Consider the following 140,807-nt stretch of genomic DNA (forward strand, 5'->3'; position numbering starts at 1 on the left):
AAGCTTTATAAGATAATAAAAACATGAACAATAAATAAAGAAGGAAACAGAATAAAATACCAAAGGGCTAATGCATAGAATTACTAAAATACGAATAAAAGCAAAAAAAGGACCATTGTTCAAGTAAAAGTAAGCCTGAAAACTTGTGTGTTATGCAGTCACCCACAACCCCCGTCTCACTCCCCCTGAAACTCTTGCTCCATCTTGACAATCCTCTTTTCTTTCGTTGCTCAGCCTTTGTTTTCTTCCCAGGGATTTTTGGTGTGTCCTAAACAATTCAATGTAATCCCCTTGCAAAATATGCACAATAATGGAGACCTTTTTTTTTTTGTTTTAATCTAAATGCTGGGGAAATATACATTTTCCAATGGTTCTTTAACACCCAATACCCTTTTCTGTTTCTGCCACCCTGGTTTTTTCCTCTGTTGCCCTTCGCTCCACTGCTGCTCCTGTTCCTTTCATCTTCTATGCCCCCCTCTATGAACTGCCCTGCTTGTCTGAAGCTCTCTTGTCACTACTACCGGACAGTCCATGTCTTGGGCTTATTTTTTTTTCCTCTCTGTCCCTTTCCCTTTCTTTCTCTCTCTTTGTGGATTGGATGAAAGATGCAGGGTACCGCTTTTCCCTCTCTCGCCACCCCCCCCCCCACCACCTCTGTTCCTCTACTGGCGGTGCCCAGGATGACTGACAGTCATCGATTGAACCTGTCCATGTGTATCACCTTCTCTATATCCTGCTCTCACCCTCCCCTTCCCTTCCTTTGCCCTCCCCTGTTGTGTTTAGGTGAGTGATGGAGATGAGAGAGTTGACCGTGGTAGCTGGCAGCTTCGTGGGGTTCCAGCTACTTTTCTCAGTGGCCAGCCCGCTGCTCTCCTCTGCCATCACGCAAGGCTACGGACGCCTGCCTCCCACCAAGCTCACAGAGTGGAACTCCAGGTTGGTCACAGGAACAGCAATAACACCGCTACCCCCTACTGTAGATACCCCTGTGTCTGTATGATTGACTCACTGACTGACTGTCTACCCACCTGTCTGTCTGACTAGTGCAACAGACCAGATGAATCCGGTACTAGTCAGCCTAGCGGAGCAATCATTGGGCAACGGAGACACCATGCTGTGTCATACAAACCCTGCTACCCTGCAGTTGCACACCTATAGTGCAACAATATGTGGCACACCTATTGTCCTAACTGTACAATACTGCAATACTTCTGTAATAGCCTACACCATTGCAATGCCTGTTATGGCAACTAGTTTTAGTATTTCAGTATCAAAAATATCTTGAGTATTAAGGATCATAAATAGAATTTATGGTCTATACTTGTGTGTGTGTGTGTGTGTATGTGTGTAGCATTAATATACGGGGGGAAAGCATCACAAAGCATCACAGTCTGTATATTTATATAATATTTTAAGAATATTTAAGAATATTTTTAAGAATCTTATGACAAATGTGTAAAACACAAAAGCGCTGTTAGCCTGTTTTTGTACCAGTTCACCCAACATTTATCAACAAATAGTTTTCAGTGCTGTTTGGTATTATAGAGTAAAATTGTGAGGTCATGACAACCTGACCCAACTGTACTCCCAGTTCACCAAACACTAATGTGTTTGTTGATGCAACTCTGTTGAAATGGACCACCATCTGTTTCAAGGAATGTGCCACAGGCCAACTCTCATCATTCCTCCCCACTACAGTGGTGATTTGAATGTATTGATGGAGCAAAGAACAGTTTTAACTTTCCAGCAGAAACTTTAGGGGTGAAGTTCAAAGGGCAGTAATTTGCGGTTGCATAACATCTTTCACTGGCTCTCAGTAGTTGGCTGATTTTTTTTTCTCCCTCCTTCTCTCTCTTTGTCTGCCTGTCTATTTCTCTTGCTATCTGCCCATACTGTTAACCCTTCACCCATGGCACCATAGTTTACACTGGGCTGTCCATCCATATCTGAGCGCAGCTTTGGGAAGTAGGTGGGGGGTCAACCAAGGAACAGGCTATAACAAGTCAAAGGCCAAACATCCATGGTTCGGTTCAGAGTGGCCCACCATTGCGTAACAGCCAGCTCTGAGTGTGTCAGTGTGTTCTTTATGTAACCACGACTTGAGCGAAAGGAGAGAGGGAAAGAGAGAAAGCAGTCCCACAGAAACAGCAGGGGTTGCATGCTTAGAGTTGTGACGAGCAGCAGAAACTAGAAGGCTGAGACTGGGGTTTACTATTTTTTATTTTTCTGTTGTCTTTAGACCCTACTTCTTTTCTTTATTGTCTGCTCTGTTCTGTTAAATTGTGCATCCTTTCTCTTTTTAAACGTAATAATTAAAAAAAAAAAAAAAAAAAGACTTGACGATACAAGAATCAGGAACAGGAGACGGAGAGTGGACATGAGTTTCATAATTTAGCCCACACAGACAAAGCTACATCGGCACTCTGTTGACCAACTTCCTTTAGCCAAGTTCCTCCATGGCTGTTCCATTCTTAGACACTTAACTCCAACTCCTGATGCCAGCAGTTATAATGGGCTCATCCACTCATACAGTAGCTGGCCTGTAGTGCCAGTCTTGGCCAGGGTCAGGCCGGCAGCTGTGGCCCATGGACAGGGACTGCTGTGCCCCAGGGGCTGTGCAGTGACAGTGCAGGAACTGTGAGTCCGGCTGAGCAGAGATAAGGGCCATCGGAGCTCTGGAGTATCTCTTCACTGGCCCAGATAACCACTCCAAAGGTCAGGGGTGATGCTCAACCCGGCCTGATAGGATAGAAGTTACACTTGCATGGGCAAAGACACACGCAGGCCACATGGATGGAAGTGCATGCATGAACAGACATGCACATGGACTAACAAGACAGACACACAAACACAAACACACCCGTACACATTTTTGATCCATTTGGCTTCATTGCGGTTGGACCCAATTTACTGCCCATTGTTATGTTCCCTGTTCAGTGGTAATATTGTTGGCATCTAGACTGTAAACTGCGATTGTTCTGCACCATCATGTTTACTATTTTGGTTTGTGTGTTTGTGTGTGTGTGTGCGTGTGTTTGTGTGTTTGCGTCCCCTCCCAGGTTGGTGTCGACTGTGCATGCCCTGATTGTGGGCTTCTTCTGTTTGTACATCCTGTGGTTCGATGATGTCGTCAATGCCGACCCTGTCTGGTAAGAGGAACAGAAAGTAAAGCAAATTTGTGAATCGGGTATACAAAAAAAGCTATCCTTCTGGCTTATGAGAAATAAGCCAGAAGGATATTGAGATGCAAATAAGTAAGAGGTAATACCCGGCAAGGTCTAAGATAAACAATATGAATGGACAACACAAAGGCAAAGATCCATCCACTGCAAAGCAGAGAAAGATTTATTTGATAAGTCGACTCTAAAAATCAAAGAAAAACACTGTACTCAATGGAAGAGGCAAACATAGCAAACACACTGACACATTATGCCTTCGTCACTGTCATTTTGGCAGGTAAAAAAAAAAATCACAAGTTTTAGTGTGAACGCTTTGGATGTTTTGAAGAGAAACCTGTCTCCTCACATCTGCCTTTTCAGACCAGCAGCCATGACTAGCTCACAAGGGAAGGGAGGAAACAGATGAAGGGCTAGGATTGGCGGGTGGGTGGTTAAATGCCTAGGGAACGATGGCGATGCCGTTCCCTTCATCAGAAAGAAAGAGGGAGAAGGAGAGGACAGATCTCATCTGTCAGTGGAGTCTCCAGAGAGGCGTAGATTCAGTGGATTTACCCTTTCATTATTGTCTTTTCTGTCTTCTCTCTGTCTCTCTCTCTCTCTCCGCTACTGCTGACTGTGTTATTTGCATCAATGAATCCTGAAAAAGAGGAATGGTAATTTCTCTCCCTCTTTCTCTCTCTCTCTCTCTCTCTCTCTCTCCCTCAATATCTCAATCATCCTTTTTCACGTTTCTCTCCAGCTCTCACTCTCACCATCTCCCTTATATCCATACCTCTGTTCTCCTTCTCCTCTTTCTCTACTTTTCCCACTACACTCTCTTTTCCCATTCCCTCTGTTTCTCTTCCTCTCTGGCTCTCTAGCAGACAGAGTAGAATCCCACCAACAAGGCTCCTTTTCATAGCAAACAACAGCAGCCTAGTCTTCTGCCCCCCCCCCTCGCCCCTCCTCCCCATGTGACACCCCCCCCCCCTCCCTGAGCCTCCTGCCTCTAGCTGTCCCTTGTAGCAGCACCCCACGTCTCTGGCTGTCGAATCAATACAGCACACCTCCCTCACTCTTATTGTCTCTCTGTCGGCCCGGCCGGCATCGCTGATGGAGCGAAAAAGGGGAGAAAAGAGAAAGAGAGAGGGGGGCAAAGGGGAGGAGAGTGGAGAAGGGAGAGGGGACACACACACACACACACACACAAACACACACACCCCTCCTGCTCCTGCTACCAACCTTCATCTGCAGAGTGTTCAAGTGTTTTGCATATTAGCCCTCCTCCCCATGTCTCCTTTTCTTTCCATTTTCTGAGAGAGGTTTTTGTAAAGTCTAGATTTCTCTCGCATTATTTCCTTCAGCTGTGTTTCTGTATAGCTTGGATAGGAAGAGATGGAAAAGGTGAATATCATTTGTTTCTGTGTATAGCTTTTCGTGTTAGTGTAGTATTGATGTTCTAACTTAGTCTTTTCTATTTTGTCATATCCGTTTCTTTCCTTACTCCTTTTTGTTCAGTTTCTCACGGCCACCAGCTTAGCTTCTCTCCTTTACCTCCCAACACGTAGCCTAGCTATGTTTTTTGCCCCAGCAGTATCCTAATGCATTAAAGCTCATCTCGTTGCAACACTAGAGTGGTGTAAGCGTTAATTCTCCAGTCAATCTGATTGTATTACAGCATCATTAAGACCTGTCACACAGCAGTATTGTTCGGCCTGCTGTTCTCAATAGTGCTAGAGTGGCCAGAGCCAGACTGTTTGAACCTGCTTTGTTTGCAGCAGCTTCGGCCTTTTCAACGTGTCACTCTGGCTGGCGGCGCTGCCTAGGCTGTTATCATAATCCACTCAATTGACATGCAGTGTGTCTGACTGCCGCGCCTCCGTTGCTTTTCTTGATTGGCTTATCTGAACTTGGAAACAAGTTATGTTTAGGCTAAGGAGAATGGAGAACCAGCTCAGTTGAGAACAGATGACATTTCAGGGTTGTGTTGAGTTGAGGTGAAAATTGGTTGCGGTGTTTCATGCAGGAATGTAAATTATTATCATACATTATTATAAATTATTATCATACATTATTATAAATTATTGTTATATTCTAGGCTAAATTTGATCACCTATGAAGTCTATATCATAGACACTTATGCAAGTTCTATTTTCTGTGTGAAAGGTTCCATTCCTCTGAAGAGGCCATTGTCGTAGTTTATTGGCCAAAGTCCAGAGAGTTAGCCGTACATTTAGAGATGGGTGTGGTTTTACAGTTAATAATACTGTAGCCGGATCACACTGATGTGATTATCAAGGAGCCTTTGGACTCTTGGACTGCCCCTGTTATTTATCTTTGACTATCAGGCTATCACTTAGGTTGGGTGTTACCCAAGCTTATAGATAGATAGATATATATATATATATATATATATATATATATATATAGATATAGATATAGATATAGATATAGATATATATATATATATATATGGTGAAGTGATGAAGTGAAGTGAAGTGATACGACTGATCAGTAAACAGGATGTGGAGTTGTCTCTTGCGAAACAGACATTAGGATGGATACATAACCAAGGAGGAAGAAACAAAATGCTTCAGTAACCATGTGACCAATAAGAAATTCCAGAATTTCTAGCTTTATGAAGTCACTCATTCAGGACACGCCAATCTCAAGCCATGAGTGATGCAAGAAAAATCGCATTAATGTCACACAGGCCTTAGTGTGTTTTTTGTTAGCTTTCATGTCCATAGAGGCCAGAGGAGATATTACTCTCATACTGTATACTGTATGTACACAGTCTAACGGCTTACAGCTAAGTACATAGAGGAGGTAGTTTGTGTACTGACCAATCTCTGACTTAACAGATTTGACAGCGGTGAGCACAGTGTCATCTGGGGGGTGAAGTAAGCCCTCATATGTGTATGTGTGTGTGCACGGACATTTGAGTGTGCATGTTTATGTGTGCTTGTGGTGTTCTGTTACACACCAGCCATTTGCCATACGATACTTGCGACTGATACCAGTATCGGATGTCTATTGAAGCACAGACACCTTCATTGTTATTTTGACTACAGTCGTTTAGCAGATGTCGTCGGCAAGGGCGGCTAACGGTCAGCAGAGCAAGTTAAGGGTCTAGTCTATGGATTGAACTAACTACTACTATTTATTGAGAAACTTGGTCCAACCAACATAACCATCCAGGTCACACATGTACTCAACATACGCTTCATGTAAAAGGGGGGAAAAGGCAGTAATGTAGATATACTAATATAAGACTCAAAAACACTTAAATCAGATATATTTGTCCTGTTGTGGACACACACACAGCACAAACCCTCACAGGCAGACACAGCGGGTAAACAGAAGCCCAACCTCTGTCAACATCTCCTGCTGCTTTGTCAACATGCGGTTCTTTTTAATCAAGACCTAACCAGGTCACAAGGGTTTCACAGTAACTGTTGAGGCCCATCGACATTAGACAATCAATCTTGATTGACTTTACTCAGTGATTCATGATTAGTGTGTTTGCGTTGATACATTAATTAGTTTGCGACGTTGCAGGGTGTGCTTGTAACAGCAGTAGATTATTGATCAAAAGAACACTGTGTGTAGAGTGCTTTAGATTTTGCCAGAATAGTAAGTAGCTTTCCCCTCCTTGTTTACCTTGAGTAATGGCCTGTAGTGTTATAACTGTGTTTAAAGCGTTTTAACACTGTGTTTTGTTGCTGTTCCACAGGGGTGATCCTAATCTTGTCAAACTAAATGTAGCCATTACCTGTGGTTACCTACTCTATGGTGAGCTGTGTTTTGTTTAATTTAAACCAAAGTTGATCTTTGATCTAGTCTACAATATAACTTCACTCAAACAGATCTTCTGTTATCTTCCCTACAAAGCCAAGCAGCAGTAACTACTTTTTGTGTGCTATAAAAGTTAGGACTAGAGTTTAGATTTCACATCAAGAAAAAATATTAACCATAAATGGCATTAAATGATGTGTTGTCCACTTCTCTACCAGCAACCCGTTTTTACTTTTTAATCCTTTTTTACTATCCTTGTCCTTGGTTTCACTACTGGTGCAGTTGCTGCTCTTTAGATTTGTAGGGAGGTTATGTACATAAACATCCTCCTAGTCAAGCAGATGTCTAGTGTTGCCTGCCCTCTGATCTGCCGCTCACCCTGTTCTCTCTAGACCTTGTGCTGCTAGCCTGTAACTGGAGCACTATGGGGGACAGCTTTTTCGTCTGTCACCACTTGGCGGCGCTCTATGCATATGGATATGTGCTGGTGAGTCTAACGTTCTTCAGAGACCCAAACTGTATAAACTTACTTAAGTAGTTACTTAGAATAGTGGATTGTTTACATAATTTGAAGATATCAGCCACTCAGCATATTTGTGTCATTTTGCTTGTCTGTATTTATGGTAGCATTTTTATTTGGTCATTGCAGACCCGTGGCGTGCTTCCCTACTTCGCCAACTTTCGCCTCATTTCAGAGTTATCAACACCTTTTGTGAATCAACGGTAAGTCAGCTTTACTAGTAAACATACTCCTGCCCCTCCATCATCCTATGGCTTACCACTCATATCACCCATCGCTTACACGCATATGGCTTACACGTTCTGTGTCTTTCCTGCTTGGCATGTCTTAATGTCCTTTTCCCCTCAGGTGGTTCTATGAGGCACTGAAGTACCCTCGCTCGGACCGGATGGTGGTGTTAAACGGCGTTGCCATGGCGGTGGTGTTCTTCTTGGTGCGCATCGCCGTCATGCCCTCCTACTGGGCCAGCGTCTTCGCCACCTTCGGCACGCAGGCCTTTGAGCGTCTGGGCCTGGGCGCCCAGGTGGCCTGGATCACCTCCTGCATCGCCCTGGACATCTTGAACACTATCTGGATGTACAAGATCACCCGCGGCTGCTACAAGGTCTTGACCAGGGCCGGAGCGCGCAAGGCTAAAGAAGGGGCAGAGGCGTCGACGTCTTCCTCAGACAAGAAGAATAATGTGAACAACCACACAGACTAAAGAGATGTAGAGTGGAGGAACACAGGGAGAAAGGATGTTTAGGCACAGACATTAGTAGGGAGGGAGGCTGGACAACTAGGAAGTTCTTACTGTACCCCACACCCCCCCCTCCCAGCCTCTCTCTTTTGCTACAGCCTCGGTGTCCCCCTTCCCCACAACCTCAGCCCTCTATCTCCTTGAAGTTTTGGGTATAGGACAGGGGTAAGAGTGACACAGGACAAGGAGACTGCTCTTTCACTCACTCGACACCAGCCTTTGCAGTCCCAGTGTTTTCACTGGCAGACTGGTACCCTGCTGGGTGATGGCCTTTGGTTGGAGATGACAAGGTAGAGCTGATAAGCACACTTTTGACTCCCCCCCCCCCCCCCCCAATCTCTCCCTTTCTCTATCATCACTACTAGCATCCTTGCTCTCTCTCTCACTCTCTCTCGCTCTCTCTCTCTCTCTCTCCCTTTCTTTCTCTCTCTCCCCCTTTTCTCTCACCCCTTCCCATTTCTCTCCTCTCACTCTCAACTTCAGCCAAAGCCCAATCATCTGAAGTGCCTGTGAAAGACAGGAAAGCAATAATTGTAGAGGAACAAGATCATCAAGTCTAACTAGAACTTAGCCCCCCTTCAGAAGACAACCCACTCTCACTCTCTATTGCTCCTGAACTATTGGAGGCCTTTTCTGTTGCCCTTTTCATATCCCGTCCACACTTGGAGGAGATGGGCCCTCCTGCTTGGCCTGCAGTATAAAGACCTCTCACACCAGAGCCATACAGTGTTTGTGAATATATAGGGCTCTTGTCTTAAACTCATCAGTTTGCCAGACCTCACAGACAGAGAGACAGAAAGACACCATAATGCCTCTTATACAATACATACTGTACCTGCTGTGGCCTCCTTGTAACTAATGGCACCTGCCTATATCACCAGCCATGCCCCTCCAACCCTCCTTTTTAATCTTGTCTGTAATGAAAGACTGCCCCTCCAACCTAGAGTAAGCATGCAGGGGAGAGAAGGACATGTGGATCGGGGACTGATGATCCCAACCAGCTCTCCGGCATCCTCAGCTTATCACTGGATGATTTTGCCTTTCAGTATTCATCATGTAGGCATGGCTGTGCTTTACTGTGCACTCCTCAAGACCAGTCATCCGTCTGGGTCTCTCTTTATTTTCTCGTTCCCCCTCTGTTACTCAGCTTCAAGCCCTTGGCAGCCACAGCAACACGTCTTATTCACATCACATTCATCACAACCCTCTGCCTCACTGGATAGAGGTCCACTATCCAGCTTGATCTTTTGGTTCTGTTCTACCTCTCCCCCAGCCTTATAAAGACTCAGTCCCTCTGCCATGAGAATAATCAACGGGTGTTGCTTTTTCTTTTTACTGTAAAGAGGGATTTTAGCCTTTTTGAAGAAAAAAAAGATATCTCCTGTAATATCTCTGGTTCAGAGGGCCTGAGAGAGCTTTCCACTCTTCTTCTCCCTCTCTGCTAACCGTCTCTGGAGCTTATCCCATCCAACGCAGTGAAACAGAACAGCACTACTGTTTTACAGAAGTGTGTCTAGCGTGTCTTAGAAGACACCCCTGGAGGCTTTTATACTTCCATTTATCTCCTGTTCTCAGTGACTCTGTGAGAACCTCATTGAGAGCAAGACAGGTTCAGTGTTTCTGGAGGGGGTGGAAAAGGTTCATTCTCTAACCTGGAAGTGTGCATATATGTGCACATGCGTGTGCGAATGTGTACCGTTCTCACATGCATGTGCATGCATATGCAGCTGTATGTGGTGCCCTTGTAAAACACCCACATGGTGCTCTTCCTTCTGCAGAATGTTAGCCATAGGAATGCTAGCAATATGACATTTTTAAAAAGTCTCTAATACAGATAATCATACGATCAATTCATTTGGATGTACCAATCTGAGAATCATGGCCAGACGTAGGGTCAATATGCTCTCACTGTTGAAAGCAAGTTGGCAAGCTGCATGTTTGTTTTTTGTATAAATTGCTCTGATCAATTTAAATCAACACTATAAAGCATGGTAAGATCGACATACTTTTGTGATGCCTTAGTGAATAGTCGAGATAGATGAATAACATCTAAATATTCATTGCATTAATCTAATGTTAAAAGGGGTTTGTCTTCCACAACAATTCATTTAATCCAATGTATTTTGCCTCTCAGAGCATATTGAATGCATGTACATGTATTTTTGATTCCTGTGCTCCCCTGTCCCCTCCTTCTGCACGTCTATATATACACACAGGCTATGCAGGTACATGCGGGATACAGCTTACTCACTACTGATGCTACCAGTTTCTCTTTAGGCCTGTTGGCATTACTGGTTCTTACCAATTTATTATTTCTTACCATTTTACAGTCTGTCAATAGCAGAGACAAATATAAAAGTCAACATGGCTAATATCATTACAGACTACTAAGAATACAGTTGATGTTTAGATTTGGTTTGCCTCAAAACTAAAAAACATAGTGGTTTGGATGGGAATCTACAAGCTGGGGACGCGTTTGGACCCTGCAACCACGTTTATTCCTGTTTTCCTCTCTGCTTACGTCTCTGTGTGTATCTATAGTTGGATAGATAGTTCTGGGTCTGAGAAGGTAGGTGTTTTCACTGTGGAACTATAAAGCACACTCCCTATGGAGCAATAACCCTTTGACCTCCTGTATTTCTGTCTGTCACCACAGAGGAGGGGCGAACTTGTTGTGCCTTCACACAAACAGCGGATGTGATGCAGTCAGCTAGAGATTTGGATTAGCATGACCTTTTTAATGTAAAATCCAGTGACTCTTGTGTTCCTCTTATTATCTCTATATTCCATATGTATACTGTACATGTATATATTTTTGTAACCTGCCTGCACAATGATTAATCCGGCCAAGTATTATTATCCAAAGCTGATCCCTCTCGGGGAGCCTGTTTTGTGTTTGTTTTTGCTCTCCTGAATACAGGGGCATGTCTCTATGAATGTTGTGATGGGTTACTTAGTGGCATTAAGATGAGCTGAAAGTGTCCAAGGTGATGAGACTGGAAAACAAATTTTTTTTTTTTTTTTGACATTAGCTTGTTCGGCTATATAGATGGCTGGTGGCTAGGCTCACATCTCATTTCCCAGGCCTCCAAAACTCAAAGCTGTGAAGAGTTGCAAAAGAACATTGTAATAACTTTTAGTCAAGAAACTATAATAATTTAACTACAGTGTAGGAGTTTTTTCTGTGACTGGCTGTCCAGTAATGCTGAGACACATTTTGTAGCAGCGTCTTTAATCCGCTTTTGGATGCTTTTGAGTTAAGACTACGGCTGCTCTCTGGTTCAGGTCTAGTGTATATGATGAAAATACACAGATAGAAAAATGCGTTGCCTAATTGTCCAAAGACTGGACAAGCTGTTGACTTGAGAGTTTTGGTACTTGTCCGTGTGGGAGTTTTCTACGGAATATATTTCAAAACCTGATATTTGTACTGTATCTCACAACCTTGGGATGATTGAAAATTGACAGAATGATGGAACAGTCAAATGAACTTATGGTGATTGTTTTGAAAAGGCTGCTACTGTGAGGCCATACCATGTATTCTGTGCAAAGTCTTGTATCAGAATGGAACAACCATGTTGCCTTTGTGTCTTTGGGGAGGCCAACGTTCATGGTGTTTTTAGAGAAGGTACACATCGCCTCAACATCCTGTCTTCAGATCAAGTAGAGACCAGATGTACACTGTAGTAATTAAACCACTGATCGGATCATTGTACTTGTTTCACTTGGATGATAGTGTGTCTCTCTTTGTGGGGTACATCATAACAACAGCTGCATCAGAGCTAGGCAGTTGGTACTTCAACAGTTTATTCTACAAGTCTTCTCCAGGCTACATACAGTATTTAGGCAATGAGGTATTGCTATTATTTTTGCCCCATTTTTTGTTTTTCAGGATGATTTCAGTTCCCTGTGAATTTAATACATAGTAAATTTGATCCTATTTAAAGATGCACAATGAATTAGAATGGAACAAATTTGAATAAGTCATAAGGATGACAACATTTGTATAATGGTAAAGAATATGATTGCGGTTGTAAAGAGAATGATTGAACACAAAATGATGATCAAATGACTTGCCAGTGGAGTTTATTTTTTTCTTTCCTTTTGTCTGTTTTTTATTTTGTCTTTTAATGCAATGCAATTTCTTGTTACGATTGTCTTTTTCTGGAGATTTTAATGTGAAGCAGCGTACACTACACACAGGCCTTAGGGTCAATGTCTCAGCATTACCTTGTGACTCAGATTGTTGTCGTCTACAATGACCACTACTAATGATGATGTAATTGTAGCGCTGAAAGCTGAGACTTACTTGAAAGTTTTGTTCTTCAATAAAGTTGAAGACGGGGGGGAAAAAAGTTGCTTGACTCTTTTATTTTGGCTTTCCCTTGTTGTATATTTTAATTGATTAGGAGTTAGGAATGTAATGTTTCTTTTTACTCTGTCAACTTTAGTTTCCTTTTGTACCAAGGACTTCAGTACTCTCCTTGGTGTCAGAACAATAACGTCAGCATGAGAATGTCCAGCTGTATGCAGTGTAAAGCCCTGTAGGTGTAATACAATCAGACAGTAGTATAGTTGACCAGTCATTAGTCAGCTGTGAGGTGGTCCTAAGGCATTTCTACCCAGGCAAGCCAAGACCTGCTACTGGTAGCTGGCACCTGAGAGAGGCAGTACTCACATCATTCCATATTTTCTTCTGCATGTCAGTTAGTCTGGGGGGGTGAGGCGGTGTAACGAAAGGAAAGTGACGGAGGTAATCAACAAAAAAAGACAGAGTGATGTCCAGGCGGAGACAGATTCAAAGGGGGATGAAAGGGTAAAATGAGAGGATGACTGAAATAGGGATGAAAGAGAGAGAGATGAAGGAGTGGGGAAAGTGAAAGAAGGGAACGGGAGGGAGGTGTCTAAGCCACTGTTGGTCTCTGATTGAAACCAGCTCTGCTATGTGTGTGTGTGTGTGTGTGTGCCGGTCAAGGGGCTTGGTCAGAGTCTGTGCCTGAAGAGCTTTACCAAACATGGTCACATAACAGAGACTCAATGAAAATTTCCTCAGCTACTACAGTACACATTCATAGTGTAGACTTGCATACAACTTCACTCCATAAGTATTCACTCATGGGCAGGCTGACCATCATCACCTACACACACTGTATACAGAGAAACACACTTGCACGTCGCGAAAATACAGTCTGTCATCGCTTACAAAAAAATAGACACGTCATTCAGCGCAACTGCGCTCGCACGAAGATCATCCTCACACACACACACACACACACGCAAAAAAGGATGTATACGTCAGTGTTTGTGCTGTTTTCATAGTCTGGCTGAATCTGCAAATCTGTGCCTTGGCTCTGAGCCACGGCTCTTGTGGGTGTTTACCTTCTGTCAACTGTGTTTGTAAAACGTTTTAACTTAATGAATTTATGTCTATAAATGTCAAATCTCCTCTTTCCCCTCTTTACAAGGTACAAGACCTCTGTTTTGAATTTGCTCCATGTTGGCACAAGCCCGCTCTATATTGAGCAAGATATTGTTATGTAAAAATAAATAGATTATAGGGATATGCCTATTTCAGGAGGAATTTATGCAGAAGACCTTTTCCCAGACTTGGGGGAAACAAAAACACATCAAAAAAATCAACATTCCAGACTTTGGAGAGGCTATAAACGGAACCAATTTTACAAGGTGCTTAGACCCTTAGCCGCTGCGTGTCGATTGGGATGACTTTTTAAACCAAACTGTTAACGAGCAGCACCTAGCTGTCACCAGCTGCCTCACAGAAACATGTCCTGAGTCAGGACTACAAGTTAGGATGTGTGAAAACTGAAAGCGGTCACTAAATTATACCAGACACACAACTGGCTTGAACTGAACTGTGTGGACAATTCCAATTGTCTATGAAACTATTAGCTATGTATTCTGAAAACACTGCAGTCTGGATCGGGACACTTCAAACACCGTGAACTGTAGTGGATCTGACCTGACACTTCCACTTTTACTGACCAAATGCAGGTTTGTTTGAAGCTTCCCGTCCCTACTGTACACCGACAGGTCGGAATTATCCCGATGCCGTGAACTCAGCCTTCAGAATTCGTCTCAGTCGCGTTGGATGTCGAGGCCTTCTACCATAAATAGCCAGACAGACTGGAGAGAGGGAAGGGGTGGAGGGGTGGGGTGGTGGAGGGAGGGAGAGGCGGCTGAGGGAGCTTTGGAAATGCCCTTCTGTGTTTCTGAAGCAGCACTTCTCTCTCTCTCTCTCTCTCTCCTTCTGTCTCTCCCTCTCGGTGCTCTTTCTTCCTAAACAGTTGTAGCCAATCGCACTCCATCTGCATTTTGTCAACTTTCATGACTCACAATTTGTCCTCACCTCATGCACCCTTTAAAAGTGCTGGTCTCTATATCATACCCAGAACCCTGCTGTCATCCAAGGTGTCCTCCCCCCAAGGTGTTCTTCTGCTGATATACTGTATGTCTCGACTCTGAAATACTTCAACTGAAATGTATACTTTTCACTTATCCAAATGTACAAGTTAAACAAACCGAGCCGGAGGCCGTGCAAAACGTTCAAAAAGGAATCTAAGTTCAAAAAAACATCACATCATCGCAGACTTGTTTTCATTTCTCTGATGTAAAACGCTGACGCTCATCCATTCTGACTCTTTTCCTCGAGTTTGGCCTCTCCGCCGCTGCTGCTGCTGCTGCTGCCCTCCGCTAATATGACGTTTCGCCTAAGTGTTAGACGAACTCGGAGCCAACGTAAACACTCCGCAGCCCGCCGCACAGCAAATATAAGACGCTAGTCCATTATTATTAGTGTAAGGGATTCCTCTTTCACGAGACATTACATCCCAGCTCCTCTCCCGGGCCGGTGAAAGGCCCTTCCCTTCTCCCATCATGCCCAAATAAAGTGTCCAAATTCCTCGTGTGTGCTTCTTCTCTCTGTGAAATGTTTATAAGACCCTCGCTCGGTCCTGTTCGTCACTGTATGTGTGTGTGTGTGTGTGTGTGTGTGCATGCATGGCTCTATATCCCGCTAACAGGCTGTTTATGGTGATATGTTGCGTAACGGTTACATGTGCTATAATTTTGGTTTGTCATCACAGCCAGTCTCGCACCTCAAAGGAACTTTTACATGAGGTACAAGGTTAACCAGTCCAACTACTTCTGTATTCTTAATTATGGGATTTCCATTTGGTTATTACATAGTTATTGGTGCAATGAGTTCATCAGGGTCAGGGTCTCCTTCTGTATTTACCCTACTAGGCCCTGCTCAGTCCACTCGCCTGGTTAAATATGTCAGGTAGAGAGGCTTTAGTGCTGCCCTTGGTGGATCAAAGTGTGTGCCAAAATCCTGCTGCTACACCCGCTGCGTTTACCCTGTACCAAATTTGTCCATCATCTTTCATTTTGCTAGATCCGCTGAGCTGCATTTGGACTTTCCTCTGTGCTGCGGGATCAATATCAATCAGTGACCTTTACTTGACTTTTACTGCCTGTTCTTCCAGATTTCCTCCAGAAAAAAGGTCATTTCCCTCTGTCTTTTTTCCCTTTCAGTCACTGAAAATCCACCTGGCATTTCCATTCTGGACGCCACAATGAAATATCACCAATTGCCGTGTGTTATACTGTGGACATGCAGTGATTGTAGGTGCTGTGGTCAGTGAAAGTCACTCACACACACCGTTGCTCTGCTGTAATTATTTTCAGCTGTGTGTAAACAAAGCCTCCGCGCTGATTGATTGAAACCCTTTGCATTGTTGCCGGGTAACAGTGTATGTCCAGTAATCTTGCGCTTACACTCTCCCATTGTCTATCACCGCCGCCACAGCCACCTATCCCATAATCCACCTCTCTCTCACTCTCTCTCTCTCTCTCTCTGTCTCTCATCCATCCCTGGCCTTTCCAGAATGTTCTCTTCTGGCTCCACCGGCATGGTCTGCCATGTGTCTGGTAGTGACACACACACACACACACACACACACACACAGAAGAGAGAGGGAGAGACAGAGAGAGGAGGGTGAATCATGCTCCCTGGGGAGCAGCAGTGCCGCCTCCTCTGTTCCCCTCTGGCTTTCCACTCCACAGATCCCTGAATCCGCTGCATTCCTTTCCTTGTCATCTGCCTGCCTATGGGTGGGTGGGTGGGTGGGTGGGGGGGGCTAAGGGGGGGGAGAGGAGGAGGAGAAGGAGCAACACATTGGAGTAAAATGGGAAAACCACCTCACTGTTCCCAGAGTGACGTCAGGCCCTCCACAGTAGCCTCCATGCACAGTCAAACATATGTCCAGTGCGCTGGAACCGCTCCCGCCGTAACATGGTATCATATGGCTATGTGTGAATCTGTGAGGTGATATATCTCTGCGTTACGGCATACGAGTGCGATGACAAGCTGAGAAGAAAGGAAAGCACACCCAGGCTGATGGGGTTATTTCTCATCTTCGGTGTACATGCGTTTTTACCAGATCTTTTTTTTTTCTTCTTCACTGGTAAAAGTGCAAGAGTTGACCTTAGCAAAAGGTTGTGAAAGTTTTTAATGAGAAACACTCGCTCTAGAAGAATAGGAGATATCTGCAATTTGAAACAAAGCATATTACAGTACATTGTAAAGGAGAGTAGGTACCTCAAGTCCTCGGTTGATAAAATATCGCTTACAGACTGCCTCCCTCATATTTTAGAAATACTGAGTGATGAACTGCAGCGCTCTTAAGAAATTAGCTCTTCAACTAATTAACATATTTCTATGCGGATGAGGTGGAGACTCACAATATGGAGCATTATGAAAAATGTGCCTGAGCTTATATATTCACGCCCTGCTGCTCATTAATCTTGCTCCATTAGAAATGCTTGTCTCTGTCCATTCTCTTTCTCCATATATTGAGAAGCCCCACCAGCCAGGCTGCATTTCCATATAATCACATTTTTGCTATGATTTACTCTATGAGGGCAATCACATTATGTTGAATACAGTTAGTGTGACCTACATGATAAGTGATTGATAGATAGATTGCTTGGTTGGTTAGTGTTAGGGTTAGAGTTTCAGTCGTTATATGGAAATGTTGCAGTCCTGTGTGTGTAGGAGAGCACAGCAGTATGCAGAAAGCAGCATGTAACCCTGCCAGCACTCTTTGAATGGAAGCCAGTAAAAAATATGTGTGGGTACTTTAGCAGCACTCCTCTAGCATACCTGTGCTGTACTGATCTGTGCATTAAACACAGTGGAAAAATACTTGGTACCTTACTGTGCCAGTATAGGTACTGCATGGCACCCTTATGTGGTAGAAAAACAGATTCTCTCTCAAAGTGTGAAATATGTGATGTAAAAAAAAAAAGTGAAATCTAGCTTAGTGCTAGTTGCTTGTCAGCTGTGAGTGTCTTGGACAATAAAAAAACCCCACTAATAATAGTTCTCTACTGCAACTTAACAAGATAAACATGTCTTACAACTTATAACCATCATCTTACATCATTAGCAAACATAGGAATTGGTTAAAACAAACATGAGCACCTCAAGAATATTCAGAAAATATTGAGATCACCATAAGGGAAAATCATATTGCCATAATCAAGCTATAGGGACTTGTGGAGTGTCTGTAGTACTTACAAGTGAGTTTAGAGTGACCTTATTATACTTTATGTTATTTATTTTATCACATATCACTATAATATTCCAAGTTTAATTAGTAATTCCTATAGTTTTGCTGTGATATTTGTATTGTATTGTATTGTATCCCTCTAAAATGCATTATTAGGCTACCTATTGTTCTTTTTCATAAGGGCAGAGAACACCCAAAGGCCAAAATAAACATGTTTTGGTCCTGATACTGAAGTGTATTTTAAGACTATGGCTGCAATTCGCTTCAGTATGACAATAACATAACGTCAGTAAAGTGCACCATAACACAAATGAAAAGCATCCCTGAATGGGCCGAAGGTGGAAAAAGTGACACTGATCAAATCTAATGCCCGAGCGGTGACATCACCCCCGATGAGGAGGCAGCGTCCGGATTGGACGGCGGCCCTGGCCAATCAGGGCGCGCACACATGGGGAGAGTTTAAAAAAGATTCAGAAAAGTGTCGGAAAGTTGTCCAAAAGCCTCACCAGGTCGGAACACAACCGCGATCTAACAGCACACAACAAAAAAAAAACAGCCAAGATATCTACGGATTTGTCAAGCTCAGAGACACACGGGATTTTTCTGTGCCTTTCTCTCGCCAGGACAGAGAGGTGTAACCTGCTTCTCCGTTTTTAAAGGTCCCTTCAGCTTCACTGTACATAGCCCCAAAAAAGCACCATGTCACAACATTTCAGGAGCGGCCCAACCTTCGGACTTTCCGCCGAGGTCAAGAGTAAGGTAGGCTTCCGAGATGTTTTTCATCTGTAGTGGCAAAGACTCGTTATTGTGAATTTTTTTTTTTTTTTTTCCACTGCGATGGGTTTTAGCAGCCTATACTGTGCGTTAGAGAACTGGGGTGTGAGGACCTCCAGGGGTCCTTGAGGGGGGGGGGGGGGGGGGGGGGGCAGGGGGTCCCCAGCAAAATGAGGAATAGTTTAATTTCACTATTGTTTCACTCACTATGAGAAGATGTGTAAAGGTTGTTTTGATCACGGGTTTTACTCTCATCACTGCAGTCATCACCCCGCCTAGGGAATAGACAGTTACGCAGTTCTACTCTAAATCATAACTAACTCCCAAAATCTTCTCAGGTGGGTTTCCTTCATACAAAATCTCATCAAATGGGGGTTTGTGGTTTGATGAGTATCTATCTGGGGGGTCCTTGGCATGAGAAAAGCTTGGGATGCTGCTGGCTGGCACCTGATGCACACAGGCCTGTATCCACTAGTGGCTAGAACTATATATAGTTATAGTCACTTTTTGTAATTTTCCAATTAAGTTAACTTTTTGAAGTTAACTTTTAACTCTCTGTAAGTTAGTCTTCACGTTTTCATCTATGACCTAAATACACTTCCACTCATTCTTGGCAGGTAGGAGAGGCCACTTTGACTACTTTGATGGTGAGATGATGCATGGGGTTATTCCCAGCAAAGGATAAACAGCAAATATAGTCATTTTATTATCAATAATTAGTGCTGTACTGTACTGTACTACTGTACGTATATGGCATCATGCATTATCTTCCTTTCCAAGCATGTAAGCCTGTCATCATCCTGTCAGCTGCCTTGTTAAGAAAAACAAGTGTTCGTGCATCAATTGTGGTCAGAGTTTTGGGAAACCTCAGATGTTTTTTCGGAGGTCGGTGGCTCCTATTCATATCCACTGCTAGTGTCACGACAGAAAGCACTCTGTACTACGGAATGTGATGGGATGAGTCAGAGCTGCTGACAGTCTGTTTTCAGCATGGGAAAGGTCAGCCCCAGAATATTCCAGCCCCGTCTGTTGAGATGTTCAGACCATCATCGTTGTCAATGAGGGATGCTGTCTCTTCCCTGAATAGTGCCGTCTCTCATCGATGCTTTAATCTCACACACAAGTGCACTGCACTCTGCGAAACCCACATTCCCTTCATTACTGCCGCTCAGCACTCAGCTGGGTCTTATTGCAGGAAGGGGCATTGAGATTTTGGCACTAGCCTGGCAGCGTTATTTCACTGCCATCTCCATACCATTTCCATTAGACCTCATTCAAACGCCGGTAAGTCTGGGCAATTATGCACAAGAGCAGAGAAGTACTAGCCACAGTGTAGCAACATGGCAACGAAGTCAGTTGATGAGCCAGGGAAATTCCACTTTCCTTGTAACAAACAACTTAGAGCTCAATTAATGGCGTGATGAATGCGAGGGCTTCGTGGGCCGTGCTACCACAGCGAGGACGGTAAGTTCCAGTAGCATGACATCAGAGAGGAGCAGAGATGCAGCAGAGACTGACAGGTACATCAGCAAATCTGATCTCCTTTTAAGGAGTGACTGGGCTCCGTGTTGGAACTTGAGAAAGTGTCCTTACTCTAAACAGTTTACATCCGAGTCAGGAATGACAAAACACTCCCCCGACAGAACGCAGGTGGACAGGAGCTGGTCTGATAGATGTGAAAGCCACAAGGCTGTGCCAGCTGCTCCCAGAATGGATCCACTTTGTGCTGAATGGAGAACAGATGAGATGAGGAGAAAAGGAGCTGAGAAGAAATGATGTCAGTGAAAGCCGGCTATAAATACAAACCTATTTCACTGACTGTGTACATTGGAACTTTCATCTATGAGTTACAAACAGCTATACTGATCATTAAAACATTAAAACACAATATATTTATGTTTTTCTCAGTTTGACACTTTACTAGTTTCTCAAGGCCTGGGTGCCCAAATTCTGGGTCAGGATTTGAAATGGCTCATGGTCTTGTTTGTGTTGGATCCCCACATGATGAGACTTATAATGTTGCAAGCAGCCTGGCTGGCATGAGTTTTATGTTTTCACATGGGTGCTGGACTGTTACTCTATAGGCCATCTATCGAATGAATCAAAACTTGTCAGATGTTTTCTATGTCTGCCCTTTTGACTTACATGGGCAATTGTGACGAGGCTGTATTAGTGGACTGGTGGTGTGCTGTTTGTGGCATTAAAAGTTCTGGAAAACAACCAGTTCTGATTGCATTCCTGAGCTCGACAATGAAAAGAACAACACGGCTAAATCAAACTCCTAAACTAAAATACCTTGGTTGGAAGCGAGAGCTGTCGATCTTGGCGTGTCTTTATCGGACGTGGTTCGCCTGAATAGTCGGCTCACTGTAAAAGGGCAGATTCTGGAAAACCCAGTGGGAGAGAGGGATGAGGAGAGCAAGAAAAAGAGAGAGAGAGACATACTATGAGAAATATGAGCAAGGCCAAGAGTAGGGGGGGGGGGAGTGATTGGGAAAGCTGTTTCTCCCAAGTTTGGTGTGATGGGCTGGAAGCTACGCAAACCCCCGCTGCTTTGAAATACCTGTTTGTGTTGGCTGCTGATCCCAGACTGTGAAGAGTTATCTGCAGAACATTGAGAAAAGGGGGGAGAGAGAGAGAAAGAGAGAGGGAGGGAGGGAGGGAGGGAGGGGGGGGGGGGGGGGGATTCTGCCTTAAGCCCTACACCAGAATTCAAAGTATTAGGGCAGTGTGTTTGTGCCAATAAGGAAATACATGGAGAGAGAGAGAGAGTGTTTCTCCATGCAGGAATGTTTCATTTTCATTTTTCTTCCTGTTATTTTTTTATACCCCTCATCTCAAGGTATTTTTTTTATGATACAGTTAGGTTGGTGTACAGTGGTGTGCCAGCTCTTATGAGAAAAGACTGGATAAAACCAAAGTTATTTTAGTCATTGAAAGCCTGAAATTAGGCATGAAAGAAACATTGTATTAAACCGAAGTAGGAAAACATTCCCTCACGGCGGCTTGTCATCAAAACATGCTGTGTGTACTTAACATTCAAATATCGTATGTACTATCATTTAAGTAATACTGTTCTGTCTTCTGTTTTTATGCCTTCCTCATGGGGATCCAGGTTGTTTTTCCCACTGATTGGTCCTGTGGAAAATGCAAAACTTGAATGGAACTTATATTCCACTAGATGATATTTAACTCCGGTCCAGTGAATATTATCATGGCTTTTGTGTTAATTCATAGTCTGGAACATTTCAGTGTGTATATTAACCCATTAGATTGTTCTTCTACTAGTAGCGGGGCAATTGTGCGTCCTTTTAATCCGTTGTTGTCCTCATTCTCTTCGAAAATTCACAAATGTCAAATCAAATGTCAAATCACAAATGGCAGTTTTGAAGAATATAGCTCATGCTTTATGCCATCAATGCATTGCCAGGGAACAGAATAAGCCCCCACAAATGTCCCGACATGCGTTTCATCACATCGCACACGGCCGCCCCTGTCTGACCTCTGACCTCTGCCCCCTCAGCTGGCAGGGAAGTACGACCCGCAGAAGGAGGAGGAGCTGCGGCTGTGGATCCAGGATGTGACCGGCAAGAGGATCGGGGACGGCTTCATGGACAGTCTGAAGAACGGAGTCCTGCTGTGCGAGTGAGTGGAGACGGAGGCGGTCCATCCACAGAGACCGAGACCGAGGATCTGAGAGTCTTCAGAAATATGGATCACATCCATTTCTGTAGATGATTCTGTACCAGAACTAAATTGAAAATGGAAACGTGTTTTCAGTGTTACAGCCTACAGTATCCTCCTAAAAAAAAATGGAAGTAATCTATCTCTTAAATACCAGAACTATTTTGTGTCTCTCTCTTCGTAGACTCATCAACACTCTTCAGCCAGGTTCGGTGAGAAAGATCAACAACTCCAGTCAAAACTGGCACCAGGTAATTTAACAGCTCCGAGAGACACCTGAATAAAATCCATATTCTCGTATCGCAAGCGCCATGGGAACTGGGTAACTAGTGGACATGATCTATGAAAAAATAGATATCGACTCGATTTCACCCTGCTGTTCTAAAAATTGTTGTTTCCCAGAGTGTGTGAAACCAGATTAGTCTGCCCCCTTGGCATGGACAACACACACACAGCTTATTTACATTCCAGAAAGTAGCTGCCTTATCAAATGAAGCCCATCTCAGCATGTGGTTTAGTCGCCTTGTACGGGACTAAAGAAGCAAACAGCACATTGTTTTGAAGAATGAGTAGGACGTTAAAGACAATGCACAACTGCAACACAAATCTTTACTTGTAGATTATAGATATTACAGATTTTTGAGTAATTGTAATCACATTGTAAAGGAAGAAATAACCACAGCTGATCCTAACAAAGTGCTGCTGTATAAGACACTTGCTGCTCCAATTAAAGCGGCGCCCTGACCCCTCTGGTGAAACACGTGAAAATGAATTAGACTGTGTGTAATATGACAAATAGATGCTCTTCTTCACTAATTCCATTCTGCATTCTGTCTGCTTTATTCTTCAGCTGGAAAACATAGGAAACTTTGTCCGTGCGATCACAGACTACGGCCTGAAGCCACACGACCTGTTTGAGGCCAACGATCTGTTTGAGAATGTCAACCACACTCAGGTCCAGAGCACACTCATCGCTCTGGCTGGAATGGTGAGGGCAGCGGTGCACGCTCCATCGTTTTCTACCATCCGCTGTGCTGCTTTATGTTGACTGTGTCATTACAGTCTATAGTGGCAAAGGCTGGAGCTGGTGCTTAACTCCAAATAGTAAAGGAAGGAATAATCAGGTGCAAAGTCTCAACAAAAACTGGAAAAAGATTTTTTGGTCAGCAGCCACAATGAGCATATTTATATCAGCATCTGGTGATGATGAAACTGTAAAGTTATAGTGCAATATAACAATAGATAGTCATCAGACTGCCTATGTGAGCTTTGTGTTGTATGGACTGTGAACATAGGAGAGGAGAAAAAATGTAGTACAATATGGCAAGAGTAATAGCATAATAAAAACAATATGGGTTTGAAAAAATGTAGACTGTATTACCACTATTTTCCTTTCTGTCTCTGCATACTTCTCTCTCTTCAGGCCAAGTCCAAAGGTTTCCACTCCAAGTACGACATCGGGGTGAAGTACGCTGAGAAGCAGCAGCGCCGCTTCGCCCCGGAGAAGCTCAAGGAGGGACGCAACATCATTGGCCTGCAGGTCAGAACAGCAGAGGAGTTATTTTTATTACCTTATTATCTACGACTTCATGACGCATACAGCCTTGTTGATGAATGGAGAATTGTGTCCAGAGGTGGTGTGGTGGTCAAGGCCCTTGCCTATGGCGCTGCATTGTGCCCCCTGCTGGAACCCAGCTAAATTAATATTCAGCCATAAACATCTTGCCCCAAAGTACAAAATAAGCCCCATATCAATAAATACAAAGTAACACAGTATCTTTCTCAGTCACTTTGCTCACTACATTTTGCTGCGTCTCTAGATGGGCACCAACAAGCTTGCCAGCCAAAAGGGCATGACATCATACGGCACACGACGCCACCTGTACGACGCCAAGATGGGCATGGACAACCCACTGGACCAGTCCACCATCAGCCTGCAGATGGGCACCAACAAGGGAGCCAACCAGGTGAGCACAGCCTTCCTTTTACATTTCAATTACTGGCATTATGCTAATCCATTTTTACACTCTCATCCAGATTGAATATTAGACTGCGAGAGGCATCGCACACGTATTGAAAAGGGAGATAAATTAATTTGAATTCAGTAGATCTAATGAGATTAGCAGTCATTTTCTTCTAAAAAAAGATCTAATAACATCACCTGTAGACTGTTCTTCCTAAGGATTAAACCGTTCATCTTTCTCTCTGTCTGTCTCTCTCAGTCTGGCATGACAGCCCCAGGAACCAGGAGGCACATCTTTGACAAGAAGCTGGACCTGGAGACCTGCGACACCACCACCGTGTCCCTGCAGATGGGCACCAACAAAGTGGCGTCCCAGCAGGGCATGACCACCTACGGCCTGCCGCGCCAGGTCTACGACAACAAATACTGCGCCAACCCCACCGAGGCCTACTATAACAACGGGGAAGGGGCCGAGTTCGACGGCTACCACCACTACTCTGACTAGGACAGACACGGACGGACTCGCCCTCTCCTTCCCCCCCCCCCTTCGCTTAACTTCCAGACAACAACCGCAACTTGACTTTGTAACGAGCAGGACCACCCAGACTGTTATTTAACACCCGCTGACGTGGTCACGATGACCGTCGTCGTTTGCCGTCATCATCGTCTTCATTCCCCGTCTGCTTCCGACCATTTTTGCCCTTTTTTGCTCTGAGGGATTTATTGCTTGTCTTTCCATTAGTAGAAGAAAAAAAGCGTGTGTTTACAGTGACCTTATGTCAAAATTTTCATTTAGTGGCCAACTTCTTTCCCCCCCAACCACTATCAGACTTTTCAACAGAGATTTTTGCTTTTCCTCTGACGAATTTTATTAATTGCTATCAAATATACCCAAGATGGGAAGAAAACCCAACGTCTCATAACTTAAGATTTAATATCCTTTGCTATTTATAGATTTTTTTATATACTTAGTGTAATTAGAGATTTTATAGCCGTCGATACCCCACACCTCACCTCCCCACCCTTCCCATCCAGCATGAACATCGACAGAGCAGAATTTCAAAAGCTCCGCGAATGGGAACGAGCAGCCGACTTGGTGCTGTTGACCTTTGACCCTTTTGGAATCGGAGTCCACATCCACATCGGAGCGCAGCAGGCTCTAGGATTTCATGCCTCTGGATGACACAGAAGCCCCCGGGTCGCTCTGACTGACCGGGGCAGATCATGCAGGAGGACTTGTAAGCTTTGTGCGGACTTTTGCCTTGTTTTGTGTGCACCTGCGCTGGCATATTGTCACGTTCACATGCCAAATCGCCATTTTTAAAGGGCCGTTTTAGATGGCCTGTGTGCAGCGTTTCCTAAGCTTTTTCAGGAGGTTGATTCATTTTGTAAAAGTAGGGGGGCGGCTGTCAGACATGCTACAATGCTTTAATAAAGTGAAAGGCCAAATGTAGGTGTTGTGACATCCAGCAGTGTGTGTTCACTAATGCCCCTCGCACCTTTTTGAAATTACAGAGTAACTGTCAATCAGCAGTATTTCCTATAGTGCCAATGAGTCCATTCATCATGTTTTGTTTCTTGGAGTTTCGGTTCTCATCCTATGGGAGACTCGCTCTGCTCGCCTCGTGCCTCAGTGAACCTCGGCTTTAATATGCTGGTGCTCCAGTTGCACTTTACCTAGCATCACCTTGTGTGCAGCAAATGGCTTAGAAGCGCAATCTAAAAGAAGACCCGGCTGCTCCCTGAAAAACGCTGATGTGAATCATGACGAATATGCAGATTCTTGTTGTATTGATATTTTCTGTATCATATGATACCGTTGACCCACCGAATGTCTTGAATGTAATGTTACTGTTTAGATTATGAGTGCTACTAGCTGTAATGGGATTCATTTTCACCACATCAGAGGGCAATAATAATACGACTATATTAACCTACAAAGAGTTGAAAACAAAATAGCTCCGGCACCAGTGACCTGTCTGTCATTACATCAAAAAGCCTAAATTTATTCAGAAAATATTCTGATTAATTGGCTTTGTATCATAAAATGAGATGCATATTGTCAGTTTTTACTGTTCAATAAGCCTTGTTTATGTGATGAGCCTTGAACGAGCCAACAGATATGAGCTCTCTTCAACTGTTCATCATCACAACAACAAAGGCATCATGGCCTCTATTATATTTATGACTTCTTGTTGTACTAGTGTGCCATCTAGTGTTTCAAGACCTTTACAGTTATGAACAGCACATTTACATTTACTGTATTATCAATCCATTGGATGTCCAAAAACATTCCTTTTATTCAATCAAAGATGGTGGAATGTAGAATTTTTTTAACAGTGCGTTCATTCCCATCTATTATTATACTGCCTAGTAAATGTATAGCAACATGTCACCTTACTCTGTTGACTTTGTCTCAACATTGTTTAGACTATACATCATGCCAACCTCTGAATATTTTCTATATGCCTTTCACTAAACATGACATTTGTGCAATAAAAACACTTCAAAAATATGGTTGTGTTTTAATTTTCTCATTAGTTATTACCCCAAAACACAAACAAATACACAGTAAGATGTGAAATACAGATTTAATTTCTAGAGAGTAGTTTCTCATACAAATTATATGATTGTGACTTAAAAAAAAAACTAAAAAATGTAATGGGGCACAAAATATATATACATCTACTGCACTAAAAAAGGAGAGTTGTGGCAGTTCAAGAAACAAAGGAAATGTCAACCAACAAAAGCATTTCAGTACAGTATTGACATGATTGAAAACACAAAAGGAACACGGGAATGTGTTGTAATGCCCCCATACAACCCTGCAGCAACCTGGGGATGAGAGAATCATGGTAATTCCTCCATCCATACATCGCACACATTACCAATGGTGGACACTGAAGGTTTTACACAAGCGGTAATATCTGTCTGATGACGACTTGAAGGATGTCCCAACCTATTTACATTACAGTCTTGTCCCAAAAAATACATCATGATCTAATCACTAAGATGACAATATGAAAATCCTTGTGTTGAGAACTGTGATGTAGACAGGCTGGGATCCTCCTGTTAAACAAAATGGCAAAACTCTGGCCCAGCCAGAGAAATGTGTCGTGCTCAGCAAGCCACAAGGTAGCAAAATGAAACAAAGTGTGTCATGCAGTACAGGAAAAAGATCTATGTTCTCAGAGAATTTAGTGTATCCACAGTTTCTGAAGGTTTTTGCTACATTGTGCTAGCAGGACGGGAACCAGGTCATCTGACCGATCAGTGGGGTGGAATGTAAGTGAGTGAGGTTAGAGAGGAGGTGAGTCACAGGAAAACACGACTACTGATTGGCCGCTTCACAGGCATCGATCCAATCGCTGTAAACATCCACTGGCTCAGACAGATCTGGACACAAAAGGTTAAGGGCGTTCCAATGCACAGAGACGAACATTTATAAAATTCAGATTGACCCAACAAGATGCCATGTAGATGAAAAGATATTTTCTTGTTTAAAAGGATACAAGTTATAGGAGTCTGGAACTCCTCCAAGCAAACCGTGCACGATATAATTCCCGTGTTCCGAGTTCGTTCCCTGGAAGACATAAGAGGTAAGTTATTTTATTCATGGTGCATTTTTACTGGTGGTATCCATAATGCAATTCATTTCATAGAGGATTTAGATGTTACACTGAGGTGAGCTTACATTTTGACATCACAGGATTTCTCGTGGTTACAGAACGGGCAGGTGAACTGGGTGTCCAGGTTACCCGTCAGTTTTTTCTTGGGGGGTGGCTTTCTCTTTGACTTTCTGCGTCCCATGTTTGATGTGGTAGCTCTGCAGAAGAAAAACAGCACCAGTTTTTTTCCCCATTGTCAATGGACATCATTCCTGCGTCTTTACTGACACTTTCTCAACACATCTCTATTGAATTACTATTTCCTCTCAGAAGTTAACACTGTGAATAAATACAAATAGAACAAGCAGAACCAATGAAAGCCATATATGACTGCACTTCTTGGTCCATTTCATACAGCCTAGGTGGGACAACTATGCATCCGTTGAGCATGTCTTGAGTGGGGTGAGTTGGTGTAGGTTAGGAAAGTTGTGATCAGCTACTGCCAGTAAATAATGATTGTGTCTGGTAGGTTAGTCCATTCTATCAGACAATTTCACAGGTACCAACCACTGTTTAGAGATTCTTTACTATAACCCTATTTGACTGATAGTCAAAGTGTATGTGAATGATACCAAAACATTTCTGTTGGATGAGATCATTTGGATTCGCCTGTTTTTACCATCTGTAAGCTTGGCAGAATTTCATGCAGCTACTGTAGCTACAGTCAGAGTAGTCACAGAAGAGAATGAATGTTTATGTAACACATAATCAGTAATCAATAATAACCCAACGGTGCTTTCAGTAATCTTTAATCACCTAGCCAATTACTTTTTATAGACAGGTCATTTAACCTGAAACCATGTGAAAATAAACGTCAAGAAGATGCTGGACTAACGTTACATGGAGGGGTGTGATACATTTTTAACATCATGGCTAGCAAAATTACCACCAATAAGATGATGAATAACGATTTGAATAACGTGTTCCATCGGTGCAGATGTTACAAGTTCAATTCCATCATAAACGCATTCGAAATTCCTTCAGATAGATCAACTGCAACAAGCATTGTGTTAAGCGCCAGAAAACAAAGCTAACGGTACATGCTAGAAAGCTAGCTCGTGAACAACGGACAACTGCTAGCTTGCGTGTAAGTAACTATATTGTATGAGATATTTAAACAAAATGCCATTTCAAATAATTTAGGGGAAATGTTGAGGTAACGTTAACGCTATGTGTTTAATCTCCTCAGACCACATATTTAGTATTTGAGTCAGCAGTGATGTGATTGTTCTCTTACCAAAAGGATGGCTTGCAGCGGAGGATGCTCTCTGTTCATCCGGATGCAATCCTCTATTAGGCTTCTTCTGATTGGCTGATTGGGAGTTTGTTCGATTTCTCATTGGCTTAGACGTAAACGTAAACCGCCCTATCCAATGGTGTATCTTGCTCTCTAACTCCCGCCTCCAATGAGACTTGGGCAAACACATAATCCACTCAAATCAATTTAAAACTTACAGAAGAGCACACTAAACGCTTTATTACAGTTACAGACAGTTACCGACAGTTACTGACAGACTGGTTAATGAGCAATATAATTTATTTTTGCATCTCCATAAAGGGGTCAGAAACCAACAGAGATGACAGAGAAGTACTATCAAGTGCCCTCTTCTTCACATATGCTATCTCCCAAGCAGGTTGCTTCAGTAAGAAATAAGAAAACTGTGATTCAGGCCCTGATGCACTCACCAGGGATATCAACGCAGAAAAGAGACTAATGATTAATGATGTGATCTCCCTGCTGGATCTGTTTCCATGGGTTCAAGTAATTGAGGACAAGGAGTGGCCAAGCCTTACCTCTTCCTGTAATTTTCAGCTGCTTTATCTGTGACCACAAAGATTATCAAACCCTTGAGCAGGTGGCCGGCTGGAGGCAGGTGCTGGAGAAAGCACTTGCCAACAGATCAATTAGCCTGAATCACTACATCTGTCATACTGGAGCACTCCACATTGGCAAGCATGCTCCCGACCAGTACTTAAAGCTTCAGAAGAGGAGGATGAAATTAGTCAAAATCCCATTTGGCCGCCACAGTCAGCAGTGAATTAACTGACAACATTATAATCAAACTTCTCCTCAGGACTAGCCCACTGAAGGAGGGGAACACCAAGAAAGTTGTTTTGACAACCTGTTGCTGCTGAGGAGCCTGTGAAATAAAAAGTTTCTCCCAAAGAATGATGCTGCTGAAAAGTCTGAGCCACTTCAACCTCTTGAATGCGCTGTCAAGAGAACAAGACATTGTGTGCTTTGGTGCTGCTGTGCCACCAAGCCACAGAAATAGATTAACAATAATGAAACTGCCTCAAATAGAAATACTGTTATTGTGGCAGCCAAAGAAACAGCTGAGAATCTAAAAGATGAGCTGCAACAAGAGTGTTTCACAATATCATATCAAAGAAATACTGACTTCTGAGGTTAAATAATAGGAAACAAAATAGGAGTCTCATACAAATTGCTGATGATAAGATATTGATGTGAAAATCAAATTGCATTGTTTTAATAGGCTATATCGATAAAAACATGGTATAAAAATTTAGATTAAAAGTAAACATCTCTTTTATTAAGACTGAATAAATAATAAGCATTAGTTGTGGTTGTTCTATTTGATAAATACTGGACATGTTCTGTTCATAAATTATGAATGCCACTCAATGAAAAGTATTTGAGATAGAGATGATAGCGAGTCCCACATAATGAATGTGGTCCAAAAATTGCAGATTGCAAATCTTGCAAGCCTAATTTAATTTTATTAGGATGGATTTTTGTCATCTATGATAATAAAAACCTGATGATAATGCAAAAATATGTGAGTGAATATTGTGATAGAGTATCCCAAATCCTTCTTAGACCATCAGTGCTTGGCAGAAGATTAGTGAGCTGAATTGAATTTATTTCCTCCTGTAAAATGAAAAAAAGTATTCCCATTATAATTTGTGTTGCTGTGCACTTTCTGTAGTAAGTTACTTTAAATATGTAAATATGATGTAACAACTGCTTGGTCTACTAATAGATTAGGCAACTTTCCTTTGGCTTCAGTGCCATTTTGTGCTTCAACTGAATCTACATTATATGGCATTGTCTTTATGCTTGATGTCCCATCTTCAACTAAATGGAAGATAAAGTAGAGCCACTCAGCTCCAGCACCATTCTCCACTGTAGTGATATATAAGAGCATGAGATAGGAATGACTTGAAATAACATATCTCACCTGTTTTCTCACAGGCCTCGCCTTTGGACAGTCTAACAGCCTCAAGCTTGCTCTGTATGTCTGAGATATCTAAACTGAAAAGACGATAAACAGCAGACAGTTGAGCATTTGTATACAAGTCCACCATCATAACACAGAGCCACACCACTGGCAACATGGTGAACAGAATCATCCAGACAAGCTACAAGACTGTCACTGCTGTAGCTTCACCCCAGAGCTTTTCACCTCAGTGTGTTCACATCCTGAGGCTGCTGCTGTCTGAAAGAGCGCTCCTGAGCCTGGCAGCTGCCAGTAGTCCTCTGCAAGTACTGGAAATAGAGGCACAATAGAAAAGAAAAGGACTGGAGTAAGGCAAAATTTGTTTGTTTGTTTGAGATAGCTGGTTCCCAGTTCTCACACAATCATAATCAATTATGGTCATATCTGGCTAACAGTGTTGAAGAAGAAACAAATTTGAGCGCTGTAGTACCATATCGGTGTTTAGCTTCTCTGATAACTTGCACTGGATTTCATGCCTCTGATTCCCTAAAGAGGAAGGAGAGAACCGTGTCAGGTTCTTGGCAGTTTCAAAGCTATTCACATCATGTAAACATTGTAGGTTTGGATCTCAAACACATAATGTCAAACTTGCCAAGTTGGCCGTGGATGTGATGGATTTCCTTCCTCAGCTCGGCAACCTGCTCCCACAGTACATTCCCCCTGAACGGACACATGGAAGCACACAGAGACAAGAGATAGGAGAGCAGAAAGGGGAGTTATTTGCTTATTATAAAATGGTTCAGTATGCATTTATCAGTGGAGGTCAAGACACTGAATTTTGGCATACACTTTCCTTTCCTTTCCTTTCCTTTCCTTTCCTGTATTTTCCTGTCCTGTCCTGTTGAACTATCCTATCCTGTCCCATCCCATCTCATCCCAATTATTCTTTTCTGTTTCATCCTGTCTTATCCTATCCAATCCTATGCCCCCCACCTCCCTATCTGAACCCATCCCATCAAATCCTATCCTATATTACACTATACGATCCTGAATCTTCTGGCACCTGTGATACAACTCCTGGGAGATGTGATGGATGGCAGCATCCCTCTGAATGCTGGAGCAGGGTGCAGAGTGAGAGGAGTGAGCCAAGGCGCTGTGCAGGTAGTAGAGCTCAGTAGTGACGTCACAGCGCAGGGCTTCAAAGCGCTCCTCCAGCTGCTGGGCAGCCAGGCTGGAGGCCAAACGCTGCAGCTCAGCTGGAAGCACAGCACCCATATTACACACAAGTAAAGAGACACATTTCACTTGGTATTTCTTTAAAGTTTCAGTAATGCTTATTATTGAAGTACAACTATTTAAGTGAGCTGCTACCAAAGGAACTAATTGTATGACATGGATGCTATTTCCAATTTATTCTCACTTCTGATCACTCACCTTGAAGAAGTGCAATACAGGTGTGAATCTGGATCCTCTCAGCTTCATATGTGGCCATTGTTTTGTTGAGAAAATCAATTGTCTATGGTAAAAAAGAAAAAAAAAGAAAATTGTAGGTGCTAAGATAAAAAAACAAAGACAAGAGATTTTGTATATTGATTTTGTATATTGAATATACAATTTTGTATTTTCTATATTAAATGCTAATGGAGATGTAAGATAGTCACCTTAGCTTGATTTTCAACCTCTGACCTCAGATTTTCCACTATATCCCGGAGAGGCTCCTCCTCTAATTCAGCCAATAATAAATTAATTAATTAATAAAGCACTAAATAAACTTTGTGAGACACATTTCACACATTTTAGCACACCTTCGACAGCAAGAGGCAGTGGCTGAGCAGCAGGGGGCGGTGTTTCACTCTTCTATGAAATGAGATGAGAAATGATCAATTCACAACTTGAAGAGATTAAAACTGACTGAAAATGAAATAGAATTTTGTACTTTACAAAACCAATATCAAAAATATCAACTTACTTCACCCTCGTCGTCCATGACGCATCAAACGCCAAGGTACTGTTCACCTGGAGGAAAGAAAATTGCAGTGATGCAGGGCATGACAGATTTGGACAGAAATGTGAAACTGAAGGGAGGGACTATGGAAGTAAACACTCGCAAGGCAATCGATGATTGGCTCAAATTCACTCAATTTTCTAAAATATTCATTTTGAAAGAATGTCATTCGTCCCTGTTGCCTCGGGGGGCGTGGCTTAAACACGATGAGAACGTGATAGAGGAAGTGGCTCGACTGAACCTTGGATCATACATTGTATCGTTAATAATTTTCATTCGTCATTTGAAAATATTTGAGGAAGAGGACACGTAGGTAAGTGTAGCTTTAGCAAGGTTTAGTGTGTATTATGCTGCCCCGAAGAAATGTGAAATGAAGTCAGCAACACTGGCTTGCCGAGATAAGTGTGTAACTTGTGTAACTCTCCCTCCGCTCAGTGGCTAAGGGCTAAAGCTGCTAGCTTGTCAAGTCCATCAAGCTCTCTAAATTCTCTTCTTTGCTTCTCTTTCAAATATTTACCTTCACGACCCTATTTGTATTGACTTAAGGGCCAAACTCAGTGGGTTTTTGCCTGTATTTACTCTGCTCTCTCCGCCCGCTCTATAAGATACAGTATCCTTATCTGACTCTGTTGACTTATCAGCTCTGCAGCACATGTGGAGCGCCGTGCTGAAATGATGTAGATTTCATAGCACATCTATCCTAATGATGATAATAATACAGCTCGTGGCCTTTTTGAGTGAAAATGACTTGTGCCCATATACCGGATGATCCAGCCATGAAAACTAATGATGCTTTATGCTTTTTAAAGTCAGCTAACCTGTCTGTATCTGTCTCTGCAGAGTGACACCATGGTGACAGAAGGGGATCCCACAGACTTGGTCAAAGTGCTGCACCTGCTGACACTTTCTTTCTCCTGGGGGATGCAGGTCTGGGTCTCCTTCATAGCAGGTACAAGGGGCATAAGACAAAGAGTTATGGTTGCAGGATATGCATGCCTTTTATGATAGCCTACGTATTTGCTCTCTGTCCCTCTTTAATCATCTTTGTCCCTTTGCCAACAGGTTTTGCATTGGTGTGGCAGGTGACTTTGCACACCTTTGGTCTGGTACAGAGCAAGCTCTTCCCTGTATACTTCTATTGTCTGCTGGGCAGTAACTTTGTCAGCCTGGCAGTGTATGCAGTGTACCACCCCAGAGAGCTGCTGGACTGGCATGAAAGTGTGCAGGTCAGACATAACTGTGTGTTTCAATAACATGGATGGAATACAAAATACTTTGCTAAAGATGCTTATACATGCATTGAAAATTACACACATATGTATTCATTTTTAATCAGAAATATTTAAGTAAATCTGATCTTTGTCATGTTGTCTTGCAGTAAGGTGTCTCCTCTTGTTTTGCAGATGGTGCTGTACTTTGTGGCGCTGATCATGGCAGGTCTGAACGCCCAGTGGTTCGGCCCCATGGCCACTGAGGTGATGTTCCAGATCAGGGAGGTGGAGGAGGAGCACGGCCTGGGGAACCAGATCGGCCTGGGCAGCCAGAAGGAGGCTTACGCCAAGCTCAAAGAGCAGGACCCTAAGTACAGAGCCTACAAGCGCACGTTCGGCCGCTACCACGGGCTGTCCAACCTCTGCAACCTGATAGGATTCATCTGCACCACCACCAACCTGATCTACACTGCTCTAAACTTAGCCACTATTTAGAAAGTGTTATGCGCAGGTTTGAAATTTGGACAAATATCTCACTTTCCCTTTTCTTCACAGCAGTCATTTCATGTTTTATGCTGGGAACACTGCAACTTGTGTAAAATTCCTATTCCATTATGTTGGCCGTGATTGGCTGGCAGACATAGTGTCTGAGTCAAGGGGAGACTTGGCCCTCCTCCCAGTTTATACTGGGCGGACACAGCATTCCATATACAAAAACCTCCTCTCACTTTGCTTATAACCCTCCTCTATCTACCAAACTATCTTTCTGGCCTCTAGCTAAATATACCCACAAATACAAACATTATGTAAGGTTAATTGCCCTCATCCTACCATATGGGTCTACCTGTCTTTACCATCTATCTACCTAAGTGTCCTTATGAGTGAGGATGCTCATGGTTTCATGAAGCATCCAGAAAACTCACCATTGTTGTTCACTTCTACTTGGCTGTGAATTACGTACATTTCACCCATTCAATCAATGTCTAATTTATGCTGTGCCACAAAGTATCTTAGGAACTGTGTTGTTTTTTATATTTGTGCAAGTGTTTTTCTGTTTTGGGTTTTTTTTACTTTTATTTTATAGAATACTGATAATACCCCCAGTTCTTCTTTTAAGAATTGTATTTCTTCTTCTCTTAAGAATTCATTCACACTAGTCTGTTGATCCTTCCTTCAAACAAATACGATATAGCTGAATGTACTTGTAATAACACTATGGGCTCTGCTCTGTTTACTGTGATATTATGTTTCATACACTTTCTTATGTGAGCAGATAGAACATCTAAAGCACAGCTCTTAATATTGTATTACCAAACCTCATGTCATGTATTGGCATTGTATTACTTGTATCTCCACCAGGGGGTGATGTTTGAGCAGAGGTGTAATCAGGGGAAGTTTGTAGTTCTCTTGGTGATCACAGCCTACTGCAGTTCATTTGTGAAATGTCATTTACTCAGATGGTATCGTGATGGCAGTTTAACTTAGAATTGTTGATATTGTTGAATTAACACTGCAATTTTGGGATTAAACAACAGCTGGTAATGTTCTTAAAAGTGAGCATTGTATCTGTCCATATTTGGAATCAAATCAGTTTCTCTCTTCATGAGCATTTGTGTCATCTGTTGATGCGCACAACTTTTTCCATCTGCTCCAAAACCATACACTTGTTTTATTAGTTTGGAAAGAAACTGTCTGCAAATCTTTATTGATTTGCACTATTGAGTAAACCCAGACCCAATAGACAGTGCCTGGATTTAGAATAGGCAGGTTTTAACTTGATTACCAGTGACGCACATCAGATTTTGAGAGGACCAGCTTTGAATACAGAGTGCTTGTTGGCCAGCTACAGGATGAGAGAGGCACTGTCCCTATTACTGCTACAATATCAGCACTAATGGAGCCCTGGATGGAAACCAAAACAGTAATGTTAGTATAAAAAGCAGGGACTGGATGTACTAAGGGAAGTTTTTCCTAAACGCAATTCATGTTGGCCTCTTCATAAGATCTTGCCCTTAATCTGAGAAGATTTCAGTTATCTGACATTTTCTGTTTTCTGAATATTATTTTGAATTACCAAAACAATAGGTTTTGTCTTGCATATGGATATTTGACACCATATAAACAGACTGAATTACTTCTAATCATTTCAATTCAATTCTAACTTGTTTTTTTTTATAACGGGTTGGTGTATTAATGGGTTAAGGAAGTCAATCCAAGTCTCTTGAGGAAAAATACCAACTTCACCTTCAGGGAAATGTAATGTGGCTTTTGTTTCTAACTGTCCTGTCAGGCAGCCTGCACTGGCATCAGGAAATAACCCTTGTTTAACCCAAGAACAAGTTTTTCCACTCATCTTCTCAGCAAAGTGAGATTTCAAGTGAAATGTTTTGTTAATTGTCTCCATAGGACTCAAGAAGTGACAGGAGCTGTTGGCAAGAATAATTCGGTAAAACTCAAAAACTATAGACTATAATAAACTATTACGTGTGTAGGTGATTGAGATCAGTCAGTGAAGGAGTTTAAGAGAACAAAGAAATCCCACGTTCCATTTAAAAAAAAAATAATAATTCCTCCCCTATGGGTGTGCAAAGTAAAACATGAGGAAGTAGGGAAACAAAAGGAAGTGCTGAGGACTTGCACCAGACAAGTTCCACCATCCTTCCTCATTCCTATCCCACACAAGGAAATTCGTTTGATTGTGTGTGTGTGTGTGTCTGTCTGTCTGTCTCTGCGTGTGTGTGTGTAACAATCTGTAACAAACACTGCAACAATCAAACATTCTTAATATGAACTGCTGCTAGTTCCCATTATTTGGAACTCTAGTGATCCTGCACACCCGCCCTGCAGTAAGATGGTGTGCTAAATTAATTATGAGTCTGGCGGACTGCAGATCTCTGCTTATGCAGCTTCATTCAATCATCCCTCATATGGAAATGCAGACCTAATTTGCAATTGTCTGATCTCAATACAATACTGATGGATATGCACCCAAGCAGCATAAAAATACTGAATAGAATGTATAATTTATCAAAGGACTGCGTGCTATTCAATTTGATGTTACAAACACAACACACACACACACACACACACACACACACACACACACACACACACACACACACACCTTTGCTTTACAATTTTTCTAATTATTATACAACTTCCTCACAGTAACCTCATTATTAAAACATTTATAGAAAGTAATAAGTGTACCCAAACAATAAAGAACCATAGTAATCCTGTAATAACTTTTAGGAGGCTACTATCAACCCCCATGGGAATATTATAGTGATACCATATGGAAAATACCATAAGGTCACTATAAACTCACTACTGAGTAGGCTACCACAGACACACTCAAACTCCTTATGGAGATATTACAGGAATATTCTAGTGATATTTCTTTAGGGTGTGTGTGTTGGTGTGGTGCCCGCGCTCCCGTGCACACGCACTGTAGACTGCCTCCAGTTGGTTGACACAGCCTCATAGCCCGGGGAGGCTGCTTCACTGTAAAGCCGATGTCTGTCTGCACTGCTCTATCGCAGAGGGAGCCACAGCCACAGCCACAGCCACAGCTACTGTAGGCAGCAGCTTTGTACACAACCGAGATCCGGGAGCCGCTCCGTTCCGCAAAACGCCGAGAGGGAAACTGTCGAGGGAAACACGTCGGCTGCTGCTGCTGCTGCTGTTGCTGTTGCTGGAGCGGAAAAGGAGGATATTTCAGGTGCACTTTACTTTCACCGCCCCACCGCCGGACGGGAGATACTGTATCATTGTCGGAGAGTCGAAAGGGAACCGAAAGGGACGTTTTCCTTCTCCCGCAAGAAGGTGAGTTGGAAGAAGTTTCTGACCAAAGTGTTTTTCCTGCTTCAGTCCAGACTCCAGACTTCCTTCGTGACCAAGTGATAATTCTGTCTGGGGACTCGGGAGTACGGTTCACACAGTTTAAAGTTACATATGGTCGGTTGCAGTTAGCCGGTTTATAAGTGTCTTTATACGTGATAATGTTTTGTTTTTAGGATAAGTCTATATTTTTGTTCGCCATACTACTCCTGTCTGGTTCTACATGGACTCATAAACTGAATTTGGCGTAGAGAATTCTGGTGTCTCAAAATGAAGCTAATCTCCCAGCCTTTGCAGCTCATCTTTGTGGTCAGTCCTCCCATAATGAAGGAACAGATGTGACAGCTGCCAACTAATCAATAGTGGCCATTTCCTGGCTGTCGGGCAGTCTGACTCCTTGCTCAGCAAACAGTGCCAGCTGAGGGACCTGTCTGCCCCACCACCAGGTCCTATTCAACATAATGGCCTCTATTTGTTTTACTCAAGATAATGCTACTCCAGTGTACCATGAAAGAGGCTCTCATTCTCATCCCTGCTGCTGCTCAGTAAATGGCTAACTTCACTACATGGTGGATAGTTGCTGTTTTTTTTTTGGATGGGAATAAGAATTATCTGTCCCCGTAGAGATGTGTGCCCTAGTGTCACGACAGATGGTGGTGTGGCACCTCTTATCAAATTCATCACCAGCTGCTCACTGTAGTATGATTGGGCCGCTGTGTGCTTGGGGCTGTTGTTGCCCCCTGTTGCTCCACAATGCTTCCAAACATCATTCCAGTTACTTTTAACATGTAGCCTATAAGGGAAGAAGACTTAAAACACAGAAGCAGTAATAAGAAATCAATATTCAGTCAACAAGACTATGCCATGAACCGTATTATATGATGCTGTAAAAAGCTATTGGAGAAATTAGTTTACATAAGGCTATATAGGGCCAACTTATTTGCCTGCAGAGATCCTGAGCTGCTCTGTAAACTTGAAGGACATGTGACTGGGTTTACCTCAGGCTTGGGCTGTGCTGACGGGAGAGTGGAATTAGAAAGCAACATGATTTCTTGTGGATGGATCCATTGTGTGGAGTGTATAAGTGCACAAATGAATGGCTTTTTAGGCCTTCAGAGACCCTCAGGTGTCATGTGATATGGGATTATCCAGCTAATGTTTTGAGCAATTGGTTGAGCGATTAGTCGAGAGTTGTGACTTGTATCGTTTTCTGGTATTTCTTTTAGATTGCAGGACTTTATGTAATATCAGTCCTTTTGAGTGTGGAAGGAATGTGTTTATTAGGCATAGGCTTCTGGTTCAACAGTGAAGTTGTGCAAGACTGTTGTTTTGTGTTCCTCTTGCCAGTGAATTGTAGCATCTCATTACAACATCAAGGTAATAGCTTGCACGGGCCACTCCGTGTTGAAAGTCTGCCTCATGTATGCTGCAATCACAGAAAAACCTTGCAACTCCAATTTAGCTTATGTTCATGTTTGTACTTGAACTGAAAGTTAAGTGATTCTTTATAGGTAGAGCAAGTTTCATGACTCTAGCCCCTGATACCCATTCAAAACTTGTTGGAATAGATTTTCAACATTACATGGCTGTCAGTATGAAACAAAGGCTGTTTTTCAGAGAGGTTTTCATCAGAGAACAGTGATATATGTTCCAGAAGTACATATAAATTAGTCAAATTATGTGTAAACTACGTGTCTGGTAAATTTCAGCTCACTCATGCAGTCTCATTAAATCGTTTCTCATGTGGTAATGTTGCAATGCACTCTGATCCAACACTTCCCAAAATGCTGAAATGCAAAATGAGTGTAGAATGTATCACACATCTGCACGGTACTCAATTTCATGTTGGACTCAGTTTTTTTAAACACACACACACACACAAATGCATAGAGAACCAAACCACCAGTGTATAAGTGAGGACCACTTACTCACCATGTCACACATTGGCACCATAATTACTATGAGGATAAACATGCGTACACACAGTCTTTTTTCAGGACTTCTCTAATCCACACACATCTCTTCTCCTCTCCTCTCCTCTCCTCTCCTCTCCTCTCCTCTCCTCTCCTCTTCTCTCCTCATAGCCCTTGGTTGTGTGATAGATATCTCTCTCTTGCTCTGGAGATCTCCATCTGGCCAGTTAAAAGCTGACTGAACCGACTGCCTTGACCACTAATGGGTCTGGCTGGCAGCTGAGTCCTAGTCTGGTCTCCACGGAGACGAGTCTCACCAGAGGCAGGGATGAGCACAGATTGATCATCTGTGGGGAGGGAAGATGGAGAATGAAAGTGGATAGAGCTCTGTTCCTTTTTTTTTCACACCCAAAGCTGTGTGGCTGCTCTCCCTCCTCCTGCTGTTTGGATGACTGACACTAAAAGGCCTAATGGCAGGTAACCTCATACCTGCCCCTGGGAGAGATGATGCTGAGATGAATGGTTATCATTAAGCAGATGGGCAGATGGCGCAGCTTCCCTTTATTTAAAAGCACAATTCTAAACTGCTCCAAACTTGATCTCAGTGCCGTCTTTTTCATTTCAACTAATCACCCTTAAATGAAGTTGTAACATTGATCAGAGATGGATTTCATTCCCGTCTGCACAAGCTTTGATTCAGTATGAGACAAATGACAACTACATTTGAAACTCCTGTATAGCTCAATGAGTAGAGCATTGCACTAGCAGAGCCGGAGTTGGGGGTTTGATTCTTGCTGGCGTCACCGATGCTTAAAAAACGATTGCTGTAAGAAGGTGCCTTGGATAAAAGCATCCACCAAATTTTGTATGTTAGGATAGTTTCAGGATTGATTTCATGATAATTGGTAGCCCAAATCTTATACTTCTCCTCCCTCTCTAGATGGCATCCAATGACTCGCGGCTCCAGCAGCAGCCATCCCAGAAGGATGCGGCCGACCAGAACTTTGACTACATGTTCAAGCTGCTGATCATTGGCAACAGCAGCGTGGGCAAAACCTCCTTCCTGTTCCGGTACGCAGACGACTCCTTCACCTCTGCCTTCGTCAGCACAGTGGGCATCGACTTCAAGGTTAAGACGGTCTTCCGCAACGACAAGAGGATCAAATTGCAGATCTGGGTGAGTGAATGACAGATTGGACACAAAATGATACAGTGGCTGGGTTTTGATTCATGGTATCCCATTGCATCACCACATGGTCATTTTGATAGGCAAACAGAAAGTAGTTTTAGCTGCCAAGCTACAGGCCACAGACAAGGATCAGCAATGAGCCATATTTTTGGAAATGCATATAACATCATAGAAATGTTATGGATATGATTATTAAGAAGGTGAAGCCCATTGCCTGTCTCTCAGTTCATTCTACACTCTAGCTCTGTGTGCACTTGGAGACAAAATGGTAACCAGAAAACTTCAAGACAAGGTTTCTCTGGCACCTTAGGCTTAGAGAAGAAGCGACTGTGCAAATTGTGCAAGTCTAAAAAGCAGAGACATCCTTTCTCCCTACCCTTTATCTGGGATCTACCAGAGTTCACACTCATGTATAAAGAAGATTGATTGGCCACACCAAGAGGACATTTCCAGCTTTCCAGACTTGGAATTGATGCAGACAAATCCCAGCCGGAGGGGCAGGGGGTTCAGGGATGCTCCTCTATTTGGGTGTAATTCAATGAGAGATGAGCACTGTGTTCATTGTGTTCAGTATTTAAATTACCATTTAATTCTGTAGTGATTCATTCTTCAGGTTTCATCAAAAAAGGCTTGAGCTTGCTAATATAACCTTCCTTTAGCTCCTAATCCCCTTGGTATAATGAAATGCCTCACTGAGTTTTATCTTAGCTTTTATTTTACCACGGTGCTCTGGTGATACTGAGGCAAGTGACAGTTTTATGCCCAGAAACTATGGGAAATTGTCTTACCTCATATTTGGAGGTATTTTGCCCAGCATTAATTGTTGCAGTTATTTGGGAACCAAGAGCAGACATACAGTTCGACTTACAAATTACAATGGATCAAAGACAACAGGATATTGTTGTATGTTGCTCAAAATGCTCCTTATAATGAAGAGCATGGGTCCTGTGGTACAAATCCTATTTCTATATATTGTTTAGGCTGTTTAAACACATGATTCATTTGGACCAACACTCTGTGAGCCACTGTAATATTCAGTGATCAAGATGAATCAGCAGCAAATGAGCCCACACCAAAACACACACTCACCTACCTGACCAACCCTTCTCCAATAAATGAATGATCTAGTGTTAGTTGTCAGCAGTCGTGTAGTAGAGGCTGAGGAGGTGGGCATACTGAATCAGCACTAACCATAATGGTTGTATTATGTGCCAATGGTAATTTGGTGAGAAGTTGGGTTTTTAAAAGGTGAGCATACTTTGTATTCATGTGTATGGCCTTGACATAACATGCTGGTGGTGGGAATATGTGTCTGCTGTCTAATGACAAAGGGACCTGGTATTTCCCAAGCTCAGGAAGCAGAGGAAGTTCCCTGTCAGCATCTGACTGAGACGTAATGAAGATATAGTGTAGTGCTGCTGCAGTGTATTTAAAGGGTGTGGGACCAGCAGGCATGTCCTAATATGAGCCCTCTCTTGAAGGTACAAATGTAGAGGTATGTGGTGTTAATGATCAACTCTCTGATGAGTTTTCCTGGCAGTTAAACTCATGTTAGCCCTTTTGCTCCTGCTGAACACCATCTGCAAGAGATTTCACCAGGTCCTTAGAAAAACAGCATTGTTGATGTCCCACTCTGCCAGCTGCCAGCTTCCCTTTGTGTGTGACATGCAAACAGGTTGGCCTGATAACACACCACATGGCCCTCACACACAAGCTAAAATACATACACACAGCACACACATATGTATATGTGTGCACTCTCGCACATCGTTGATATCCCTCCTTTTATGTGACATGGAAAATTCTGTCTCAGATCTTTTAGCAAATATGGCTTTCCCACACACAAACTAACACACACACATGCACATGGTGTGTGGTAGCCCAGGGATTATAGCCAGTGTGTGCCACAGCTTTGCGTAGGCAGCTAATATAAAAGCAGGTGACGCATGTGTAAAGATCAGGGTCCCAGTGACGTCAGTGTCTCTGACCCTAAGCCTGTTTTAACTCCCCCTGTCATCGTTCATATGCTTTAGGGACCTGCCTTTGTTTACTGGATATAGTTGATTATTGCAACCCTGGAGACTGTCTATTTGTTTAGAAGTCCTATTACCCTGCCAAATATTTGATCACGTCTGCATGCATCAGATAAGGTTGGACCTGGGATATTTCTTACTTTACTGAAACCAAAATAGCCCCTGACAGAAGGCAGACTCTCTGAATATTGGATTGGAAAGAATAAAAGAATATAGGTGGGGTAAGCACTTTCCCCACTCTCTCACTCTCTCTGTTGTGTCTGTCGGTAGGCTTTACACAGCAATCTGTTCTGTCCCTTGTCCATTTTGAAAAGCGAGAAGGATCATTTGGGCCGACCATCCAGAGCGGTCCTGCCTATAATGGAACATTCATAAACCTCAATGGCCCCTGGTTACCTGGACAACACCCTCCTCCTCCTCCTCCTCCTCACTGTGAGGAGAAGATCAGTGAGGAGAAGAAACACACACACACACACACACACACACACACACACACACAGAAACACACACATAGGACCCTGATGCAAATGAAGGAGTCAGGTTACCAAGTAACCATTAGAGTGGGCCTTGGCTTGGGGAGTTGCCGTGCCAACTAAATCTGTTCACCTGTTTGACCTGTTTGCTCTGTGTGTGTGTGTGTGTGTGTGTGTATGTGTATGTGTGTGTGTGTGTGTATGAGAGAGAGTGTGTGTGTGTGAGTGTTTGTGTTCACGGACCTATTTTAGGCCGTTGACTGTGACATCACACACAACCACCACTGAATTAGGAGATGTTTCCGATAAACAGGGAGGCAGCAGCTCAGCTGGCCACACCTTCTGTGACTCTGCAAAGCTTGTGTCTATTGATGCAACATGACATTGTAAGTTGCCGTCCATCTCTCTTTCGACAACTCCTGGTTTATCAATGGAGTAAAACAAAAGAAACTGGAAGAAAGGTGTTGTACACCAAAGACATGGTCTGGCCATTAAGTTTCATAGACCACTGATGGGAGAAAAAGACCATATCTATTATGGGGAATTTGGTTTTACAGCAGATGATTCACATACAACATCACAGTACATCACAAAGACATAACACAGACAGACACACAGACAGCATGTTCTGTAAAAACATGACTATCTCAAAGCTTTAAACAAGTTTGATAACCCTACATATTAGGAGACAATAACAAGGGTGATGACATCACCTTTGGTAACACAAATTACTAATTGTATCCCTCTCATCATGAATAGAAATTAGTGAAATTTTTCAGGGAAAATAACAGTTTACCTGCCCACCATTCCCATTGTTAAACTAGAACACTCATAAACACCCACTGATGGCACCACATGTTCAGTCCAGAATAACCAAGTGTCTACATGTGTTTTTGTATTGTTTGAGACTGTGGTATTGGAGTAGTCTCTTGCACAATATGTACTCCTACTACCAAATTATATGTTGTCCACATTTATCAGCGGCAACACATAAGAGACTAGTAACAGAAAAGTATAGCAGTGCACCAAGGCCATAGTTTGGTCAATATTGCCCCCCTGTGGTTCAGAACAGAACACATGTTGAGGATGATCACAGAGAAATTATTAAAAACAGTTGTTTGTGCCTTAACCACTTCAAAGTGTCTTATGCCATAACAAAGTATGTCAAACGTAGATATCAAAGGTGTGCTCATGTGCATGTGAACGTGTGTTTGAATACAGGACACAGCGGGACAAGAGCGCTACCGTACCATCACTACAGCCTACTACAGAGGAGCCATGGGCTTCCTGCTCATGTATGACATCACCAACCAGGACTCCTTCAACGCAGTTCAGGACTGGTGAGTGAAGCATGGAGGCTCAAATGTAGAGTGTAACAGCAAATTTTAAACAAACAAAATGCCCTATTATTTATATTTAGCTATTATTTACACTGGAAAGCCTCTTAAAAATGTATCTCATTTGCAAGAGAGATCTGAAACTGTAAAAGTCACTCACACTAAAACACAGATTGCCTATTCCGTGCTGTGTGTGTGTCACATAAACACTTTTTGGTTGTCAGGTCAATTATTACATTACAAATTTTTTGCGAATGTTCATTTTTTGTATTCCTCCTTTTAAACCCTCCGACTGCGCAACTCCGTTCCGTCTGTGTCCTGCAGGGCGACTCAGATCAAGACGTACTCATGGGACAATGCTCAGGTGATCCTGGTGGGTAACAAGTGTGACCTGGAGGATGACAGGCTCGTGCCCACAGAGGACAGCCAGAGACTAGCAGAGGAGCTAGGTGAGAAAGCTCTCATTAGTAGAGGGAATACAGACAGATATACAACTGCAATCTGTCTACTTGCTTATACTTCTTTACACATGTATACATACAGTATGCATCAAGTATCTTCTAAGGATGGGATGATATCCTTATCTCACGATACGATTTGACATGCGATATGGGGTTCACGATTCAATACAAACATGATACAATGTAATGAATAAAAGTTAATTGAGAACAAACTCTGATTGTGCAGAATTATGTCCTCTTACAAGTACTGTTTATGTGCACCAATTGCTTAGCCTTCTTACGTGAAATAATACTAGGGTCCAATATGTGTTATTTGTCTTCCACCACAGACCACATTGAAAATAAGTCTTTTTTGAAACTTTAATCTTGCTTCTGGGTACAGATATGCATGGTTATTTTAACATGAATCTTTTTTCCCAAAGTAGATGAAAACAAATCACGTTTTCTCCCGTTCATCATCTCATGTTCCCACTTGTTACGCCACCATTCCCCTTCAGGTTTCCAGTTCTTCGAGGCCAGCGCCAAAGACAACATCAACGTCAAGCAGGTGTTTGAGCGCCTGGTGGACGTCATCTGCGAGAAGATGAACGAGAGCATGGAGGGAGACATCAACCTCGTATCCAACCACAGGAACCAGGGCCTTCAGGACTCGCCTCCAGAAAGCCACGGCGGCTGCGCTTGCTAAACCTTCACACCGAGTCGCCCGACACACTCACACACACTCACACACACTCACACACACACACACACGATTACTCATACACAAAGGCCAACTTGTTCACCGTGCCTCAACCGTGGAAAGTGCTGCACCTCTCTCTCTCGCTCAGCTCTCCTCCCTCCCACTGCTCCACACGGCCCACCGCAAACCAAGGAACAGCAAGCTGAGCTAATCCCCCCCCCCCCCCGTCTCTCGCTCTTTCTCATGCACACACACCCTCCTCTTACCTCTCTGATGTTGCGCTCTGTGGCCTTGACACCATTAGTTCTGCGGGGAGCTGATACTCCACTAAAGCCCACTCCGCATCACCCCCATCCCCACATTAACTGCCTTGACCACATTAACTCCATCTGGTGCCCTGTTAGCATTTTAAACTATTTCTTGTTGCTTTACCTTTTTCAGAAAAATGCTTGTTCAATTAGCTAGAAGCTAGAGATGCCAAATGTGATTGAGTCACAGTGATTAGAGTTTGTAGTTTTTTACTTTGGGGTTTATTAAGATTCATATGATTTGGGCTTTACTTTACTGAGTTTACTTTAAATTTAGTGGAGTACAGTTTTATAATGATGACAAAAGAAATTGGATTCCATCAAATGTTGAAAACAATCAGAATTCACCTTATCTCCACCAGTTATTAGTTAGTAAGATCATTTATAATCCTTTAGTATAGACATATTAGCACAGCACAGCCAAATGAAATTCAGTGGTGAGAATGAATGTAAGCCTTATGTTTTTGTTGTTTTTAGGGTTAAAATCTTTTCTTTTTTTATGTGCTGGTGCTGCCTTTTCTCCACTAAATTATTTCCCTGTTGTGAGATTCTAAGGTGTTAAATATCTCTCATCATATAATATAGATTCCAAAGCAATTCCTGGGTATGGAACAACATGAAATAACAAAATCCATCAATCGAGATGATCAAGAAAACCAACACTGTAACCTTATCAGAATGACCTCTCCAACCATATGCCTCAGTGCTTCTTGTAGGCCAACTTGTATTGTGCACTAATGTTGAAATTTCCTTATGCCAGAAAGCTGCAGGAAAACGGTATCAGTAAATTTTGAGCTCTGGCCTCTTCGCTGTATAAGAGCAATATTGCACTAGAAGTGTGTTTGTGGGATTTTGCCTGTGTAAGGAAGTTGTTTAACATTTGTGACACTCAGGCAGGTCACATGACCTCTGCCACAGCCTGTCCTCGCTCGCCCTTTTGTGCCACTCTTTCATTAGCGCTGCGTTCTTCCTCACACACACGCTCTCACCATAATATACACAACACACACACTGCTCCCCTACTACAGCATGGCAAAATAGTTAAACTACTACACTGTGTAACTGTGGTAAATTATCATTTTTGTTACTGAGATAATGCTAATTATGTGGAAGTGCAGCACAGTGTAGCTAACTGTCTAGACACTCAGAAAGGGAAGAACACTCATCTGTGAGAAGGATAAGTCTAAGGCCTCAACTGTCCAGTTGCCATTATCAGAAAAATGACCTGGTGCAGAATGAGAGCAGTGGCAACTGTCAGTCTGAAGGGCCTGTGTTACTTCATATCACATCACTGTAATATCTGTTATTTTGTTATTTCCACTGAAGTAAATGGAGGGAGATTTTGTCCTCTTCATTCCACAGGATCGATAAAGTAATTGTGTTTGTCACCGGTCAAACTGTGTACATTATACCATTTTTTTGACATTCTAGTTCAGTATTGAATGTACGTCGCCCTGCTCAAATGTATGTCCTTCTGCATAAGAACGTACCACAAGTGAAGAACTTGTGAAAGCAAATGGAAAAACCGTGAGTGGAGATATTGGTCTACGAATGCATGGACACCCTTTCCTCTCTTCTCATTCTCATACAGTGCCATTCCACTATCACTGTCCACGCGCTCACTACTGACTGTCAGTTAGCGGCAACCACAGCCTCTGTACCATGATAGCAGCTTCATGTTACCATGCCAAAGCCCCTGTCCACACAGCTTAGGGGTTGGGTCAAAGCCGCCAAAAACTGGTCATCCCACCCCCTCCTATTGTATAAGGCTGTGGTCAGTTATCTCTCCTGTCAGCGTGTGCTGCTGATTACTGATATGCTGTGAGAGATACAAGATGGCTGATATCATCGTTTCATCTGCACCTTCCATCAGTCCAAAATTAGCTTTGTTTTGTGATGCAGAGGTTAACCATAAGGAGGATGTGTGAAAGGTTGGGCTCGGGACGCTGATTCATAACACTAAATCTGTATTACACCACCTGTATAATGCTAGTGCATTATACAGGCGGTTTTGCAATGTATTTAAATGGAAGAAAGAGTCATCAGACAACAATGTAATTTCTGTCACTGTGTAGGTAAAGGATCTTAGAACGCCTGCTGCTCGAATACAGATTGAATGTGCTAAAGTTGTATTTGGCACTATTGTGCTAAACTCTACTGATATTCAATTGGTAACCACTTTGTCCAGTAACTGCCATGTGGGTTATTGGAAAAACAACTGACCATCTCTTTTACGAATGAGTTTATGGCATCTAGAGTTGTTAATCTGGAAGGTCTCCTCTCTTATGTTATTCAGATCTCTTTGTTTTTATGTTGTGTTGCATTCTAGATTATGTTTCTAAAAGAGGAGATCAACTTGTTTTATGTCACATCACACAGGTATTTGATACCCTTTGTTTTAGGCTCTGAACGTGTTGGATGGAAACATTGTTAGAAATTGCTTATATAAGTATAAATTGAATATGTTGAAATGTGTATATGACAATAAAGAATACATTCATTACAAAAGGGAAATGGTGAGAGTAGTCACCATTCATTGCCTTCTAATTCCTTACAACATGGCTGGTTTGTGTTTGTGGTGACAGCAGCATCTATAATTTATGGCCATACATCCTACCTCCCGACCTCACAACACGAGGCCAGGGCTTTTGTTACGTTTTATCTAAAGAAGCAGAGAAACCACACTCTGACATTGTCTTCCACAACAATACAGATTTCCTGGTCCCCCTCTTCCTGTCACCTACCAGTCAGTTTGCCACAAACCACCTTCTCTGCACAATGCGTCTACTTTCCAGCTGAATTTCACTAGGCTGGCTCAAAGATGTCATCATCAAAAGCTTATTTTCACCAAGTTGGCTCAAAAGTGTCATCATCTGGAGCTGAATTCCACTAAAGTGACTCAAGAGTGTCATTATCTGGAGCTAAATGGCTCAAATGTAGCTTTTCATTACATCAGTACCCCGTTCATCAGATTCCAGATCCCTCCTCCTCCCTCAAGTGATGTAAAGAAGCGCTGAAAATTTCATTTAAACTGACGGGGATGGGTGGCTACGCCCCCTTATCACGGGACAAGTAACAGTGGCGTCTGCAGCGCAGATAACGGCACGTCAAGCGAAGAAAACATATGTGTGTGGTATGCAGATAAGGAACCGTTTAGGTCTACTGCTTAGGTGTGTGAGTGGACTGGTTCCATGTGCGGTTTCCGTTGCTTGGGCACATGGCCTGACTTTGTGCCTCTATATTATCCCTGAACTGAGAAAGATATCTATCTGTCTATCCGTCTATCTATCTATCTATCTATCTATCTATCCATCTATCCATCTATCTACGCGTCTTTTACGCACGGGACATCGCATTACACATTTCCAAGGGCTCACTCGCCGTTGCAGACAAGTTGTAAACATCAATGAACGCGTCATTCCCGCCCACAAACAAGAGTGTAAAACGTTTTGTAACACTAATCTTGCTCCACCTCTTCTTCGCTGACTTATAGGAGAAGGTAAACAGCTTGGCTCTCTACTCCTTATCGCCCAGATGCAGGCGCGTAACCGCGCTGCGCTATCCATGATATCTCCAAAAACAAGCTGTCACAAGGCGAGAACTACACAAGACACGTTTGGGGCAGGTTGTACTCCAGTTATGCAGGCGGACAACAGAAAGCCAAAGTCTTTCTGTTCACGGAGAAGACAAAAGGATGAGCTGTGTTCACCTGAGACGATTGTTGGCGTTTTCCATGTTATTCTGCGCCCAGGCAGCTTCCGTCGTCCAGGGCGCACAAGATTTCGAAAAGAAAGGTAGGATCAAATGTTTTCTAGGGCCATTGTTAAATGGAAGTAAACTGAATTGGTGACATGTGGCAGATTATGATCTTAATGGGTTTCAAAATTGCACCCCAGAACTTCACTGCATATATCACTAGCTGTTTTGAGTCAATTTACACAAGGAAACCTCAGACAATCCTATAATCACTACTATAGGATTATGTTTTTTAAATTTCACTTTTTTCCTGAAGTCCACTAATGATGTAATAAATAACTAGATGTTATATCCAACTTTAAGAAAACCAAAACAAGCAAACCAAAAACCCTGATGGTCATGATGTGCCTGTCCACATGGCGGTCTTTGACCCTGTCTGTATCCCCTCCCTCCCCAGTGTCTCTGCTGCTCAGCGAGGAGCCAGAAAACCCCAAATGTTTTGCTGAGGGAAGGAAAGACTTCACCTGCTTCTGGGAGGAAGATGAGGAGAGGGCCGGCTCTGTGGATCAGTACTCCTTCACATACACATACCAGTGAGTCACATACAAAGAAGTGAATGACAACAAGCCATGTGGAGCCAGCAGTTTTGCTTTCACAACATGGTCATGGGTTGAAGTCTGATACTGGTATTCTTGCCAAAAAATTGCAAGAATTCGGTGTTTTCCTCTAGAATTTGGTAAAGCTTCTGAAACAGTAGTGATACTGAATCTCTCCATTGAAACGAACACTAATAAAATTATTTTAGGGTTAGTACTGTATCGGTTAGATTATTACATTTGAAGACATGAAGACAATTAAACAATTAAATGAATGAAATGTGCAAAGGAAAACAATGCAGTGCAGGTTTTCCATACTGTTTTTATGTAGCTGTGGTCAGGGAGGAACCTCCATCAAATTGGCAGTGGACCACATGACTGGCTGATATCCAATATTTAATAAAAGGACAATATTGTCTAACTGATATATTGATCTAACCCTATAGATACATAGAAAAATAGCACCTAACCATCATACCAGTTTATTGAGAATTCATACTGGCCTCATTCAAGTAGCTGAACACAACAGCTTTAAAACTAAACCTAAAGGACCCTGTTCCTAAACCTATACCTCTGTCCTGACTAGGAATGAGAACAGCAGCAGGTGTCCAGTGAGGGCCTTCCCTACAGCAGGCGGTAAGAGGCTGTACGTCTGCCATCTGAACCGAACCCAGATGTTTGTCCAGATGGACATCCAAGTTAATCGGGATGGAATACTGATCCACAATCGCAGTCTCCTCATCGAGCTTGTCTGTAAGTCATCTTGGTGTACTGCAAAAATATGTTGCTAGATCCGGTCAGGGACTTGCTCTAATCTAACAAGGAGGATGTTGGGCTGGTAATATGTGTTCCCCCACTTTCCTCTTAATACTATAGTTAGGGGAATGCATTTCATAATTAGTGTGAGCAAGATGGATAGCATTCATTCTCATCCACTCTCAAATTGCCCTTGAGGTCTGGTTGCTGTCTATCTCCAGATAACATATATATATATATTTCAATACATCCTTGTACCAAATATGCATATGACATCACTGTATGTAAGTGTTGCAGCAGGGTGTCAGGGTGTGTCAGACTTCTGTGGACGAAGACGGTGCTCTATCCACATTATTTCTTTAGAAATCCAATCTAACCGCCCACCTCCTGTCTATCTGCATAACAGTTCTGCTCGACCCTCCTGCTAACGTGACAGTGAGCGGCACGGGTCAGCAGGGCCAGCTGAGCGTGAGCTGGGTGCCGCCTCCTCTCAAGTACATGGATGACAGCATGATGTATGAGGTCAGCTACGCTACGGCAGACAGCCATATGGGGCAGGTATGGCAGGACACTTCATTATAATGTACTGCATGACCTCATCTGTGTCAGCGGTTGTTCAAGGCTGAGAGCACCAAGGTTCTCTCTCAACTTGGAGGTAAAGTGCATGCATAGATTAGAGAGTTGAGGAGTGCTTCTCCTTGTATTTCAGGTGGAGGAGGTGCGAGCCAGTTCAGAGCTGATGCTGAGAGGCCTGCAGCCAGGTACACAGTACAAGGTGCGGGTCCGTGTGAAGCTGGACGGGATTAGCTACAACGGCTACTGGAGTGCCTGGAGTGACCCTGTGTTCATGGACACACTGCCTGCAGGTGGGTGGTCATTCCCATTGCAAAACACAGTATGCAATACAAAAATGGATTATCCCTTTTCAAAGAAACGCAATGCCAACAGCATATCAAATCTAGGCATACCTTGAAAGGTGTCTCTAGAGTAATATTGTGTTTTCTTAGAAGGAAACTGCATTTCTCTTCCTTGTTTGGTCTGTTCCAAATGTTTTGTTTTTTGATAACAATAGTTTTTATTTCATCCCGTTCTTTGGTGTGATCATTTTGTGTCTCCTCCAGACCTCGACCCACTCATTGTGTCCCTGAGTCTCATCATCTCTCTCATCCTCACTGTCCTGTCACTCACTGTGCTCCTGTCCCATCGCAGGTCAGAAAACCACATGTGCATACAGACTTTCCCATGTCTTTATAGCCATAAATACAACATTTACGGTTGCTGCTGTAACAGCATTACAATATTAGTGATGGATAAAGACAAATGTAAAATTACATTTTGTGATGCATCTATGTTGTGTTTTCAGGTTTCTCATTAAGAAGCTTTGGCCTGCCATTCCAAACCCTGAGAGCAAGTTCCAAGGTCTCTTTACTGTTTATGGTGGGGACTTTCAGGTAAGAAAAAATTACTATGAAAACTACATCATTATAGAATGTATCAAAGTGGTTCATAAGAAGCCTAGGCAGACTTCTATCCCCATATCTAGTGCTAATTTCTTAATCCTGTTTGTCCATAGGAGTGGTTAGGCCAGACTAATGGAGGCTTGAGGTTGAGTCCAGCTTTCTTCTATTCTGAGGAGTGTCCTTCTCCCCTGGAGGTCCTGTCAGAGCTCAGCCTGAGCCCCTCACTGCCCTCCCCACCTCTGCCATCCAAAGCCTCCAGGGCCGTAGCCACAGACAGAGAGGAGGATGAGGAGCGAGGGGTGGACAAGGAGAACAGGCTGAGGAGGGTAGATTCAGCCTTGATGGAGGGATGGAGAGAGATGCCCCACAACCACTGGCTGATGGACCAACTACGGGCGTTCCACCAGCATCCCATCCCCTGCTCCCAGTCCTCTCTGCTGGAGTCCCAGGACGCCTACGTCACCCTCAGCGCCAACAACCGCAGCGGAGACGAGCACCTGGACGACATTCTCGAGGAGACCTTGCCCCTGGAGGTGCTTTTCGCCTCCAGAAGGACAGTGTCGTCCGAATCTCACTCTGACCTGGGCTCGTTACAGCAGAGCTCCAGGTCGGGTCGCCTCTCGTCCCAGTCCAGCTTCGAGTACCCAAACCACACCTGGCTGCCCAAAGGCCCCGGGTACACCTACATGGCGGTGGCGGACTCCGGAGTCTCTATGGATTACAGCCCCATGAGCTCCAGCCGAGTAGACGACATCGGCAAAGTGGTTATCTACGCCAACGAGTACAAGAACGAGATCCCCGCTCACAGAAGACCCTTACTGACAAGGCAGCACCCAGTTCACAACGGCTGCTGACCGGGCACTGAGCTGAACAACAGCCTGCAAACTGACTGAGGCTTGAGGCAGGCTCTGAAACAATGACGGATGTTTGGATGTTCAACCAAAACTATATCGCCTCTCGTTGACTGTCGCCGCAAGAGGAATGTAAAAATGGTCTCTGACTGAAGCAAGAGGCTGACTGACACCAACATGTAAGCTAAAAGACTCTGGGAAATGTAGGAAGAAGAGTCTGCTGGATGTCATCATTTCTCTTTTGGTCAAAGAATCCCTCTTCTGGACAATATCATTTCATGTAAATGGCAGCTGTGGTTTACACTTAAAACACTGATGTAAATGTCTCTATATCAATTTATTTGTATATTGTATATCCTGTAGGTCAGTTTATTAGTTTTCTATATCTTCACTGAAATGCAAGTTGACACAGTGAACTCCATAAGTATTTTGATAATGACTCACAATTATTTGAGCGGTGTACTCTTTATTATTTTGAAAGTGAAATGGCACAATGGCTGGGAGGTTGAAATGCAGACTGTCAGCAGTAATTTGAGGCTACTTTACACCATGGATGAACAGTTAATAAGCATATGCTTGAAATGGACCATGAACAAAAAGGTCTTTAGTTCTTCACCTGTTCATCTGATGTGCCTTGAAATACCCTCAAATTAAATCGTACAGCCTTTCCTTGAACCCCATAGCCATCGTGTCAGTCATAATCATTTTCCAAATACTAATGAAACTCATTGTATTTGTAAATATTTTTGTCTCTTGTGTATTGCAGTTGTTTCAGAGAATGATAAAATCACTAAGCACTAAGTTGTGACCATTTCCAAAAGATAGTTACTGTAGGCTGTGCAGGAAAGTTAAGGCAATGTTCATGTTCTAGTGATTGATGATCTAGTTGCTAGTAACTCTCTTTCTTGTCGTGTTTAATTCTGAAAATTGGTTCCAGGATTCTAAGGATGAATGTTTGTTGCCATCTTATTGCCACCTAGCAGTATATGTTTGTCTCTAGACCTGACAATGTCTACACCAAACATTTCAACTCCCAGTTTTGGAATCAAACTGTAAATAATGTCCTTATTCTGTAGTCTCTTCATGTCACACTTTAACACGTTGCAAAAATGGACATCAACCAATTTCCTTTCTCAGTACAGTAAGAAACACGTTCATAATATTGTAACTATTTACAAAAAACTTACAAATTCCATGTATTTTAGAAACAGTTGTCAACTGCAATTCATGATTCAATATTTAAAAAACATAATTTTATCATCCCTAATATTAGTATTTTATTATCAGTTGTCTTAGGTGTGTGAATAACTTATTTTTTTTGTCCCGAATATGAGTTTTCCTATATTACAGAAGAGATCATTTTGTAAGAGAAGGTGTCACTTTGTCACTCAGATGGTGGATATCTCCTTTTTGGAATTAATATTTGTATTGACTATTTTCTCCTCCTCAAGGTCTTACTTTGGAATAGAGTATAGTTTCTTTCTATTTCTTTAAGTTTTTAGAAACATTTGAAATAATCACATTCGCTCTTCATAATGAAGTCATTTATTTTTCAAAAGAAATATAATACAATACTTTTTTTTCTCATTTTTTAAATACTTTAATGTGATTTTACTGTGATATTGACTACGGAATCTCAATGTCTCACATAGGTAATTGTTCCAGTGTTGTAAATCTAGGTCATCAAATTCTGCAATGTCTACTTATATATTTTAAGTATAAATGTTCATTAATATGTTAATAAAACCTTCATGTCATTAAAATGTTTAACTTGTTAAATGTTGTGCCATCTACAGCCACCGTGGTCCTTTGCACTGACATGTGAAAGAAGAATAAGGACACAGTGTCTCTGCTGGAAGCCTCTGGTATGGCAGCTGGACAGTCATATGAGTTGAATGGGTGAATATTAGGTCACATCATTGTAAATGAGGAGGCAACAAGGCTTGGTCACGTAGGTTAAGACAGATGCTAGAACTGCTTTATTAAATTAATGGAAAGGCATGGCTAAAAATATTATTGATAATATTATTATTATTATTAACAGAAGATAAATAACGCACTGTAAAAAATCTTTATCTTAACAAGTCATTTAGTCTATTATGAGTCCTAATTCGTAATTTTCTTAAAACAAGTGAAGAAAGCTGCCGATGTGGTGAGATAATTTCACTTGTTTCCAACGCAAATCAACTTGTTTCAAGGACTTTGTAGGATAAAGTGTGATTTTCTTGATAGTGGTGCAGTGATCTGCCTTGTTTCTAGATACTGACGCTCATTTCTAGAAAATTGCTGAAACAAGTGAAACTGCATTGGAAACAAACGGAGTGATCTCAACCTACTGGCAGAATTTCTCTCTTGTTTTAAGAAAAATAAGATTTGAAGGCTGAATTTGAGACTAAATGACTCGTTAAGATGGACGTTTTTTGCAGTGTGGGAACAGTTGTTAAAGGTTTGTGAAATAAAGGTATCAGTGGCCAAGGCCTATTATTGTACATCTCTTCTCCAACGTGAGTACATTGCCTCTTAAATTTAAAGCAGGGCAGTGCTGAAAATGAGCATAAAATCTGGCCTTCAGTTATTCACCCACTAAGTAACCCACGAAAGTCTTGATCCACACATTTTCAAACCAATGTAAACTCCATTGAACCATTAGGAAAAATGGCCAGCTGCCACTCTTGGGCTACACCCGGGTGTTTGTCCTCACCACCCTCGGCACAAGCGGCCTCTGTGATGCCTGTCCCAGAAAGGAAAATGTGCCACACCTCCTGTAGTCCGGCTGCTGTGGCTCCATAGCTTCTGTCTCGGTCCAGAGTGCACCGAACCTGGAAGTAGCGGTCGAGGACGGCGAGGACGGGGTCCGGGGCTGAAGGCTCTCCGCCGCCGTGCCCGACCTCCGGCTCCGCCTGGAATGAGGCGATGACGCGGCAGGGGGCCGAGCTGGAGGCCCGCTGCTCCAGGACCTGTGTGAGGAAAGCAGCCGTGTCGCACAGCAGCGCAGACACGTGCGCGGCGCAGGACTGCTCCCCCTGGTGAAACCCGGTGTGGCTGCCGCCTCCAGGGCCGCGCAGGTAGCCCTCCAGCCGGTCCACTATGATCAGTGATGGAGGGGTGGGAGGCGTGCTGGCTGACTCGTGGAGGCAAGCCACCTGCTGGAGCAGCTCCTCCACAGTCCTGGGATAGGAAAACTTGATTTTCTAAAAACCACATTGATAAACAGGAAGGTTAATGAGAAGCTTCTTGGATCAAAATGTTAAGCCTAAATTACCTATCATAATCTTAATACGTTTGTACACTATACCAACAAAAAGCTTGATAAACTGTTCAAACACCATTGGTTTTGCTCAAGCTTTCTGCTCAACGTGGTCCCACCTAACATGTCTTGATAAGAGATATACAGATATGGGGAGCTTTTGTGGAAGAACTGCAAGTGAAGTAAAGTCCCCTTCAACAAAACCTTTACATTACACGCTTGGTGCGCACATTCGTTCTCACTGTAACACACACTAGCCTACACTAAAGGTTTCCCATATGTAAAAAGTAGTTATTACACACTAGAAAGTGCCATAGAGGGGTGAGTGTGACAGCCAGTGACCACACCAGTGACATGACCGGCGGCATGCTGCATTATCAAGTAGAACATGTGAAGAAAGTGGCTACCTTCAAACTGTCTGGGCTCAGGTTTGGAAAGCAGTTCTGAAGAGAGACGGGGAGGCTCTGAATTTGAGTTTGGGTGAAGAATAATACTTTCATCCCCAGCTCGGAGGCGGCTGTCACGGCCGCGAGCAGCAGCAAAGAGCGGCTGATGCTGTGATCCCCGACCACCAGCGTACTGCAGTTTGTTTTGGACGGACAAATGAGCTTGAAATCCTTCGTTAGACCCGTTTGTGGAATAAAAGTCCTAAACACGAGTGTCAAAATATCGGTCATGCTGCTTCTGTTGCGATACGGTCAACTTTTTCCCAATTATCCTATCTGAGAATGATGTTATAAAACATCCCTGTGTTCTGCTGCAATGCTTCCCGCGTCTGTTTACATGTTGCACGTGGGTGTTCGTGCTAATGTGGTCCGTGCGGAACAAACTTTGTGTGCTGTAGCGTTCCGCCCCGGTGTTTCTCAAAGTCCACAGCAGACGTTTTACTTAGTATTTTCTCGGTACACACTCGTGTGAGACTCAAACTTGTATAGGGTTATCCAGCAAAGTTCATGAACCCACAAGGTGAAACGAAAGGCAGTGAAAGCGTTTCTATTCACGCTTCCTGTTAGGTCTGACACAGCTTCCGTAGTCCTGGCTAATCACAACAACAGCTGTTGTTGCCAAGATGGCGGATCGCTTTGCAGAGTTGGAGGGTCCCCTGGACATTAATCAACCCGGGGACCAAGTGAAAGGGGTTTTGAGGCGCTGCAGAGGCCGGCCCAGGCTCACGGACTCTGACCGGGCACAGAGGCGCCTGGAGTCCCGGAAGAAGTACGACGTGAGGAGAGTCTACCTCGGAGAGTCGCACAAGCTGTGGAGTGAGCTCCGCAGGCGGACGAGTTTGAGTGATGCTGGACTGGCCGAGTATCTCATCCTGCTCAACTCTACCTATGGGGAGAAATACCAGCAAAAACACTGCGGGTAGGCCACGCGCTGAGCAATGCATTTGTATTAACCTAACGTTAGCTCACTGGGTGATGCAGGGCCGCATAGTGGTCGACTGTGGTTGGTTGTCATTGTTGTTCATGAAATATCTCCCAATTCTGTCAGCCGCCAAAGTGTTGGCACCTTGACCAGTTTTTGGGGCTTCATTGTGCATCTGTTGTAAACTGCTTAGCCTACCCAGCCAGTGTCCAAATTACTTCCCATACATTGGATATGATTCTGTCTTCTAGGAAGAAGATTGCCCCAGAGGCGTCAGTAAAACCAAAAAAAGGTGAGTCAAGTTAATTTATAAACCTTCATCATGTCTCAAAAGACACAGCAAGACAAGACAGAGAATGAGCCTAACAAGATTGAATTAATCAAGAATTAATCATAACAAAAAAAAGATGCAATACAGTATGCAACAAAATAAAACACAAGGAAGCAAAACAAAGCACAAGACACAAAATAGCATGTTGGAAAGACATAACAGGCGCATGTATCCTACTTACCCGAGCCTAGCCTAGCCTAACTGGAACCAGCAACCTTCAGTTAAGACGAGGAACAACTCCCAAGAAAAACCTAATAAGGAAAAAATAATGGAAGAAAACTTGGGCGGGCCAATTCAAAGAGAAAGTGGTGCCACCAATGCATGTGAATAATTCCCATCAAAGAAAACTCCCAAATAACTCACCCTTCTTACGTGACTCTTGTCGTTCGGCAGGGAGGAAGGAGCGTGTGTCCAGCCTGCAGAGCCTGGTGTCTTGGTACCAGGAGCACTCCCGGTCCTGCCCTCACGAGCCCCAACTCAGGGCGCTGGAGCCCCAGCCCAGCTTCTCCACCGCTGCTATCTGGCAGTGTAACTCCAACCACTCATTTGTGCAGTACCTTTTCTCACCACTGAGGGAGGCAAGTGACTCTGAGAACGAGGGGGGAATGAACAGCGAGGGTGATGGAGAGAGAGCAGCCAAGATAGACGTACCGGTGGCTAAAGGCATTGTGACCAGGAAGAGAAGAAAGGAGGCAAATGCTCACAGATGCTTCAAAGGTACAGTGAAACATAGGGGATGACATCATCTCATAGTGTGACTCATTTTGGTCTTTTAGTTCAAGAGGAGGTAAGATTATAATCAGGGAAAAGAAAATATAATTTTATGTACAGGCCACAGTAGCTGGTAAATCCATTTTCACAATTTTACCAATACAATAATACCTTCAAACAATGGTTGGTTACTTGCCTAAGTGTCAGTAAAGTACACACTCTTACCTGCCACAGACAAAATTATCAGCATTTTTTGCCACCTTAATCCCCTAAATGACCTATATTCCTTGATGATAACCTAGTGTCTTCAAACTGTTTGTCTGCTTTATCTCTAGATGTGGGAGAACATATGGATGTTTCTGGGGTACCAGATACAGCTATGAGCCCCATGGAACAGGCCACCGCTCTCAACCACCAGCCCGGTATGGAGGCCCCCTCTGGGGACGTCCCGCTGACAGAGCAGCCCGTCTGGGAGATGGAGATGGTAATGGAGAGACAGCAGGGCTCCGCTGGAGCAGCATTTCACTCGGCAGGAGAGTCCATCACCTCAGAGGACGAGGCCGAGGATCTGAGAAGAGACAAAGACGAAGAAGGAGGGGGAGGTGGAAGAAGGGAAAGACTCGGAGATGAAGGGATCAGGACAATACCGGATGGTTATGAGTGCGTTGCAGTGACCGAATCTTTAGCTGATAAACTGGAGAAGACCGACGAGGACTCTGCGCTGTCGCAGAGCTTGAGCGATTCGGTTGGACTGGGCTCTCAGCCGGACCTGTCGGTTCCGCCGCCCATGCAGGTGGCAGAGCAGGGAGAGCTGTTCGACCCTCAGACGCTGCAGACGGTGGTGACCAGCTGTGAGATTCCAGACCAGAGGACAACGCTGGAAGGATCACAGGTAGGTAAACGAGAGGCATTTGAGTATTCGGTGGAGACGTTCAAAGGATGTTTTATCCTTCCTATTAGTGTCACACTGACCATTAGGGCTGGGCGATATATGGTTGAAATCAAAATCACGATAATATACGTTTTTTTTTCAATATTGATATATATGACTATATGTCTCACGTATGCAAAATCACGTTAAATAATCAAATTAATGTTCATCCCATTGAACCAAATGGTAATGTTAGGTGTGATGTCAAGCTTGCTTGTTATCATCAGTTGTGTGTCATGATATCCCAAAATCACCATATCATGACGATATGATTCAACTGAAAGATGATAAATGATAATGTTGAATTATCGCCCAGCTCAGTCAACAGTAGTAGTGCAGTAGGAGTACCTGGTAAAAAGGAGCACATTGTTGATTCTCCCAATAGTTACAATAGTTTTTTTCTTTCCTGGTGACCGTCCAAAGCTCTCTTGCCCTGGTTGCGCATTGTAGCGATTCATGTGACTTCCTCTTATTCCCAGTTAATTATCATCACTGGCCCCAGTTATGAGGCTCTGGCGTCAGAAGGCATCCAGCTCAACATGGGAGGCGGAGACGTGGAGGAGGTCACCTGCACTGTCATCGAAGGCGTCACCTACAACCAGGTCTGCCAATCAGACACGGACCTAAGGACAGCAGAGGAGGAAGACTCCATCACAGGTCTGCTATATTAAGAATTAGCATCACAATTTCTGAGAATTACTCGGAGAAGTTATAGCCTTACTTCATGTGACAAACCGTGCTTTGAGCATTTGCTATGTGCTATTGCTTTTCCTATTGATAAATGATAGCTGTATCAGAGTCGTTTTGTAATAGCACTGCTTTCTCCTCAGGTTTGAGTGAAAAGCAGCTGCTGCAGCCCACTGTTGAGCCTCTGGAGCTGAGTAGTGAGAGAGAGCTGCAGAGGAGTCTGAGCAGGTTAGTGGCCCACATACTTGGTGAATGTAGGTGGAGATGGCTGTAAGACACAAGTGGGAAGGTTTTGAGGCTATACGAGTTCAATAGAGACTGTAATCACCAACCTCTAGTTATATAGTCCTCTTATTCTGAGGACTAACCATGCATTCTCTCTTTTTTCGTAGTGTCAGGTCAAAGAGGAACAGGCGAGGCCCCGTCATCGAGGCGGACGGTATGCTCAAGATGTTCCACTGTCCCTATGAGGGCTGCAGTCAAGTCTATGTAGCTATTAGCAGCTTTCAGGTAGACAACACAACTTTTTTTGTTCATGCTCCACACTGGATTTCAACTTTTACTAAATGAGTCATTGTTTAGCTGATGGTTAAAATAACAATAATCTCTTTGTTTACATTTTTTTTCTCTGTAGAACCATGTGAACCTCGTTCACAGGAAAGGGAGAACCAAGGTTTGCCCCCACCCAGGCTGTGGAAAAAAGTTCTACCTGTCAAACCATCTACATCGCCACATGATCATCCATTCAGGTAGGATCACAAACCCGCACTTTTAAATCCCAGCATGTCAGAGTCTATCTCCATAAACCCCAAAATGTAATAGAATTTTTTCTGCAGGGGTCCGAGATTTCATCTGCGAGACGTGCGGAAAATCGTTTAAACGTAAGAATCACCTGGAGGTTCACAGGCGGACCCACACAGGAGAAACGCCGCTTCAGTAAGTTATTAACGCTGAACTCAAGGCTTAGCATTAAGCTTCTGTGCACTGGGCAAGTTAGACTGAATTTCCAATGCCCAGCAAGCTCTATCTAGAACCTAGTTTTGATCTCTCACTGGATGAAGGAAGCATGCAGGCTGCTGTCACCTGAAAGCATAAATACATGTTGTCCATTGATATTTTCCACCATAGTCGGCTACATTGTTGCAAATCATGGAAATTTCTTACTGATAGAGTTATTGGAATATGATATTTCTTAAAATGTGTGCCCTGCATGTTTCCTCCTGATAATCAGGCATGCTGCTTCAAGTGAGCATTTTTTTTTTAGGTTTTCAACATAAATGATCATAATTAAATTGCACTTACTGTACTGTAAACGCCTGGCGAGTAGAATGACAAAGGCAATGACATCTGTTTTTAAAGTGGTGAGTTGTGGGTGGGGTCACTCCAAATATTGCCATAAGGGGTCTCACTTACACCAGAGAGTATTTTGAAGATTCCTTTCCAATAGCTTTCAAGACATGGGCAGGACCAGAGCATGTGTGACATATTAGCAGGGGATTGATTACATCTATCACAATTAGGACTTACATCCTTGTAAATTTTAGAGACCCTCGCTTTGGCCCAATAAACCTGATGAACAATTTTACACTGAATAAAAGGATGAAAGTATGTAGTCTTATTAAAGCGGCCTTCCACAACTCTTATGGAATTTCCTCTCCCACAGTGCTTTAACTCCACTTGAGGAGGTTAAACATAAGGAGTGTTCGGTCATATAAAATCGACATTGAACCCTTCAAAGAAGCGAGTGGAGTAAGAAAAGTATCCAGTAGTGTGTCATTAGGATAGAGCAGGAACCAAACCCACAAAATTTTTAGATACCCCTACCCGGGGTAGAACAAAACATGAGCTTGTTTTTTCATAACTTTGACATGTCCCCTTCATGAAATGGATGGTCATAATTTTTCTTTTTACTGCAAAAGTCATTAAATTCATCAATGAATTGATTCACCACATAGGCAAAAAAGTGCAAAAAAAACCACCTGCCCTGAAAGAGGGAGTACCAAGTTAATCCCATGTCATTTTCTACCTACTAGTTGTATTTACATCATATTTGCACTGATGGTCTACAGGTAGTGTCCCTACACTCCAAAGCAACCAGAATGTCAAAATATGGTTCTATTGTGAATCAGCAGCCTTTTATATAAGGCCTTATTATAGGCGTAAATATCAAACAGTTAATTTTTCTGAGAAATGCTCACTTCTAATCCTTGGTGTTAAAAGGGTGTAACTGCACTTATGCCCGTTTGACACCTAGCAAAACCTCACTTTTGACACTGAACAAGCATTGTGGGTAGAGGATTCTAACAGCACTTAGGTCAACTCAAAATGCATGCTGACGTAAGTAATGCTAGCATGGCAGCATGATCACATAATTTTTAGTATCCTATTCATAACCTAATTAATATTCTAGGTCAATATTAGATGAATGTAAATATGTTAATATTCCCATTAAAAACATAGGCCTATAGATTCAAAGTGTTATTTTATAATGTTAGGAGTGTGAACTGGTCAAGATGAGCTCTGATACTAAGACTGCTGGTAGCTGAAGTTCTCCCTCAGTGTTATGAGGAGTTTTACAGGTCTTTGAATGTGTCCCAGGACACATCAATAAGTGATGTGTCCTGGGACACATACAAAAATGTATTATACTAGCAAAAGAAAAAAAAGTAGTAGTTTAGAATCAAAAGTAGCTTCTTATGTCTATAGAGGTTTATTAAAAAGGGTTATTAAAAGTTTTTAACAGAAAAAATGTATGAATCAATTTGATATGTTCCATGTAGCCTACAATTTTAAAGGCCTTGGTGAAAGTTGCTGAGCATTACTTCAAGATAAAGATACTCATTCTGATCTTGTTTTATATTTCAGTGTTGATTGAAGTGTAATTGCTAGTTCTACCCCAGGTAGGGGTAGAGCAAAAACTAAGGCCCTTTTTGAGGGTTTGTTCCTGCACTAGGAAGGGTATTTTTCTGATAACTGTTGAAATGAGGCAAATATGTTATTGATGTAGAAATCCTTAAACTTTTTAATGCCAATATCAGACTATATGGAAAACATCCCATCATTTAAGGATGGGGGGAAAGACCGGGTTTAGAGAGACTGGAGCAGAAGAGGAAAGTGTTTGGAGCCCAAAAAAGCGCTTGAATTGATTCCAGGGCAGGTAGTGGAGTAGGTTTAGAGGATAAGGCCTCCAATCGCAACCAAACTGGGAAATAAAAGGCAATATCCTTGTTTTGCAGCCAATATTGGATGATCCTAAGGGTAGCAGACCAGTAGTAAAACCTGAAATTCGGTAATGCTAAACCACCAAGTGACTTGGGTCTCTGTAATAGCTGTTTACTTATTCTGTTTTTTTAAATGTTTTTTCTAAGTGAGCATTTTGCAGTGTGCTTTGCTGGAATTGTTCTCCCTGCAGCACACTCACAATCAAAGTTGGAACTGAACAAGAATATTGAAATGAATTTCACCTGCCTTATAATTCGGATATGCAGCTGTTCACTCAAGAGGACAGCAAGTTTTATAGAAATGGTTTTTTTTTATCATGCAACTTGCCACAACAAGTTGTCACTGAAAATGAGTAAGGATTTTATTTGACTGTGGATAAGCATCTATAAATGTAACACACCTCATAGTCATCTACATGACCATCCCTCCTATCTTTCTTCTTCCCTACTCCTTCAATCTTGTCTTCCCTCAGATGTGAGATCTGTGGGTACCAGTGTCGCCAGCGCGCCTCCCTCAACTGGCACATGAAGAAGCACACTCCAGAGGCCCACTACAACTTCACCTGTGAGTACTGCGGCAAGAGGTTCGAGAAGCTGGACAGCGTGAAATTCCACAAGCTAAAGAGCCATCCGGACAAGCAGGCGACCTGAGGCGTCGTAACACTGCTGGTAGGAGAGAACAATACCAAAAAACGAGAGAAGATGGCCCTCAGAGACAGAAGGAAGACATGAAGTTCATTTGCTGTGCTTGTTGCCCCTCTGGTGTTCAGGATGACCTAACATGTCTTTACAGAGGCAGTTGATAAAGACATCAATTAGCCCAAAGGTGGGCCGGTCTCACAGCTGTGCGGGACACAAGCTGTTTCAGATTCCGAGGCCCAGATGAGGATTTGAACACATTTGGTACCAGGGGAAAAAAAAGCTCAAAAGAAGTTTACATTGTCTTACATTGTTTCTCTACGGGTTGTAGACGGGTTGTTTTCCATTCATTATTTTCTTTGCTTACAGAGTATAGATGATCGTTCTGTCCAATGATACACCAAGAGAAATGATTCATGACCTTAATCAATGTGGCATGAATATCAAGATGTCCATACAAATGTTTGTTAAATATTGCATTCTAAATTGAGGCTGTGAAGATTTTTGTCAATGAGGTTTGCAATTGTGACCTTTGTGTGTTGCACTATACTGCTTGTCATGACACAAATACTGGGTCTTCCGTTTTGAGCATCCAGATTGGGCGTGGATTAGCGTGGACCATGTGGACTGTAGTCTTGATCATAGATTTTCCTATTAGTCTGTCGTCTCTGTCCAAGTGTCCTGACTCATAGGCAGCGATGAGAAATGCTGCCCAACTGAGTTGTATGTGATGCTTAATTTCTCAGGAAAGTGACTAGTTCTCTTGTGTCCCTGTCTCATGTTCTGTCAGTGTGTGGAGCGCTTGTGTCTCGTTTGATGCCGAACATTTTTTTTATTTAGTTTCTAAGCAGATGCACTTTTTTTGTCCCCTCTGTCAGTGTCATCCGCCGATGATTCACTGTAAAATATGTGAATATGACACGTATTGGTATTGTACATTTTTTTTCTGAAAAACATTTGTTTGAGACAAATGGCTAATAAAATGCAGTGTGTTCTTGACTCTTGAATAATATGCTCGGGGGTGTGTGTCTGTGTGCGGTTGTGTCGAAGTGTGGGTGTGCATAAATAGTAAGGAAGGGCATGAAAAGCATGAGTGTTATGTCACTTAGTCACAAAATGACTACGCAGATACTGGACTCTTTCAGTCAGCTGAATGTTGGACAGTTACTGGCTTTTGAGATCCTTGTGTAAATGGTTTTACAGCAAGATTTGGCTTGAGGGACGCCTATCAGACTCCAGGTCAGATATAAGAGTGCTGACAGTATAAGAGTCATGAATGTGAGTTTATATGAAATACAGCTTTTAAAATGAGGAAGTATGCCATATATGTACAATAGACATTGATAACCAACTTCCTAGCATTTAATAATGTACTGTGAGAATTTGAGTATTATTTTCATATTATATAATTCATATCAGCACGTTACATGCATAACATGCTTTACCAGTAGGGCTGCAACTAACGATTATTTTCATTGTCGATTAATCTGTCGATTATTTTCTCGATTAATCGATTAGCTGTTTGGTCTATAAAATGTCAGAAAATGGTGAAAAATGTTGATCAGTGTTTCCCAAAGCCCAAGATGACGTCCTCAAATGTCTTGTTTTGTCCACAACCCAAAGATATTCAGTTTACTGTCATAGAGGAGTAAAGAAACCAGAAAATATTCACATTTAAGAAGCTGGAATCAGAGAATTTTGACTTATTTTTCTTAAAAAATTACTCAAACCGATTAATCGATTATCAAAATAGTTGGCGATTAATTTAATAGTTGACAACTAATCGATTAATCGTTGCAGCTCTATTTACCAGCTATCCTAAAATGCCATTGCAAAATGCTGTCTTTCATCTCTTTTAAAAGGTTGTGAAATTCACATACAATGAATGTCACGCTGTACAATGTAAGAAAGATGAGGTCAAAGTCTGACCAAGCGATGATGCCAAGTGACATTCAACCTGCTGACAGCCCAGTTTTCTATTAGTTTAGGAAAAGCGATGGTTGAGACTCTCCCTATACTGTGTGAGGTAGTGGAAGTGAAGTGAAGTAGTATTCTCATGGAATGTTGCAGTATTTTACTCGTATTCACACACCAGCTACAAATTCACACCTCCAAACAAAGCATGTGTATGTGTGTGCATGTTAAAGATTGCCGTGGCTACAGACAGGTGCTCCCTCTCTCCCTCAGGTGGAGGAGGAGTGGGGGGGGGGCAAGCTTTACTCCATGGTGATGCTTAGGTCACGCCCACCCGCTCCCCCTCCCTCTCCCTGACTTATAATCAAGTGGCAGCTCTAAATAAGAGCAGAAAGCTGAATGAGTAAGCTACTCACTCACTACTCACTCACTCAAGATCCTCCACATCTGACAGAGTAAGCGACAGAGGGAGTTAAGAGAGGGAGAGAGAGAGAGAATTTTGTAGGTCATTTTCAGAGGACAAAGGGAGAAACAAGCGCACACTCCTGAGCTCCTGGTATCTCACATTTTACTTTGCTCCCACAGCAACAGCCTCCATCATCGGAGTGAAGGTAGAGACTCCCCCGCCCTCGCAGCAACTTCCTGGAATAGCTCCTCTGAAAGGTAAGACTGGAGCATTAAGAATGACTTGACTTCAACCGCTTGTCATTTAGAGCAATACCATATGGTAGCTTGTTCATGTTGTGTGTTTTGGGGGCTGGAGGTATGCTTATTTTTCCTGGTGAACTCAGGTGCCGTGACAACGTAGGGAGGGATCCAACAATGATCCTTTGTGTGTCTCCTGAGACCAAGGCTCCAGCCGGCAATTATTCCTCTCAATGGCATCCTTTGAGATTTGTCTCCTGTTTTTTGATGGATGTTGGTCAGTCAGAGACAGTTCAGAGGCTTTGTTGATCAGTGTGAGGAGGAAATACTGCTTGGTTTTCTTACTTGCAATTATTGATGTCCCAAAATAAGAATTACTCTATCATAAGACCAACAAACATAGCTCAATCTGTTTGCCTTTATGTTATATATGTCATCTCCAAGCTAGGGGAGAAAGATTGTCATTTTTGTTAACATGTTTCATAAGACGTTTCAAACAAGTAATATTACATAAACATTTACTGAAGTACACTGATGTTAAGCTTTGATACCTGTGTTACAGAGGGACATGCTGTGTGACTCATCGAGCATTTTAATGATGGATACAATAATGGATTTTGTTTATGACATTATTTGCATTATACAAACTATGTAAATCTATTGTAAAGCCCCAGGAACATTCTTTTATAGTGTATTTTAAATGGTGAATCAAAGAGAAGGAAATAAGTCGTTTTAGAGTGATTAGTGCGCTGTGGGTGCCTTCGCGCTCGTTGCTGGGACATTTTGTTTGTGATTTGCATGTGACTCCAGCCTGTTAATACATCACCGGGCTGACTACATAGTGTTAGAGTGGAGTTACTGGAGATGGCTGACCAGAAGGAAGTGGGAACAGCTCAGGGGTTAGAGGAGAGGTGGGAGCTGGGGGAGTCAAGGCGATCGCTCATTATGTTTCTAAGGACGTCCTGGCCGCTGCTCTCTGGCCCCCAAATGTATGATTAACTTGATGATGGCCAGCTTTACTCGGACATTTTGGTCACAGTCACATTACTGACAAGCCACTTCCTGTTTTTCGATACATATTTGCATATCTGATATGCTTGATGAAGTATGCTTGGGGAAGGTCTTAGGGAATGAACATAACATAAAAGGCCTCTCACAGTGCGCTATGAATGAAAGAGCAGTGAATGGAGGCCGTGAAGGACATCCCAATTAGATATCCTCAAAAAGCAGCCTGTTGCAATACACAATAGGGTGCTTTGCTTGGTCATTGTTGTTCGGGATAACAATTTGTCTGTTTTGTCACACCACACAAAGGCCACTGTTCCACATCTGGGAGGTCCACACACACACACACACACACACACACACACACACACACACACATTGGGGACAGAAGTGCTTGAAGTGACTCAGGAGCAGAGGGAGAAGAAACGGGTCATAAAATTAAGTGGGATGAGGAGATAGGCCACCGTGTGCATGTGTGTGTATGTGGTGTGTAGGTGGTTGTTATGTATTTGTATGTGTGTGCTTGTATGTATGTTATGTGTGAGTGTTTGAGCATGTGCAATAACACATGTATGTATGTGTGTGTGTGCAGGTATGGAGGTAGTTAATGGGCTGCTACATTATAATGTGCCCCTGATTGGTGCTGAGTGTTAGGACCATAAAGTTTCTAACCACTTCCTTGGCGTGCGATGGATTGGCTGGCTGGCCAGAGAATTTTCTATGCAAATGAAGACGCCAGATCCCTTGTTCCTTTTGTATACTGCATGTGTCCATAGGCTATGGCCATGCCTTCCATCCAGTTCCACATTTCCCCATATTATAAAACAGAGTTCTGAATTTGAATGTAATTAGAGAAAGTCTCTCTCGAGGAATGAGAAAGTTGTAGAAAGAGAAATCTAGTCTAGTCTAGTTTATTTCAGCCAAGTCTCAAAGGGCTTTACATACCATCATATACCATACTACATCATACATATACATACTACATATATATAGACATCATATAAATCCTATGCTAGGTCATATACATACTTCATATACATTGTTTACTACATCATATGCATACTATACATCATATACTACATAATATACATCATATACCATACTATGGGCAATTTAGACTCTTCAATTCACCTGACCTTCATGTCTCTGGGCTGTGGGAAATCTACATGTTGCTGGGGAACAACTTTTTAATTATTTGCATACCACAGGCCTATGATTTTATTTGTGTAGTGACACATTTTAACGAAAATACAGTGAGGCGTACTCCTTTAGTCACTGCCTCTGTACTTGTAATTGTAAACTAAACAAAGACCTCACCCAAGTTCCATGTACGCTGGTATGCGTATAGTAAATGTCCTCAGCAAAGCAAGGGCACTCTGAGTGTTTGAGAAAGATAAGTTTTTCTACTTACAAAGGGTAAAAGGTGAGAGGAGTTGGGAAAGTGGCAGGTGTTTTCCCGCACCCTGCTCTCTCCCACCTCTCACACTCTGACAGAGTGCCGGTCTCCTGGAAACAATTCAAAGAGAGGAAACGGCATCTTACCTATACAAACGCACTCTGTTAATTTGTCACCTAATTGGCAGAGCATAATGACGTAGTGAAACTCAGGAAAACACTGCTTTCTGTCATTGATACTATATGTACAAAACAGTACCTGTCACATGTGTGTGTCACTTGTTTGTGTTGCATCATTCTTTCCTATGTTAGATCTACGTAGTTAGGCTCTTTCTCTGTGAAGTGCTTTGAGACGTGCATGTGATAAAGGGCTATGTAAATAATTGAACTTGAACTTGAACTTGTAAAAAGTGCTGTTAAATATGAATAACATCTTTATGGAGGAATAAACTTCATGTGTCCAAAGAAAAAGACTGTGAAATCTTTGTCATAATCTTCATGGGATAAAACATGGTGTGAGAATCTTGTTCAATCCAGAACAGAACCACCAGATTCAACAATGTCTGTCTCAATTTTCCTCTTCTTTTCTTCCTTCTTTTTTTTATAGGCAGAACAATCCGCAGCAACAATGGGGTGCTTTGGATTCCTCAAAGTCATGATGTTTGCTTTTAATGGCATCATCTTTGTAAGTTGAGAGTGTTTTATATCTAATGAGAAATCATTCAAATTATGATAATACAGTTTTGCATGACAGAACATTGGTTTGCTGGATAAGAAATATGTCCTACGTGTGAAGAAGGAAGCACACAAGGCAGTCATGTAATGAATATCAAGACATACAAAGTATATCTGCTTTGTTTATTTGGCACGACTGGTCAACTGCTACGTGCAGACTGACATCTAGGAATGTATTACATCTAGGAGTGTATTTAGTCATTCACTCCGCCCTCAACAGAAATACATCTGCGAAAGAGAATCATCCGTAACATTTCCCCTTTCTTCTCCTTCCCCACTCCTCCACCCTTCCATCCATCCCCTCTTGTCCCTGCCTCCCTCCTCCAGTTGGCGGGTGCTGCCATCCTGGGCGTTGGGGTCTGGGTGAAGGTGGACAGCGGTTCCGTCCTCGGCTTCCTCCAGAAGATCGACAACGCCCCGGCAGAGCTCAGCCAGCTCCTCAACGTGGGCTACCTGCTGATTGCAGTAGGAGCCATCCTGCTCGTCATTGGCTTTCTAGGCTGCTGTGGAGCGGTGAGGGAGAGCAGGTGCATGCTGCTGCTGGTAGGTTGTCTGCTGCTTTGTATTGGGGGTCAAAGGGTGGCTAGAGACTGTATGGCAGGACTGATTCCACCTCAATTTTGTACAGCCTATTTCTTTCTAAAAATTGCTACAATTCTTTTTGTTTTTCTAGTGTAAGGACTGTTAAGCCAATTATTGCAAGAATATAATATCTTTTTATTAAAGCCCTTGATTTGAGCGTTTAGATCTTCATCAAACATACATTTTCACCTAAAATGTCCTTATCTCATGCAGCGCCTAATAAAACATTCCTATCTTTCCTCTAGTTCTTCGTCGTAGTCTTGATCGTCTTCATAGCGGAGGTTGCTGGAGCTGTGGTGATCTTGGTATTCAAACCCTTGGTAAGTCATTAAGGAACTTTTTCACACGCAGGATATCGGCGGCCCGCTCTTAGTTGACACTTGCTTTGGTAATTGGAATGCAAAAAGTAATCTGTGCTTGCATTCTAGGCCGAGGATTTGATCAACAAGCTGGGCACCAAGGCAGTTGAAAGCATCAAGAGGGACTATGGGGAAAATCCTGATGTCACAGGGCTCTGGAATGTTACTATGGATACGGTACATTGTTCTGTTGGACAAATTATGAAATGTGCGATAAACTGATGACAATCTTTTTCACTCCATGTCGCCAGTGCTTTGTGTAATATATCCTCTCCCTGTGTCCCTGTTAGCTGAAATGCTGTGGATTCTACGGCTATACCGACTTCACAGACTCTCCATTTTACAGCAACAACATGAATCAATACCCATCACTGTGCTGCCCAAGCAATGACAACCCTTGTAATGCGACAGTGGCTGCCAGTGTATCCAACACGGTATGGGCTTTGACAGTAATGTAATGTTAAAGACACCCCATTTTGGTTATTTACTTATGTCTTAAACTACTTACTATATCGTATGCAACATTTTTATATCCAAAAGATTTATATCAGTTTAAATGAGTGAGGTAATTTCACAAATAAAAAGTCGGGGAAGTGAGTTTAGATGGGTTTACCTTCCACAATACTCCTGGGCTTTGGATTTGGAAACAGTAGGCTACAGAAGCCAAGTGTCTGATACAAAACCATTTTGTATTACTAAGCTGTCATTCTATCACTCCTCTTTCTGTTCCTCAGACAATCACTGGCTGCTTCCCAAAGTTCAAGAAGCTGATTGATGACAACGCAGTTGTTATTGTGGCAGTGGCACTGGGAATTGCAGCTCTGGAGGTAGACCTTTTAGCCATTTTATTTGTTTGTTTACATTTTTACTTTCTTATTTACTTACTTATTTATTTTGATTCATCCCTGATGTGGATATCCTTTCCCCCTCAGATATGTGCCATGGTTGTCTCCATGACCCTTTACTGCAAAATAGGATCAAAGAGAGACTAACTACAAATGGAGAGGGCCTTAGAAGAACCATTTTAATTCACTGGAACCTTCCAAGTGCCTACGCTGACTCTGGAGGAGTGAAGGACTACACCTGAGGAGTGAAGGACTACACCTGAGGAGTGAAGGACTACACCTGAGGAGTGAAGGATTACACCTGTGTGTTGCAGAAATGCCTTATTGTGGGACACAGTTGATGTCAGACCTTGTGCAATCAGAATCATTGAACTACATAACATCTATTTTTACTGAAGTCTATCTAATGGATGGCTCTTATGAATGTACATATTTATTTCTTAAGATTGGAACACTACACTCCTCACAGAATAGATTTCACTAGAGTTTCTAAGGTCAAGCAGTGCTGCTGCGTGCCTGTAACACATCACCAGTTAACGAGTTATTACATGACAATTGCATTCATCATGATAATGAAACAGAGGCGGGGATCAATGTTGGAGACAGGAATCACTGTTGGAAATTATTGCTGCAATGGCGCAGCCTGCAAAATAGGAAAGAATATTATACATTATTTGTATGTGTGTTGTATGGTGACAAAGTTTTTGAAATAAAGTGAAAAGTATTTCTCTAGACCTGGTGTATTTTGTGCTGGTTGCATGCATGTTGCTGCAGTAGCCCAATATGGAGGTGGTGTTTTTTTACAGATGTTCCAAGAGAACCAACACACCAACACACCAACATTGCAGTTGAAAATCAAGATAAAAAAAAAATCAACCCTCCCACTTTAGCCAGGTTTTGACAACAAACATATTTGGCCAAAGAGACACTAGTGCATTTTGAACTGTAATCACAATCACTCAATCAAATAATAAATCATCAGCTGGCTAGCTAAGGATATCAGCTCCATTAGGTGCCATTTTCCTCTATCTGAAACCATAAACTGTGGAACCATGAGTTGTGAGTTTGTTTGGACAAGATAACATACACCTCATATTAATCTGAATCAGAAGCAAGCTCATTTGTTTGTTTAGTGTGATTAGTCTGAAATATAACAGTAGGTGTTAATGTGTGACTGGAGCCAGCAGCATTACCTTGACTCTTTCCTTTCAGTGTTTTTTTCTGCTCCTGGGTCTGAGTATGAATCACTGTTACTCTTTATTGCTGACATTATTGAGACTGTCTTCCCCTTTGAGTGCAGGCACCTGGTAAGATATGGATGATTTAATTGTTTCAAAATGATGAATTTGCTAATCTTCAGGCATACTGCGACTAAGTGCCTTACAATACTGCTGAGCTTCATGGTGCTGCTTAAATGGACCCAGCAGTGGCAGACACTCCATCATGCATCATCAAGCAACACTGTCATGTTCAAGGTGTTTCATTTGGTTATATGAGAATATCCAGGGTGACCAGTGTGAAAACTCTCCGGGTTGAACTACCCAAACACAAGACTTTGGCAGCTTGTGATGCAATTGCACTCTCTGCTGGACTCAGTGAGTTACTGAGTGAAACCTTCATTTGATGCACTGCATTTCTGTTAGAACAGTGCCTGTATTTAAATTACCTCTCTGAAGAAAAATATAAAGTATTGATCAAGAATCAACCAATTATATGACCTATAACTCAAATATTATGGTAGCCTATAAAAGACATAATCTAGGGCAATTTCATGTCCCACTGAGATTTATTACATTTGCCCTATGAACTATGTTGTACTGAACATGAGGTCCTGTAGCATATCTGCATGCTTGTACTTCTGATATCATTAGTGATTCTCGTTCAGATTCTAGCTGTTTTAATTGATGCTTCACTGCTGTCAATAAACACAGTGTCATATGTTTTTCCCCAGAGTTGCTTTGGTAAGGTTGTCAGAGTGATCACAGACCTGGGATCAGTGTCACTGAGGTAAGCTCCTACAGCCCCACAGGGAATTGAAGCACTAAGCCTCACACAGCCTCATTTGAACTCTTTATTTTATTAGAGTGGCATATAGAGTGTGTGCACAAGCACTCATACACAAGTACACTGGTTCATTGCATTAAATTATATGCAATTCTGCATTCCTCTCTGTTGATCAGTGGCTCTGCAGCCCATAAATGTTATGTCTTGGTGATTTGATAGATTTTTCTTGGCAGCCTCTTCAACCAACTGTTGCTATGACTTCTTTTTTTTTTTTAAATTAATATCGTTATAGAGATATATTTATATTTGATTGTTGCTATGACTGTGTAGTGTTGATGAAGCTGAGGATTGTGAGCTGAATAGGTGTGTCACATACTGTAGGTGGGAGGACACCACCACTGATATATAGTTTAGCAACAGCCTATAGGCTACTGTAGTTTCTCCTTTAACGTGAAACTGTGTTTCATTGCATCACTGTTCTGCTGCAGTACAGTTATAAAGTTGTATGTGGTCTATTCAGAGTTTCATTAAAAGTTTCATAGGTTCTCTCAGAGAATGGATGTTTTGTTGTACTTTGGTACAGAGAAGCTTCTCTGACAATTGCAAAAGGATAGGATTTATAGACGTGACGACAGCGCCACCATGTGGATGTACTGGACACTGCAGTGTTTGACTATAAATACTGTTAGGAAACTATTTACTTTTTTTCACCTTGTAAGTGCTTTACTATGTTTTCATATTCGTTTCCAGGATTTTAATGATCATACTATAGTTGGCATGTATACAGACAGTGTGCAGACTGTGATTACAGCTCCTGTCCACATGCCGTCAGACCATGGCTCACTCCACAGAGCGGTGAGTGGTCTTAGCACCTGTGATGTTCAGTAAGTATTTATCAGCAGTTTGTGTTCATCTGATGGTTTCTGCTCTGATCATTCCGTGTTTTCAAGTGGGACCACAATTGTCACCTGCATCTTTCAGACTTGAAAGCAGCATGAAATACTATTTGTTGCCATTATATGGAACTAATTTCACCGCTATTTACTTTTGGGGTTCTCCTTATTTGCTCTTGCACGTTTTACAATGTACTAAGAGGCCCGGAGGCTAGCTAGGAAAGCTCAGTGTGTGTATGGGGTGGAGATGGTGATGGGCATCCTTTAACAAAGGATATTGTCAGTGGCAAACCTGTAGTCTACATTCCTTAGTGTGTTTATGTGTCTGCTGCTCTCTATTGCTGCTCTCTATTGGCAGTCTCATCTCATTTGTTCCAGATGTGAAACTGGAACAAAAAACAAAAAAAACCCGAATAAAATAAAATAAAATAAAAACTCAGATCTAATCAAACTGATTTCCATTTCAGCGTGTATCACTTTAATGGCCCTCTTCTGAGTAGCAGGGCTTTGTGTGTGCGTGGCAGTGGAGCGGCTGTCTGCTGCAGAGGAGGAGTCAGGCTCGTCTCTCATTGCGCACACTCAAACACTTTGTCTCAGCAGATGAACGCCTCTCTCTACCTTTGAGTATCTCAAGTGAATTTAACCAGTTATCAAGTCTGTAGAAACTTCATGCGAACTTTTGAAATCTATCAATCCAATGTAAAAGTTTCGTTTTGGAAATACATCGGTGAATGAACAGAACAGTTTTGTTCTGTCAGTACTGCTGTTAAGTTGCTGACAGGTGTTTGGGCACGCCGCCCGGAGAGAGAACATGTCCAATGGGAAAGACGCAACTGCGACGGAGAAGTAAGTAGGCAACTAAAGAAAATGATTGACATGCTAAAACTTTCAATTACTGTCTCCTTACGACGCTGCTGTGTCATGAACTGAAAGACTACATTAATTTTGACATGTAAATACCTGTTTCTTAGCTCTGTGGGTCAGTTGGTGAGATTATTTTAGTCAGGTCCCGTAGAAATACAGGAAAGAAAAGAAATATAAAGAATTTGCCAGTGCAAGATCATCAAATGTTATTTCCTCTTTCATCTTAATCCAATCGTGCAGTTTTAGATTATTATTTCTTGTTAGAAGTTGCTGTTTACTGTTCATTCATTATTACTTCCTCTTAAAATAATGTAAAGTGATTTAGTGATAGCAAAACTCTACTCTTGATAGAATTCATTACAATTTATAATAAGAAAGGACAGATTCAAGGAGGCTGTATCCTGTAACTTCATGTGTAGAGCTGGTGATGCACCAAAGTCATCATATCAGTGCTGTATTACATGAGTCCAGCCCTCTGACCTGTCACTTTGCATAAGTTGAAAGCTATCTGGACATATGTAACCCTAGGCAAACTGAAAGGCATCTTTAACTGCTGCCTGTTAACCTGCTCCTGCCTGGACTACACATGGATCCTGTGTGTTCCCAGTGGAGTGGCACATGTTCCTGTGTGTGCACAGTGTTGACTCTGCAGGCAGCGGTGTTACCTCACCTCTGGGGCCCCCACAGCACTCATCTCAGTCTTAGTTCAGGTCTTATCCCAGCAGAAAAGCTGCAAGGATGGAGGATCTCTAGATACACCTTATCCTCAGGCAATAAGGCACTAAAAGGCCAATGACAACACTGTGTGTTTGCATGTGTGTTTGCATTTGTGCCTGCATGTATTTCTGTTTATGTGCAGGATTTCAAGCACATACCAGTCAAAAGTTCGGACACACACATTTTTCTTTATTTTTACTATTTTCCACATTTTAGAATAATAGTAAAGACATCAAAACTGTGAAATAACACAAATGGAATTATGCAGTGACCAAAACGTGTTAAACAAATCAAAACTATCTTATATTTTAGATTCTTTAAAGTAGCCACTCTTCGCCTTGATGGAAAGGCAAAGGCTTTGGAAAGAAATTCATACATAGGCATCAACCTCACTATTTATATCTGAAAAAAACACATTTCAAGCATTTAAGCGTAAGCCTTTAGATCAAAATGGCTTTAACATAATGAAAAACATAGTACATTCAATCAGATGTGTCCAGACGTTTGACTGGCAGTGTGTGTGTGTGTGTCAGCTCCTCACAGATGACCCTGAAGGAGTGCCTGGACGAGTGCATGGAGGCCCTGGACCTCTTCCTCAACAACCACTTCAACGAGAGCCTGGAGAGGCTGCGGCCACGGTAACGGAATAACTAATAATATCCCGACTCGTGTGTGTGTGTGTGTGTGTGTGTGTGTGTGGCTCTACAGGTTTCCAGCCGGCTCTTCTTACTCTTTAACTCCAGCTCGTGGTATCTACTTTTAAGCCTTCGGTTTTAGCACCATCAGCGGTGTGTTTTAGTGTGATGTCAGCAGTGTTTGGACTGTGGTGTTATGTCGTGTAGGAACGTTTTTTTTTCGTTTTTGCGGTGTAAACTGTGAAGTGTTGCGCTTCCCGTCAGCCGAGGCAGGGCCGGCCCTGGTAGGCTGCAGTCCTCCAGGATATGAAGTGTTTGCTGAAGCTGACGCCCAAGGCCTAACTGGCTCGACACCCGACAGAGCGGCAGCCCTGGAAAATAAACACTACGCACAAGGCAGAGCGGGACGGCGGAGGAGGAGGAGATACGGAGAGGGAGAATAAAGGGAGCGAGGCATTTACTGGTCTCTTATCTTTTTTTTGCGAGGGGAACATGTATTAGTCACACAGTTGCTCTCTCTGTCTCTGTGTGTGCTCACATATGATGTGCGTGACGTTGATCCTGTGCTCCCGTGTTTCCCATGCAGAGCCCGTGAGAGCATGTACCACGCTCTGATCTACGCTACAGTGCTGGAAATGCAGGCCATGATGACTTTCCAGCATGATGACATCAGCAGCGCCGGGAACACCATGAAGAGTGCCCAGGAGGTCTGTCAGAGGTCAGGAGGTCTCTGATTTAGTCCCAAATAGATCATCCCACTCTTATTTAGTAGGACGGGATAAGAAACATCACATCTCAAATCTCACATCGTTTTTTGTTTGGGTTTCTCCTGAACTTCAGTGTTGAATCACGAAATTGATCATCATTTATTAATCTTGACAGTAGATCTTCAGACGTTCTTAGAGATCTAGAAATCCACAATTCATGATTGAAATCAGCTTTTCCAAGCGTATTGCAGTCAAAATGTAGCTTTGTGGCCCTCTTAAACCAGTGAATCCTGGAGACTCTCATCAGTAGCTCTGCTTGAGAGTTGTCTTCAGTGTTATACACAAGGATGAAACCCCCTTACTTAGCACTTTACCCTCCAACGTGCTGCTGACCCATTGCTCCACAATCCATGATCTGTAACAGGCAAATGAGAGCATTTGCATGGGAAGTAGCCCGGTCTCGGACCATGCTGGAATTTGACTGTGTTTGCATGTGAGGAGCAATGACAGCGGCTGTTCAGACATTCACACATTTGATTGATGGATGATCACTGCCTCACACAAGACATTGTGGTTAATATCTTACCAGGACTAATAACACTGTGCCTTCAGTTGATACTGAAGTGATGTTATGTGATGCTTTGATTTCAATGTTTCAGGTTTCGACGGAAATCCCCAAATTTGAGTAACAAGTCAACTGGGGAATCGCTCACTGAAGGTAAAGGGCTTAGATGTGTCACTCCTGCAGTATTAAAGGAAGCAATCCACCCTAAAACACTTCAGCACTGTTAAAAAATGTGTCTATTTCCAGCACAGCTACAATGAAGTTTGATAGCAGACAAAATATCAGGTTTATCAACAATAATCGTCAGGTTTTGGTGTCAGTCCCTCAGAATCACAGAGCGAGGGCTTCTTTCTAGACTCTTTTACACAATGTTCAGCAGTCATACAGTCAAGAGGCAGAGAGACCAATTTATCCACAGACAGCAGCCTCAATAGACCAGAATGCAATGCAGCCACAAGACATGCTGCATTTTAGTAAGGGGTGCGACTTGATGGAAAACCTCTCGCTCCACTATCGCTATTGCAATTGTGCTCTCCACCTACACATAAAGCCAATAGCTGAATACAACAAGTTCAGGCCCATTCTCTGGAGGTTGTTGAAAATCATTCTGGGAAATCAGTACCTGAAGTAAAACTAGATGAGGCAGGCTGAGGGAAAGTATGTACACCATCATACATTGATGATATCTAACAATGTAAGAGTATCTGATGGTGGATGTTTCCTTTAATACTTATTGACCTGAGCAGTTTGTCTTATTGTCTGTGTGTGTGTGTGTGTGTGTGTGTGTGTGTGTGTATGTGTATGTGTGTGTGTGTGTGTGTGTGTGTGTGTGTGTGTGTGTGCATGTGTGTTTGCAGAGCAGCTCCATGCTGAAGTGTGTTACGCTGAATGCCAACTCCAAAGAGCTGCTCTCACATTCCTACAGGTGTAGTAACATACTTCCTCATTCCAGGACAGAACTATAGGCCTACTGTATATCCCCTCTTTTGTTTCCTCCAAGGCTCTGTGAACACACACCACAAGATGATTTTAACTAACAATGCACCAAAGTTTCCACTTAAGACTTAGGAAAGCCCCTGACGAAAATGGCATTACCTCAGTCATCTTAAATTTGTGGTTCTTGGTTTAGATAAAGTCAAAATCTAATTAAAGTAGCTCTTATCCAAGTGAATATATTGGGGGTTTGGTGCGAAAGGGATGAAAAGTGCCAAAAATGAGTATGATTATATATTTGGGAAGCTCTTGTTGAGCTCTATCTGATGGTCAAACAAACACATTTGTTATCATAAACAAAACTAAAACAAAGGGGGAAAAAAAAGACTTAAAATATCTGAGAGGGAAGTTAAGAAGATATGTGACTGTAGAGACAGTTTTCTTAAGTGTAATTGCAGAAGTAGTACAACCTCTCATGGAACGAACAAAGAATGTGTGTTAAGAATTAGCATTTTTGAAGTTAATGCAAATTAAGCTATTATCATGCTAACTGGAGTAGTTTATTCTGAAACACTCATGGCATAAATTAACCCATCATTTGCTCACTATTCTTGACATAAAAAAACAGCTAAATATGTCTTCAATCTGCATACTGTATTTAAGAACTTGGATAAGGGTATCTGGGCACATCTGGCCTAACCACAGCAACACAAGGTATCATAATACATTATTAGCATTGCCATACAGTGTCTGATAGAAAACTAGTCAGGAACGTTTATAAGACAGACTTAAATTCATTATAAGTAACATCTGTAATATCTTATGAGTCAGTTGTAGTCAGGGATGCAGTGGAGGGTAAGCCCACCCAAACCTTGTTTAACCACCTTTTAATTTGTGGAGTAGAGTTTAACCACCTGTTTAGGCTGACAAAAGTCTTCATGATGTAAATTCATAGTATACTTTACAGTTAGTACTGTTAAACTTACAGAAGTTATAGGAGGATAGGGTCTTTAATGGAAAAAATGCATAAATTAATGCTATTTTCTGTTGTAGTTGTATCACTTGATTGAATTATGTTATTTATGCCTTAAGCTCATAGACATGCAATGCAAAAAGAACTGCTATATTGGTGCAAAAAACAAACAAATGAGTTTTTAGATCCATACTGAATTTGAAAGTTGACTTTTGATGTTAAGTTTTTAGAAAATAAATAGCTTTTTATGGAAGATAATTTTTATGAATCTTAATCTCTTTAAAAGTATGACTTATTCCTACATTATACTTTGAATAAAAAAGATGATGCAGATGTAGTCATATAAAATTTTGTTTTTGCTCTCCTGTAAAATTAGATAAATGTCTTTTACTCCCCTTTTGCTCTAAACCCTCCACCTTCCTGTCCAGCATTATGAATCTGTCTCTGTTAATGGTCCTAGTTCAGTTATTAATAAAATATTTTTTTTATTTCCTCTCATTTTTCTTGCAGGATGAGAACATGGTGAGTTTTATCAAGGGAGGAATCAAAGTACGGAACAGTTACCTGATTTACAAGTAAGTCCTCACAGGAAAGACAGGGAATAAACTTTGGCTATTAAGTCAGCGGCATGTAATATGAATGTGCACTGATAGAAAATGCATATCTGACTTACAGTTACTTAGTACAAGAGAGTTTCCACAGTTGTTAAAACAATAATGGACACTTTATGTAAAGAATACATGCTGTTACCAATGAATTTAGATATGCTTTTTTGCATATTCAGATGTTATTATGCTCTATTATGCTATTATGCTGAATTGTGTTGTCAAAATACTTTATATCATTCCCTTTTATCACCCAGAGAACTGCATACCTACATACAGTCTCACGGCTCCCTCAAAGGACCCAGCCACATCCACTTAGAGGGAGGAATAGCATTTGGAATAGGGGCATTTAACTTGGTACGTAAACACCAAGCAACCTGGAACACCACTAGCTGATGAGATGTGTGTATTAATTTGTTTATCAATTCTTCTTTATTTCCAGACTCTCTCCCTATTTCCTGCGCGGATACTTAAAGTCTTAGAGTTCGCTGGCTTCTCTGGAGACAAGGTATGATATGAGTATGAATTTTCTCCATATATATTCAGAAGTCATTCCCTCCCTCACTCTCTGACCAACACAGTAACTCTTTCTGTGTAGGAATACGGTCTGTCCCAGCTGCATGACGGTGCGACAGCGATGAACCTGCGCTCCATGCTGTGCGCCCTGCTGCTGCTCTGCTACTACACCTTTCTCACTTTCATATTGGGTATTACTGTGCAACATCCACACATCATATGGGTCTGAGATCATGCCGATCGTATCAAAAGATCCTTTACTTTCACTTAATTTCACAGATCCTATTTTCCCCTCCAAGGAAGCATTCTGTGCGATTCATTTGGGGATGAAAAATGTAGTGAAATTGAAGTGAAGGCAACCTTTATAGCAACCAATTTTACCATGACATTCTACTGTTATGAACAAACTCGCATGACAAATGATCTCATGTCCTCATTCTCCTCTTCTCAGGCACAGGTGAGGGAGAGGTGGCTGATGCTGAGCAGCTGCTGAAGCCTTTCCGGCTCCGCTACCCGCGGGTGAGTGGCACTAAAGATTGTCTATTTAGAAGATAAATCACTCAGTGATAAAATATTCGATACCGCTGAAAATATTGCGATATTCACAAAGTATCCCGATATTCGATATTATCGGATATCCAAATTTGCAAATTTGACCCCACTCTTTTACTCAATCTTTCCTTCTCTCTACCTGCCTCCTACACTTCCTCATGCCATTATTCTCTCAATGTTCTTTTTCACACCTTCTTTGCGTCTTACGTCGACACTTTCTCATAAATCCCTCCTTTCCTTTCATTCACATTGTGTTTCTTTTCCTCTTTCTCACACTCTTTCGCACCATTCCATTCCTTTTCTTCTTCTACCACTTCAATCCTCCCACACCCCCTGACTCTCCCACTCAGATTTCACCTGGTGCACTCGTTCGCTCCACCTTCCACTCGTCCTGCACCCACTAACCTCCTCCGCTCTCTCACGCCATCCTTCCTCCGCTTGACTTACACTCACACACCTTCACTCTATCACTCCTTCCACTCGCGTTCTTCCACATTCACAATCCCTGTCTGCACTCCACCTTTTACCCACATGCCTGCCCAGCCCAGAGAGCAAACTCAACACTGTATGACACAACATGTACCGGTACAAGGTGACAACATCTTGGCTAAACACCATCAAGAATAATCGGTATACAATGTGGGCACTTGCTGATTGATAGGAACTTCATGCACGTTATATTACATAACTGAGCACAGGATGGTTAATTTTCTAGACTCCATACTGAGCAACACTGGAGCTTGAGACTCAAATTTTATGACCCATAATTTTTCTCTCTTCTATCCAGGGAGCGATATTCCTCTTCTTTGCAGGCAGGACGGAGGAGATCAAGGGGAACATTGATGAGGTATGGTTCACAAAATGTTTTAATAGCGTGAATTGAAAGAATGATGGCAAATGTTTAATTTCCTGTACATGTAATGTTTTTAATATGAGCCAACTGGGGGGATTGGGACATTTTTCCATGAGCCTTACATTACAGCGTGTGACTGCATACGTTAGTGGTATGGGTGTCCCAGGGAGGAATCAATTCCTGTACCCTGGTAGTGTTAGTGGCATGTTTTACCCACTGGACCAATTCCCAATGTTAATCTTTTATAGGCAATATTCCTCAAATGCATCGTCACGGTCAGATATCCTTTATTGTACTGTTAAAATGTTACAATGCGGCTGTGCCAACAGGCGGTGGCCCTCTTTGAGGACGGCTGCAAGGCCCAGCAGGCGTGGAAGCAGTTCCACCACATGTGCTACTGGGAGCTGATGTGGTGCTTCACCTACAAGCGAGTGTGGAAAATGGCCTACTTCTACGCAGACCTGCTGAGCCAGGAGAGCCGCTGGTCCAAGGTACAGAACACAAGGCCGGGCCAGAGCGGATCAGAATGAACCACTTGCTCCCCTAATATCTTTTCAGAGAACAGAAGCCAGTTGGATGATCTGTATAGTGACTAGTTAATACAAAACTGTGTGGTTTCTTGATGTGGTTAATCTATCAGTCTGTCAGTCACTTGGAGGCACCAAAGAAACTGGATGGTGGACAAAATGAATGAATCCTCTCTTTCTGTTTTTCTCTCTCAGGCTATGTATGTGTATATGAAGGCTGCGTGCCTCAGTATGCTGCCTCTGGACGAGGCCAGGCCTTTTGGGGAAGATGAGGTAGTGCTCTTTAGGTAAACACACACACAATTGTCCCACAATGTAAACACAGACAGAAGAAGTAGAGTTAGAACAACAAGCCAATGCCACATTTAATATTTTCCTTTTAAGGCGCTGTCACACTAATCACCCCTTTCTCTCCAAATGTGTCTTTATTCTTCTGCTGTGCCCCCAGACAGGTGCCCACCTTCAAGCAGAAGATAGCAGGGAAGTCTCCCCCAACCGAGAAGTTTGCCATCCGCAAAGCCAGACGCTACAAGGCTCACAGCCCGGTCCGGCTGCCAGTACCAGTGCTAGTAAGACTACACACACACACACAAGCACCCAAGCACTGGCAGTAAGTTTGACTCACTTCTAACAGTATTTCACTCATATTATGCTTTATTATAGGAGATGATGTACATGTGGAATGGTTTCACTATGATCAGCAAGCGACCGGAGCTGACTGAGGGCATGATGCAGACATTGGTGGAGGCAGAGCGCACCCTGCTGGAGTCTCCTGGTAATACAACTCATCACCATTCAGGCAGTCAGAATTAAAATGGACAAACCACATCACCTAAAACATAACTTTGGACAAAATGTGACAAATCTGAAAATGTCTCTGCTGTGAGGATTCGTTATGACCTGGGTGGTGCTGATGGTGTCTGTCCACTTCCTCCTCCACAGGCAACGAGTATTCAGTGGATGACCGCTGTGTGATCCACCTGCTGAAGGGTCTGTGTCTCAAGAACCAGGGCCAGTTCCAGGCAGCTGAGGAATGCTTCAACAAGGTGTATACCAGGTGAGCTCTAGGATTAATTCATTTGGAACGGAGGGAAGTCATGCCATGTGTTCACACTGCAAGCGACTCGAGAAACCAGCTGCTAGAAATCCATTCATTTTCTATTTTTGTCTTATTTCCTTGGCTGTGTGCATGGAAAAGGTGGATGCAGCTGTCATCTATTAGCACTGTTCAAACAATAGGAGTAATAATCCTAAAAAGTTGTCCAAGAAAAAGTTGCCCTAAAAAAGCCTTTAGACTTGTAGTATTTGCTCAGAATCCTAACTGCAGCTTTTTCTCATGTCTATCCTTTACTCATCAAGAAAATTTCTAAGGGCAACTCTTAACTGCATGTATCAACAATGAGTGTAATGTTTGCTCAGAGATTATAAAACCCTCTAAACTCACCCATCAAGTCATACAGTGAATATTTGCATGGAGCTGAAGGATGACAGAGTACTCTTTGTTGAAATCACACTGACGTTTCTCATGACCAAGCCATGTCTGTTGATGTAAGGAGGAAGAGCTTGACTTCAAGTCAGTCTTGTGAGAACCATCTAGACAAGCATACTGGGCTGAGTTCATTACTTTATCTGAGAAAACAAAACTCAGCTCATGTTGTTATTTTGTTTGTACAGCATTACTGGAGATGTGGAATGTCTTTTTAATGGCAGATGGACCTACATGCAATATACTGTATTTATTTGATAAGTGGGTAGATTCAAACAGGTCATTCACCATCATCCTCTGTGTGCAGTGAGAAGAAGATCAAGTTTGACCACTACCTGGTGCCCAACTCTCTGCTGGAGCTCAGTCTGCTTTATATAGACCAGGGCAGGAGGGATGAGGCTGTCAAACTACTACACAAGGCCAAGTGAGTTACTCCTTTACTGCACTTTCATTGTTGCATACAAGGTCTTAGATGCAGTCAAACCCTGTCACATTGTTAAAGTAAGATGATAATAATAACTTTATTTATATAGCACTTTTCAAAACAAAGTTACAAAGTGCTTTCCATAAAATAAATGATAGGAAGAGCAACAGTTGCAATAAAAACCCAACAAAGGGAAAACAAAGCAAGAAGTAAAGATAAGTTAGAATAAGTCAGTGGGCCTTGTCCTATACATTTTCATTTACATTTTAGCCACACAGCTAATGTTCTTCTCCACAGTGACTAGTGCAACAGTAGAATAAGCTTAAATCCCTAGATAACCAACATTAACATTAACATTAACAGCGCAAGTGTCAAAGCCACAGAACCATTTTAGATCTAACAATCTGTATATTTATGTATGTTTAATAGAGAAACGCCAAGTAAAAGAATGATAGCTAATATAGGAGCAGGACCAGGTCCAAGTAGAGGTGGCTCTCTGCCTATCAACATATAGTTCTAATAGGCTGTCTTAAACAAAAGAAATTATATACAAACTAGGGTTCGACCGTTACAAGCCGATACCAACGTTTTTGTATTGAAGCTGCCAATGGACAATATTTTGTGCCAATATTCAACATATTTTCATACCAAAAATATACAAGATTTTGTGTTTCCCCCTAGAATATTATTCTTGACAGGATGGAAAAGCACATTTTATTTTTTGCACAGCTGTAGTCAGGGAGGAACCTCCACCGACTGGTTGATATCCAATATTTAATAAAAGGCCAATATCGGCCCCATATATCGTCATATATATGTCTAACCCTAATACTAACTTACATGGGGGTATAGCATCTCTTTTCTCTTACAATGTTTCTGCTGTGCTGTTTCACCTTTCAGAAACAACTACAAAGAATACTCCATGGAGTCTCGTACGCAGTTCAGGGTGCATGCCGCTCTCGCCAAGCTCAAGGCCGACCCCGGGGACCAGGAGGAGATCACCCATCTATAAGGCAACACATTTCCTCATGACGGACGAGGCTGCACACACTGGACCCTCCCTTCCCCTCTGTGTTTAGTGCTCACAGAGACTCTGTCTTTATTGCTGTGTTCAGGTACTCCAATATACTCCAGTATCCCCATTCAGTCATTTTGTGTCACTGTCTGCACCGACACACACGCTGGACAATAGTGCAAGACCCTCTCCTTCCCTGATTGGCTTCCAAGAGGATGAAGGTGTCCAATGGGGTTGGAGCTGTTAACTTCACTGCCATTCATTGGTTTACACAGACCTGAGTATATATATCCATCCTTTTATGGACAATGTTTTTATTAATGTTTACACTGAAAATGAAGAACACTAAATCTTAATCAACAATTGATTGAACGCCACTCTGAATGGCCTTTATCCCTATGAAATGTATATTAATGGTTTTATTATACTGTACATGATTATTGCATAACTGAGTGTGTTTAGTTTACTGTGCTGTAGAGAGGTGTTTTGGAATGAGGAATCTTATAAGGTGTTAAAATGTTTGAGTATTTGCTGTAAAGATACCCCTGACACAAAATTGTCTTTAAAAAACAGCTACTTAATAGTTTACTGGCTTGAGTTTCCATCTGTCAGCAGTCAGTATTCTCATATAATGTAAAATGTATGCAGCAGCTGTTTACTGTTGTTCTAAACTCACTTTTTTGGGAGTGTTTGCATTAATTCATATTCAGTGTTTGTATAGGCATACATGGATTGGCCGGGCGTATGCACTTTACTGACTGTACAAAAATTATTTTGCGTAAATAAATTCTACATATTAACATCCACAATGTGTTTCTCTCTTAAATGGCACCAGAAATAACCGTTCTTTGTCATCTGATCATTTTTACATACTTAGGATGTATTTTGGTAGACAAAACAGTACAACATGCTGTTTGAAACGATGTGGACAAGTGGTCTGTACAGAGGTTAATTTATTACACTGATGGCTAAATGACTGTTTGGTTTGTATAGGAAGAACAATGTTGAGTTTGAAGACATGGAGAGGACATTTTAACAAATACACAAATTTGCAAAATGCATAACAGACATGGGTTGAAGGGTATTGGCAAATAAGTCTTGATATTCGTTTCCACCTACCTGGAGAAAAGATGATAGTTTACTGCATCAGGACAATTTACGCAGTGTCAAGTAAGTTATTCACAAACAAGGGTTCTACATTGATTTTCAGATACTGTGCTATAATTGTCTCATTGTATTGTCTTATGCAGCAAAACCCACCCACCTGGCTATCAGTAGGCTAAAACAAACCATAAAAAGTATTTGCAAATACTGTTTGACCCAGTTCTAATAGATAATTATGTCCATTAATTCAAAATGAGTGAGTCCAAGACTACTAAGAGGCGGGGGGAGGAGGAGGAGCAGCAGGGGCTGCTGACTGCTCCTCTCTCAGTCTGCGTTTTATTATTTTCTTCTTTTTCTTCTCCTCCTTTTCAATTTCAGCAACCATTTCCAAGAACTTGGTGCTGCGGGGGTCCAGTGCGTAGCCAAAACGGTCCTGGGCCTCAGCCAGCAACTTTGTATGGCGGGCCTTCGCCTCTTTCTCCTTCACTTTAGACTCGCGCTTTTCTCTGCGCCAGTCAGCAATCATCTTGGGCATCTTGGCCATGTTGGCTGCTATTAGCTTCTCTCTGCAATGGAAAAGGAAAAAATTAGGATTAGGGATGTTAACGCTCGTTCGTCATGCACAGTGTAAGTACAGTTAGAGCAAGGAGAAGGCTGAGCACAAGCAGGTACCAATTTCTATCTGTATATTTATACTGAATCTCCATGTCTTCCAAAGAATATATCTTTAGGCACTTTTAAAATTGATTAGTTATGCTTGTTATTACTTCCTATGGTCTGTCTCTTATAGTTGTTATAGAAATCGTCTGTTATACTTGTACATCTCACCACTGTATTCTACCATTTTCAAAGACACACTGGTTGGGCCTCTCTGGTGGTTCAGTTGGCTGAGGCATTGCATGTAACAGGGTTCAAATCTAGCCTAAGACTTTTGCTTTCTTTCCTGTCACTCCACACTCTATACTATCAAGTCAATGCAAAAATGGCCAAAAAAAAAAAAAAAAAAGCTGTTGACAGAGCTGGTGCATGTCACCACTGCCTTTCAACATTTTAAACTTACATTGGATGGCTCCAAAGGGAGCTACAATTACCTACAGGTCCGGTTGCCCCCCTCATCCCCCTTCACTGATGATTGATGGACATGATATCTCAAGTAAGATTTTGCCAAACAGAGTGATCCGTGGTCTCTTTACAAATGTTTTATATCCTATGCAATTCAGCAGGAACTCAGCTTCTCATACCTACTGTCAGCCTAACCTTAAAGAAATTACCCATTAACTTCTTAAACTTACTTTTACCTCCAAAAGCAAAAGAACTTCACTTCAAAGTATTTAACGATATATATCTTTCAGGAGAACTCCTTAGACAAAGGTTCAACTTTGATCACAATAGCTGTATATTCTGTGATGAAGAAATAGAGACTACGGATCACTTATTTTTCTTCTGTCTTCATAGCAATACTTTCTGGGGTGATATGTATGATTGGCTAGAATCAAAAATCTTTTCTCTCCCATTTTACCAGAAATGATATTACATTTGGAATCATAATGGAGGATACAAAAACTGAATTTCTGTTGAATACTTTATTTATTTTAGGTACATTTTATATCCATAAATGTAAATGTATTAAGACACAACCCTTATTGGTGGTTTTTATGAGAGAACTATCACTGTACTGCAAATCACTGAAGTATATGGAAAAGAAAAAAATCTACTGAACATTATTGATGCCTTAAAATTATTAGAAGAGACCCCTTAGCTACTTTTTTCTATTTTTTTTTTTTTTTTATAGTTATAATTCTGTTTACATTGTGTGCTCCATTTTCTAAAGAGCCTGCTACTGTTGATGTATGATTTGCCATATATTGTTGTACAATTTATACTCAAAAAAAATAAAATAATACCTACTGGTCCAAACAAGATGACATACTCGTTACTGATTGGCCCAGAGGGACACTGCATCATTCAGGGGGTCTTACTGTTCGTGTATGATAATATGCTGCTGACTCCAAACATAACAAACACACACACAAAGTGACACACAAAGTATCTACCTTACTACGGCTCCATGTAGGACGGGTTATAATAAATGACCAAAGGCACAACGGGGATAGCAAATTCAATAGCAATTCAATCGTTATGGGGAAATGAGTAGCCTACAAAATGTAAAGCTAGCTGAGGAATTAGCTGTATGTGGTGACTGTCAACCATGAGCAACCAAAACTGGTAGACCTGGTTAGGGAGCTACAGAGAGTGGTACATAGACACAAGTTGACAGTGTATGTATATTGTTGGGGTTAACGTCAGCATGTTTCGATAACCTGGACTAGCTGTCCGATAATAGGCGCTAGCTACTTAACGTTAGCTACTTACTTTGCAAGTCGTTTTTCAGTCTCCTCCTTCTCCTTTGCCGCGACGTTCTTCAGCGTCACCTGCAGCGGGGGATGCCATTCTTTCTCATCTGCAATAATCTCTTCCAGCTGGTCGTGAGAGGGCCACAGGGTCGCAGGGTCGATCCCCGAGGCAGAGCCGTATCGCCCGTAAAGCTTGCGGTCATACTTGGCCGTCTTCTGCCACTCCGGCGTTTTCTCGCTGTCCTTGTCTGGAATATATGGCTTATGAAGGTCTAGTTTTAAGGGTTTGGGGTTATAGGTTGCGATCTGCAGTAGAAGCCCACATTGCGAGGTTGCAGGAACAACTGTTTTTAACGATGAAACCCCCTTCAAAGTCCAACAAAATATTGCTGCCCTCTTGCACAGCATGGATGCCGCCATCTTTCTGGGCAAGAAGGACCCAGCCTGCATCGTTATGGGTGGCTACTACAGTGCCTGTTCATTACTACCGAAAATCACTCGTCCCACCGTGCTGCTTATTTTACATATATAATATTAAGTATTACTACACTGTATAGCTAAATGCTCATGATTTACTGTGTCTTCTTTGTGCTCTGGTATGATTTTTACGTTTGGAATAGTATAATTAGACCATAGATTTCAATTACAATTACAATTTCCCATTTGGCAGACGCTTTTATCCAAAGCGACGTACACATGAGATTTTAATACAACACAAGCAAGGTTTTAGTCAGGAGAGAACAACGAGAGTAAGTGCCATAAAGCTAAGTTCTGGTCCAAGAGGACATAGGTGCTACGAGATTTCATTACGCATATCAACAGAACTATTTATTTTATTTTTTTTATGGCTCTTTAATATGAATACAGCAGTCACAGGAATAGCAAAAATCAGTTTCCGCAGATTTTAATTTGATAGAATTCCAAAAGAAATTATTTTTCAGAGCCCCATAATAATTCTAGTTCTGTTGCATTTTGAATTGCACCTCAGTTGGGATTTTGTGCTGGAAAATCATAGGCCCAACTAACATCGTAAGCCCATCACCTGGTAAATTAATCAGTTTCAGAGGCAGTCTCATTGACTTTGACTTTAAGAAGGCTAAATTCAATAGGGGGGCATTTTTCTCTCAACATCCCCCTTGACTTGGAAGCAGTTGTGAGCAGGTGGGCAATAGCCAGCGCAGCAGAGCAAGGAGGGAAGCCGAGACTCTTTTAACACCCTCTTTGACCATTTAGGGACCGCTGGGCAGGGGAATAAACCAGGAAACCTACTTTGAAAGAAAGGGCCTTTGTTTTAACCCCCTTAACCCCACCTCCTCCTTCCTCTTTTAGCAGCCTCCACCCTCCCTCCAACTTTTATGTTTGATTTCTTTTCAAGAAGGGGAGATAGAACAAATGGGGTTGCTCTGGAGTGCGGCACTTACAGAGACAGATGTCATCGCTTTTGTGTTGCGGGAGCGCGCAAAGCTCTCCATCGTCATTAAAGATGTAGGGTTCCCATGGCAGGGGTAGCAGAGGGCTGGAAGTGGAGGTGGGGGTGGGCATGACAGAGGCTTAATTTGGCTTAGGAGCGATGCGGTGCCAAGCCTGGGGCTTTAGGGATCACATCAACGTCAGTCACAGGCAAATAGGCTTGTTAGCAGTTAGACGATAAGGGGATGGTGGCAAGATGACAGGTCTATTTCTGAGTGAGTAAGTGAGTGAGAGGGATGGGTGGTGTGGTAATACACATTGAACAAAGTTAAGTAGGACATGCTCACTTCTTAAAGGACATGATTGCCACTGGTCACTTAAGCTGAATTCTGACTGCATCACCTCTTGAAATAACATTTATCAAATATGCATTTAATTTGTATAAAACAGTACATTTATGATGAATGCAATGCATGGGGGCTGGTTGCGGTCGGAGAGGTTGCCTGCATGGGGAGATGGTACATGGTATCTGCTGAGAAGCTTTGGCATATAAACTGAACGGAGGCCCAGCACTGAACCTGGGCCTCCTATGTAGGCCAGAGGTGCAAGGGCACATTTACATTACGATTAAATTCCACTGTCCCGCAGCCTCAACAGGAGTGCCAACAGTGGCCATCCATATGGGGCATCTAATTAAATATTAACATTGTCTCCACATTTTTATAAACACATGTAAAATTCATGCTTAAATCGCAGGACATGCTCATTGCAGTCTCATTTCGGTGACCCCTGCCACATTGCACCCATTTAATCCTGTTATCACGGTTCATGATTTCACAAGTGGTGCCCCCTCGCAGCTGAGGTTCAGCCACTCAAGCAGGATGCCATGCAAAACTTTCACTTTCACCTACTTTGAACTTGGCAGAGAGCTGGGCTAAGGCTCAAAAAAAGTCTTGGGCATATTTTTTTTTTACAAACTGTACTAAAATGTGAAAAAGAATAACTTAATTTTCATATATTACTGAATCAAGAAAGACTGTAATAATGTAAAGGTTTTCTCCAAATTCTCTCTCTCTCTCTCTCTCTCTCTCTCTCTCTCACACACACTCTCGCTCTCTCTCTCTCTCACACACACACACACACACACACACACACACACAAAAAGCCATGGTTTGGCTTTGCCTTTGATATGATGTTATTTGCCAAGCCAGTGTTACTATTTGTTGACACAAAGAAGAAATCATAATAAATTGGGTCTAAATGAACCACTCTTTTGTTGGCCTTAAACAATGAAAGGGCTTTACTCAGAATTTGGCACCAAGAATTAGATTTGTCAGCATCTCCCTGGAACGAGGGATGAGGACAAATTCAAAAAAAAAAAAGGGAGCTGAACCCCAAAATATCCCATTTCCCGGTAATGACGACACACTGTGGCTATTCTGCACACGGTAAGAGAAAAAAGGACAAAAAAACTGCATGGTGAGATGTTTCCTCACAGCACTGGTGATAAATGATGTGCTTTCTGCAGGAACACCACACTCAAATTAATAAGCCAAAGGTAACATAACATTAATGTTCTCCTTGACAACGGGGATATACAGTAAATTGCCCATAGACAACTTAACCTCGCTCATCAAACATGGAAAATCATCACCAATTTCTCAATTGGTGGTAAACAGACAAAGGGACCATGATCCTCACAATAAAGAAATGTGACTGTATGGACTGTGGGAATGATCCATGTGCAGATTTTGTCACTGGAGCGTAAGTTGTGGCTGTGATCACTCTTACAGCTCTCTGCAGGCTGCTTTTTAAACACCCCAACCGCCCCCCCACACTAATGTTAAACTTGGACCTAGCCCAATTCAGAACTGCCGGCGTAAGCGGTCTTATGAAGGGGAGGTGGGGGGGGGGGATTGGGTTTGTGGGGGGCTGATGGTGCGTGGGAGGGGAGGGAGGGGAGGGTGAGCCTTCAGTGGGGAGCAGCAGAGTATTTTACGGTAATGGATGTACCACATGGAGATCCAGTTAGTGATGTGTTTGGGGGCGCGACGGGAGACTTTGGGGCTCCGTTGCCCCGCCGCATTCTCCACTGAGTCTGTGGAAAAAACAAGGCTGTGGCTTTTCTGAAAGATTCATCCACCTGGGCAGAGGGGCAGAGTGATGGAGAGATGAGGGGGACGGGGGGGACGGGGGGAGCAGAGAGTGTAACCTACAGGGAGTCTTTATTTCTGCTCACTTTGCAGCAAAGAGCAGTAAAAATGGCAAGCTGGGACTCCCGGGCCCCCGCTGCATTTCCTGTCTGTTGCCACATAATGGCTGTAACATTTTAGCGAAATTAACTTGCATCACAAATCTTTATATCTCACGCCCGTGTAAACACCTGCAGAGAAAGGCACACGTCCTTACACACGTATACACACACTGGGTTTACATAAGGATTTGGCTTTACTTCACGGTCTATAATGGCAGTGGATTCCCATGGCAGTAAACAACTGTGCCACTCTCTGCCTCTCTCTTCAACAAATGATCAAATGGCCAGGGGGATTGAACAGATTGTGGTTTCGCAAAAAAATTAATGTGCCTGATTTGACAGATTTGTAAACAACCTTGATAACAGCCCCGAAATGTTTAGCTTTGGTGGAGCTCAAAGTCTCTCTTACCTCTCTGGGAGTCGTCAAGCCCGTGTCCCCGGCCCAGGGTCCTAATGAGATGATGAATGGGAGCATACGGAGTGATGGAGGCCCTCGATCCACCAGTGACTGCTAATTTAAGGGGAGATTCATCAAACGCGGGCCTGCACTCGAGTGCACCTTCATAACACAGTGCTGGGGTCCAGTGAAGATGAATGGAGGTAATTATCAGCTCTACCTGTTCACAGCCACCCTCCTCTTCTCGGAGGCTTCCTGGGGTTCCTGTGCTAGTCGTCTGTCTGCTGCTGCTGGAATGGCCTATGTTTATATCCAACTCCGCTTTCAACTCATAGATCTCAACTCTGACTGTAAAGTGAGAGGTTATTCTACATTATACTAATGTAGCTGTCCTGTTGCACTCATCTCACACGAATGCCTGAACGCACTCTGCCTCTCTCTGGACATCCGCGTTGAAGGATTTAATCAGTCAAGGCTTTCTCCGCTGGTTCAGTCAGACTATAAGTGCTGCTGCTATCACTTGGTCAACAGAACTGTTACTGTTAGCACTTCCAGTTGGCATTGTTGTAATTTGTCATTGGTTCCTATGAAATCTCCTGCCAAAGGCACTGATATGCTTACTTGCTGCCAAATTACTGGAATAGTCACCACTGATGGTGCAGTTAGGGATAATGTGACAGAAACTTTTACACTGCTTGAGTTTCATTTCCTTTTTATTTCTGGCATAGTAAAAACTGAAACACCTTGAGAGATTTCCACATCGGTGAGTGAGAGAGAGACACTTTGGCCACAGCGAAACAAAGCGTCTCCGAGCCAAGAGGTCCGAGGACAATATGGAAAATAGATTTGACCTCATGCGTTTTTTCGGTGTCCTCCTTCTGTGAGGAAGTGGGGTTGCTGAAAGACTTGTTCCAACCAAAGGCTTATCCAGGCTGTGCCACCTGATCCAACCTGGATCACTAAGACCCAGACACTCTGCTGCAGCCTGACAATCCCTGGTGCCCTCTGATCTCAGGGCGCTGAGTCATGGCACATGCACACACACACACACACACACACACACACACACAGATACGGACACACACCCACACAGATGCACTCCTCTCATTTCTGTGATTTTGGGATGGGGGACCGCGGTGCAGAGGGGGAATTTAAGAGGGGGGTGCAAGTGGCACCAGGCTGGCGCAGACATCGCTCCCGTCGCTCCCTTAGCTGCGCCGGCACCATCTGTCATCTGCGTGAACATCTGCAAACCCAAGGTGCCCTTGTCACCCAATGTTACAGCAGTATGTTTGGCTTTTCCATTAAGGAAACCTGGAGTGATTTACCAGAACAAACCCTATTAGATGGGATTGTGTAGTGGTGAATCAGCTGGGTTGCTGAGGCACATTAAATAGTAGGATTCCTCCTCAGGCAACGCCGCCTGCCTGTCTAGCATGTCTGGCTAGCATGACATCTCATCTACTGACTGACTGACAATTTGGCCTGAGTCTGCCGTTTCTTTATGAGCCTTGGCTCCTCCAGATTTCTTCCCGTCTCTCTCGTTCTACCGTAAAACAGATGGCTTCACCCCATCCTTGTTTTTAATCCGTCTCCCCTCTGTAAGAGCACTCGGGGTTATGACCAGAGCTGGAATCATGTTCATATTCGCAAGATTATAAGAGACTTGAATGGCTTTACTGTGTCGTGGTGCTTTTGGAACTAATTTGTATCTGCCTGATGTGTTGGGGCATCATCCTGAATACGAGGGAATACATTTAGAATAAGAATATACTGTATAAAGCATAGTCATAGTTCATGTTTCTTGTGGAAACCAGGAAGAATAGCTATTACCTTGGCAGTAACTAATGAGGATCAGAATAAAAGAATAGCCTTATGTAAAGCTACTGTCAAAAAGCAGCCTACTGTGGACAGAAACAGACCATGAATGCTACTCTCCTATCAGATGCTGGGGAAGATATTTCCAGACACTGAGAACCGATGGCAGATGGATTGCTGTGCTAAGACTGGACAGTGTATTATTCACTGCTGCAGCTCTCTGGAGAGCGTTGCCGTCTATTGCATATGGTGCTGAGCTGGATTACAGCAACAAGATCAAAACAATATGCTCATTGTCCACCATGCGAGGATATAATCTCAAGGATTACTCTCCGATGAAACCGGCCGCAGCCTCTCTGGATGATGCAGAGTGATATGGGGGATTTTACGCAAGCCTTGGCAGAGAGTGCCCGTTTCCAGATTCCCCGATCTTTCAGACTCTAGAGTTTCATTCCATTTTTCCTTCTCTTTGTTTCTATTCTACACGAAGCTGGACGCAAAGCTTTACCTCCCACAGCTGCCTCTCAAAAAGAAATGTGCGAACACACATACACACAAATAGCGAGCTCGCCACCATCTGCTGCGGCGAGCGAGCGGGCGAGGATACTTCTGTCCAGTTAGTTGTGAATTCGAAACAGCAGCTGAGAGGACACACTGTGCCCTGACCACACAGAGTGGCACCACTGCTGCCCGGCTGCCTGGCACAACAGACCCCATCTGACACACTGATGGATTCACACACACACACACACACACACACACACTGAAAGCTTGTGGGCCAAATTCACAGACATGGTTTAAATGTTGTCCGGAACTGAAAACCTATTTTTAATAGAATTTTTCATTCGATAGACATAGACATATATGATTCTATATTGTTTGACTTTGAAACATGTCTGTGTAAAATTGGCTCCCATCATCTGTATTCATGGTGACACTCACAACATTCTCCCAAGGATATAGAGAGAAAAGAGGTGAATTGTCCTGGATTTCTCCCAAGATGATCCATGAAATGGCAAAAGTAACATAAAGATTTGTGGTTATGAATGCTTTACAATGTAAATTCTGGTGTAATAATGAAATTACAACCCCATGCTGAGAAGACAGAAAGAGGAAAGTTCATGAACCTCATCATGAACATAAGGCTTGTGGACCGATATTGAATTTTCCTATTGTGGTCAGTCTTTCCCTCTTTTATATGTGGATGAAAAACAGTCTGCACTCTTTGTAAGCAGGTTATACTCTTTGGGAAAAGCTTGACAAGTGTCCTCTAAAAAAAAATGTGCAGTTGAACAGCACAAGAAAAGAGGAATAGGTATCAAGCAGGCATAGACACCGAGCATACAAAAAAGCACCCAAACAAACACCCGGGGAGCACAACATTCAAGATCGGCCAAGAAGTGTCTGGCGGAGAGGGGCCGCCTTTGAAAAGAGCACCTGCATGGTGTAAGACTCTCCACAGCAAGAACACAAGCCTCAACAACTCTTTCTAACAGTGACAGACACCGGGCTTCTCATGCGGCCTGGGAGAGCCAGTTTGTGCTGCCCGACACAATCCTCATCTAGACTACTTGATGTTCGCTCATTTGCAATTTGTCACCTGGCTTGTTTGCTTTCTTTCCGCTCATTTAGGACTCACCTTTGTCCTAATGGGCTCATTAGCAGCGGCCTCGTTCCAGGAAGGAACCACAGGTTAAAGTAATGAGACGAACCGCATCTCTGAACCGAGAGAGGCGGCTCAGGCGCCGCGCTTTAAATGAGGCTTGGCCTCCTCCTCATCGGGGTAAAGCGCACAAAGAGGAGCCAACAATATGTTTTCACTTTGGTGTCAATCTATTTTCTGAAGTGATCTATAGTTAGCTAGTAAAAATTGATATTTTTAACAAGAAACGGCCTTGTCTTCGATGCACAATATGTTCACTCTATAATTAGATTCCCTCCCTCTCTGTCTCTGCCCAGCAAAAAGGTTTTGGGAACATCCTGTTGACTGTTGCACACAACATTTTTATTTTAACCGACGTGCTTACACCACATTTCACGCAGGAGCAGGTCTGTACCGTGGAACATAAATTTGATGTCCCGAAGGTCTCCAATTTCTGGCAGCTGCAGCCTCTCCTAGGCCTTTTTATGGCCGTTTATTGACACCTATTCCTCCACTGAGTGAGCCTTGACTAAAAGAACATTTGAAAACAAAAGTTGCCTTAGGACCACAAGGTACCAGAGTGACGGCTCTACAGAGGCACGAGGTGACAGGTTTGGTTTGGTTTGATTTCCTAAAGAACCATTTAGACAGGTCTAAAATACAGCCAAGGGACCAGGAACACTTTAGGTACTATTACTTACCTTAGTACACAATAGCTGTGTGTGTGTGTGTGTGTGTGAGAGAGAGAGAGCTATCCCCATCTTTTACAAAAATGCAATACAAGAAGTAAATTAATCTCCCTTTCATTTGATTTCTCCCCACTTTCCATTTCTTCCAGGTACCTAAAGGGTGTGTGCCAGCCATAGGGAGAGAGGGGGGTGGGGGGGGGTGGATCTGATTGGTGGAAAAGGGAAAGAGGAGAGAGAGCTGGATGAATTGGGATTGTGGGGTAAATTAGGGTGGAAGAGAGAGAGAGAGAGAGAGGAGGGGATAGGAGGAGAGGAGAGGAGAGAGAGAGGGAGGTAAAACTGAAAGCAGATGGCAATGCTGGCACCTGTCTTGCACTAAAATCTGTTTGGAGCCGTTTTCCACATGTATTAAAAAAGCCAATTCTGCATATTATGCCAAAAAAAAAAAAACACCCTCTCAGGTTTTAACCCTTTGTGACCAAGCCCTCCCCGAGCATCTCGGTCATAATAGGATGCCCCCTCTGCACAGGAGGAGATACAAAACCCCTCTCAAATCCCTCCGCTCCCTCTCACCCGGGCCTTGTAAGCAAACAGAGGGGGCATTCATGTTTTGAAGAACAGGAGAGAGTCTCATTTGAAGCGTTAATCTGTGGGCCACATGCTGCACAACAGCAGAGAACCAAACGGGCACCACAGTAACAGACTTGACAACGGACACACACACACACACACACACACACACTCACACTCACACTCAGAGCAGCAAGGCTTGCCCAGGCTAAACACGCCATGTATGTATTTGGCAAGTGAGGTTGTCTATATTCCAGGTGGTTGCATGTATTAGTTTTATCAGTTTTATCAGACCTCTATAGGCTGCTCCTCTGTAAACATGCTGCCTTTGCCTTTTCTAGTTTCAAGGAATGTTATGAAATTTACTTTAAATCGATCCATTCTTGTATTGATAGTTTTTGGGATATTAAAACCAAATTGGTTTTCCAACCAGATGTGCTTTTATGGAATTATTTTTCCAGAATCAGAATAATTTTATTGGCCACGTATATTTGCACATACAAGGAATTTAGCTTAGTGGTTGCTTGTGTACTTTATTAAAAGACAGAAGAATAAAAGATAATATAAACCAATAAAATCAGTAATATAAAAAACAATATAGAAACAGTAGACGAACAAGATAAAATCATCCATCTAGTGATAATGAAAATTAATATGAATTGTTTCTTACAGAGCGTTGAGAATAATTTTGTCAACAAATACCTCACCCAAAATGACAGAGGGTTGCCTTGGCATCTCTGCTTGTAGTTCTCCAAACCCACCAGCAGAGTGCGCCAGAGGCCCCGTGTCCTGGTTCAGACCGTCCAGTCTTTATTCCACTGCTTTATCTGTAACGCACAACACTACACACACCGCATTCAGACCTGGCCTAAACTCCAACACAAAGGTTGCACTGAGCCAGAGAACAGACACCTGTCAAAGGTTGTTGTCACCCACTCGTTTCAACCCTTACCAAACCTTTATAAACTGAAAATAGCTACTTTCCTTCCCTCCTCTCACTTCTTTTTTTTTTTTCCAAGGGAACCACAAATTGTTTCCAGGTTTTCACACATAGTAACTTAGTGTTTGGGGCTATTTGGAACTGAAACAATTACAAACAAACCTGTATTATACCCCCTTCTCAGCTAATGGATCTGAGTAGAAAAGACAAGAAAATAAAACGTTTCTGTTTTCCCCCTCAGGTTATTTTAGATTGTGGGCTCATTTTCTAATTATGGTGGCCATGCTTTAAGCATGCAGTGCATGTTTCTCAGTAATTTTCTAGCTTTAATGAAAATCTGTGAGCACCACTGCACAGAAAAAAAAGCACCAGATCATTCCTAATTTGCTAACCTTTGACAACCTGTTGCAATTATGTTTGGGAATGATAAATCATGATCTGAGTAACAATTGAGTAATCTTTTAATTCCTTTGTAATGTGCTGACAGACTTACAGGCTCAGTGGAAAAATGGTGTGTGGATGTGGGTAATGTGTGTGTGTGTCTGAGAGAGCGTGAGACAGATGGAGGGACAGACTGGCAGGCAGACAGACAGGTAGAGAAGGAGTAAAGAAAAAAAAAAGAAGCAGGTCGAAAAGAAAGAAAGAGGAAAGTTCATGTTTATGATTGCATTACAGCCTGGCAGCGCCCCGCATGCAAGATTGGAGTTTCTTACTAGTGGTGGTGCCCAGAGGTTGTTGCCATGCAACTCAATGTGGCACACACACACACACACACACACACACACACACACACAAGCCCCAACAATGGTCTGCTTTATGAGGTGCCCACTGATGCCATGGTAACCTCCTCGTTCTGGGCAAGACGGGCAGAGTGTTGTGCCAAAAAAATGCCATGGTTCCTTTTTTTCCCTTTCTCAAACCACGTTGCCCAGAAACCTTTTGAAACTTAATAAGTGAAACCAGTGGGCAGACAAATTACGACGGGAGTGTGTGAGGGAGAGCGAGGGAGAGGGTAAACTTTGGAGTTTTTAGTGTATCCTGTCCCTCAGGCATAAATTTAGCCTTGAGTGGAAAAATGATGTTGTATGATTAGAGATCAGAAACTACAGCAAGGGGCCTGACTGGGGAAGGCCACAGAAGTTCACTCCAACACAACTCCACACACACTAATACTATGTAACCGCACCGGCTCTCTAACCCTCTGGAGTGCTGGAGTAAGTGTGTAGGTGACTGCGGTATAGTCAGACACTTCTATCAGAAACTTTCCTGAGTGGTCCACTTCGCTAGAAATGATCAGTGTGAGCTCTTGACCCGTGGTGTGAGTGTACAGGAGGGAATCTGGTGCAGTTATATAACACTGGCCTTTCTGCAGAGGTAGAGAGAGGGAGAGAGAGAGAGAGAGAGAGAGAGAGAGAGAGAGAGAGAGAGCAGAGGACAAAACGGCTCCAAAACAGGGTAGTGGCTCCAATGGAGTGTTGTTCTGCTGGCAGGAGTAGTTTCTGAGGTGAACTGGGTCTGATGGAAAATCAAGAGCTGTATGTAATGTAAGCGAGTCAATGTGTGAGTGGGGTCCGCGAGGGACTGCGAGCGTGAGTGTCGGGGGGAGAGAGAGAGAGAGAGAGAGAGAGAGAGAGAGAGAGAGAGAGAGAGAGGGGTTGCTCCATCCATTTCCATATTACCGGGGGTCATCTAGGCATTGCGCCCAGTCCCTGTGCTTGTAGGCCCCGCTGAGGCCTGGCGAGATTAAAAACAGCGTTGAATCATGACTGGAAGCTAGGGAGGGATGGAAGAGAGAGAGAGAGTGAGAGAGAGAGAGAGAGAGAGAGAGGAGGGGGAGAGGGGCCGAGGGGGGCGGGGTCACACAATAGGGCCCCCATCTAGTGCTTTTAAATTCCCTTAAATTAGGGAGCCATGCCAAGCGCAGCCCGTCGAACAGGCTATGGCGCTATAACTGGCCCTGTAATTGCCACTCCCCCCCCCCCCCGAACCACCACCACCACCACCGACCCCCCCCCCTTCCCGCGGACAGATCCTCTCTCCTATCCTCTCGCCTGATCATCCCACACACGCATGTTTAAAAAAAAAACACAAAAAAAACACACGCACACACAGGAGGGCCGCGGCGCTCACTGCAGGATGGATCCCCACTTGGGAATACATGTTTAATAATGGCACTCTCTCTCCTTCACAATCTGTCAATGCCTGTTAATGAACCCATACATAAACATACAGGTCGGTGTTGCCTTGCTCTTAAACTGCGTCAGGGCCAGACAGAGTGAAACACACAGAGAGACAGACGGCAAGAAGTGGACAGAGAGACAAACGCGCGCGCACGGAGAGACGCGGCGGCGAGACACACAGTGGACACGTAGACAGAAATGTAAGCGGAGAGGGCAGATAAATAAAGAGAGCCATCACAGGCTGGCACGCGGACAGGCAAAGACGGGCGGGTTGATCGGCTAGATACAATGCATCAGATAAATCCGCCGTTCCATTGGATTGAGCACAGAAGTAAAACAAAAGGGCAAACCCAATTTTATCCTCAGACGTTTCTTTTTATTTTCTATAATAGGCATGACTAAATAAAATCCACAATAATGCCGTCCTCATGTGAAATGACTAAATGTTTATACCACAGAAGAAAATGACTTTCGTTTTGTTTTTATTATGTTCATCAACAACAGATTTCCCTCCGGTCTGCATGCACTCGAACGCGGAGGAAAGAAACATCATGGCTGGTGAGGTGAGTGGTACTGAAAAGTATTTGGCGGAGGTTTTTTTTTTTTTTATCAGAAGACTGGAGTGCAAACAGTGCAGTTTTTAGTACGGGTGGCCCTGTGGTGAAGAAACGAGGCTTCCCATTGATCTACAACAGACCGAGAAAACATACTGGAGTGTGGGACTGAGAAAATACGATGAACTGTTTTAATGAGGTGAATGGCAGCGACTGGAAATGACGTAACAGAGCGTTTGACTCAAAAAGCCAATAAAAAAAAAGGTAGAGATTACAAGAATTGTTTTCAGTTTTTATTTACCATGTTGAATGTACAATGGAAGCACTTCAGCATCCTGGCTCACACATCTGAGCTTGGACCGCGGCCTCCTGGAATATGGATATCAACACAGAACACAGTGCATAGAAAGCATTGCTTTCAACACACATTTTGACTCATAAAAGTGTTATGATTATACATACTGCGGAGGGGGGGTTATGACTATACTACACACGTGCACGCGCGTACGTCGCACGCAAATCTCGGTATTTGGTGCAGAGTTGGTGGCTCGGTTAAGTCTCGCGCACATGGCAGCAGGAGCAGTTGGACTGGCGAGGCGGGAGGCACAGCTGCTTGGAGAGGGCTCCGTGGCATTTCTGTGTCTGTGTCCCCTCTCCCTCCACACACACGCACACACACACACACACACACACACACATACACACATACACATACATACAGTATATACCCGCACATACACACTCTCTCTCCAGCACTCACGCGGCAGAAGCGCCCTGGTAACAGACAGCTCCTGATTGGTGACTCCATCCGTGTGTTTTTTCCCCTCATTGACTGTGTTTATTTATATATTTATCAGCAGTCCCAGGAAGAGGATTCTGGCGCGTGGGAGGCAGCGTGGCAGCGCAGGGATGGCGTGGGAGAGGCAGTGTGACCCAGGGCTCAGGTGGCAGCTGTGTTATGACTTCTCTGCCAGGTCATGGTGGATGGTAGGATGGATGCTCCCCGTCTCTCCCTCTCTATCTATCTATCTATCTATCTATCTCTTTATTTTTTCTCTCTTTTGCTCATCTTTTGCATCTTGTTAGTAGCTGTATATTGAAGTATCCCTTTGCTGCAGAGTGTGACATACAGTGTGTGTACATGTGGTGCACGTTGCATGTTTCCACGCAGCAGATGTGGAACAGCATTGTGTTCAGTCAGCTGTTCTGTGGTGAGTGTGCAAGGTGTTTGGTGCCTTAAGGCCAACAGAAATGCCAACTCATAGGAGCCAATCAGTGGTGTGCTTTTAGCAGGAGGTGATAGATAGTAATGTTGAAATTATGATGCGTTTATATGACATCCTAAGTGTTATGCATTGTTCACTTATTTAAGTCCCTGATTGTGCATATTTGAATGAGTTGTGATGATGGGCAATGTGTTTATCATTGCATTTGGCAAACGACTATAGGACCAAGGCTACTTCCCCTAAGCTGCACTTAGTTTTTTCCCCCCTAAATTCTAACCACAAGATTATTTGGGTGAATTAATTAAAGATTGAATCCATCAAACATATCTAGGGCTTATCCCAAAGGATAACAGTTTTTAATTACATCCTATTTTTACCACAGGGGGGAAATGATTACGATTTTTTATTAAGGCCATGATACACTTTCGAGGCAATATAGATAGGCAATTTTTCCAGCAATTATGACCAATGCTATTTTGTCTTCCTAGTTTTGAACCTTACAGCTCACTGTGTTATCCTCAGTCTTTTTGTTTCACTTGTCAATCCCCATCTGTGCTGGAGGCATCTTGCCCCCAGTTCTTCAAGATGGCACTTTATGTACTGCGGCCTTCAGATTCACAAGTTTTGAAAAACAACATTACTTTTGACCTGAATATATATTTTTGTGTTAGATAAGTTGATTATCTCATTTGAGTTTTAACAAAGGTGCCTTATCTATTAACACACAGGTGTTTTTGGTTCAATTATGCTTTGAGGAGAACTTACTAAGACCGCGGTTCAATTAATTTGAGTACAACCTGAGCACATAATTGTAGCGAGCACTTGCTGTAATCCTGTGTGCTTTTGACCTTCAGCTTTTTTTTCTACACAAACATCCACAGGTTGGATCAGATCAGAGAGCTAATTTATTCCAGATTTCACATATTGACAACATCAATCACACCAATCTCTCGGTAGCAGCCCGCTTGATTATCTCCCCTCATGTGGCGGTTGGTGTTGATCACAGAGGCGTCTTGAGGCCTGACACAGTTTGTAAACCCGAGGGTTCCTCTCAGCGCCAGCCTGCTGCGCTCACTGCTATGTAGGGCAGAACTAGGCCCTCCGCCTGGGTGGGTATGGAGAAGGAGGAGGGGGGTGGGGGAGGAGAGGGGGGGGGGGGGGGGGGGGGGGGTCGGTAAGGGAGCGATGCCAGCCAGCACTGGGGCCCCATGCAGGGATGCAGGAGATGGGAGAGCGGCGAGGGGGGTGGGGGGGGGTGGAGGGGTTACGGGGTCTTACAGGGGGCACAGAGCGGGGCGCAGGCTGGGCAGAGTTAGGTTATGGCTGGCAAAGGAGCATTCCCTCCGTCTGTGGACATTCAGTCATTTGGTGTGTAGGGATGAATGTGATTTTAGGGACCGTTATTTTAAGGATTTTAGTTTTCTAGATACACAACTCTCATTTGTGTTTTTTGATACAAAAACAGGGATGTAGTGGATAGTAAACCCGCCTAAATCCAGTTTACTCACCTTCACATGCAGAATAGAGTTTATCAACTTTTTTAGACTGGCATAAAACCTTATCACCTAAATTCATAGTACACATCATAGTAAATGGTATCAAACTGATGTAAGTTATATGAAGATATCTTTTTTAAGGGGAAAAAAAACAAATTAATGCTTTTCTGAAAAAAAAAAAAGTAGATTTTTGTTCATATTGGTGGATGTTTGACTAGAGGTCATAGTTTAGCCACCTTATACATCTCTGTACATAAATATATGTCACCTATGTACTTTACAAAAGAGCAGGAAAGAGCACTAATTTGTTCTCTCATCTCCCATTTCCTTATTCAGTTCAACAACAGTATTAAATTCAGGTGTGTATGACAGCAACAGTCCTGTGATCTCCCTCCTTTCCTTTCCCTGTCTCCTCCCTCCTCTTGTCTGCCCCTCTATCTATTTACAGGTTTTTGTCTCTTATGTACAGACCCCCCCGCCCCCCCGCCTCTCTATCTGTCTCACTCTCTGCCATGTTCTCTCAGTCTGTCTCTCTCTCCGTCTCCAGACAGACCCTCCCACCAGCGCCCGTTTCCCTCCGTCTGGCTCATCCCCTTTCTTTTCACCCAGATGACCCTGCCACCGCCCCGTTCCTTCTGTCTGTCTGGCTCTCCTTTGCCCAGATGCCCCAACCACTGCCCCTCGCCTACTTCCAGCCCTATCTCTCTCTCTCTGTCTGTCTGCCTCTCTCCTTCCCTTTCTCTCTGTCCTCTCTCTCTCTCTGTGTCTCTGTCTGTCCTCTCTGTCTGTTTCTATCTCTGTCTCTCGCTTGCTTTCTCTCTCTCTCTCTCTCTCTGTTCCTCTTACTCTCCCACTGCACAGATGCCTGGCTTGGTTTGCAACAGCTGTCTCGCCATGTGCCACTACCAAGTGTTGCCTTCGACTGTAGGGCCGAGTGGGGGTGGGGGTGGGGGGGGGGGGTGGGGGGGGGTGGGGGGGGTTCGGGAGCGGAGGGTGTGGGGAGGCTTAGTCATGAATATTCATATTCTCTTGGATCCACTCTACCAAACAGAGCCTGGCACCGTAGAGTGAGGCTCCGCCCATTGGGGAAAGGGTGGGCGAGGAAGGAAGGAGGGAGGAAAGGAAGGAGGGAAGGAGTGAGGGAGGAAGATAGGGAGACTGCAATGGGAGGAGGGAAGGAAGAGTATGGGAGATGGAGGCAAGAGGGAGAGGAAAAAGGGAGGGGTGGGGGGGGTGGGGGGGCAGACCAGACTGTATGGCAGGGATCCATAAAGCGACGCTCTCCTCTCAGAGGTGTGAAAGAGCGAACGTAGGAAACAGAGGGATGGAGGAAGGGTGAGGGAGGAGGGGAGAGAGGGTAACGCACGATATGTGGGAAGAAAGAAGTTGGGAGATTTTGGACGCGAGACGGGAACATCGTGGTTTCCTTTGTGCTTTTGGGGCTTTCGCTTAAATTCTCTCGCTTTATTCGAAACATCTGCAAAAAAAGTTGTCAAGATTGCCGTCGGGAGCTCAGTGGAGTGCTGGTGTCACCAGCTACGATCCACTGAATCCAGCCAGCCACTACATTCACATTCAGCTTCAAATAGAGCTTGTTAGGAACCCAAAAGCTATGTGCAGGTGTATTCATTTCAGACAGGAGACGGGGAAAAATAAATGAAGTGTGAGAAGAAGATATGGGGATATAAGGACAGAATTGAACAGCGGATCGATTGGATGAATAGATGAATGGAGAGACGGGCTATAAGGAGGTTTCAGGATGAGCGGGCAATGGAAGGATGAAGAGCCAGAACAAGCGAGGGAGAGATAGAGAGGGGTATGGGGAGATAGAGAGAGAAAAGAGAGGGGTATGGGGAGATAGCAGATAGAAGATAGACAGTTGGGGTGAGGGGCAGCAGATCTAAGCGGACCGAGGCTCTAGTGGCTCTTCCTCTCTCTTTCATGGAGAGCCAGGAAAAGAGATTATACCAGTCCTGCTTTCTCCTATGGGTGGGGGGAGGGAAGAGGGGGGTGGGGGGGGTGGGGAGGGGTGGGGGGGGACTGTGCTCTCGCAGAACCCCCTTCGTTTACCCCCCACCCCCCCACCCCCCCCCCCACCACCACCACCACCCCATCAGACGCCGCTCTCTGTGGTACCGGCTGGACCCAAACCAGAGCAAATCACATCGCTGAGACTGAGAGGTTCCACTCTACTAAGGAGAGCGGCGCACGTGTGTGTGTGTGTGTGTGTGTGTGTCCCAGTCATCGCAGTGACAAATGGCGCAATTTGATCTAGATTTTACAGAGGAGAGAGAGATTTTGGAAGTTCGGCGGCTTTGTAAATGCATCGCCATGAGAAATCCCCCCCCCCTCCGTTTTTCTTTCGCGATGAGATCTGATGAGGAGTCTCCTACAGCGCTCAACCCCTGCTTAAGACAAAGCCTTTGCGTTACTTCCTGGGTGCCTTTGAGCCTTTTGAAGAACTAGGTTTTGGAGAGAGAGAGAGAGAGGGAGAGTGATGCGGCCCTGTTTAGAAGTGTGTGTCATCCTTCACTTGGTTTTGCAGTGATTACCGGCAGCATCTCACCAAGCGGCGCATGTTTGCTCATGTACACTCAATACACTTGAATAAACACCTCTCCCGCACTAACACCCACTTATCCCCTCCACCATCACATACGCACACACGCACACACACACACACAACACACGGCTGGGTATACACAATACACTCAATTATACACCCCCCCCCTCCTCTCTCTCTCTCTCTCTCTCTCACACACACACATAACACACACACGCAAGTTAATCGGACCTATAAACCCTCCTTGCCGGTAGAAGATAAGCGGTGTGCTGGTAGCCCTGCCCTCCTGAGAGCAGCACTCCTCTAGCGGTGCCGTGTAGCTGCCTGATAAGGCAGGGGAGTGTGGGATACCCTGAGAGATCCAGGCACACACACACACACACTCACTCACTCAGACACACACACACATTACTTCTGCATCAGCTAGCCAGATCCTCCGCGGAGCCAATCAGCAGCTACCAGGGCCCGAGGCTCCACCAATCATCCCTCTCCATCAGGTGTTGTTAATCTCACCGCTCTGCCTGCAGGTGGATGAAGGTGGATGAGTTTCTCTACCTGTATCTGTTCGCATGGGCTGGCTGATTGTGTGTGTGTGTGTGTGTGTGTGTGTGTGTGGCAGTGTGTCATTTTGTGGTACCATTTCGCTGTATGCTAATGCAATCAAATAGGAGGAAATTGCGCTCTGATAATCTTTTTATCAGAGTGCAAGTTCAGAGCCCAGGTTTCTCTCAGGTGATTGTGTATTAAGTTTTGGAATCTATGCACCAGGAATTTATTATTTCCCTGTCTCACTGCTCTCAGAGTCTCCATCTATTTTTGCTGCCTGACAATAAAAAATGTACATCTGGTTTTCCTATATGGTACAGTGAAACCTTGGGTGCCCAGCTGCATGTTTCTGAACTCTGCAGAAAAAGTGATTGCCTAGTAACCAAGTCAGAAAACAAAGGCCTTGTGGATGGGGAGACATGTGAAGGAAATGACTGGTTCTCCTATACCTATAAGGTCTATAATCAAAAATAAAAAAATAAAAATACGGAGAGCTTTGTTCTGCAGTCAGTAGACATTGGTGTAAAAGTGTGTATTTGAAGTAAGTCACTTCAAGTCTAATCAGCATAACACCATTTTCCTACCTTGATTTACAAAGGAGCAATACTCTTACTCAAGGGTCTTTGCTAATTAAGCACCAATTCAAAACTGAACTAATTAATCTACCCACCTGTATTTCAAAGAACCTTTTGGGTTCAGTTACTTTTATAGATTAATAAGTCTATAAGCTGCGAGGTAGAAATTTATCATGCTGCCTCATGCCTTTAACATCAAAAGTCCTTTGAAAAGTCACTGAGCTGAAGGAATCTATAGAATGATCCATCTTAATATTGAAGTTTCCCCCCAGAGCTTTAATGCTCTGAAAAATAGCTTTAGAAAGAGGGAGAGAGGAATTTAATCAACCGTATTTTTTTTTTTTTTATCTCTAGCTCTTGTATATACGGCTTAATGCATTGTGGCTAGACGTATCCCTCAGTTGTTTAGACAGAATTTTGTTATTCTAATTATTTGTTTATTTTAGTTTAGTATTTTATTCTATTTAAATGTGACAGTCCTTTGCTGTCCAATTCTAACCAAAACAAATGATACATCCAAGGGATTTCTGATGGGCCCCAAACCTATCCTAATGAAAAATGCCTATAATATTTCTTTAATATTCCTATTGGACCTTATAATGTCTGGCACTTGGTAGTGAGTTTAAAGTGTCATTATGGTACTTTATGGGACTTTTATCCTCTATGGTATAATTATAATACTCCTATAATATTCCTATAGGAATTTATGGAGTATCTGGGTAGCCTCAAGTAGGTTTATAGTGATGTATCATTATGATACTCCTACAGTATTCTTATAGGGACTTACAGTATGTTAGTGGTACTCAGTAGTGAGTTTATAGTGACCTTAATTTATGGTATTTCTATCCTCTATGGTATCATTATATCCTAATACTCCTATAATATTCCTGTATGGATTTATGGTGTGTGTGGTAATCAATAGTGAGTTTATGGTGACCTTAATGTACTTTATGTTTTGTTTTTATTTATTTATTTATTTTTTTAATCTCCTATGGTATTACTATAATACTTACTATAATACTAGTATTCCTATAGGGACTTAGTCTGTCTGAGGTAGCCTACTAATAGTGACTTCATGGTGACCTTATCGTATTTTATGGTATTTTATCCTGAGTTTATAGTGACCTTATTGCACTGTATGATACTGTATGGATTTTCCTATCACCTGTGGTATCCCTACAGGGACTTGTAGTTTTGCTGTGATATCTGTATCCTCTAAACTTTACTGCAGGATCACTATAGCTGTGTTTCGTCAGACTAGACCAGCAGAAGCAGCCTATACATGGCTCCAGTGTGCTTGTAACCGCCGTGGCACCTCTTGGAAGTTGGCACAGGTCAAATGTAACTTAATTCAAACCAAAAGAAATGAGAGAATGGCCGTGATTCGGGCCGGTTCCACTGGCCTTGCCAAGGTCAGCATTCCTCGACACGCCGTTGCCTAGTGGAACTTTTGTTTCACAGTTTGTGTAAACCTCCAGGGAGAGACGGTATAGGACCAGGAAAGGAAAGTCTAAAGAAAGGACTGTGCAAATGAACGCAAGCTGGAGTCTGTAAGAAGATGGGCGTCAGTTGCGTAGCCTAATGTGGCAAAGTGTGAGCACTCGCCACACCTTGGTCTAAGAGAGTCCAAAACTGATCTTGAAGTTTTTAGCTGTAGATAATGGAGAGCAAAGAGCTAGGAAAATGTAGGAGAAAAAAAAGAAATGTAGGCTATTTGGAAGTCATATCTAAAACACACACACACACACACACACACACACACACACACACACACACACATACACACATACACGCACACACACACACACGGGAACATTCAGGACCGATTCATCTGTGAGTAGGAGTTTGGTGACCTGCAGTTTATCACATTGAACAAATAATAGTATTGTGTCAGCCATCAGTCGTTGCTCCACTTGTCCCCAGATATTTGGTGGTTTTTAGGTTGTGGAAATGGTGTTCGATGCCACCTGGCTTTGTGAAGTGACGCCCTGGGCTGCAGGCCGGCCTACAGGCCGCTCCTCAGATAATACATCACCAAACTGTTCTCTGTTCAAACACGGATTATTGGCCTGTTTAAACAAGAACAGAACGTGCAGTGGCATACCGTACCTAATCATTCTAAGGTGATCTTAATTTTTGCACAACTCTATTCTTTAATTGATTATTCCCAAAAGTTTAGAGCTCTTTCCAAAGAAAATCCATAATGGTCTTGAATCCGTTTCCCGAGATTTCTGCAGTTCTTAGCATATGAACACGACAAACTAATGCATTATAAGTTTAATTCTAAATTTAAATTAGAATGGGAAATAGCGCATGCCTTGAAACCACACAGCCAACATTTTTAAGGTCAAAGTCTTCAGGTCAAGCCAAAAACAAAATGAGCTGAGTTTGCATTGGAGTATTGAGATATTTGCATGATTGACTTTGTCTCTTATTTTACTTTTTAACGTTTCGCCTGTAGGCTATTTTATTGCCAGCCTTTGCGTTTCACGAGGAAAGTTTTTTTCTTTCACTGGACGGCAGTCCAATGAAAAGTAGGGTGAATTTAAAGAAATGATTTGGTTCTCATCGTCAGGTGCAGCTGTATGGTCAGTTAATAGCAGTGAAAAGCACGTCGACAAATTCTCATTCTGCTCATTTAGCCTACTGTAAAGTAAACTCACGACGAAGCCTTTGCCTCTCATGTAGGCCATTCACTTGACAAGACCACACAACAATATTTATTGCATAAATATTGAAATATTAATATGTTAAATGCACGTTTGTAAGGGCACAGCTAATCCATCTGACTGTAATCCGGAAATCTGAGATAGTTTGGGCCTTAAATTTGTTGTCTATGATTGATAAAATAAGACTATAGCCCACACATTTCTGATGTGTGTGTTGCTTTTTATCAACAAATATTTCAGGTATATAAAGTGTGAAATGGCCTAATTAGGCTATTTAACAATTGATTTATTTCCACAGTAGCATAATTATATTTTTATTCGTATTTATTCTGCCTTATTTTAAAAGTAGCTGAATTAGAAATAAATTATAGGCCTAGACCGATTATTCTGCGTGAATTTGTATTATATTTTATAGGTTATTGTGTAAGCAGTGATTAGAAACAGTGAATAGGCCTGTGTTTGTGATTTCAATAAGGTTACGATCACCGAAACAACAGCAACGACAGCAATTAAAAATAACAAATACATTCACAGCCTAATATCTTGAAAGAGTTTGATCTCGTTAATTGCACTTTAATGGACGACAGTTTGCATAATATAAGGAACAAGTGCACAACATTTCGAGACGAGACCTTATACCTGTTGCTAATTGTAGGATTGTAAATTGATATTTTGTAGTCTAGTTTAGAGCTGCATATATATAACCAAGCATCCTGAAAAAATACAAAATGGAAAACTAATCGAAAATAGATCTATGGCCGTTTTGACAAAGTAGCCTATTTATTTTTTAGATATTATTTCATTTGTTTCCCCTCATCGAGATCTACAGCATAAAGATTTTATTTCACAAATTCTCTCTCGACTGAAATATCATATTGCACTTTTCGCATTGGCCCAAGACTCTAAATACAGTCTAAATCCGATGTCTGTTTTTTTTTAGTAGAATTTAATTGCACTTCATTAAGAGTAGCTTAACCCTACATAAATAATAGCTTAAAAAATAATAAGATGTACTAGCCTGATATATAGCCTAGTCCCAGCCCGTGTTAATGAGGCTATCATAACGACATATATAGGGAATTTAATTAGGCTTTAGTTATTAGATATAAGATAACCTATAAGCTTGAATGAAATGACAAGGCATTACAGTGGCAAAACATCTAAGCAATCCAAGTTACTTTTCTTAAAAAAAAATGTTTCAGCTGGTTTCTCTTTAAGGAACAAATTTAGATCTCCAAGCTTTTTATTTGTCTGTCTGATAAAGTTGAACCTCTGGAGACAAACGTGCTGCAGGTGGAATCCAGACTGACACTGCTCATCATTTTGTTGCGTGACGTCTGCATTTGCGCACTTCCGTAAAAATATTTATTTCCCATAAATGGTCAAAATGCTACTTGGTTATTTATTCATGGATAATCTGTTGAAGGCGTGTCTGTTGAAATTCCGTCTGAATTTCCAAGGCCAATTTTATATTTGTTGCGCCTAAATATTGTGTCCATACTGCAGCCAAAAGACATGCACCTGCTCTTTTTAATCTACCTGCCCAAACTAATGGCTTCATTCCTGGAAAAATAAATAGAGATCCACCTGAATGGACCATCCTCCCTTCAAATTAGAGAAGTTATAGAAAGAGTTCATATCACCTATAAAGTATTCTTATTCCAGTGTTCATTGTCTGACTCTGGTATAGCCTGTGAGTTTGAACTAGGTTACAGGCCTGCAGTCCAAATTATTTTGCTTTGGGGAAACTTGTGTCTCTGTGTAAAATCAGTGAACAAGGGGAGTGAAAATATGGGAAATATTGACATGTTAACAAGCCTTTCAAAATTCATATAATTCTGGGCAAACAATATATTTATGACTGTGGAATCTTCTCATATTATTTCGACTCCAGGCATGACTTTAGTAGCTCTATCCAATATTTTGCCATGGCAGCTAAATTAACCAATAGGCCCTGCAGTGTAGTAGAGGGGTAACACACCTAAACTGACTTTATTCACTTTTTCATTTCTTTTACAATGTGACACAACTCTTTCTCAGATAAATCCATGCATTATAATAAGTAGGCCCAGTATCAAAATAATAGGATAGGTTATTTTTTATTTCATTAATTCTCTTCTGAAAATAGAATTGATTTTTGTTTAACCATTTGATAATCACCAGCTGGGGGGTCATAGTTCACCCACCTTTAAATTCACCTCCACATCACAGCACAGCCCTACCTTCCCTATATACATTTTGCAACATGACGTTCAAAACTTCCTCTATCGCTACATATCCGACAGGTCACAACATATTTGTGCTTATCAAACCTTCCACCGCCTCCCCCGCCGCTCCCTAACCTCCGCTCCCTCCCTCCCTCTCCGTCGGCCCCGAGCTGCCCCTACACTGTTGCCGGTGAGAGCTACTAATCCCCTGCGTCCACGGTTTACTCTGAGCCCGTATTTAATTCCTCTAAACCCCCAGCTGCCGCCCTGGTTACTCACTGAACACGACAGACTGTGAACCGCTCTGGTTATTAATAATTCACCAGCCCTCCGCTCCGCTTCTCCGGCCGCGGCCGCAGGACACTGCTGCTCCTCGCTGGTGCGCGCGTGCAATGCAAGTACTCGCGCGGTGTTTTTACTTCTAGCGTTTGTTTACATGCATTTTGACAGCTGGGTATTTCACACAGGGACGGGGTCTCTGATGTCGCGACGCCCGCGCTGCCGCATGGTCGCTTTCCTTTTAAACGCCGTTTTCTCCGCAACTTTCTCCGGACACTGAGGAACAGGTGGAGGAGGACCGAACCGAGTAGGGGAGGGGGGGGACCCGAGTTTTTCCTGATCAACAGAGCCGGAGCATGCACGCGGGGGGAAAAAAGCGCACGGAGTCGTCCCTTTGCAGGAGCAACAGCTGATTTGGTGAGCGCGTAAGCAGATACTACAGGCTACTTACTGTCGGTGCAAAGCCAGACTCCTGCTCTGTCATTCGGGGCGCTGACGGTGACGGTGTCGGCGGCGCAGAGCACGGCGACTCGGTGGACATTACCGTGCCCGGGACAGACCCGGAGAGAAGCGTGTGCGCGCTGACAGGCGACCACACGTCCCCCCCCCAAGCCTCGGCACCGACGATTTTCATGGAAATATCAGGAGTCGAAACCGAACATAAACACCTTGCATGAAGAAGTCGGGAAGCGGACGACTTGGATTATACGACTCTCTTCCCCTTTGCCTTGACTGAGAACAGTTGACTGTAAATTTAGGGGAGAAAATGTTCACCGGGCAGCAGGCCGTCCTGTATTAGGGCTCTTTTGCTTCCGGTATAAGGCCCAGCAGAACAGAAGAAACCGAGCAGTTTTCTCTCCCCCACACTTTTTTTTTTGGAAGCCGAACTTTTTAGAGTGGAAAATGGGTCTTTGAGAGTGCTGGCACATTTCCCTGCACCACAATGGTACGTGCTATGTAAACCAATAATTTGCTCATTTATGCAGCCAACTTTCAAATGCATTGTAGTTTGTCATGGATATAAATGATATATTATACAGAGAGAACTTTGATGCAAATATCAAAAGTTTTGAATTTACCCAGTAATAATTATAGTGTGATAGCATTAACTTTTGTTATGTAGCCTAATGGATCACACTGACCAAAGTGTGTGCCAAAACCTTGTGACACCTATATGCTTACTGTCACCAGTAAGGCTCATTATGGTTATAGGCTATAATTAGGGCATGCATGGCTCAGTTATGTTATTTTTAATTAAGGGGAGTTTTCCCTGCCGAAATGCTATATGTATAACTGAAAGGCTGTTATTGTTAGGAAACCTCACACTGCCTTATTTTAATAGTTAGATAACATGCTGCCAATATTACTGTCCAACCTCCTGGGGCAAACCAGTGTCCAGCCGTCCCAGTTCACCGCCCACTGCCCACTTGCCTTCTGCCCGTGTATTCATACGGAGAACATGACTTTTCTCGTTGCAAAGGTCTTTGATGTGGGCCTGTCTATAGCCTATTTATAGCCCCACATATGATACGCTCTGTCGCGCAATTATTGTAAGCAACTAAACAAGAGGCAACATGTATATGCTGGAAGGTTACCGATATGTTAAGAGCCGTTAGAGCCCGACTCGTACCTACAGGCAAAGTTTACAGAGTTTTCAATCCGTGGAAACTTGGCTAAAAGAGGATGGAGCTTGTTGTTTGCGCCAACAATCAATTATGTGGTCTATTTGATTTGTGCGTAATTACGCACAGTGGTTCTGACCTATTCCTTCATTACGACGCCTAACGCAGGTGATTGATTTGTCCAATTCTGTCCTGTTCCTCTGACATCATGCAGCGGAAGTTTTGATACACGATTTGGGAATGAAGTCAGTTTTAGCACAATATTAGCACATAATATCAGTTAGCATAATATTTCTTGCTTCACCTTTATTTTTGCATTGCCTGAATGTCTAATACTTTCATAACAAAATGTATCAAAATGTATTATCAGTACTTATCTGTTTAAATTAATGTAGGTTATTTCCTATATGAGGATGTGACTTCTAAGGGTCTCAAAATTGTTCCTGGAAATAAAAAGTGTGTTTTAGCTAATTATAATATATAGCTCTCACATCCTTGACCTTTAGAAGGATTTTTTTCTTTTTTTTTGGCACGAGATGAGTCAAGTCAGGCAATAGTTAGGGGAACCTCCCACGTACAACCTTGAAGCTGCTTATAGACACCAGTAAGGGATCCTATTTGCACATGAATATGGAAGATTATTAGTATGAATAATTATTTGTTTACTAGCATCCTAGCTGACATGGCAGCTGCCCAAGAAGCTCATCAGTAAAAATGATACAGAATTCAGGACAGGCCTCACATGGGATTATCTTGATTTGTTATTCCCCTACTTAGCAACTCACCTCTTTTTTTTTTCTTTTTTTTTTAAGGCAAGGCTAGATTGGGAATTCATGCTGAGCATTTCAGTAACATGCCGGGTCAGTCAGCATGCAGCGAAGGCAGCTGTCAATCAGTGTCAGGATTCAGTTGGTTTCCCTTGAGGCTGATACCCATCCATGACACATAAATAAACACTTAAACACCACTCTCCTTTAAACATGATATACATTTATTACACCACAGATTATTAATTTTCCCAAGCATGCTGGGAACCAAAGAGGAACTGTAGCCTCTTGCCCTGTGACCCACCATCATGAAATTAGAAACATGACACATGTTGGGTCCCGAATCACAGTTTACAAATATATTACACTTCCCCCTCTTAGGCCAAGTAGTATCAGCCATATTCTAAATGTATAGGATGCATAAGGATAAATATATTACAAGTCTCAACTCTTCCACCGGCTCCTCCAAGGTCAGCGTGTGTGTGATTTACATTAGGAGGCTGAGAAGTAAATACAGTAATCATGCAGTGCTGTGTAAATTGTTGGGGTAATTGTATCCCACACTGTTTGTATGTGTGTGTGTGTGTGTGTGTGTGTGTGTGTGTGCAGCCCGCCACATGATGATCAAACAAGCGGTTTTCCAGTCTTGTGTGATCTCTCAGCTCTTGGCTGTTGCTGCCAGTGATGTCATCCCTCACTGTATACAGAATATTATACTATTATGTTTGTCCTGACCTTGACATTTTCCTGGAAAAATAAATAAGGATTCAAGTGGGCTGTGATAGCCTCATCTGCGGCGTGTAAGCATTTGCCATAGTTTAAAGATGGAAAGTTTGATATACGGTCAACAGCATAAATATTAGGATAGTGAGCTCAGATCGGTTGGTCAGGTTGGCTGGTTTTGAAGCTGTTGGAACTAATTTAGCAGGGTTTCACATAACATCAAAAGGTTTCTTCTTTTGATGCATCCATTTTTCTTTTGAAATCCATATTGCACTATAAATGAATCAACAGTAAAAAGACTAAAACACCAGCTCAGCACCACTTTTCACAGTATAGCAGCACACTGTAGAAAGAAATTCATTTTCATCCTACCTTGGCAGTCAGTGTTTTTCTTTTTCTTTTACCTCACAGTTAAAGAGCCGCCGGCCTTGAAGTGTTTTCAGATGTAACTTTTTTTTCAAGGCCATGCAACTTAAAGAGACACGAAAACAAGGCTTCATTTTAGGCTAATGAGTTTAGATTTCCATCATAAGTGGGTAAAACAGGCACTCCCATCGGAGAAGAGGGGGGCTTTATTTTAAAAAGGACACCCCTTTTTTTATGGATATGCTCTCCAAGAGAAGATGAAGAGAAATTTTTTTTATACAAAAAGACATTCATGAGCTCACTCCAGGAGGCACTTTGTGGCAGGTGAGAGGCAGGGGTTCAAGTCTCCAAATATCCATCTCAACAGGTCATTTAGTCTTGTATTGAGTTCAGTTCAATTATTGTTTTCTTTCAAGCAAGTGGAAAAATGCCAATGGAGCAAGATTATTTCACTTGTTTCACCGCAAATGACAGTATCTTCAAAATAAGGCAGATCACTCCACTAACAGGAGAATGTCACTTGAATCAAGACAATTCTTGATGCAAGTTGATTTGCATTGGAAACAAGTGAAATTTTCACTTGGCAAAAATTGGCAGAATTGGCAAAAATGTTTGCTTGCTTTAAGACAAATAAGCATTTTAAGACTCAATAAGACTGAAGGAGGTTAAGGTGGATCATTTGTGCAGTGTACCTGTTGTCTTCCACATTAAGGGCTCTTTCACAGCGAGTCTTACTTCAATCTGATCACATAGTACACAAGTCACAAGTCTTCCATCTCATTTATAACACTGCCTCAATTACTTTATCCAGACTTAACCCTCACATTAATTGGTTTCACGAGACGCCGCAGACTGCACACCAGCTGTGTAACTGAGTCATTTTAATCTACTTAATTTGGGAAGGTGTTGGTATCGTCTGCCTTCCTAGTTTAATTTGAAAAAAAAAAAAAATCATAACAACAATACATGTATTTTCTCTCTTCACTCTCCTCTTTAGGGCCTTAATGAGGAATTAGAGCCAATAGCATTATTCATTAAACTGAGCTTGCCGGCTATTTATCACTGTAACAATATTAGCATATTTGTTTAATTTTTCAACACTTTTTTTTTTTTTAACATTCGCAACCAGGTTTAGCAATTTTAATAATCTGGCATCGAGTGCATCATACCAAATTGAATGCCGGAAAAGAACCAGTGGCAAGCCCCAGAAACAGCCTGAAAATCCCTTCTAAACACACACACACACACACACACACACACACACACACAATCCTCTAATTACCGCCTCCCCCTCTCCCTGTCTCTTATTCCTCACCTCCTGAGATACAGGTGTAAAATATCACATTTTTCCAGCATTTCTCCCTGAGGTGGCGCTGGCTTGGACTCACACAACGTAAATTTCCCCTTTCATATCCCCCCCCTCCCACATTTTTTTTCTACAAACAAGTTCCCCCTCCCCTCCCTCCCTCTCTTTGATGTGCTTGCCACATCTGCACAGGTTTGTTAGCTTGTTACCAGGTGAAGAATGAGGATACAATTAAGGCTCAATGAAGTGGGACTGGGTAGGATGTCAGTTGTGCTCCGTAGTCGGAGAGAGAGAAAAGCTGCCGGTGCTCCAGAAAACTGTTGAGCTCGTAACATCGATCCTGGGAGTGATTAGGATGCTGCAGTAGAATGGTGAGTTGCGGTGGTCAGAATTGATTGATTGTGAGGATAGTGCTCGTGGATTGCCGTGCATCCAGAAATATGGGTATGGAAAGCCAGGTGGTTTCTGTGTTTGTATATATGTGTGTGTGAGTGAGGGAGAGTGAGAGACAGGGGAAGGTAGGCCGTGTGTATATGTGCTCCGATTAATCCAGTGCCATGAAAGACTGCCAACTTGGGCATCCCCCCTTCAGATCTGACATATTGTCTAAGAATATGTGGCTGTGAGAGAGAAATGAGCAGGCAGAGTGAAATACAGAGTCAGATTCAGAAAACTTAATTGTCCCACAATAGGAAACTAAACAGGCCTCTTTGCATAACTAACAGGGTTAACAACCTACATAATAAAGAACATGTATAATACCACATAAAATAATGAGGACTTGTCACTAGATATTGAGCCGACAAACATTTGAATGTTGTATCACATTCCATCTGGGTCACCGAAAAAGTCAACATTCTAGACATCAAATGATTTTTTTTTAGAGCTTTTTAAGTGTTAATTAAGTGACTATTTTTGCTCAAGGCTGGCCATATGGATTGGGCATATGCTGCATATATATAGAAAAAGGCATATATAATTGATACCATGCGCCATAAAAACTTACAGAGAGGGAAAAAGGGGGCCAGTGCTACAGGGAGCTACATCAAACAATCAGCACCGCCTCAAACAAACGATGCCCCTTTCCGAGTGTTAGAGAGAGACAGAGAGAGAGAGAGAGAGAGAGAGAGATGAAGAAAGAGTGGCAGAGAGGTATTGAGAGAAACTTCAACTGACCCATGCCTATCTCTCTATTGCCTCTATCCCTTAATTTCTCCCGAGTTTAGTTCCCTCCTTTGAGCCTGAGAAATAAGCCAATTGTCTCTGCTGTAAAAATCATATTTCATTTCACAATTTGACTAAAAACTGTCAGAAGGAGGCAATCAGAACGACCAGCATCCTTTGTTCTGCGATACCCTGTGATTATCAACAGGGCAAAATATATCCTTCAGTTGGGACAGGGCAGTTTAAGAGCTTAACAGAAAGCCCAGGGAGCTTGACAAGGGCACCATTTAGTGGGACAAATGGTTTCAAATGGTTTTCCTCCAGTGTTTCCCCACATATTAATGATGACAGGCCAGAACTTGGATGCGGAGGCCGAATGCCACGAATAGTGTTTTCTTAGTCACTTGGATGACTTGAATTCTAACTTTGTTTTACCAAGTGAACGCTTCATGTGGCCCGTGCTAAACTTATAATGAGCGAGGGGCTATGCTAACAAACCAATGTTAATCTTATGTTAATGTTAATCAATCTGTCTTGAGGACTTTTTGCCAAAGGAATTGATGTAAATCACACATGTGCGTGCGCACACACACACACACACACACACGCATACACACATGTACACACACAATACACACGCACACACACACGCGCGCGCACAGATGCCCTTCCTGTGTTAAAAGGGAAAGGGAAAAGACTCGAGCTCTAACCTCTCATTCTGAAGGATATGAATAGACTGTGTCTCCAGCCGCAGTTTGGTTAGCCCGAGTCTGGGACTTATTATAGTGTTGTGTGTTTATGCATGTGTCTGTGCATGTAAGTATTTGTTTGAGTGCAATCCCGTGTCACCGTGTGCGTTTGTGCGTGTGTCCTCGTGTGTGTGTGTCTGCATATGTAAATGCTTAAGTGCGCTAATGTCTGTTTGAATTCCCCCCCCCCCCCCCCCCCCAAAAAAAAGAAATGTGTTTACATCATATGCCAGTTTAAATAGTATAACTTTACATTCTGTTGCTAGCTACAAGCGATGTTTGTTCCTGTTCTCGGTCCGTGTTTGTTTCTGCTTAAGGTATGTGGAGAGATCAGGACCTAAAGTTCTGGAAAATGCGATTATTTCCGCTCTTCTCCTCTATCCGGCGATGTAACTGAAGGTGCCTGGTTTGCGAAGTGCTTCCTGTCCTACTGTGTACAAAGTGGGACTTCCTTCCCCTTGCTCAGGGAGCCCGAGTTATTTTCATTTACCTCGTGATTCTTAGCCCCAGCCTGGCAGGTTTCGTCGGTTTCCACAGGAGCCATGCAAATTCAGCCTAGTGAGAGCAAATTTGTACCAGTCTGGACTAAAAAGTAGTAGCCACGGGCTAGCAAGCCAGACATAATTCCCATCCCTGATCCAGATCCTCGGTCTACGGTTCCCTCCCATCCATGTCGTCTGGCCTGGCTGCCTGAATTGACAGCAGAACTGCAATGGATGCTCATTCAGAGCCCAAGTCTCAGCTGGCGCGTCCCACAGCATACAAATGACCTGCGCTGAATAGAAACAAACACTTAGAATAAATACTTTAGCTGCATCTATCAGTGAATGCAATGTAGGGCCCTATAGTGTAGCCAAGGGCCTCTGTGTGTGTCTGTGTGCGCGTGTGTGTGTGTATATGCATGTGGGCACACACATGCGCATCGCCTGAGTGTTTGTGTGAGCGGGTATCTGCACGTACGTACGTGTGCATGCGTGTGTGACTGTGTGCATGAGAGTATGTGTGTGTGTGTGTGTGTGTGTGTGTGTGTGTGAATGTTTTGTGCTGAATCAGTGCGCGCTGTGAGAAAAGTGACCATGCAGGTGAAATAGCAGGGACAGGAAATGCCATTGTGTTGATGTATTGTGTGGCGGTATGGCAGCTAAACACTTTGCTCTCCATTCAAGTGGTGGTGACTGGCAGGGCCGGGCCTCGGGCCTGCACAGCATATGGGTTCAGGAAGGCAGCACACATTATGAACCGTGTGTGTGTGTGTGTGTGTGTGTGTGTGTGTGTGTGTGTGTGTGCGTGTGTGAAATGTAAAGATTAAAGACGTCGCTTTCCCATTAGTTTGGCACTAAATAGCACAATTATCGCATATCCTTCAACATTGTGGCTGGACCTGAGCAGAAGGAGGATGATGATTATAAAATAGCAGGAGCAGGAGGAAGATTCTAACATCAAAAATCAACACTGACTTTTTACAGCATTATATGACTGTTAAAATAGCAGCCAACTTGTATATATGTTCCCTGAACTCTGTTAACGACAGTGTCACCTAATGAATGAATGACTGTTGTGTTACATTTCAGGCAACCGAAACCTTTCTGTTGAACGAAGACCCCTCCAGAGGTCCTGGGATGCCTGAATGCTTTGTAGTATCAGATTCATACAGGGTATGCATTTATGATTATTATTATTATTATTGTTGTTGTTGTTGTTATTATTATGATTATTTCATATATTTTTATTAAATGTGTTATTTGAGTCATTAGTCATTAGTGTGACTGACAGTCTGTTTTCATGCTCTTGGTAATTGCACCACAATCATAATGTCATTCACAGCTCCCTCTACTCAGCTGCAAACCATTACAATCATTATTTCCACACGCACATTTAAGAAAAAAGGGGGCCTTTGCAGCTTCACCGAAGCGCCCTCGCCTCGTGGGAATGAAAATTATGACGATAATGTGCAGCATGCCTGGTTGTATAAAATGAAGAGAAAGAGAGAAAAAAAAATAGAAAGAAGAAAAAAATACCAGTGGAATACTATACACAAAGTTGAAGAAAGTGTGCAGCTTTTTAAAAAAAAAAACAAAAAAAAAAGAATTCCACCCAGCGAGCGCACTGGATTTACAACGATCGGCCTGATATAAAACGGTAATAAAAACAGAGGAGTGGGAGCGGGAGGTGGGGGGGGGGGCAAGGGGGGCTGTGGATGACTGAAAATGTGATTGTTAATGAGGTGGGAGCCAGCTTTTCTATACTCTTTGTTTTCCCGGCATAAGACTTATGCCAAGTCTCATAGAGAATCTGGGTTGCTGCAGTGTATCGTGTGTCTCGGGGTACAGAAATGAACCATTATGGCTGTAATTGAGCAGCATGGTTGGTAGGGGAGCGTTTTTTGGGGGAGGGGGAGGAGCGTCGCTGAGACCGTATTGGATTCCAGGGGGCAGCGAGTTCAAGAACATCCACAGGAGGGTGTCTAAGTCCAGCTCCTCACAAGGAGGTCTGCTGTGCGCCGCTCGTACTTTTGTGTGAAGTGCATCACCGCTCTCTCTCCCCCTCTCTCTCTCTCTCTCTCTCCCTCTCTCTCTCTCCTTCCCTCATGCATGTGCGCTGTATGTGAGCGCAGGGCCCGCGGAGCCACGTCCTCGCCGCTGAGGGTTTTTCTCGGCTGAAACAGCTCCTCCGCGCTCCTCCTTATCCGCCCTGGCCCCTCGTTCCTTCTCCTCTTGACACCGGAGACAGCCAGGTGCGGTGTCATGGCTGGTCGGGGTATCACGCTGTGAGGTAGTTTCAGGGAAATTTGTAGTGACTTTGATCCCTGGACGACCTTTTTTTTTTTTTTTTTTACAGTCGGCCTCCTGTGTGTTCAGGTCCAGGCTCCCTAAGGCCTAAAGTTTCCCTGATGCCGTCATCACACCGGCTTAAAAACTCAATACATCGATATTGACTCCTCTGACCATTTATCAGCGAAAACCCCATAGCTCTATCCCGAGGAACTCTGGGAAATGAAAGGTTAAAGTCGAGACAATGCCCGGACCGATGAGTGAATTACAAACATATTCATTACAGAGCTGACCACATTGGTGCGGTGGTAAATATGTATATTGGAGCGTGTGAAAAAGCAGAGCCACAGCAGACCCACCAACCATAGCATATGGCTCTACCATGTGTTACTTAATGAGAGATTTACTCACACAGACCACTAAATGTGTGGCTCATTTAAGGAGCCACGGCAGAGGAGTGCGTTTGCGTGTGCTGCATTGCGAGTCGACTCTATAAAGGATTTGGGGGTTTTGATCCCCGTGCAACCGCTCTCCGTAACCTTTTGCACCCGGCGGTCTTGTGCGGCACTTTTAAAAGACTCCAGCGAGAAAGTGAGCGGGAGAGAGAGAGAGAGAGAGAGAGAGAGAGAGAGAGAGTTCGCGTTCGGCTGCAAAACGAAGATCGAAAAAGTCCCTCGAAAAAAGTTGCAGGCAGTCGTTTTTTAGAAGCAAATTCGCTCCACCTGCCCGACAGGGGAAAGCAAAAGGTGCGTGTGGGTGTGCCTGTGGGTGTGTCTGTATGTGTTTTTGTGTGTGTGTGTGTGTGTGTGTGTGTGTTTCGTATTAGTCATGTATTATATTCGTGGAAAGGAATGCTGGTATCGTAACCTTGTGTGGCGGCGAGGACAGGAGGTTACGGTTTTGTGGTCTCCATACACTCCTGACCACACACTTTCTCCCTCCCGCCCCTCCCTGCCTGCGTCCCTGGCTCTCTTATTTGGCTGTGTGCAGTAATTGGCCACACAGAGCCCAGATCTCTTTGTTTCGCCTGCAGAGGCTTGCGGTATGCACAAGCAGTAGGCCTCATAAATCTGTGGGACTCCAGTGTCAGGCCCAAATTTCAGCTCCGCTTCTCCACAATGACTTCACTCCCACCCAAATTCCCACCGTACCACACTTGGGAGCCGGTCCAACAAACTTTATTTTATGGCTTTTATATGAAATGTGCATCACTCACTACTGTTTGTGTGTGTGCGTGTGTGTGTGTGTGTGTGAGAGAGAGAGAGAGAGTTTCTGTTTCCTCACATACCCCAATATAGTGTTTTGATACTGCTCAGAGGCTGTGATTATATGTCTGTCTTCACGTTTGGTCAGTTTTCTCTTTTCAACTTCATAGTAAATACGGCAGTCTCCTCTGGTAACAGTTTGGCCCGGGACTTTAACTTCTCTGGTTTGAAGCTGCAGTTGTGGGTTCCAGGCCGGGTCAAACATGGTTCAATAACAAATAAATCGACTCACTTCACACCCATGGTGAAATAATGTCTTGACTCTAATGCTTGCAGCTGCATTCCAGCATATAAGCAAAATGCAAAGTTTTGCTCTAGTGCAAAAGTCTTTGCAGAATTTGAATCTACACAGATGTAGGAGCTGGAGAATATAGGAACTGTTTTAAAACTGGTGGAGATAATCCAATAGGTGAACTGTAATTATATCACCTAAATTTGTCAAATTCATGTCAATTAATTAGAAAACTATTTGAATCCGATTCAGTCACATAAACGAGACTTTACTTCCATCTGTGTCCATGTGGCTGTTCCTCATACTGCACACGCTATAGGCAATTGCACAGGTCTCAAAATATATATATAGCCTCTGTATTTATTGCCCTGCAGCTGTTGGAGCGCGCTGATGCGTCTTTCACCTCAGATCTACTCCGATGTGCCTTTACGCATTATACCTCCAAGTCGAAGAACAACAAAACGCATTTAGCCAACTTTTAGAAAATGATTAAATCGCTGTTGCGCCTATCAAACCTGCCTCAGAACGACTCATTTACCCTAATCATAATTTGCATTTCCATAACATCGACATTACGGGTCAATAAGCCCTCATTAGTTTAACATTAGTGTAGCATTACCATATAAAAGATGTAGGGGAAACGCCAGTACGCATACCGGGTTAAATACCCCGCGAACCAGTGAAGACAAATTAAAGGAAAGCTTTGTCTGTCACCGCTCAATCGTCAAAGTTCTGATAAAAAAAAAACGCGCCGATATAAATCTATATGTCTTATCAAACGAAGAGTTAGTTAGGGGTAATTTTTTACAAAGAGGAGCGCGACGGAGTCCTGCACGGAAGAGGGGAGGGAGAGAAACTTTTTTCCCTGAAAGTTTGTGTAAGCTTTCACTTTCTAGGCGGGGTTACTGTAAGCTGCAGCATGGAGTGAGAGAAACAGGACGGCGAGCGATTGCAATGCAGCACCACACCGAGCTTCCATCCAACTTAAATAAGCTCTCCAATTCTCCTTTCTAAAAATAACCATGTACTCCCCGTACTGCTTGACACAGGTAAATGTCTTATCTTCTTTCATTGTTTGGGTTATTCTAGTCTAAGCGAAGATGCCGGTTTTCATTGCGCTGCTTCTTTCTTTTTTCCTTTTTTTCTTTTCTTTTTTTTCTTTTTTTTTTTCTTGCACAACAGTTTATTTGTGTGTGTTACAGCGTGTTTCTGCTCTCCGAGCCTCTCTGAAACTTAACCCGAACTCTCCGACACTTGTCCCGCCACCGTGCGCATTTCTTTTGCGTAAAACTTTCTTGTGCGTTTTCATCGCACATGGGTTTTGGAGAGAAAATGGCGCTTCTCCCGAAATGTATTTGATATAAAAAAAAAAAAAAAGAAAAAAGAAAGGAGGGGAGCCTAGGAGGAGGAGAAAGCAGAGCGGAGGGATAGAGAGAATGTGGACTGGAGTTTAATATTACATGTGTGAGATGGATTTTTCCAAGTGTCGAGCCTCGCAAGAGTTTCGCTGCAGATAGGAGTTGCAGGAGAGCGGGGCGCGCCGCCTTTAGAGCGTTATATCTGAAGTTCAATCCGGGAGAGCCGAGGAGAGCTTGGAGCTGGTGTGTGTGTGTGTGTGTGTGTGTGTGTGTGTGCGTGCGTGTGTTTGTGTGTGTGTGTGTGCGCGCGCGCGCGTGTGCATGCGTACGTGCAGTTGTAAAGTCTGACATCTTCTGAGAAACTAGTCCTTTTCTGAAGCTCTGGCGCACCAGTTGACTATTCTATAGCTTTTGCATGCAGCCTATATGAACACATTACTGTCAGGCCTGTAATGGAGTTGAACTCAACAAGAGACGCAGCAACTATATTTCAGCTCATGTTATCAACTTTTCACCTCATACATAGCCTAACTATTTAATATATATTTTTTCATAAACCGAGTGTAGCAGTGACTTTTCTCCTTGTAGACACACGTGTGTGACGCCTGTTTCCCCCCAAATTATTTCAGTGAATTGCTTTGCCACGTTTTTATTTTTAATCAAATGAGTGTGCAAAATGACTGTTACTGTTTTCTAATATGATATTGTTATGTGGAACTCTTGCTGCAGGTAGTGTACAGTATTTTTTTTTTAGTAATAGTCTAAAAATGAGCAGAGTTTCAAACACTTGACACGGCTTTTGCCATTTAGAGGAGCCTTAAATATAAAACACAGGGCTTCTACTTCAGTGAAAACAGACTTCCTCCCTTAGAAATGATTGTTCCAAATTTACATCACATTTATTATAACATGTTTATTTTGTGTTGCTGTTGTCAAGGAAATAACACAGTTAAAGGAAATTTCACAATCTGGTGCTATTGGGAAAACTGGACCCGCTTGAACATGTTTTTCATTGGTTTAGTGTGGAGCAGCCTGGATGAAATGAGTATCTTCAGACCTTTTTCTGCAGATTGCAGTATTATTAGATTGTATTGTGGACTTCTGTGACCTTAAAAATGGGATTGGTGTCAGGCTGCTTTAATAAATGTTTTCATGCCACTCAGGTTCCCGTTTGACCAGTTTTTAAATAGCTTTTTATTTATACTTTCTCTCTTTGTTCATTTCTGAATTTGTTATATTAATAGTTAATTTGCCTGTGCTGTGGCTCTTATAGATTGAGTCTAGTCTTTTTACACTCAACTTAAAATGAATGTTCATCATGCCGAACCTTCAACCTTCCCTTAAAATCTCCTGCCTGAAAAACTAACTTGTGGATGGAAGAGTATGCAGAGAGCGAGCTCTGACAAATATAATGCTGCTTGCAGAACATTTTCACTAAGCTTTTTGCCAGATGGGTGAAGCTTTATGCGATGCGCCACAGTCCCATCAACTGTTAAAAGTTTAGAATCCAACATGCTTAGCAGCTTCCCTCATACACCGTCATGTCTGTGTCTCTGTTTTAAGGTCAAATTCAAGCGTGTTAAACTGTCACAGGCGCTGACACACACCAGCATGTGTTCTACAAAGCCAAATGAAATCCCTATACCTTTAGTTTTAAGTGTTTTCTGTCAGTACCTTGCTTTTTTTTTAATATGAAGCCTCATCGCTTGTTCTGTTTTTTCCAGGTCTATAAGGTTTTTGAAGGTAAATTTCCCTCCAAATCTACCTTTATATTCCAAGCGGTGGCATTGACCTGCCCGTGTTACAACCGTTGGAAGTCTTACTCTTATAAAGCAAACTTGTTTATCCCTCATTGGCTTCGCCTGACAGCGGACTGCCAGGGCCCGTTTGATGTGTAATTCATTCCTTATTTTACAGTGGTTTTATTAAAAGAGTTTTCCTCCCATCATATGCCTTCTGACGACTGCTACCAGAGGCTGCATGGGAGGCTGCTCTCAGCTCCTCTCATGCGGGCATAGCCATGTCTGGTTCCCATTTAAAAACACTAGCCGGATCATAATGTTGTCCTCTTATTGACACAAGCAAGGCAAAGGAGATTTGAATATTTTCCCCGATTCTTCGTTTTTATTGAAGAAAGCTACTCATGTCGACTCTAGGGCTCATGAGTTGAAACTGACTGAGTGTGACTTGGTGAAAGGGAAAGGAAATGAAAAAGACGAGTCACATCATGATTACAAGCATCACACATATGGTTAGCCTATAGATTATGATATGCTATTTCTATAGAATTGCCTATATGCAGTCTTCTTTTTTTTTTCAAATGCTCTGAACTATGACTTGTCTGGCCTTCACTCCCAAACAGAGACTCAAAGAGTATATACAAGTCTTTATCTGTAATTGATAAATATTACATTATTTCACAGCACAGTATGCCTAAACAAAAGAGCTTGCATTCAGTCACAAAGGCTATATTCCCCTTAATTAAAAGTAATTGGCATCAAGGCCAACTGCGCATACAGTGTAATATGGTACACATGTTGCACATATGGTATAGTAGGCTATGTCATTGCCTGGACTGGGAAACGATGGCAGCATGTGATTTCAGCATAGCCCCAAATATGTATATTTTGGATGTCATATTTTATTTAGTACCTTAATGTGTGTGTGTGTGTGTGTGCCGTGCAGGGAGGAAACAACTTCGCCCTCCGTGCACGCAGCACCAGCAGCTCTCTCCCCAGCATTCCCTCGCAGCTCCGTCTGCAGACGGAGAAGCACATTTTGTTTATTTAATTGCTGTTAATAATTAAAAAAACGAGCTTGGACCTCGGATATGGCAACAATTGTAAACAATCGAATGAATTATTAACTGCGATAAAAGCCTTGCTGGAGAGAAGCAGCGTGCTGGGATGTGACGGACGGTGCGTAATGGAAGCAAATTACGGAGAGCCCGGAGAGGAGTGTGTGTGTGTGTGCTTGTGTTTGTCTGTGTGACTTCTAGTGTGTTGTCTGTGGTGAGCCAATTTACCGATGAAAATCACACAGACATTATAAGTCTTTTTCATTTCAGTGTATAGATTGGCTACACTGGAATTCTCTGTAATTGCCTGTCTAGAGATTAGAAGTGAAAGAAAGCTGCACATTCATAAAGATAAGGGAATAGCAGATAATTATTGCATTGTCCTTTATTTTACTTTCCATTCATTTTAAAATAAACCTGGAGCTTGTAGTGCAAATAAGGAAAATCCTTGCTCAAATAGACACTGAATGAATTTTGGCATGTAATTGAAATTGATTGAGATGCTATTTAATTATATTTCTATCTTTTTAAAATATTTGTTAACCCTTCTAAAGCTTAAGTATCACTTCGCTGCAACACTGTAATTTAAAATATTGCCTATCTAACACATTGGTGCTGGTAAATCCACTTCTCTGCGCTGTACGGGCCTGCAGGCCAGAATGACGCTGCACAGCTCTGCCCTTTACAACAACCATTGGCAAAAAAAAAAAAAAAAAAAAATCATTGCATTTTGAATATGTGGTGTGTGTGTTCTGTAGCTCATGCAGCTGGTAATGTTGTCATCTCAGTCTATTTTCACCGGTGCGACATTTTAACATATTCCTTCCCTCTGCTCCTCTGCCCGCCTGGACGCTGACCCCTGCTCTCCTCGCCTCTTAACACCCTCTCGACACTAAAGTATTACCCTACTCACCTTCTAAACAATGCATTAGTGGTAAGTCCCCTCCCTATTTATTCAGCATTAGGTGTATGTGTTTTACATCCCGTCTTGATAAAAATGTTTTGTGATGCTCACTCTATGGGCCGTGCAGCTTGACCTCCAGCTTCTCACTGAATTAGAAGGGAGGGGGAACTTCTATTTCACTGCAAACACTCCGATATCACACACACTGTATTATCTATCTGTATTTTGTATTATTGAACGAGGCTATATATTTTATTGCTTGACCACATGACACTTTTTCATTTCAAAGCAGTCATGCATCAGCTCGAATCAGGCCGCAGATTGGCTCCAAACTCCACCGGCTTTTTCCTTTTCGAGCATGTGCTATTTTAATCGGTGCCTATCAAAATATCTTACCTTAGTTTGAGACAGTGGATAAATATTGTAGATTCAAAATATGAGGTCCGAGCTACTTTTCTTTTTTCTTTTTTTTCACATGGGTGAGCCGCTGCTCCGACGCCAGCAGCGTTCCAAACGGCGGTACACAAACTTGCTGTTGTGAAAGGGAGACTGCTTTCATTTTAAAATGTGGGATCGCTGCTTGAAATCTACTGCTCTTTATCCCAATGTATTTCAGATTCATTTAAATTACTGCAGAATGCAAGCAACCTTGCACTGCCCTCTCCCTTATTTTTCATATAGGCCTTATATCTTATATGCCAGCTCTCCTCCTCCAATTTAATATTTGTATTGGTGTAGGCCTAACTGCAGTCGGACAGTTCATTTTGATAATTTAAACAGACAAATGAAGAATATGATAAATGGCATTTGGTATTTTCTTTTAAGGCCTGTAACAGTTAGATTTCACCTCTGCTTTAAGGTCACTGTCTCAGCGCACATGACTTATTGTGTTGTCCTCCCAGGCTGAACCATGCAATTTTCTTTATCAGCCTATATGTTGCTCCAAGAGGATGTATTATATTTTTTTTACGTCATCACCAATCCTTATCACTTTTCTTTATCAGATAGCAGTGTTTAGAGTGAAAATATTAAAGCAGCATTTAGAGGGGAAAGAATGAGCTAGTTTGTTTTATGTGAGAATCAAGTGAAATTAATGTAATCAATGTTTGGATTAGTACTTTTAACTGAGGTCCTTGTACCATTGTCGTCTCAAAGCCCTTCTCTCCCATGAAACCTCCATTTACACATATTTTGTGAGGTGGCCTTTCAACCCCTCCCCACTGCTCGCTCTCTCTCTCTCTCTCTCTCTCTCTCTCTCTCTTCCCAAGGCCTGGAAAATGAGTTGGAACAGCTGTTCAGGGGATTAAAATCTGATGGAACCGCAGTCTGAATAAACAGAAATGTTGGATTTTTCAGAATTAAAGACACACACACACACACACATAGAAACACACATGCATCCATGTGCACTTGCACACGCATGCACATGCAAACAAACAACCCCTCCCCCCAATAAACATGCACCAAAACCTTTGGTGCCATGTCTTCATGCCGATTAGGCCTGTGAGTGGTTATCACTGGATTAGCCAATAGAGCTGGATGCCAGTTTCCAGGCAGCAGCCTCTATTGTGTCTCACCTATCTTTTAAAATATCATTTTCAAACCATTCACTGCAGTTTCACTTTAGTTCAAAAGCATAAAGGAGGCCAGATTTCTGTGAGCCGCTCCCAAATGCCAAAGTCACATTGCGGGAAGTGGAGAATAGGTCCTATTGCCTGTTATTGAATTTCTCAGATAGATATATTGAATTATCATATTACTGTGGATTTGGGTTCAAGGGGGCACAAGTGTAATTTCCTTGACTCTACCTAACAGCCAATCAGCATGATCAGTGACGCCAAAAAGCGAGCAGAGGTTTAGCTTGTGTGGATATTTGTGAGGAAAAGGGACGTTTTGACCAGGCAGCCAGTAAAGCACTCTGTGTTTTGGACACGGGACAGCAGAGTGAACTCATCGTGTGTTTGACTGACAGGTAGGGCTGATCTATTGTGCTCGCCGGTAACTGAGTTGTGCGCTCGCACATGTGTAAGCGGGGAAGACGGCAGGGAGTAAGGGTGAAATCGGAGTCCCTGATTGGCTGCGCCGGTGTTTTGTGGCTGTGGGCAGCGCCGGATCTTTTCCCCATCGTGTAACGGGGACACCAGGAGGCCACAATGCCAGACGCTGCCTGGGACACCGTGTTCCTTTTACTTATTCATTCCTACCACACACCGCCGGTCCCAGGCCCGGGCCAATCCACCACCAAAACCACCACCAAGAGAGATTCTAATGTTTCACCTTAGCTTAGCTCATTTCAGGTGGCAGGTTTTTTAGTGTGTACGTTTTCAGTGTAAATGTAAAAAGGTTGATGAGCACCCCCAAGACCCTCTTCCACTGGTGCCACCAAAGGCCACCACTAGCCATATCTCCCCAGCCTCAAACAAGGAGGCTGCCCTCCTTGGATAGCTTACACCTTCAGATGTGGACTGGCAAAGGTTGTTTTTTGTTATCTTTGCAGCTTGAAAATTGCTTGCATGTGTGCAAGGCCATATGTGGCGGATTATTAGCATTCGAAGGACATATTTCTAAGCTTATGAAAGAGAGACTTTTGAAGGTTTCTGTGATTAATGTCTTTATTGATAATAGCATCTTTCTCTATTTATTGTCAGCTGGTGACTGGGGGCCACCGTGTGTCGGCAGAAGGGGCGAATTTACGGCAATTTTGTATAGAATTCAGAGCTTTGCTTGGTGGCAAAGACAAAGACGGGATGAATTGGATGCATTTTGGCAGGAGGCAATATAGATTTGAATTAAGTAGCATGTAGTTTTTATCTCAAGCTGCATGCAGAAGAGGCAGAACCAACTGTGTCTCATTCAATATCAGCACAGCTGTCCCAGCATCCGTGGAGAATGGATTCCTACTGCTATTGCCATGGGAGGCTCCAGCCAAGAAGAATGGGAGGATATCCAGTGTGTGTGCTTGTATTTTAAAAGGAAGGAGAGGGAGAATGAGAGGAGAGAGTAATATGCTATGTGTGTCTGTGTGTGCTGCATACATGTCTGTGTGTATGTGTATGTGTGTTTCAATGCACGTGCATGTTTTTTTTTTGTTTTTTTGCATGTGTGTGTCATGCTGTCTCCACCCGCCTCGCTTTTCCTTCACTCATGTCACCTCTGGCATGGATTATTCTTTGGCAGAACCCTGGCAGTGCCCACGGCCCCAGCGCGGTTCTGCGGTCGCTGATATGTTGTGCTGTTGCCATGGCTACCGAACACACACACGGGTGCTAAATTACATAATTGAGCTAGAATATACATAGGAACACAAAATACTCACTGTACAATATGGGAACAGAGAAAGGGAGAAAAACAGAGAGAGTTAGAGTTGTATGTGTGTGTTAGTATGTGTGTAAGTGTGTGTGTGTGTGTTTGTGTGTGTGTGTAGGGGGTCTCAATTTAGAAACCACCAAGACAAAATGTGCCTTTGCCCATACAAATCAGGAGCAGAGGAGGGAATTTCATTGGAGAATGTTTGAGAGCTTTGTAATAGCTGAGCGTTAGATGGACGCATCGGTACAGCATGTTCTTTCCTCCAATTTTGAGTCATAAATCCAAATAGTGGTGCCGCCATTATATGGGTATTTCGATCACTGTGACGACCAATTTGCCAGGGCAATCGAGGATAAGGCAATGTGTGTGTGTGTGTGTGTGTGTGAGAGAGAGAGAGAAAAAGAGAGAGAAAGAGAGAGATCTACAGTGTTCGTATGAGAGAGGGTGTGGCTGCTTGGGTTTACACAGATACACCATGAGGTAGACACACACACACACACACACCCACACATGCACACATATTTCCTTAACATTTCTTTCTTGCCCTGCAAAGTTCCCTCCTCTCTCTCTTTCTCTCTCTCTCCTCCTCCTCCTCCTCCTGGGCTTTTATGTTTGTTTTGAATAGATGGTAACTCTCAGTGTTTTGCATGATGGCTTTCTATCTGTGAGAGCATCAGCAATATGGAAAAACCCAGCCACCAACACTGTCACACCTCGCTTGCCCTGGAGTGGGCTTTAAGGGCGGAACCTTTGAATTGCAAATTTCCGTATCATTTAGGTTTGATGATTTATGTCCCGTTGCAGAACAACGAAACAAAAACCACATTGAGCAAGGGATCAGTCGGAAAAGCTCTACTGTGCAAATCTGATAATGTCCATCACACACTGAATTAGCTGGGGAGAGAGATATACTAGAGGTCATAACACCCCAACTTCACGGTCACAGAGGGCACTATCAGTATGAGAATCTTGCATTGATTATTTTGTGCCAAAGCTACTCGCATGGAGCCAGCAGCACATAAAATGTCATTACCACGAAGTATTTTCAGTCATTAAAGTCATATCCAGGGTTATAAAATGAATAATGTTATAGATTTCACAGAGTTTACCTTGTTTCGTTCCGTGTCTGTAGCTATAGAGGACAGAGTGAGAAACGTTTCTGAGCTCGCTTTGTTCTTGCATTGAGTCAATTTGAACTAATGCCAATATCAACACATGGAGTGAACGTTGACAGTAATTCATGCCCTGTTTTTTTTTTTAATCAACAAGTAACATTTCAGGAAAGATATGTGTTATTAAAATTGGAAGATAGTTCTGTGCTCCACAGAGGGGAACGTAAGGGCTTCAACTTGTGACCGGCAAAGCGAGGAGGAGCGTGCAAAGCCATTGTATCAGTCTGTCACAGGTCAACAGAAATAGATAGAGAGTTGTTGTTGCGGATCATTGTCGGCCCCCTCAAGGTCACTCCAGTGTGGGCAATCTGGGCATGTTGTTTGGCCTGTCCTGCCTGTCTGTCTGACCTACATCTCACTGCATGGGCTAAATATATACAGTAGACCCCTCATTACAAAGCTACCAGATTAATCTGGATGAAATCTGAGCGCCGTTCCACTCTCTATCGCTCTTTGACTCTATGACTGTAGCCTTCTCTTTATAGACTTCCCCAGGCGGACTTTCCATCTCATTCAGTCTCTCAGACACAATCATGCATTCACAATCCCCCCCCCAAAAAAAGTTAAATTTGCAGATGCAGGCATTCACACAAACATGGCACACATGTGCACACATTATCTTCCCCTGAATAGGGAAGAAGCTGCAGCCATGTTTGGCCTCATACCCATTCACAAACATACCCTCTCTATATTCGCAGCATACGTCTCAATTGAATTCAAGCCCAAATAGACAAGCTGTATTTTGCGCCGCCTCGTGCATAATGCTCTGTGGAGGTCGGCTATACGACCCAGGCAGACACAACGCCCAGACACTTCCCACACCTGCACACACATAAGCACATGAGGCACAGGTGCGCATTCTTGACTTGTCCGTGTCAGCCTGGAGCCGTCGGTAGAAATCACGCCCAGTACCACTACATTAGAGCACTGGAGTGTGTGTGTGTATGTGTTTGTGTGATAGGACGGGTTGGATGCCAGCAAACCACATGTGCCAATACCATCAACTGACTCTTAAACCATATGGTACTTCATCTACGGCCCTCCTGCCATCCCTCCACCCGTCTAGCCCTCCACCCATCCATCCACCCATCCATCCACCCATCCATCCACCCATCCATCCATCCATTACCAGGCAAAAGCCTTGCATTAGCAGCATCTCCGCGCACCTGGTAATAACTGGAGAGGCAATTATGATCATTTGGACACAAAGGATAAAGACTTCATCAGGCCTCAATTAATTGGGGAGGGGAGGGAGGGGCGAGTAGCGTCGGGATTCAGCGTTGTTCGGCTGTCGAGGGATGACATCACGCGGTGACGCCGCTCGATGACGTCACGGTGTTCATCGCGCCGCCGCCGGCCCCCCTGGTCTTCAGCGGAGGCCGGATAAAGAGGTGTTGATTGGCTCGCTTGATTGTACCTCGACTTTCCCCGTGGCTTTCTTTCATCATCGCGCCGCATTACCTCATGCTGCAGCGGTGGCGAAACAGCGCCAAGTGGAGTACAGGCCATGTTGATCCAGCATAGGAGATGAAAAGAGCGCGGACGAACTGTATCCGTACAGGAAATGTACTATGCGCCGGCTAGTTCGCAGATAAGATTATGAGTAATGATTATCTACACGATTGGAAGTCGCCCGTCGACATTCGAGAGCCGCTCTCTGGTGCTCTGTTTCACCAGGAACTTGCCTCGGAGGTTTTTGCGACTGGGCTAAGTAGGCATTTATTGGGTTAATGTTGGAGGGAAAAACTTTTCCTGTCTTGGGGGTGGGTGGAGGAGCGTTGACGTTTGGAGGCTTATGAACCCGCAAGTCAAACAGTAACGAAAACACTTGTGACCTGATTTCAAGAGCCGGGGAGAGAGAGAAAAAAAAAAAAAAAAAAGACAAGGAAGGGGAAAGGAGGATTTTAAGTTACAGAGATGAGAGAGAAAAGACTCAGAGACTGCAATATCAGTATCTCATGGCTGCACGCCTTCCTTTCTCTTTCTTTCTTTCTTTCTTTCTTTCTTGCTTGCTTGTTTGCTTTCTTGCCTCCTTTCTCATTTTCCCCTTCTCTTCTCTGTCTGTGTCTCGGTCTCAGCGTGTCTCTGCCATTTGGCCACCCGGTCCAGCAAGGAATAGCTGTCACCCTAGGGAACAAAGGCGCTGCAGCTTGCTGTTCGGAGCAGGAAGTTGGCACGGGGCCAGGGGTGGAAAATCTATACGCCGTTGCATAATATAACATATCTTTACCTTAGATGAACTCCGAGGAGGCCCGGCAGCTGTGAGCAAACAGAGCTCGAGGGCGGGAGTTTGTGTGTGATTGACTGACACTGTTTGTGTGTGTCTATGTGTGTGTGTGTGTGTGTGTGAGGGCCCCATGCTTCTTGTGAGCGTCTGCTGGCTGGAGCTGCAGGCCCGAGGCTATCCGAGCCTCCTCCATGACAGTTGAGTAGAGTACAGTAGAGTGAAACAGACCGCCGTTTGACTGAAAAAGGAGCAGATCGGAGTAGAGTTCAGCAGAGGAGACTGGGGCCGGCTGGGGCAGGGCTCCGGGGTTGCAGTCGAACACGACTCTGCGGCTTCTCGTTTTTTTGGCCCCGGCCAGGCCTGTAACTACTATCCCGCCGCAGCTGCGCCGTCCTCGGCGAGGGAACTCAGATATAAACTTTCCCTGCTCTGTTTAGGCTCCGAGAAATAGCTGCGGGATTAGTGTGCGTTACATGGAAAGTTGTATATTCGGCTGGAAAAGTCAAAAACGCGGGGACGAGGATTTCATGTCGCTGCTAATATATAAAACACAGATGGGGCCAGATTTAACTTTACTCCTACTGGGTTCACTGGGCGGGAAACTCCCCCCCCCCCCCCCTCCCCCCCTCCCCCCCTCCCCCGTGCTCTTCAAACGCACGTAAGGCTTTATGACAGTTTATAAATTCACTGTGACACCGCACTCTGCTCTCCGCCGTCCTATTATGAAGATGTCTAGCGGCTTCCAGAGGCTCTCTAGATATTCGTATAGAGGTCCCTTTTTTTTTTTTGTCATGTGATCACCCACGGCCCATAATGGAGAAACAGTGCGCCGCGGCTCTTCTTTTGTAGCTGCCGCTTTTTTTTTTTTTTTTTTTTTTGCCGAAAAAGGGGAATTGGTAAGGGAAAGAACCTAAAAGCGGTCCGCTGTCTAACATGTCGGGGCCGCTGTCAGTCTCCTACGGGGCGTCCCGAGAGCGCCGCTGTGAAACCCAAACAGGCCTCATTATGGTCATCATCTGGAATAAAGCGCAATCATCTCGGCCACCTGTGGCAAGCGGCGGCGGAGAGCAGAGTCCTCCACGCCTCATGGACCTGTCTGTCAGAGTCGCGTATCAGTTCGCACACATTTGTTTTTTATTCATCGCAGGGTTTTTTTCTTTCCCCCTCCCACCCCCTCCATCTTGTTTTTCCCTCACCTGAGAGCGGTTCCAGGCTAGAGTTAGGACTCTTATGGGGACCACAAATTGACTGTATATTGCAGTCAAGCAGTGGAGATTTATGATGAAAGTGAATAGGGAAGGTGTGGGCGGGTGTGCGGAGGTGTATATTACAGTGGGGTTTGGAGGTTTTTTTTTTTTTTTAGTTTTATGGACCCATAGTCTTGATCAACCACAAGAGTAGCTTGGAGGAGCTCAAAGCCAACAGATAGGTGTAGAGGAGCTGCACAACAGCAGTGCTATATTTTTCTTTCGGTTCTGAGGAGAAAGTCATAAAAACCGAAATATACGGAGAGAAATAAAAGAAGAAATACAGCGCAAACAGAGAAAGAAGGGAAGGGGGAAGAAGAGAGCAGAGGGGAGGGAATGAAAGAGGCCATAGTCTGTGTATTGTAAATACAGTAGACTGGTGAGCACTCCATGTCCCCTTTTTATTTTTTCTAGCAGTGTGATTTGTTTGATTTACTCTCTATCAATCAGCGGAGGACGTATTTAAACGAACCTGATGTATATTTGAGAAAGGCTCTTTATAGCTGTGGCTGTTTGTATTCTCCATTTACTTTCCTTGGAAGCAGACCGTGATTAAAACAGACGATATAGGCATATTGTATTTCCTAGGGGATTGGAAGGAATGCAAATGCATCATAACCATATTATACTAGTTAGGAGCGGTTTGTGTTGCCAAGCCTCTGGATACAGGAGAGAGTACACACAGTTACACTAAAGCATAGCGAGTCCCACAAAGAGCCAGAGTCCCACAACTGCAACAACACAAGGCGATATCCGACACTTTTGGACTATATTTGACATTTCATAGGATACACACAGTACCAAACTCTCCGCTGCATAAAAAGACAGATTTTTCTCTCTGTGAAAAAGTTAATAGAGGAAACCCCAAAAAGTGTGTGTGTCTGTGTGTGTGTCTGAGCGCTGCAGAATCCGTTTGGCATTTTTGTTGTGAGGGAAGCATGTCGCTGGTGGGACTTTGGCCTGCACAATCCCTCCTCTGTTAAAACAATGCGGCAGTTGTCCTCCCTAACCTAATTACTCCCTCCAGGGGGAGAAAGGCAACAGCACCAAATCCCATAGTTAGGAGCTCTGATCTGGGCCCTGCTGCAAGAAAAGGCCTCATTCATTTCCCTCCCTCCATCCACCGCACACGCGCGCACACACACACACACACACACACACACACTCTGTTTCTCAGTGATCTGCGATTGGGTTTAGCCTGATAGAAGCTAATTATCCTATAATATATCCTCATATTGGAGACAAAAGCTTGATATTTTTTCCTCTATATTTATTTCATTTCCCTTGTAACATTTTATTATTGTTGTAAATCTGTTGGTGTCGAAGACATAATTGTGTCTAATGGTGGGGCAATGTTATCATGACTTTCTGCCCTGTGTTCATGTGCTTGCTATCAGTCTTATCAACCGTCTATTGATGCAAGCACATGCTGGTAAGGCAACCGAAATGCGACAATATAGTATTTGCATTTTGCATTGCCATATTATGTGTATAAAAATCATATCATGTCATTGTAAAAGAGATCAGGAATGCAATCTGTCTTATGTATGTTGATGGTGCTTTCATGGAAATAGTAGGAATAATGTAGGAAGTAATAAGTGGCATTTTAAACATGTAAAAGCTTTGTTTGTGATCCTGTTCAAAGGCCTCTAATTAGGAGACAGTGTGGATGATGCTTCTGCAGCTCTATGTCTACGCTGTCTATTCCTTTGTTTCCGTCTTTCCCGCCCTCCCCCATCCCCTCTTGTTTGTCTTTCATCGCCGCCCGCCGTCACTTACTGGCACCGCTGTAAGGTTTTCAAAACTTTATTACTGTAACTTCAGACAAGGAAGTCCGTGCAGGAAGCGGGGAAAGGGATGTGGGCACGGTGGCGTTCGCCGAAAAAAAAGAGAGAGGAAGGGTGAAAAAGAGGAAAGGGTGTTAAAGTCTTAATTCTCCCCGAACGTCCTCCGACCCGTTTCGTTTTGTTTATTTGTCTATCCTTTCTCAGGAAGATTAGGGCGGCCATTGTGTGAAAGCTTGGGAAATAAGGCTTGAAGTTTACACGCGGAGATTGTTGCGGTGCGGTGTTGTTGTTGGTCTAGACGGCCAGGGTTCAGACGCTGTTTATCTGGAAAACCCAAGGCTTCCCTTTGTTGCCACATTACTTCAGAAATGTCAAAATTAACCTTTTCATTCTGTATAATGCATGAAATCCATTAACAGTTATTTATAGGCATCTATATACATTCAAGTGAAGCATATTCTTTGATATTTTTTTGTTATTTTCCGTAATATACCTGGTGAAACAGATTGTAGCCATTTCGGTTCAGTTTCGGTTGGAAGAATATAACGTATAACGGAGCTCATGTCCTTGTATACACAGGGCATATAAGGAGACAGTGGTGTGTGTGTGTGTGTGTGTGTGTGCGTGTGTGTGTGCAGTGTTTGTATTAGGCCGAGCTCCTTTCCTGTGGTGTGTGGGCTTGAATCCGTCCGGCATGTGTGGACCCTGCGCCCTGGTTGTGCGCCTCGCCGCTCGCCCTACGGCAGAAGCGGAAGCTCTGCTTTAACCACATTAGCAGGGCTCTTCCTTCAGCCTCT

General features: G+C 43.0%; 12 protein-coding genes across 14 annotated transcripts in view; 9 read left to right on the top strand and 3 right to left on the bottom strand.

The window, feature by feature from the left end:
• Positions 1–787: 787 nt before the first annotated feature.
• tlcd4b (TLC domain containing 4b) lies at positions 788–8,495 on the top strand. The gene is made up of 6 exons (XM_071535033.1): positions 788–936; positions 3,060–3,149; positions 6,895–6,953; positions 7,349–7,443; positions 7,606–7,679; positions 7,825–8,495. The coding sequence occupies exons 1-6, from the start codon at positions 791–793 to the stop codon at positions 8,177–8,179; spliced, it is 819 nt and encodes a 272-aa protein (XP_071391134.1). The 5' UTR covers positions 788–790; the 3' UTR covers positions 8,180–8,495.
• Positions 8,496–18,357: 9,862 nt separating this feature from the next.
• On the top strand, positions 18,358–26,693 carry cnn1b (calponin 1, basic, smooth muscle, b). Its single transcript, XM_071535032.1, has 7 exons — positions 18,358–18,567; positions 22,106–22,227; positions 22,451–22,517; positions 23,117–23,254; positions 23,690–23,806; positions 24,087–24,233; positions 24,489–26,693. Exons 1-7 carry the CDS (start codon positions 18,508–18,510, stop codon positions 24,732–24,734), a joined length of 897 nt encoding a protein of 298 aa, XP_071391133.1. The 5' UTR covers positions 18,358–18,507; the 3' UTR covers positions 24,735–26,693.
• A 113-nt stretch (positions 26,694–26,806) lies between these two features.
• Positions 26,807–33,132, bottom strand: elof1 (elongation factor 1). Of its 2 annotated transcripts, XM_071535044.1 has the most exons (10): positions 33,049–33,132; positions 32,885–32,936; positions 32,741–32,802; positions 32,514–32,595; positions 32,143–32,335; positions 31,732–31,799; positions 31,570–31,625; positions 31,326–31,408; positions 31,101–31,174; positions 29,141–30,790 (listed from the first exon to the last, which is right to left on the bottom strand). In XM_071535044.1, the coding sequence occupies exons 1-10, from the start codon at positions 33,064–33,066 to the stop codon at positions 30,762–30,764; spliced, it is 717 nt and encodes a 238-aa protein (XP_071391145.1). In that variant the 5' UTR covers positions 33,067–33,132; the 3' UTR covers positions 29,141–30,761. The 2 variants fall into 2 exon arrangements, with proteins under 2 accessions (XP_071391146.1, XP_071391145.1); XM_071535045.1 differs by lacking the exons at positions 31,326–31,408; positions 31,570–31,625; positions 31,732–31,799; ... (3 more) ...; positions 32,885–32,936; positions 33,049–33,132 and adding exons at positions 26,807–27,625; positions 27,742–27,812; positions 27,924–28,055 and having other exon boundaries at positions 29,135–30,790; positions 31,101–31,277.
• Positions 33,133–33,286: 154 nt separating this feature from the next.
• Positions 33,287–35,842, top strand: tmem205 (transmembrane protein 205). Its single transcript, XM_071535053.1, has 4 exons — positions 33,287–33,397; positions 33,925–34,033; positions 34,147–34,310; positions 34,488–35,842. Exons 2-4 carry the CDS (start codon positions 33,934–33,936, stop codon positions 34,788–34,790), a joined length of 567 nt encoding a protein of 188 aa, XP_071391154.1. The 5' UTR covers positions 33,287–33,397; positions 33,925–33,933; the 3' UTR covers positions 34,791–35,842.
• A 1,987-nt stretch (positions 35,843–37,829) lies between these two features.
• On the top strand, positions 37,830–49,036 carry rab3db (RAB3D, member RAS oncogene family, b). The gene is made up of 5 exons (XM_071535031.1): positions 37,830–38,120; positions 40,989–41,225; positions 44,965–45,083; positions 45,405–45,529; positions 46,039–49,036. Exons 2-5 carry the CDS (start codon positions 40,989–40,991, stop codon positions 46,224–46,226), a joined length of 669 nt encoding a protein of 222 aa, XP_071391132.1. The 5' UTR covers positions 37,830–38,120; the 3' UTR covers positions 46,227–49,036.
• Positions 49,037–50,070: 1,034 nt separating this feature from the next.
• epor (erythropoietin receptor) lies at positions 50,071–55,873 on the top strand. Its single transcript, XM_071535047.1, has 8 exons — positions 50,071–50,322; positions 50,682–50,817; positions 51,407–51,573; positions 51,983–52,134; positions 52,286–52,442; positions 52,698–52,785; positions 52,940–53,027; positions 53,150–55,873. The coding sequence occupies exons 1-8, from the start codon at positions 50,223–50,225 to the stop codon at positions 53,888–53,890; spliced, it is 1,629 nt and encodes a 542-aa protein (XP_071391148.1). The 5' UTR covers positions 50,071–50,222; the 3' UTR covers positions 53,891–55,873.
• Positions 55,874–55,883: 10 nt separating this feature from the next.
• swsap1 (SWIM-type zinc finger 7 associated protein 1) lies at positions 55,884–57,874 on the bottom strand. The gene is made up of 2 exons (XM_071535048.1): positions 57,542–57,874; positions 55,884–57,078 (listed from the first exon to the last, which is right to left on the bottom strand). Exons 1-2 carry the CDS (start codon positions 57,809–57,811, stop codon positions 56,506–56,508), a joined length of 843 nt encoding a protein of 280 aa, XP_071391149.1. The 5' UTR covers positions 57,812–57,874; the 3' UTR covers positions 55,884–56,505.
• A 329-nt stretch (positions 57,875–58,203) lies between these two features.
• Positions 58,204–65,961, top strand: znf653 (zinc finger protein 653). The gene is made up of 10 exons (XM_071535046.1): positions 58,204–58,499; positions 58,754–58,794; positions 59,227–59,550; positions 59,880–60,436; positions 60,955–61,132; positions 61,306–61,390; positions 61,555–61,672; positions 61,797–61,911; positions 61,999–62,098; positions 64,857–65,961. Exons 1-10 carry the CDS (start codon positions 58,204–58,206, stop codon positions 65,032–65,034), a joined length of 1,992 nt encoding a protein of 663 aa, XP_071391147.1. The 3' UTR covers positions 65,035–65,961.
• Positions 65,962–67,336: 1,375 nt separating this feature from the next.
• Positions 67,337–73,234, top strand: tspan34b (tetraspanin 34b). Its single transcript, XM_071535054.1, has 9 exons — positions 67,337–67,391; positions 67,522–67,599; positions 70,589–70,666; positions 71,044–71,259; positions 71,544–71,618; positions 71,727–71,834; positions 71,948–72,091; positions 72,392–72,484; positions 72,590–73,234. Exons 3-9 carry the CDS (start codon positions 70,610–70,612, stop codon positions 72,647–72,649), a joined length of 753 nt encoding a protein of 250 aa, XP_071391155.1. The 5' UTR covers positions 67,337–67,391; positions 67,522–67,599; positions 70,589–70,609; the 3' UTR covers positions 72,650–73,234.
• Positions 73,235–75,999: 2,765 nt separating this feature from the next.
• Positions 76,000–87,601, top strand: LOC139657263 (tetratricopeptide repeat protein 39A). Its single transcript, XM_071535036.1, has 18 exons — positions 76,000–76,245; positions 77,514–77,618; positions 78,202–78,333; positions 78,982–79,040; positions 79,745–79,812; positions 81,304–81,368; positions 81,656–81,755; positions 81,841–81,906; positions 81,997–82,105; positions 82,366–82,433; positions 83,254–83,313; positions 83,649–83,810; positions 84,042–84,133; positions 84,295–84,415; positions 84,510–84,621; positions 84,789–84,903; positions 85,640–85,756; positions 86,657–87,601. The coding sequence occupies exons 1-18, from the start codon at positions 76,211–76,213 to the stop codon at positions 86,766–86,768; spliced, it is 1,698 nt and encodes a 565-aa protein (XP_071391137.1). The 5' UTR covers positions 76,000–76,210; the 3' UTR covers positions 86,769–87,601.
• A 115-nt stretch (positions 87,602–87,716) lies between these two features.
• gadd45gip1 (growth arrest and DNA-damage-inducible, gamma interacting protein 1) lies at positions 87,717–90,649 on the bottom strand. The gene is made up of 2 exons (XM_071535037.1): positions 90,249–90,649; positions 87,717–88,441 (listed from the first exon to the last, which is right to left on the bottom strand). The coding sequence occupies exons 1-2, from the start codon at positions 90,647–90,649 to the stop codon at positions 88,147–88,149; spliced, it is 696 nt and encodes a 231-aa protein (XP_071391138.1). The 3' UTR covers positions 87,717–88,146.
• A 12,943-nt stretch (positions 90,650–103,592) lies between these two features.
• Positions 103,593–140,807, top strand: part of nfixb (nuclear factor I/Xb) — a 140,275-nt gene continuing 103,060 nt past the window's right edge. Inside the window, exons 1-2 of one of the 2 annotated variants that reach the window (XM_071535049.1) lie at positions 103,593–103,670; positions 122,513–122,596. In XM_071535049.1, coding sequence (XP_071391150.1) covers positions 103,593–103,670; positions 122,513–122,596 — 162 coding nt within the window. Of the gene's footprint in view, positions 103,671–122,512; positions 122,597–126,129; positions 126,259–140,807 lie in introns of those variants that run through there. The other variant, XM_071535050.1, reaches the window with a different exon arrangement.

Source organism: Centroberyx affinis, unplaced genomic scaffold (assembly GCF_046629955.1).
Source record: "Centroberyx affinis isolate AG114_WGS23_722 - 3 ecotype Tasmania unplaced genomic scaffold, CSIRO-AGI_Caff_v1 ptg002649l_1, whole genome shotgun sequence".
Taxonomy (NCBI): Eukaryota; Metazoa; Chordata; class Actinopteri; order Beryciformes; family Berycidae; genus Centroberyx; species Centroberyx affinis.

What these genes read in the sequence shown, in the direction of transcription:
- tlcd4b (XM_071535033.1), top strand. Translation starts at nt 791, where the DNA reads ATGGAGATGAGAGAGTTGACCGTGGTAGCTGGCAGCTTCGTGGGGTTC. An exon ending in CTCACAGAGTGGAACTCCAG is followed by an intron (nt 937 to 3,059) that starts GTTGGTCACAGG and finishes GTCCCCTCCCAG; the next exon opens with GTTGGTGTCGACTGTGCATG. An exon ending in ACACCTTTTGTGAATCAACG is followed by an intron (nt 7,680 to 7,824) that starts GTAAGTCAGCTT and finishes TTTTCCCCTCAG; the next exon opens with GTGGTTCTATGAGGCACTGA.
- cnn1b (XM_071535032.1), top strand. Translation starts at nt 18,508, where the DNA reads ATGTCACAACATTTCAGGAGCGGCCCAACCTTCGGACTTTCCGCCGAG. An exon ending in CCAGTCAAAACTGGCACCAG is followed by an intron (nt 22,518 to 23,116) that starts GTAATTTAACAG and finishes TTTATTCTTCAG; the next exon opens with CTGGAAAACATAGGAAACTT. An exon ending in TCATCGCTCTGGCTGGAATG is followed by an intron (nt 23,255 to 23,689) that starts GTGAGGGCAGCG and finishes CTCTCTCTTCAG; the next exon opens with GCCAAGTCCAAAGGTTTCCA.
- elof1 (XM_071535044.1), bottom strand. An exon ending in AGGTTGAAAATCAAGCTAAG is followed by an intron (nt 32,596 to 32,740) that starts GTGACTATCTTA and finishes TTTTTACCATAG; the next exon opens with ACAATTGATTTTCTCAACAA. An exon ending in CAGGATGTGAACACACTGAG is followed by an intron (nt 31,175 to 31,325) that starts GTGAAAAGCTCT and finishes TCGTCTTTTCAG; the next exon opens with TTTAGATATCTCAGACATAC.
- tmem205 (XM_071535053.1), top strand. Translation starts at nt 33,934, where the DNA reads ATGGTGACAGAAGGGGATCCCACAGACTTGGTCAAAGTGCTGCACCTG. An exon ending in CTGGGTCTCCTTCATAGCAG is followed by an intron (nt 34,034 to 34,146) that starts GTACAAGGGGCA and finishes CTTTGCCAACAG; the next exon opens with GTTTTGCATTGGTGTGGCAG. An exon ending in ACTGGCATGAAAGTGTGCAG is followed by an intron (nt 34,311 to 34,487) that starts GTCAGACATAAC and finishes CTTGTTTTGCAG; the next exon opens with ATGGTGCTGTACTTTGTGGC.
- rab3db (XM_071535031.1), top strand. Translation starts at nt 40,989, where the DNA reads ATGGCATCCAATGACTCGCGGCTCCAGCAGCAGCCATCCCAGAAGGAT. An exon ending in GGATCAAATTGCAGATCTGG is followed by an intron (nt 41,226 to 44,964) that starts GTGAGTGAATGA and finishes GTTTGAATACAG; the next exon opens with GACACAGCGGGACAAGAGCG. An exon ending in TTCAACGCAGTTCAGGACTG is followed by an intron (nt 45,084 to 45,404) that starts GTGAGTGAAGCA and finishes TGTGTCCTGCAG; the next exon opens with GGCGACTCAGATCAAGACGT.
- epor (XM_071535047.1), top strand. Translation starts at nt 50,223, where the DNA reads ATGAGCTGTGTTCACCTGAGACGATTGTTGGCGTTTTCCATGTTATTC. An exon ending in ACAAGATTTCGAAAAGAAAG is followed by an intron (nt 50,323 to 50,681) that starts GTAGGATCAAAT and finishes CTCCCTCCCCAG; the next exon opens with TGTCTCTGCTGCTCAGCGAG. An exon ending in CATGGACACACTGCCTGCAG is followed by an intron (nt 52,443 to 52,697) that starts GTGGGTGGTCAT and finishes TGTCTCCTCCAG; the next exon opens with ACCTCGACCCACTCATTGTG.
- swsap1 (XM_071535048.1), bottom strand. Translation starts at nt 57,811, where the DNA reads ATGACCGATATTTTGACACTCGTGTTTAGGACTTTTATTCCACAAACG. An exon ending in TGAGCCCAGACAGTTTGAAG is followed by an intron (nt 57,079 to 57,541) that starts GTAGCCACTTTC and finishes TGTGGTTTTTAG; the next exon opens with AAAATCAAGTTTTCCTATCC.
- znf653 (XM_071535046.1), top strand. Translation starts at nt 58,204, where the DNA reads ATGGCGGATCGCTTTGCAGAGTTGGAGGGTCCCCTGGACATTAATCAA. An exon ending in GGAGGAAGACTCCATCACAG is followed by an intron (nt 61,133 to 61,305) that starts GTCTGCTATATT and finishes CTTTCTCCTCAG; the next exon opens with GTTTGAGTGAAAAGCAGCTG. An exon ending in TAGCTATTAGCAGCTTTCAG is followed by an intron (nt 61,673 to 61,796) that starts GTAGACAACACA and finishes TTTTCTCTGTAG; the next exon opens with AACCATGTGAACCTCGTTCA.
- tspan34b (XM_071535054.1), top strand. Translation starts at nt 70,610, where the DNA reads ATGGGGTGCTTTGGATTCCTCAAAGTCATGATGTTTGCTTTTAATGGC. An exon ending in CTTTTAATGGCATCATCTTT is followed by an intron (nt 70,667 to 71,043) that starts GTAAGTTGAGAG and finishes TCCCTCCTCCAG; the next exon opens with TTGGCGGGTGCTGCCATCCT. An exon ending in GGAATGTTACTATGGATACG is followed by an intron (nt 71,835 to 71,947) that starts GTACATTGTTCT and finishes TGTCCCTGTTAG; the next exon opens with CTGAAATGCTGTGGATTCTA.
- LOC139657263 (XM_071535036.1), top strand. Translation starts at nt 76,211, where the DNA reads ATGTCCAATGGGAAAGACGCAACTGCGACGGAGAA. An exon ending in CTTTCTCACTTTCATATTGG is followed by an intron (nt 82,106 to 82,365) that starts GTATTACTGTGC and finishes TCCTCTTCTCAG; the next exon opens with GCACAGGTGAGGGAGAGGTG. An exon ending in GGCTGCCAGTACCAGTGCTA is followed by an intron (nt 84,416 to 84,509) that starts GTAAGACTACAC and finishes GCTTTATTATAG; the next exon opens with GAGATGATGTACATGTGGAA.
- gadd45gip1 (XM_071535037.1), bottom strand. Translation starts at nt 90,649, where the DNA reads ATGGCGGCATCCATGCTGTGCAAGAGGGCAGCAATATTTTGTTGGACT. An exon ending in ACTGAAAAACGACTTGCAAA is followed by an intron (nt 88,442 to 90,248) that starts GTAAGTAGCTAA and finishes TTTCCATTGCAG; the next exon opens with AGAGAAGCTAATAGCAGCCA.